At 36.6% G+C, this 144,179-nt stretch overlaps 1 long non-coding RNA gene across 1 annotated transcript; it reads right to left on the bottom strand.

Moving 5' to 3' along the window:
* Positions 1–24,065: 24,065 nt before the first annotated feature.
* On the bottom strand, positions 24,066–117,300 carry LOC117672732 (uncharacterized). Its single transcript, XR_004593337.2, has 3 exons — positions 115,837–117,300; positions 58,921–59,029; positions 24,066–24,133 (listed from the first exon to the last, which is right to left on the bottom strand). It is a non-coding gene; the product is annotated as an uncharacterized LOC117672732 (long non-coding RNA).
* Between the last annotated feature and the right edge of the window lie 26,879 nt (positions 117,301–144,179).

Genomic DNA, 144,179 nt, shown 5'->3' with positions numbered 1-144,179 from the left:
CTAATAAACATCAATAATTTTATATGAAAATGAGCTGGCATTTATATTATCTGCTTCTACAGAACGCTGCCTGTACACTCTGGAGCTGAAAGATTTTTCAGGAATAGTATACGAATATCAACCCAGTCCTATACATCTATTGACTGATGTTTTTATTTATTGGCTTCCTCAACATTCCTTCATTAAATAAATGTGCATTTTAACAGCAACTAGAATGACGTTGATATTGGACTTGAAATATTTTTCCTCAAATTCACAATTCTGTCCATCTTTACATAATACAGTAATTTATTTTGATCAAGAAGAGTTTTGGGGAAGAAACTTATCACTTTTTCTACTGTAATAAGTTCATTTTCAGTATGTAAGATATTCATGACCAATTTGGAAAAACCCATACAATTTTATTTCATTGCATTCCAGTATTCAAAACATATTAAAACTTTCATGCTCAGAAAGTATAGTTTAAGAGATGGTACTTGCTTATTGCCAGCCATGCCTGATTATGTTTATTATGTGTTTTGGTTGGTGTAAAATATTTATAGTAATGGTGCTTCCCAAGTTTATATCTGAAAGAAAACAGTGGTTTTGATGTGATGACTCCTCCCTGCTCTGCTGTGCTACATACAGAGTCTTCCTGCTATGATGGGGCTTGTTGTAGCCTGCAGATGCGATGCCATTTCTAGCAGGATTATCTTAATATAACATCTATGGAAACTGGGAAAGTCTGAAAAAAAATGAATTTTGAATCCATAAGTGTTTCAAGAATCTGGAATGAAATGTTTCGATTTACATTTTGGAATTTAACAGCAGTAAGTATCTAAATGTTAAATTTATATTATTTGCTTACCAGTCTTATGAGTTGTGGTGGTGCAGTGTTAGACTGCAGTACTGCAAGCTATTTTTGCTGATTGGCAGTTTGGCAGTTCGAGTCTCACTGGCTCAATGTTGACTCAGCCTTCCTTTCTTCTGAGGTCGGTAAAATAAGGACCCAGATTGTTGGGGGCAGTATGTTGACTCTGTAAACTGCTTAGAGAAGGCTGTACAGCACTGTGAAGCAGTATATAAATCTAAGTGCTATTGCTATTGCTATGTACGGATAACCAAAATTCGTGGTTGTGCTGGCATATACATGATTAATTTTGTTACCTTTAAAATCAGCCTTCTAACACATCCTGGTGAATTAAAGAAAAAGATATTGGGAATCATAATCTGGGATAGACAAAAGAAACATTGTGTATAGTTAACAGCAAAATACTCTAGAAAAACTGCATACAAGGGACAAATTAAATACAATTTTCTATAATGGAGTCGTGATTTATTTACTTAATGTAAGTATATAAAAATACTGGAAAAAAGGTATAGTGTAACTCTATACTTCTATCTGAAATGTCCTTTATTAAATGTAATGTATTTACACAGATAAAGACATATAGCATTGATAAAGCATATTCCCACAAAGAATTACTTTCTTCATGGGAAAAGAAAGAATTACTTTCAATACTCCATTGCTAAATCATATTGAAAAGGATTTTAAATAAATAAATTTGATACAGAACTTGAAAATTCTACCTATATCAGTGCAAAACAATAAAAATGATCTGGCATTTATTCAGGGGCCAAAATTATTTAATTTGATTTTATTCTATTTTTTAAATTTTGTATTGTATGTGTTTTTTATTGTTTGGCTGTGCACCGCCCTGAGTCCTTCGGGAGTAGGGCGGTATAGAAATCTAATAAAATAAATAAATAAAATAAATAAATATTCAAAACAATTCTCATTCAGTTGGAGTATTTTAAAAGAAAGTAAAAGAAAATTGTTTGCAAAATATTTTTCATCAGACTATAGAATTTTGGTATAAATTATTGAAGAAAAGTAAACTTCTTATGTTTATTTATAAGATGGTCAATGGTATGTATATACTATCAGCTGTATTTTATTGTACAAAAATGTCCTAAATAAGATACATATTTTTTCTGATTTCCCAAATTAAAATAGGAAGAAACTCCTATGCCTCTTATGTTTTTTCTTCTTCTCTGACTTGGAAAAGCAACTAGTTCTTACGGAAAAATTTCCAATAAATTACTAGGTAGTACTTTTTCCTCTGCAGTAAAATTTAAGCGCAGTCTAACATTCTTCACTCTGCATTTCTTCTGCAACAGAAATGCAGAAGAAGAAAAAAAGTACCCTGAATGGTGGTAATAGAGGTCTCTTTTATCCAAGGAGAAAAAAAAACTTTTTTTGATTTCAGTCCAACATTAATATATCTGCCTTTTGCACCAAGTCAGAGTTGATCGATGTAGACTTTAATCATTAATCTGTTCATTCTTACTTTATGGCTAGTTGTTACAGCTTATATTTATCTGCATTTTTTCCTCTCTGTGATGGATTTATCTGTATAGTTTGTCTTGCCAAATATATATTCCTTTCTGTTTGGACTGACTGGTATTTGGCTGTATTTAGATAAGCTGTTTTCATAAACTGACTCTTTTTAATTTGCAATACATTATCACTCCCACTGATATATATATATATATATTAGCGAGACATTATTTCTATCTATTCCTCAGGCCTTTCAAAAAAATGAATTTGTCAGTGCTTACTTCAATGACAACTGATCCCTTACTAAGATGCATAAATATGCAGTGATAATCAATGTGTGCCACAGTAGCAAATAGGCTAGATGGAAAGATGGTTGCTAATTATGGGAATTAACCTTTAGTACTAATAAAGGTTAAAGCTGAGCTGAATCATCAGAAAATGTTTTCCATGCTGCAGAGTTGAATGCTCCTTGGAACTTTGGAAGAAACATTCACAAAATCACTCTGTTTGATTCATTATCCCATAATTCATTTTAACCATCCATTTTCACAGAGAGAACAGATAAAGGTTGTACAAGAAGTATATCCTTAATACACTTCCAAAATAGAATTAGGCTGCAATCTTAAATGGAATGACACTTATTTCTGAGGAAAACTGTATAATATTGTCCTGTTAGGCTTAGCTTTAGTTAGCTCGTTGCATGAGATATATACTAGCTTCATATATCCTACTGGCTTCACACCATGTAGTTTGTTTTGGCTAGATTATATAAATTGTAATTTTCCAGGTAACCAGTTGTGGCTTAAACAAACAATGGTTACATGCAAGATACTGAGTTCATTTATCTTCCATTTGTAGCGTAAGAATAACCTTTTTTTGGGGGGGCAACATTATATAAAATCCTGATTTCAGGTTTTATCATATAACTTATCAAGGCCAGATTGTGAGTTTTCTCATTATTATTATATTTTGTCACACAGTCAGCTTGATATTTACACTGGATTTGGCATTTTTATCTATTACTGAGTCCTCCCTAAGGACCTGGGATGGACAGATGTTGATGTCTCATCGCAGGATATAAGCTGTTTCATGTGCACTTACTATTGGTACTAAGTTTGCTTTCTGTTGCCACAGACATATTTCTATTTATAGGTTTTTGTATTTTGTTATTTTGTCCAGTTCTTTCTCTTCTGTTTTGCTGTGTCCAGGCACTGCCATGTCCATTATTTTTGTTTGTAGTTAGCTTGTGCGATCTTTTTGCAGCAGCTAACCAGGTCATTATTGGTTCTTTGAAGTCAGTCTTGACTTGCTTGGACAAATCTTTTTTGGCATGATATCAGAAGTGGTTTTCCATTGCTTGCTTCCTGAGGTTGAGATGGAGTTACCAATCCAAAGTATCAAGTTGATTTGGACCCAGATAAGACTAGAACTCGTGGTCTACAATTTTTAGCTTAATGCCTTAACCACTACACCAAACTGACCATCTTTTCTGAATTATTGTACTGATATTTTGAATCCACATATTCATTTTCCTCAATCACAAGACTTTGGTGGGTTTGATGATGATGATGATGAAGAGGAGGAGGGGAGGAGGAGGAGCCATCAAGTTGGTCTTGATTCTTAATAACCATATAGATATATTTTCTACATGACAATTTGTACACAACCTGATGTTGGTTGTCTCCTTCCTTCCTTCCTTCCTTCCTTCCTTCCTTCCTTCCTTCCTTCCTTCCTTCCTTCCTTCCCACCTTTCTACGCATTATAGACTTCTTCAGAGAAGAACAATAATTTAAACCAGTGGTGAAATGTAAAATTTGTTACTACTGGTTCTGTGGGCGTGGCTTGGTGGGGGCAGGTTAATGTGACTGGGTGGGCGTGGCCATTTTTTTTTTACTTTTAAAAGTAAAAGTAAAGTAACCTTAAGAGGTTGCAGAAAAAAATGCTTTAGAAAGGCTCTGACAATCAGGCAACTCAGCTGGGATCGCCAGAGCTTTTAAAGGCATTTTTTTTTCTACAACTTCTTTGGCCAAAGAAGTTGTAGAAAAAGTGCTTTTAGATGCCTCTGACGATCCCAGCTGAGCCGCGCAATTATCAGAGGCTTTTTTTTTTACTTTTAAAAGCATTTTTTCGGCCGAAGAGGTTATAGAAAAAATGCTTTTAAAAGTAAAAAAAAGAAAAGACTCTGATGATCATGCGGCTCAGCTGGGCATGTGGGGAACAGGGACGCAGGGATTTTTGCTAACGGTTCTCCAAACTACCTGCCACCATTGCTACTGGATCGGGCAATCAGGTCTGGGAGCATTTCACCTGTGATTTAAACCTAGATATTTGTGTCTAAAATGAGAACTATGGAATGATTACTGAAGTATCTATTTGTTTGGTCATGCATGTTACTTTCAAGAATCTTCACCAGCAGTGAAGTTCAAGTTCAAAAGTGCCAATGCTCTTTCTATCCTTCTTCTTCAAAAGATGTTTGATGTTTCCTCTTATTTGAGGGTTTCTATCTGATGCAACAATGCCATGTTTGAGCTATCCAGAAACATGGCATTGCCCTATACGAATAGGAAATAATATTTTTTATAACTCCAAAAAATGTACATGCATTTTATATGTAGATTTTTGAATTCATTAAAGAGTTCCAAAAAGAGATTAAACTATCATGAATCCTGTTATCTGGGGTTTGATTTAAAAAAAAAATAACACTTCACGCTGCTTTGGAAAATAGCCCTCCTTGTATCACAGCGGGCAAAACACTGTGGGTTAGAACGTGATTTTTATAATTCACATGAAAGATGGATGTAGTAACAAGTATGCTTTTGTCTCTGACAAAAACTGAAATGTCAGATTCCTCTTGATTTCTGCTTTTTTCCCCAAAGAAAATGAATATAAACAGGGCTCCCCTGATTCACAGTGTATGAATCTATTCTTACATATTCTCATCATAATTGGCACCACTCTAGCTTTTCCAGTGTCCAGAAATTAGCATAGGACTTGGGAGCAAAAAGAAGAAAGAAGAAAACTGAACCTAAGTCTGCAACAACTAGCATTCCTGACTAAAGAAAAGATCACAGGCAATAAAGAGATTCTGAAAGTATAACCTGACCTCAGAATAGCAAAGGCTTCAAAACAGCCAAGGCTTTCTACAACATCATCCAACCAAGGAAAAAAGACTAAACAATTAAATGGCTGCTAGAAATCCAAAAGTTTTGTTACTGACTTGCAGAAAGCATGTAAAGACTAGTTTGGCTAAGAACTTAATATAGAAAATCGATTGGATGTGACAATAGCTCTCTATTGAAGACAAGCAATTGAGACAAGCAATTGATCAGGAAAGATTCCTGCTTCCCAGCTTTTTAATAGTATCTATAATGAAAGGACTGTTGTTGTAAGAGTAGAGTGGCTGTTGAAGTTGGCTCTTTTAATGGAAGAAATGGGGGTTCTGGTAGACAAAGCAAATTTCTGAGCTCATAGTAATTCCAAAGACATTTATTTTACACATGTTCTGGGGTTCTACAGCATCAGAAACGAACAGCAAAAAAAAGCCCTGTACTACTTCCACTTTTTATTGATTCTCAATAAAAAGTAATATCCAAATCTTAGACAGAGATATATCTGTTATTAAGCAGAGTGTAGTAATTGCTTCAGGTGACAGACATGGAGAAAATAGTGGTGGCAGTTGAAGCCCTATTTCTCCTGAACCTAGCAACTATTAGTCTCTGCTAGAGGACATATCTTGCTATACCACCATCCTGATTTGAATGTCAAGCTGGACTCCATTAGCTTTGAAAAAATTCCTTCTCACTACCCATAAAAGTTTGTTATTCTTAAGAGTAGTTTTCAAATCTTTTGGATAAACTCGGATATATATTCACACCTGCACTGATTTGTAGCCTGGGTTACCAGTCTCACTTTGTAAAACAAATATGAGACAATGAAAAGTTAGCATTGGGAAAAGAAAGAAAGCTGAAGATATACCCTTCTGCAAGATTTTCAGTAAGTATGATGGTTATGATTTGATCTTTTTCTCCTCGATTACAAACACAATTCAGGCATCACTGTTCATGGTTACTAGAGAAATGGCTTCCTTTCATCTCAGTTCAGAAATAGGTCTATTTGGAAATGGACGTGACAAATCATGTCTCTTTTTCCAGTGTACCTTGTCTGAATAGTTAAAAGTTAGCTAGGCACTGATGGCCTTGTTTGTGCAAAAAAGCAACATGTATTTGTATAGCATTTTTAGCAATTTTATTACTGTTTATGTTCATGAATGCTACCTTACAAACATTCTTTATTCACCATCTTCTAACTGTTCTGAAGTCAGGCTAGTTGAAGATAGTGCATGCTTTATGATTATAATTTCTTTTCTTGGAAGCCAAACACTGATTTTCAAAACAGTTCTGGGAAAAAGTGCTTCTTTGGTTTATTTTCTTTTGAATTTTGTCCTTAGATGCTTTAGTGTTTAGTGTTTGCAAAACACAAATAAGAGGCGACTTCTACTATGTAAAGAGAGTCATGATCACAAAGCATATTCACAGAGTGCCACTAGAAGAACAGGTTCCAAATTGTACAAATAAGACAAAAATGTACAGTACTCAATTTCCTTTGTTGTTAATCTAGTAGGTCAGAGCATGAAACAGATTATAGAATAGAATAATAGGATAGGATAGGATAGGATAGGATAGGATAGGATAGGATAGGATAGGATAGGATAGGATAGGATAGGATAGCTGAGTTGGAAGGAACGTTGGAGGTCTTCTAATCTACCCCCCTGGTTAGACAGGAAACCCTATACCATTTCAGACAAATGGTTGTCCAATCTCTTCTTAAAAACTTCCAGTGTTGGAGCATTTACAACTTCTGGAGGCAAGTTGTTCCACTGATTAATTGTTCTGTTAAGAAATTTTTCCTTAGTTCTAGGTTGTTTCTCTTCTTGATTAGTTTCAACCCATTGCTTCTTGTTCTGCTCTCAAGTGCTTTGGAGAGTAGCTTGACTCCCTCTTCTTTGTAGCAGCCCCTGAGATATTGGAACAGTGCCATCATATTTAATGGAAAGACAATTTACTCATCTATTCTCAAATAAAAGCAAGATTAAATTTGTTTCAAGTCTCTCATTTGGCTCCCATGAAGAAAGCAACAAAAACTTTTTAATCAAGTGACATATCTCAACATAGCTCATCATTCCAGTAATGCTACGTTTTCATGTAGGATGTTTTAGGGAAGATGCTGGCATTCTTTTCATAGATATAGCTTGTGTTTCATCCCCTGTTACTTTTTACCATGAAGATTATGGGTTCAATCTGGTTCCTGCTGATTAGGTACAGAAACACCATGTGTAAGAGCTTAGTGTATCTTTCTGCCAGAATCTAATAAGTCTGACTTGTTATCAAGTTTTAATGGTATGATGTCAGCAGTACTGAGGCCTCCAAAACTTGGGATGGTGGGAGAGAAGTACTACATGGAATTTGCAGCCATAAGTTATGTGTCTCTATTCTAGGACAAAACTTATGGTCGCCAGCCTTTGAGCATTGATCTTGTTGCTGCCTCTAAAACAAGTTGTGGTAGCAAGTAACAGCTGTTATTGTTTTCTAAAATGTGGCTGTGTCATGATACAGAAAAATAGTACTGGTGGACACATAAAAGTTATCTGGCCCTTACTACCAAGCAAAAATATTATCAATAAAAATGTAACAGATAACATTTCCTAATATCACTATATAGATTGGTGGCTAGTTACATTTAACTGTCTGAAATCTACTTCTCTTTTTCAAATCCTCTTTTTAAAGCACAACAATATTCATATCAATATCAAATACCTCTTAATATTGTGTAATGATTTTACTACTTCTCTGATCATTTTATTTCTGCCATTTTTATTTTTTATCATTTTTATTTCTCTCATTTTTATTTTTATTTTGAGAGAAAAATCTGTCTGAGGTGAAGCATATCTTGAAGTAAATAAAAAAACTAATATCTTGAAGAATTTGGTCTGCATTTTCTTAAGGATGGGATTTCACATAGCTAGCACATCCAGAACAATAACACAATGACATCCTTGAACATACAGTATTTATTTATTTAGGTAGAAACAGTCTTCATTCTAGCTTTTATTAAAAATGTTACTTCTTAAAGACATTTCTTTTCTTTGCAAATTTGTACTTGCATTTTGCAGAGGCAAGTAACAACTCTTTCTTATGGTACAATATTCTTGTGCTGCAGAAACAATTGTGTTGCCAACCTATCCTTAAAGGATGGCAAGATGAGCTTTTAAATATATTAAATATATATTGTGGAATCAGAATAGATTGATAAAACTAGTTTTGGAATTTACTAATTGCACCAATACATTTCATTCTGTTTTCTAATTCTATGGGTTCAAAATTACATTTCAGAAAATTCAAATGGAATTCCTAGTATCAGTATATTTAATCACTAATCTGCATGCACTTTATTGAAAATGGTTAAAGTATTTTTTAAACCAATAAAGCAGTAAAGCTCTGAATTCAGAATAATTTTCTATTAAGATGTTCATTTAAGATCAGTTGATAACGCTAATTAACTGTTTCCAAATACTTCTTCCTTGGTTCACTTTCTTGTTTAGATTCTTACCTTAGCTTCCCTCATTGTTTCCTTCCATTTTAGGAATTATTCTTAATTTTCATTCTTCTAGTGTGAGATGCATCCAGCTGTCTGGAAAGTTTTTTCTTCTTTAAACTATGTGATAACCATGTCATACAGCAAAGCATGGTGTTCTAAACCCAGATAGGATTGGTAATGTCAGCTAGACTATAGTACACATGGTGAAGAATTTGCCACCTAAGAATAATTTTTGCTTTCATTTTTTATTCATGTCTATAGAGCACAATTTCCGTTATACTTTTTATGATGAGGTAACCATTGTCCTAACAATCTTGGAAATACATGACAACTCTATTTGTGCAATCACACACACACACACATATTTCACTAAACCCTTAGAATATTATGACTCCTCAAAATCATGCTATTGTGTTTTCCATCCTCTAATCACTGCTGGACAGCTGCTTTTCCCAGCATGTCTGTCACCTCTATGCTGATCTGGCTCATGGATAAAGAAGAACACCACATGCTGGTCTTTGTACTCACCCCAGGTAGCACCTTACATTAAAGATGAATGTTCCTGCAATCTGCTCGATTTTATACAAGACTGGTGTGGGCAAATTGCCAAAATAGCTTCCATTAGAGCTCCATTTTAGAGAGAACAACTTGCTTGATTGACTTTCTTTCCTCCAGTACAATGAAAGGAAAACCATTGCAATGGAATAGCTTAGGCTATTTTAACCAGCAGTGCCTGAGTCAATTTTGCATTTCCCATATCTGTAAATCGAATGGGAAAACTACAATGATTCAACAGCACATTCAGCTTAAAAATAGCTCTCTGTCAGGCACTAGCAGTCTTTATAAAGGCTGCACACTCATGTAAGTTATTCACAAGGAATCCTTAGTGTTATTTAAGAAAATGCCCTCAGATTAAGCCCCGAGTTGCGGGATTTGATCAGACAGAGATGCTACAATTTACAGAAAGCACAAAAAAAATCTTGGGTTTTTATATATGGGTAAAACATGGATGAAAAATTAATGAGATGTCACTAATGTTCTACTACTTGGACAGTTTTACTATTATATCTGTGGATGTTTACATTAGTGGAAGTTAGAACACCATGACTGACAGAGCATCTTTTGGAGAAAAGGAACCAGTCATAGCTAGACCTGACAAAAAAGATTTCATGGGCCTTTCTGGGTCTCCAAAACCAGTAATACAAGATAATATACTGGTCATGATCCAAAAACCTTGTCTTAATTTTAAAAATTTACATAGGAGCTCAAAGGAGCTTGTACCTTGTGTTTCAGAATCCTTTTAATTCCAGAAGTAGCAAAGGCTTGAAGGGCAAGTTAAAAAATTATATCTTGGAAAGTAAGACTGTTAAAGTGACCCTGTTTTCTATAATGTACATCACTAATGATTTGTCCCATATAGCTATTCCCTGTTTATTGAAGATAATGAACAGCATATATAATTTATTTGGAAAAAATATGTCTATATCTGTCTGAATATTTGTATGCATATATGCTTGGAAAGAGGGGTAATGCATCAAGAAGATAATCCATAAATTGGGATTTCTTCTCAGCATACAATGCTTTTCACATTAGAACAAAGATCTTTTGCAGAATCTCAGAAGCATGTCTGATGCCTTCTGACATAAGAAAAAAAATCATGAACTATGGAACCATTGTATCTGTCTATACCAAAATTGCTGAACACAACCAGATATGCTAACCTGTCAAGAAACAAACAGCTAAAAATGCAACATCTAAATAAGTTTTCAAAATATTCTTGAAATTCAAGAGTTGTCTGATACATAGAACATAAAGTGAAAATGTAGGTCCCTTCCAATTGTTACTGTTACATGTTTGTATGAGCTGCTAAATGTGAATCAATTAACACTACAAGAACAGCACAAATTGATCTCTTCTTGTGTACTTAAAAACAATAATTATAGTTAGCATCTTTTGTTCAGGAAGGTCCACTGATGGTTGAAATAAAGAATGGGAGAGGGAAACACAAGGAGGAGAGGAATAAATAAAGTATCTCTATTTGTTTGGCATGTTTACATTAGATTCAGAAAATATTTCTCAGGAAAAGTAACTGTCAGGCATAAACAACTAGACCCTCATGTCAAGAGTTCAATTGTTCAACCCATACACAGGAATCTTCTCAGACTGACAGTTTGAACCTGGAGATTAGATAAGGTTTAATGGCATTCAAGGAAGGGGAGCGACTGTTGTGCCCACCTAGGAATTCTAGACTAATTCCTCATTTGACTCCTCTTCCTGACTCAGCCAGTCTCTCTCCTACACTAACAATGATTTATCACTATAGCCTTAAATTCTGTGAAATCTCACACTTTAAAATCAAAAATTTTCCCCACAGGTTGTCTTACATTCTAATGTACCATCTTTGAATAGTTTCAGAAGGTACTGAATAAGAGGGTGTGAAGAAAACAAGGATTACTTTGCATATGTTGATAGAAAGCTACAACACCTGCACCCATAATTCTGGTAGCTCCCTTTTCAGGCAGTTTCTCAAACCACATGCTAAACAATTAAACGGAGCATCTGTATATAATTTGTTGATTAAAAAATGCAGAGAAATTATGATCCTTTCCAAAATGACATAGCCATTAATTCCTAGAGCAAAGCAAATACATTTAGTCAGCTAATACATTTGTCTATAGACATCTATTAAGTATCTTAATAGAAACTGGTATATGATTGCCATAATTTTTATTATTTTAAAAATACTCAGAATGAAATTACAATTCTGTAACTCTCATGACCACCAGTTTTCTATCATACATCCAACCTGAGGCAGAAACATTTCCAAATATACTGCTCAAAAAAATAAAGGGAACACAAGCAGAAGACATCCGAGATCTGAATGAATGAAATAGCCTTATTAAATACTTTGTTCTTTACATACAGTAGTTTATACACTGCTCAAACAACTAAAGGAAACACAAAACTACTGTATGTAACGAACAAAGTATTTAATAAGGCTATTTCATTCATTCAGATCTCGGATGTCTTCTGCTTGGATTCCCTTTATTTTTTTGAGCAGTGTATATTAATGCAAAGACATGTTTCTATTATTTACTTATAATAAATTCTCTCAAGTCCTCAAAACGAGGGTTTGAATAATAACATTTTAAAACATATGTAGTATTTTTTATAAAATGTGCCATTTAGTACACAATGTAAAATCTGTAAGCATTGGAAAATGTACCAAACCAACATGTTGACATGAAATTATTTTTCCGCACTGAATTATAAGCAAGCATATTAAATTATGGGACAAATATTAAATGGAACCAGAAAAGCTATTATTAACATGGGACAATTTAAATTATGAAGGATTTTTTTCAAATGACACCTAAACATTTTGAAATGAATGCTTTTGTCTTTAAAAATTAAATGATCCACCCATCCCCACAGTTTAGACCTAATGCATGTAGGCAAAGCAATCTTGTGAGACAATAAAATATCTTTGTGGTGAGATAAGACTTTATACACAAAGATTGTATAAGTATTTCTAATACCCCAGGGTTCAATTTCTACTTTAGAGCAATCAAGAACTGAAATCTCTAAAAACTGAAGTTTCAATTTGTTTTTCTAACCTGCAGGATATAAAAGTGCTTACAAACAAAACATATATCCAGGCCTTTGAGTTATTATTGTCATTCTCTCTCCCCCTCCCTCTCTCCCCCTCCCTCTCTCCCTCTCTCTCTCTCTCTCTCTCTCTCTCTCTCACACACACACACACACACACACACACTAACATAGATATTGCGGACAACTTTACTTTAAGCAAGGCTTAAACATATATAGGAAACTTACAGATGTATGTGTAACTGTTACCAAAGATTAACAGTTCTTTAGCATTAGAAACATTAAGAACAAAAATCAAAATTGTCAAAGTTATTAATAACATTAATAGTCTGTGGAAGTAAGCATTCTGCTTATATCAGTGAAACTAAGCAGAGCTTTCTAATAGAAAGTGAAATGTAACCAATGCATAGAAAAGGTTATGTCCTTGCCTTTCATATTGGGAGGGAAAATAATTTAAAGCTTCACTGGCAGGCATTTTCTTCCTTTTCTTATATATTTTTTAAAATATTACAATTAAAAAGATAAAAAGTAATATAAACTTTAAAAAAAATAAAACTATAAAAATAAAAGATAGAAAGCAGAAGAAAAGAAAATAGAAATTTAAAAATACAAACATAATACATAAAAAGAAAAATATATAAAGAAATTACTTTTCCATCACAAGTGTAAAAAAATAGTAATATATAACTTCTTTTAAAATATAGCAGTATAGTACAGCCTTCAGTTCTTTCAATTAGTATCTTAGAACTTGATTTCTTTTCATTTCTTTCTTTGTTCATTCTCATAACCTTCTTCAAAGCTTTAATAATTTTTTTAAATACTTTTCAATATAAGAAAGCTATACAGGTCACTCTTTGATTTGTTATTTGTACATCCCTTTTAATTATTAACAAAAGAGCTGGTTTCATTTGTATGTTCAGTGTAGCATCTTTTCCCTGTCATTCTTGTAGTCTGTCATTTTTAAATCCACTCTCGGATCAGTCTCAATCTTGTTGGGTAAAATGTATTCCTCTTCCATAACATCTTTTAAACATAGTCTAACTATAGAGGCAGTCACTCTTAACATTAATCTCTGGGCCCATTGTTCAAAATCAGCCATCACTATGACCAATGTTAAAACAGTATTGCTCTATTCTATATTAGTAAGTCAAATTTAAATGTTCTTCTTTAATTATAATTTTAAGCTCCTCCTGGTTCCCTCTAGTGTCTAACCTTCAAAGCTTCATCCTATTGGTCAAATTTTGAAACAAAAGCATTTCCCATGGGGAAAATTTTTCAAATCCATCTGGATCCCTATTCCATCTGTAACTTTCCAAAATCAAATTTCTTTTTGCTGTTTATCCTAAAAGGATTTTTAAGTCCTTAAACTTGCATGTTATGTATGTAGATTTGGGCGGGCAGTTTGAATTAACTGACCATCAGCTGATTGGCTGACCACCACAGCTGCAAGGTATATAAAGGGAGCTGTTTCCCCTGGTCAGTTGCTGGGTTCTCACCCTACAATAAAGAGCTGTTGTCACTCACTGCCCGACTTGCTGTGTCCTCATTCACCCAACTTAATATTGGCGACGAAGGTGGGATTTTGAGGCCAGAAGTCACGGAAAGAGCTGAAGCCACGAGCCGACAAGAGAGCTACAAACCCGAATCCAGCCAGGTGAGCGAGCGGAGCACTTGGAGAATCTACCAATGATGTCTACCTAAGTGCCGCCAGCACCTTTCAACCCCGTGGAAAAAAAGTAGGGATCCTACATGTCCCCCTTCGAATGCTTCCTGGTGGCCAATGACCTACAGGGGCTGCCCGACATACGGAAGAAAGCCCTGTTCCTGAGCCATTGTGGAGCCAAGGTGTTCGATATGGCTGAGGCCCTGTCGGAACCGAACTCGGTCCACACCATCTCATGGCAGACGTTTCAGAAACCTCAATGAGATGCTGCTAGACCAACTAATCTGTGGAGTGAGAGATATTCGCTTGCAGAGGAGGTTGCTCACAAAGACAAATCTCACGCTACACATCGCACTGGATGAGGCGAGTTCTCAAGAATCCTCATCCAAGGCAGCCGAGAGACTACAGGGGACGACACAGAACAGAACGGCTCAGAAGTCAGCCCCAGTTCACCAGGAAACCATTGGCACGGGGAGCGAGGGAGAATCGGACAAGGAGGTCGGCAGGACTGAACTGTACCGGCAGGACCGGCGAGGCCAGCGAGATGCCTGTGCGAGTTGTGGGGGACCCCATCTGCGCCAGACCTGCAAGTTCCGAAATGTCATTTGCCGGCAATGCGAGCGGAAGGGGCACATCGCCAGAGTCTGCAGAGCCAAGCAGAACCCCCATTACAAGCCGTGGAGCAATGCTAGCCAATCAGAGATGGAGCAGCGGACGAGAACCAATCCGAAGGGCGGCTACAGGAAGAGTGCGAAATCTGAGGATCTCGAGACCTGCACCGTCTGAATCGGCCGGACCTGCACATCCCCTGGGGAGAAGACCTACACGATGGTCGGCATCGAGGGGAAGGAGTGCGTAATGGAGATCGACACCGGATCCCCCATTACCATCATGTCCTCGGACAAGCTTAAGAAGGCTGTCCCCAGCATCCAGAGATGGCAATTACGGCACCAGCAGCTGGGACTGCGCGATTACCAGGGGAACCGCATCCCCATGGAAGGAATCGGCGAGTTCCAGGTGGAGTACGGGGAATTCCGGGAGAAGCTTCCCCTCACCATCGTCAGCAGAAAGCTCCCAAGCCTCCTGGGCATGGACTGGTTCAGAGCCCTGGACATGGTATTTCCCAGAGTCCACAATGTGTGAAGCACGCTGAAGGACGACCTGATGCAGGAGTTCCAGGATGTGTTCGACGAGTGGCTCGGCAAGTATGTGGGGACCCCTATTTCATTCAACCTCGACCCCAACATTGCCTCCATCAGGCTGAAACCAAGGAGGGTACCTTTCGCCCTGAAGCCCAAGATCGACGTGGAATTGGACAAATTGATAAAGCAGGGGGTGTTAGTGCCAGTCGATCATGCTCAGTGGGAGACTCCAATTGTGACCCCGGTTAAGCCGGATGGGTCTGTGTGCATCTGCGCAGACTACAAGTGTACGATCAACAAGGCCTTGCAGCAGAGCACCTACCCAGTTCTGATCGTACATCACCTTCTGCATTCCTTAGGGCCAGGCAAGATCTTTGCTAAACTCAATCTTGTGCAGGCATGCCAGCAGCTGCTGGTAGATGGCGCTACTCCAGAGGCACAAACTATAGTAACGCATAGAGGTGCCTTCAAGTGTACCAGACTCCAATTCGGAGTCAGCATAGCTCCAGGACTATTCCAGAGCACCATGGAGTGACTGTTACAGGGGATCCCCGGGGTGGTCCCATATTTCGATGACATGCTCGTCACCGCAGAAGACGAACAGCAGCTAGGGGAGAGGCTGAGACAAGTCCTAGGGAAGTTCAGGAGTGCAGGATTCAGGGTCAAACGCAACAAGTGCATGATCGCAGTCCCTTCCGTGGAGTTCTTGGGGTACCGGGTAGATGGAACCGGCATACACCCCACGAAAAGCAAGATTAGAGCGATCCGAGAGGCTCCCACCCCCAAAGATAAGGCAGAACTACAAGCGTTCCTGGGACTATTGAACTTTTACGCAATTTTTCTATGGGACAAGGCAACAGTAGTGGAGCTCCTGCACAGACTGTTGGCCAAAAAGTTGAAATGGGTTTGGGGGAAGGCTGAAGCTACAGTGTTTGCAGCTGTAAAGAAACTCCTGTCGGCCGAGAGTTTCCTAATTCAATACAATTCTACGCTTCCCTTAGTGCTAGTCTGTGACGCGTCCCCCTTCGGCGTGGGGGCCATCCTGAGCCATAGACTACCAAATGGTCTAGAGGCACCCATCACCTACTACTCCCAGACTCTTTCAAGCGCCGAATGGAACTACAGTCAACTTGACAAAGAGGCTCTGGCAGCTGTCTCAGGAGTCAAGAAGTTCCACGAATACCAGAGACTTCAAACTCATCACAGACCATCACCCCCTTCTGGGTCTCATCGCAGGGGACCAATCCACCCTGGCAGCCCTATCTCCCAGGATGACACGCTGGGCCATCTTCCTGGCAGCATACTCCTATCACCTGGTACATCGACCAGGGGTAAGCATGGGCAACGCCAATGCCCTCAGCCATTGCCCGTTACCGGACAGGATAGAGGACCCCACACCCCGAGTTCCAGTCCTGCTGATTGACATCTTGGACTCGGGGCCCATCACTTCAGCAGAGGTAGTGAGAGCCTCAACCAGAGACCACATGATTAGGAAAGTCAGGAGTTTGGTCAGGGGGTGGCCGGAAAAGACTGAGGGCGGGGAATTCAAACATTTCATGAACAAAAAGGGTGAGCTGACAATGCAAGGAGTTTGTCTTGTGTGGGGCGATCGGGTTATTGTTCCCTTGTGCCTAAGGGAAAAGATTTTAAAGCTATTGCATGAGGGGAACCCCGGGATTGTAAGGATGAAGGGGTTAGCTAGGAGTTACGTATGGTGGCCCCAATGGATAAAGACATCACTGAGTGGGTGGGGAAGTGCCAACCCTGCCAGGGTCTAGGCCAGACCCCCCCCCACAGCACCGATCAGGGAATGGGAACAGCCCCAGGGTCCCTGGTTCAGGATCCACATGGACTTTGCTGGCCCATTCCATGGGCAGGTATTTATGGTCATAGTGGATGCCTTCTCGAAGTGGTTGGACTCATGAAAACCACTACCACCAACGCCGTCATTAGGAAGCTAAGGCAGTTGTTCGCCACCCATGGGCTACCAGACACCTTAGTCTCAGATAACTGGCCCCAGTTCATGGCCACGCAGTTTGAGGGGTACCTAGCAGAATTGGGGATCAGACACGTGCTCTCCACCCATTTTATCCCAGCTAGTAATGGATTGGCAGAGAGATTTGTGAGAACAGCTAAGGAAGCCATCTCATACCTAGACCCCGGGGACTGGCAGGAGAGGATAGATAAATTCTTAATGGCCCAACACACTACACCATATACCACCACAGGCAGGAGCCCAGCGGAACTTCTGATGTGGAGGAAGCTCCGAGGAGTCCTAGACAGGCTACACCCCAGTTATTCCCCTGACAGCTTCAGAGGGGCAGAAAAAAGGCTGAGGGAGTTCACAATAGGGACACCAGTGTTCACTAGGAATTACGGGAACGGGCCCCTCTGGGAAACTGGGACAATCATGGAGGTAACAGGTCCCAAGTCATATAGGATAGACATGGGAGATGGGAGGATTTGACGCTGACACATTGACCAGCTATGGAAGCGTTGGGCCACCAACACAGAAGACACATTCGACAAACTGCTCCCTCGCTACCAACAGGACTCTCGAACTAACTCAAACCCGAGTCTAGCGGACGATTTAGCTGTCAGCCCTGAGATCCAGCGTGGAAGATCGACCAGCCGCAGAAGTCGCCGCTCACAACGAATTCTCGGAGGTTCCATTGGTGGACCAGGGAGAAACAGGGAGTTCCTCCGACCTGCTCGACGCCACACCTCCGACTGAACTGTACAAGTCAACTAGGGTGTGGACACGCCCTGGTCACCTGAGAGACTTTGTATGCTAATGTCCATCCCAAGTGACTTCTGGGAGGGGAGGAGTGTTATGTATGTAGATTTGGGTGGGCAGTTTGAATTAACTGATTAGCTGATTGGCTGACCATCACAGCTGCAAGGTATATAAAGGGAGCTGTTTCCCCTGGTCAGTTGCTGGGTTCTCATCCTACAATAAAGAGCTGTTGTGCCTGGCTTGCTGCGTCCTCATTCACCCAACTTAACATTGCATTTAAAGCTTTCTTCACTAAGAATGGAAAGAGCTTTATCTAGTGCAGTAAAACCTGTCAACTGGTTCCTAATAGCTGAAAAGCAGTTAAAAACCAATTTCCAAAAATTATTACAAAAGTATGTGAACTCAGTGTCCTTTTGAAGGCATTGGCTATGGTTTCAGAAAAACAATAGCAATTCCCTCATCTCTAGATCTTTAAACCTATCAGAGCCTGCTGTCTTGTGGTTGACTCACAAGAAGCAGTTGTCTGGAACATTTGTGGGCAATCTCAAATTCTCTGCTTGTCCCGGGAGGAATTACTGGCTCTTCATTCTACCACTCTCACCAGCTCATCATAGCAGAGCCATCTTCAATTCATCAATTCTTCCCTGGAAGTCCAGTAGACCCTTTTTCCAAGAATTCCTAGTAAAAATAATTAAAAGGGGCTGTGAAGTGAACTTTCTGATACATTCTGTATAAAAGAGTTAGCTCTTTTATTTTGGATTTTTCTCTTCAATCCAACTCTAAGAAAAACAGAAAAGAAAGTGATTTAGATCTTCCTGACATGGCTAGAAATAGAAGAAACTAATGAATCCTGAAGCATAGGAAGTGTAGAATAAGAAAATCATAAAAAAAAATAATAATGAAGGCAAATCTCTAGATATAAAAAGAAGTTAACTGAGGAAAGGAGGCAGCAGGAAAAGCAAATTTTGAGAACAAAATTTCAAACAGAATTTCAAATAAAGTCAATATAGTCTAATTACATTATTTGCATAAGAGTTTGTGTTTCAAATCCATTCATAGATCATTACAGAGATGATATTTCAAGACAGCCTTCTGTTTAGATTTTGTTAGGCCTTTCTTGATTCATTTCCTACTTCTCTTTGGTCCTCCTCTCCTCTTTGGAGCACTTCCTCACAATTTTATAGGAAAAGAGGATCTGTGAAAGGCACCCTCTTTGGGGAGACTGGCTGTACTTGCCCAAGCAAGCAAGATGTTCTATTACTGATGTCATGAGCCTAGCCAGCAAATCATTGAATTATCTAAAGGCTGAACTCACTTTCTAATGACTTTGCAGTTGAATCTAAATGTGCTAACTAGTTTTCACCAGCTGTGCCATTATATAAATAGGATTTTGTGGGAGAGACTATGGGGTAAGAAGAAATGAAATTCTCCAGTCAGGATTTTGAGCATGGTATCACTTATCAGACTGTAAGCTTCCTCTAAACGTGGGCAGCTGGTATCAAAAACAAAGGTGCATTTGGCGTTTGAGTATTAAGTCTCACATTTCTTATTCGTGCCCTGTTTAATGGAATGTCCAATCCCCCTTTTTGTGAGTGGGCTGGTTTCCTTATATTATTTCTTTTTGCAGTAGACATATTTTGCTATCATGTTGTTTTTCGCTGGTTGTGTGAAATTTAATTCTCACACTAAGTCACATGCTGGAAGTTATACTCTGAGTGGGAACAAAATAAACATTAGTGAGAGACAGAACAAATACCCTCTATATTGCCCTTAGAGAAAATTAAAATTCAGTGGCCAAATTATAGGTTTTTCTGGAGGTTGGACACAATAGTTTCAGAGGCTCGGGGTGATGCATCTCTGCTCTATCATATTAACATGAGATCACGTCCAAATTGAAAAGGATGAAGCTGGTGGGAAAATAAAAGGAACATAAGAAGGGAAAAACAGTGAAAGATGTATCAGCCCACTATGCATCTGCTATATAATAATAGTTTCCTTTTGCAATAAGAAGTGGTGAGATAATTAGACACAATATATACTGTAGACGAAATAAATAATGACTAGGTAATCATGTGCTATGTAAATTAATAGCCAACTGCTTTTCCAAGCAACATTTACTTCAAATAGCCATACATAACAACAGGAAAACAATGTGCACTTTTTCTCTTCAGGTGTTTTCTCTGAGTGCAAGTAACATAGTATGAATGAATATTGGAGCCATGACTGCTTTCCACCACTACCTTTGTGGACAGTGTGCTCCCATATATTTCAGTCACTGGGGAAATATCTAAATGGGTGTGGGGATGTAGGTTTGTTAGGTGTCACGCATCCAAAATTATCCAGAATTTCCTTTGGCTCCTATCAGTCTGTTTAATTGCACCATCTCTTGCTGAACAGGTAAGAGTCAGCTTTAAATTATACAGCAGATGGAATCTATACTTACTTATAAATATACAGTATCCCATTGACTAGAAGAGCATTGGGCAAGCTTGTGCCTGCTCTTTCTTAATAACAGACAAGAAAAGACAGTCAATCATGAGAGTGATGGAAATCATATAGGAGATTAATTTAGCAGAAATAAATTTATTTATTCTAGCATTCTAGTATTATATTACACTAAAAGCATATTAAATTGATTATGCAATTTCACTTTCAGGGCAAAAGGCTTAAGAGTGGCTCAATATATGCTGTGTTTACTGGGGACAAGATTCCACATGGCTATGAATTCATCATGCTCCAAACAGTTGTTCTTAGTATAAGATTAAAAAAAATACCCACATATAAAATTCAAAATACGGACTAAATAGATTCTAAGACAGCAATCAAAGAGCAGGATCTTAAAATAGACCATTACAATATAAAATAAATTGTTCAGACAGAAATAAGATCCAAGATCAAGGTTTTGTGGTATATGCTTGGGTCTTCAATCAATTTCCATAGATTTTATTAGACTCCATTTAAAGAGATTTTGTTTCAATGAATGTTCAGGCTTGGTAGGGTTACCATAAGTTTGGCAAAAGGAGGGCATGTCCTTTTTATTCTCATATTCTCCATTTGGCAGGCATAACCTTAAAATCAAATATTGTCTGGCTTTTTGATTATCTTAATTAAATAATACCACAAGGGCTGAGTTGATACAAAGTGGGGAGGATATATCAGAGGAAAGTATGAAAAACATTGTCATTAACTCCCTGGACTCTAGCTGGGATAACTTCATAATGCAGCTGAATAGCATAAGCCTAGGCCACCTCACACTTGAGTCACTGACAAACAGAATAATAGCAGAAGACAGTTTAAGGAGGGACCGCTCCATCAGCCGCAGGGACAGAAAACCAACAAAGAGTGTTGAGTTCCAAACCAGGAACCAAGACTACCCAGAACGTTTCACCTGTGGTTCCAAGAACCACTATAAAAGGGATTGTCCCAAAAATTCGAGGGGAAGGGATTACACCTACCGCAGGGAAAGGGAAAGCCGGAAGCCAGGGCTGCCCGATAGATCCTCACCTGAGAACAGATATAGACGCAGAGACTTCCCCCAACCCAAGGGACAGAAGGGGAAATAGAGACAGCTCCAGGGAGAGCCGATCAAGATCCATGTATGGGATCGGGGAAAACACCCACACACACCCACAAACGAGAGAGGGAGAAGCGTGGCTCATTGATTCGGGAGCCACCAACCACACAACTCATGACAGAAAGATACTGACTTCATTTACAGAGGAGAACTACCACATTAAGGTAGCCAATCAGAACAAAGTTCTAGTGACAGGAAAAGGAAATACATTCATAAGCGGGATAGGCAAGATAGAGGGGGTATTGCTCATACCCAAAATACCCCACAATATTTTAGCAATGCGTAAACTCAGCAAAGACATGGGTATAGAGACCACCTTCAAGGAAGGAAAGGCCTACATGACCAAGGGCAGGAAAAGCATCGGCAACATAGTCATTGATGGAAGGCTAACATACCTCCATCCTAAAGGGAATAGCCAAACCCGTATAATTGCTCAACTAGAAAGCACAGAGAACAAGGCCGATGCCCAAGTCGAGATAGAGGGGGACAAGGAAGATGACGCCACTGAAGATAGACACAACTGCGACATAACACACAAAGGGAAGTTGCTAATTGGTAAGCCCATTCACGATGACTGTACCCACTTGCTACATAGAAAGTTGGGTCATGCCAGCTTCCCAGTCATCCAAAAAATGACAGAATGTACCAATGGTTTGAAAATAAAAGGCTGTAAAAACTACTTAGAGTGCTCCATATGGAAATCCTCTAAACTAAAGACCAAACCTAGACCTAGGAAGGCCACCTGCACCACCAACTCCCTCTTCCACCTGGTACACATGGACATTGTAGGCCCCATGAAGCCCTCTATAAAATACAAAAAGAGATACTTCCTGACAATAGTAGATGACTTCAGCTGCTATGGCTTTGTGTATACCATTAACCATAAGAGCGAGGTATTTCAAAAATTTAAGGAATTTTACAAGAGGATGGAGACACAACACAATACAAAAATAAGACAGATAATGGTGGATAGGGGGTCTGAGTTCTTGTCAAGGGACTTCTCGAACTGGTTAAAGTTGCACGGGATAATACATTACACGACTTCTCCTTTTTCCGCGTTCCAGAACGGAGTCGTAGAAAAAAGGAACGGAGTCCTACAAACAATGGTGAGATGCACTCTAGAGGATGCAGGGTTGGGACAATCATTCTGGGCAGAAGCACTCACCTATTCAAATTACACACTGAATAGGCTCTGGTCTAGCGTAGTAGAAAGAACACCTTACGAGATGATGTACGACCGAAAGCCAAAAATTACACACTTGCACATATTTGGGGTCACGGCGGATGTACATATCCCCAGACAGCTGAGGCGAAAGGGAGACAAAGTCTCAAAGAGATTAAGGTTCATGGGGTATGAGCCCAGCACAAAAGGGTACAGATTCATCGACAGGGACAATAGGTTCATCATATCCAGGACCGCGGTGTTCCATGAGAACACCAACTGGTCAAAGATACATCTCAACGAGACACTCATCAGACAGGAAGACATAGACAACATAAGGGATAAGGGCAAACATACCACATTAGAAACAGAAACACAAGAAAGGCACAAACCTAGACACCAAGAGATAGTCACCAAAGGGTGGAAAGAAGACCACCCCATCATTAAGGTAGATGCAGTCACAGAGAAAGAAGCCAAATACATGCACGACACTGACGCACGACCAAACAGGCCCATAAGACACAACAGAAATAGAATGCCAAAGAGATTTGAGGATTATGTTATGTCCATACACCCAAATAAAACGACCCCCAACTCATACGAGGAAGTAATCAGTCTGCCACAGGAAGAGAGAAATAGGTGGGAACAGGCCATGGAGAAGGAGATGGCTAGCCTAAGGGAACTAAATGTGTACACTCCCTCTAAGGTCCCATCCGACAAAACACTCATAGGTACAAAATGGGTTTTCAAAATTAAGGAACTCGAAGACAACAAGACTCTTTATAAGGCTAGGCTCGTGGCCCAGGGGTTTGCACAGAGGTATCCAGACGACTACACGGACACCTATTCACCAACAGTTAGGGCAGAAAGTGTCAAAAGTGCCCTAGTAATAGCATCCATCCTAGGCCTAGAAGTCTATCAATTTGACATTCAGACTGCCTACCTCCATGCAAAGCTAGACAGATACAGACACATTGACATCAAGCACAAACACGTCAGACAGTTATCGAACGTAGGTTTCATCAGAGCCGTACATTGCAAGACTTCTGAACAAATCGCAGACATTCTGACAAAACCATTACCAAATAAACAACACACATATCTGACATCAAAACTAGGAGTAGCTATGTATTGTACGGAGCCAACTCCAAACGTTAGACATTTAGAGGGGGATTTGTTATGAATAATTGCCTAATTTTGTATATGGCAGTGCATGGGTTAACCCCACCTTCCTCACCTAGCCCTTCCCTTGACCCCTCCTTACCTTGACTCCGTCTTCGTGGTACATAAGTCCGTGCACAGGGACTGACCAGCCCAGTTCCAGATGTGCACCTGAAAGGAGAAGACATGGTGTAAATAAATGCCTTTGAATTAAAGACAAATTGTATTTGTGGTTATTGGGCAAGGTCCTTGGAAAAACAATTCACACTCAAGGTCACCCAGTTGGCTTTGGGCCAAAGCAGGACTAGAATTTAGTGTCCCATTTCTAGCCTAAAGCCTTAACCACTACATCAAATTTGCCCTCTTTATTCATTACATTTGTTCATTTAGGCATCCTCAAACATTTGAGAGTGCCTTCTGGGTTTTCTTTTCTATGTCAGATAAAGAATACTTTTTAATATCTCCCAACTATTCAGAATGGGTGTGTCTGCAGCATAGCAAAGGGTACTCATAAATTCCATATGTTCTAATGCATATAACAGATTCCCAGGCTAATCCAGGCACTCATTCGTGATCCAAGTAGCTTGAGATTTTGAGAGGTGAGTCAGTGTATCTATGTTTTCAATATCATAAAACATTACAAATCACACGATCATTCACAATTAACTAAAATAACATTGGTAGCTCAGTTTTGGTAAAAAGAAAAAATGTAGTCTATTATCTCAATTAAACATTTGCCTTATTTATTAATAGTTAAGTGAGATTTACACACGCTTCCTTCCAGCATTAAATTTATTCTCAGGCAGCAATTCCATTAAAAAGAAATTCAGAGTCTCTTTTTGGCTTTTGTCTGCATCTCAATTTCTCATCTTTCTTAGATGAGAGTGCTTTAATTCACAATCCCTTTTAAAAGTAATGAATTAGTCTATGTCATCAAACCTATGAAACTAGAATCTAAATCTTGCGATGTGACTCAAGTACAAAAACATCTTTACAGGATAGAAAATCACTTTTGAAAAGCAAAAAAAAAAAAAAAAGCAAGAGAAAAAAAGCCTTTATCAAAAAATATATTACTCTTTTTAAGAAAAGTGTGGGACAATTGAGGGTATGTATAGTGTGCAATGGCAGGAAAAAAAATGCTCTAAGTGTTTTGCCTCCAAGTAACTCCTAGTTCAGTCTAAATGTCAGTGTTCATGAATGTGTCTGTCTGGATTCTTGTTAATTATGCATAACAGGGTCAGTATTTGGCACCCAGATGAGAAAATGTGGCCAAAGATGTTTTGTGCAGCTGTCAAATGTTCTTTAGCTGATTGGTAGAATAATTAGATACAAAGGGTGAATAGGAAACTCAAAGATCTCTGGAATGTGCAACCACTCCATTTAACTACCTATTTTACTCTTTAGACTACTAACACAGCAGATGCCTCTGACCCCAATGCATCCATATAGGTCTCTAGACAGATACAGTAGGGAATGTTTGTACAAATGGGACTTTTTGGAAATTGGCCTCTTTAGGTGAAGTGGAGCACATAGGCACATCATAATCTGCCCTTTTCATAATGTTACAATGTTTGCAACACAAACACGATAGAATAGGAAAAAAATTGCTTTCAAACAGCATGAATAACAGTAAAGCTATTAGAAAATATGAAAATATTGGAATTCTTTTTCTTTTTTTTTTCTTTCTTTTTTTTTTTTTTTTTTTGACTTTCTGTTTTGTCCAAAAATCAACCAGGGTATAATTTCCATGCACTTCTACTACAACATTTTACTTTCTGCAAAGCCACCTGTATCAGGCACATTTTTCAGGAATTAATATTATTTAATCATAGCTCTGAGGCTTCATTGTTTTTTCAAGTGGCAAGTCTATTAATAATGCTTTACTTTGTACTGCTGCTGAATTTTTATCCTAGGCACTTCGGTCTTTGGAATGTATTCCTACAATTACACAGTATAACAATTCAAATGGATCTTGGAGATCATCTAGGCCAGGGGTCCCCAATCCCGGTCTATGGACCGGGACCAGTCCATGGTCTGATATGAATCAGGCCACACAATCGACAGGTAAATGAGCAAAGCTTCATCTATACATGCACAGGATGTAAGTTGACCACAAAACCATATCCGCTCCGGTCTGTAGAAAAATTGTCATCCATGAAACTGGTCCCTGCTGCCAGAAAGGTTGGGGATCCCTGATCTAGTCCAACTCTCTGCTCACTGCACAAATCCACTACTATTCACCCTGACAGATGGCCATGCAAAAGACAGCCTTTCCACTATAGAATATTTCTGTTAGGAAATCGCATCTCATGTCCATCCAAAATCTATTTCTTTCTTGTCTTGGAACAGTTCTGTCTTGTTTTCATAATATAGTGTACAAGACACTAATAGTGCATTCCCAGTTAGGATATCCAGGTAAGGAATGTTTAGATAGCATTAAAAAGCCCTAATAAAACTAGGAAGAACATACTCTACACCAGGATGAGACCCTGGTAAAAATCTGCACTATAGGACTGACATTTTATCCTGCCATTCCCATCAATGATATCTGAATATGCTTTGGAATTATTTGATTAGACAGCTGTTCATTTGCCTGGTAATTTAGATCCTTGCCTTATGCTCTGCCAACTCTCTGTGTTATGAAAATTATAATTTTGGCTACTTAAAGTATACTTAACCTATGTGTATGTTGCTCTAGGCCCAGCGCAGTTGGGATGGGTCACAACCATTGGGTATTGGATTCAGAACCACACAATTAGAATATTTATCAAATCAAATCTTTATTATTATTCATTTAAAGCTTTATTTCAAAGCAATATAATAAAATAACTTATTGTAACATGAAATAGTAATCAAATAATATTCAGGAATATAATATAATTCAGGAAAACAAATAATGAATATTCAAGAATAAAATAAAGCCAAAAAAAAAAATCTTAAACCTCTTCTGCCAGGAAAGGAATCCCAAAGAGATGAGAGTGAGCAGATGCCTTCAAAGCTGAAACATGTACCACCCTCCTGGTTAGGAACTGCATCAATATTATGTCCTGTGGAGGTTTCAGACTAGCTAATATAGGGTCTGAAGCATAATTAAGGCCACCTGCTTTTGCATGTTTTTCCATCTACATGATTTTACTAAGGAGTAGGATACAAGTTTGTCTTATTTTGGAATGAGTTACTGTCCTGAGAACCTCAAAGTTCATGGTTGACGATTCTGCCAAGAATGAAACCATCAAGGTCAAAGAGTCTTTGTTTATATCATGTGCTGATATGGCTGTCTCAAACTTAAGGAGTATCTGTTTTCAATGTTAAATGGGTTAAATACGAGAAAGATAATTCTACTTTATACCAGTATCTCACCAAAGACATGGCAAAACATAGTATGACCCAAGTATGGACCTTTAGTGATTAAAATAAATGCTTCCTTAGTACTGCACTGTAATACTGAAGCATTATATGAAAATATAATATCATGTAGTTATACATATCATGCACTTAAAGAAAAGTGGTACGTACCACTTTTCAATTTCTTCTCACCAATTTTTTGGTAGAATACCAGCACTACAATGCGTAATATTTTATATTACGCATGGATATTTAATAATATCCAAACTACATAGTCTAGAGCTGCTAATTTATCAGTGTCAGAGTTAGCTGAATTGTTTTTTCCACATTCAGACTGTTTTAGGAAGAATTTATTTATGATGTCCTATAGATGGATGGTCGTATGTACACTTGAGTTGGTCCCTTTTCTTCCTTTCATCCTATCAACCAAAACTTCTTTTCCAAATTTACAGCATGTCTCTTCACTGTTCACTTAAAAAAGGTAGTTCTTTATTATGATCTACCTCATGCAGCCTCTTCATGGATTAATGCCTTGTGGTGGGGAAAGGGCTTGCATAGCTCAATGAAGCTATGAGCTATGCTGTGCAGGGCCAGCCAAGACAGACAGGTCATAGCAGAGAGTTCTTACAAAATGTGATCCACTAGAGAAAGAAATGGCAACCCACTCCAGTATCTTTGCCATGAAAACACCATGGACAGTACCAAAAGGGAAAAAGATATGACGCCAGAAGATGAGCCTCTCAGATCAAGAGGTGTCCGATATGCTACTGGGGAAGAGCAGAGGGATAGTACTAGTAGCACCAGAAAGAGTGAAGCGACTGGGCCAAAGATGAAAGGACGCTCAGCTGTGGATGCATCTGGTGGTGAAAAGAAAGTCCGATACTGTAAAGATTTTTTTCCATAGGAACCTGGAATGTAAGATTCATGAATTAAGGCTGGACGTGGTCAAACAAGAGATGACAAGACTGAACATCGACATCTTAGGAAACTAAAATGGACAGGAATGGGTGAATTTAATTCAGATAACCATCAGGTATGCTACTGCAGGCAAGAATCCCTCAGAAGAAATGGAGTAGCCTTCATAATCAATAAAAGAGTAGGAACTATGGATGGAGGTTCGCAACATTGTACAAGCGGTAGCAACTAAAACCACCCCAAAGAAAAAGAAATGCAAGAAAGCAAAATGGCTGTCTGAGGAAGCTTTGCAAATAGCTGAGGAAAGAAGGGAAGTGAAAGGCAAGGGAGAAAGAGAAAGATACACGCAATTGAATGCAGAATTCCAGAGAATAGCTAGAAGAGATAAGAATACCTTCTTAAATGAACGGTGTAAAGAAATAGAAGAAAACAATAGAATAGGGAGGACCAGAGATCTCTTCAAGAAAATTGGAGATATGAAGGGAACATTTCATGCAAAGATGGGCATGATAAAGAACCAAAATGGCAGGGATCTAACAAAGGCAGAAGAGATTAAGAAGAGGTGGCAAAATTACACAGAAGAACTAAACAAGAACGAGTTTAACATCCCTGATAACCACGATGGGATGGTCACTGATCTTGAGTCAGACATCCTAGAATATGAAGTCAAATGGGCCTTAGGAAATCTGAGCAACAAAGCTAGTGGAGGTAACGGTATTCCAGCTGAGCTATTCAAAATCTTAAAAGATGATCAGTAAAAGTGCTACACTCAATTTGTCAGCAAATTTGGAAAACTCAACAGTGGCCACAGGATTGGAAAAGGTCAGTTTACATTCCAATTACAAAGAAAGGCAATGCCAAAGAATGTTCAAACTATTGCACCATTGCACTCATTTCACATGCTAGTAAAGTTATGCTTAAACTCCTACAAGCTAGGCTCCAGCAATATGTGGATCGAGAACTACCAGAAGTACAGATAGAATTTTGAAGAGGCAGAGGAACTAGAGATCAAATTGCTGACATACACTGGATCATGGAGAAAGCTAGGGAGTTCCAGAAAAACATCTATTTCTGCTTCATTGACTATGCTAAAGCCTTTGATTGTGTGGATCACAACAAATTGTGGCAAGTTCTTACAGAGATGGAAGTACCAGACCATTTTATTTGTCTCTTGAGAAACCTATATGCGGGTCAAGTAGCAACAGTGAGTACTGAACACGGAACCACTGATTGGTTCAAAACTGGGAAAGGAGTCTGGCAAGGTTGTATACTGTCACCCTGCTTATTTAACTTATATGCAGAGCACATAGTGAGAAAGGCGGGGCTAGAGGAATTAAAAGTTGGAAATAAGATTGGCGGGAGAAATATCAACAACCTCAGATATGCAGATGATACCACTCTAATGGCAGAAAATGAAGAGGGACTAAAGAGCCTCTTGATGTGGGTGAAGAAGGACAGTGCAAAGCTTGGCTTGAAACTCAATAGTAAGAAAACTAAGATCATGGCATCCAGCCCTCTCAATTCCTCGGGGAATTGAGATGGGGAAGAAATGGAGGTACTGACAGATTTTATTTTCCTCCAAGATCACTACAGATGGGGACTGCAGCCAAGAAATTAAAAGACTCTTACTCCTGGGGAGAAAAGCTATGGCGAATCTAGACAGCATTCTAAAAAGAAGAGACATCATCCTGCCAACAAAAGTGCATATAGTCAAGGCTATGGTTTTCCCAGTTGTAATGTATGGCTGTGAAAGTTGGACCATAAGAAAGGCTGAGCACCAAAGAATTGAGGCCTTTGAACTGTGGTGCTGGAGAAGACTTCTGTGAGTCCCTTGGACTTCAAGGTGATCAAACTGGTCAGTCCTAGTAAAGGTCAACCCTGACTGCTCTTTAGAAGGCCAGATCCTGAAGATGAAACTCAAATACTTTGGTCACCTAATGAGAAGGAAGGACGCACTGGAGAAGAACTTAGTGCTGGAAAAGATTGAGGGCAAAAGAAGAAGAGGACATCAGAGAATGAGGTGGCTGGATGGAGTCACTGAAGCAGTAGGTGTGAGATTAAATGGACTCCAGAGGATGGTAGAGGACAGGAAGGCCTGAAGGAATGTTGTCCATGGAGTCGTGATGGGTCGGACACGACTTCACAACTAACAACAACAACCTCTTGCAGTTCTGAATTTGATACATTAATTTTCAAATTGTTCTTGCGGATATTGACTTTTACCAGGAACTAACTAACCCTTATTATATTTTTTCTTTACAAATTCTTTTGATATTATTTTCTGTTCAGCTTGAAGAGCTAAATATGGATTCTGCTGAATAAAACTGAAACTTTTATATGTGTAGACTATTCATATCTGACCTGAAAACAGAATAGGATAGTTTCATCTACAATGTCAACAGGGTCCTATAAAGATTAATGGGGTACCTTCCAAGCAACAAGGACTTGAGTGATTTCAAGGATTCCAAAGATTCAAAAAATCAATTTTGCTGAAACTGTCCTTGCTTAATTTAACATCTTATAGTATTTGACATCCCTCTGGCCTGGTGTTAGTAGAAAATAACAGACTTCTAGATGTAACTGTCATATTTACAAAAGAAAATACATATGTAGAATACTCATATTCTTCACATTAAAATTAAAAGCTTCTGTTAATTATAGTTAAAGTGTGTGTGTGTGTGTGTGCGCACACACACACATACAAACACAAACACACATATATATTTAATTTCATAGCATTCAAGAACTAATTGAAGCAGATGTGCCTTTGGATCTAAAATTTAGGTGCTTGCAAACATGTCTCGGTCACTGTTTCATCAATGTTTTACAAACCAGCAGTTCCTCCTTGAGGCTCAAAGTATGATAAAAGAAATCATAAAATATTATAATTTTACTGACATATAGCTATGAGGTATAAAATAAATGCTGTTTACAGTGAAGAATTTTTATGTCCAAATTTCAGTTTCCAAATAATATCACTTTTATGAAAGGATTGTAATAATAATAATAATAATAATAATAATAATAATAATAATACATCAACAACAACAACAAAGGTTGTTGCAGCAACCTGTATCACCCATTAGCACCAATCAATGGTATTTATGATACATTTTTAAATGTATCGTATTTACTCAGTTGACTGAGTTTCATGTTTAATGAATAAAAGAAATAATAATAATAATAATAATAATAATAATAATAATAATAATAATAATAATATGTTCATTTGAACTGGATTTTTAAGCAGAACTAATACAGAAAGAGATATGGTTAACGACTGCTTTTATTGAAGTGATTTAAAGATCTTGAAAATTTATTGCAACCTCATAAAAATTTTAAATGTAATCCACAAAAAAAAAAGACTCCATTCCATACAAATTAGCAGACTGTTTGGCCTTCACTGCACCAGAAGATTTACTAAGCAATCATTATAATTGCATGGAAGCCACAATGCCAAACTGTTTCCATTTTGTTAACATTAGTGGTGTTCCGACGTATACACAGCATAAGAGAATGGTGTAATGTTTCAGAACAGAGAGTCATCGTATCAGAAGTCAAGAGGATAAGAATGCACTTGATTGATAAAGATAGCCCATAGCCTACAAGAGGTGAAAAAAAATGAGCTTTTTTCTAGATTGATAGCTATTCTGATATATGAATATGGTTGGAGAGAAAGCAATTGTGGTGAGTGGTGATTTTAGATGACAAGGAATTAGATTTTCAGAGGGCATACAGATTCCAGAGAAGAGTCACTTGGGAAAGCTGAGGTAAAGGCGAGATAAAAGATTAGAGATATAGGCTGGAGACTCTTGAGTTGGCTAGCTATACTCAAGTTAGGATCTTTGTCTATAGGAGCACACTAAGTATAGTGGACAGCAGAATGCTGACTGAGATGATAGATTTGGCTTTTTAATTATGTGTTGAATCCTGACTAGTAGTTTTCTGTTGGTCCAATTATCTTTTTTTTTTTTTTTAATTTGACTTATATGCCGCCCTTCTCTGGAGACTCAGGGCGGCTTACAATGTGCTAAGCAATAGCCTTCATCCTTTTGTATATTTATACAAAGTCAGCTTATTGCCCCCACAACTGGGTCCTCAATTTACCTACCTTAGAAAGGATGGAAGGCTGAGTCAACCTTGGGCCTGGCGAGATTCATTACAGTTTTAATCTTGGTGGGGTTGGGAAGTGATGACAGATGTTGGAACAAATTGTTTTCTTCTGATCTCTGGAACGTCCTATTTTGATAACAATGAACTACCATATAATATCTTCATTTACTCATCAGAATGTGTTTTGTTTTGGATCACTGAGTCACATTTCTTAAGCAACCTCCCCCCCAATTCATACCTTTGATGTACCACTATTGGTCTGGAAAGGAATGTGTTTCTGTTCACTTTGGCATGGCTTTTTTGCATTAGTCATGTTTGCAAATGATCAGATCAGTCGAGCATGACTTTTTTTATTATTATTAAGCTAGTCATTAGTCATGTAGCAAACAATCATTCAACAAGTAAAGAAAGGCTGTTTTCTACTCAAATATGGACACTGTCCATATTTGGTCATGCTCTTTATTTCCTTCTTTTTATTTTGATTTACAATAATCCAGATACCAACCTATTAAAGCCTAATTATTTCATTAACTAGTTTAAAAGATTTTATATCTAGAAATGAGGTCCTGGAAATCTACTGGTTAGGGGTGGGATGAGGTTAGCCTTCATTTTAAATATGATATTCTGCTTTAAAAAGTTCTGAGGGCCTCATAAATAAAATGAACTTTCAATTATTTGTGCAACAATGATTAAGGAAGGTCACTGAGATTATGCAACAATATATTTTTTTAATTCTACTACTCTGTAAAGTTTTGTAATTAATCACCTCATTTGTTCTATGATTGATTTATACAAATCAAGTTTATTTAATCATTATTCATTTGTTTAAATTCAGTACATTTCAGTAACCACAGTAATTCTTCCCCCTAGCCCTTTTCTCCTTTTAAATTTCATTGCAAAACTAATTTCACCAGCATTACGAATAGTTCAGAAACTACTGGAATATAATGCTTTATAATTATGGACTGTTCCACTTTTTTAAAGCAAGGTGATAAAACAATGGACATCACAAAAATAAATAAATAAAATGGCTCATGGCAGAATAATAATTTAAAATAATAGAAATGGTAAAATAATAGAAATGAATATATGTAGCTCAGGATTGTCATGTGTCCTGTGAAGTCCTTGGTGCTTCTGAGTTTGGTTGTTTGCTTGAGATATTTCATAACCTAAGTAGATAATATCCTCAGTACAAGTAAGTGTGGGATTTGCTCCCTGTTTACCTATACACAGTAATTTGCCATGGCAGATTTTTTTGTTGAAGAAGGCATGTTTCTTCTTGGTAATTCCTTGACTAGGTTATAGGTTTCTGCTTGATAGCTTGTCTGGTGCTAATACCTACTTATCTGGTCTTTTTATTTCCTTCTTTTGAATGGTATGCAAATATGGTTTATTTCTATGCAATCTATTGATGAATGATTTCTCTGAATGCAAGTTTCTAGGAATTCCCTAGCACTTTGGGATTTAGCTTGGTTTAGGATAATCACAGTTAACATTATGGTTGAGTCTATTCATGTGTTCGAGATGAAAGTTTTTATCATATCTTCTGACTACTAGTTGGTGTCCATGATGTTTATGGGTGATATGCAAATCTGGTGTAGATAGTGGCTGGTACAGTCCTTATACCATAGGTTGTTGATGACTCTCTCTTTTTTTTCTTGATTTACTTATGATGTTTCGAAGGGTTTTCATTTAAAATCAGTTTGGTTGCTGAACCTAAAACAGAGACAGTTTCCCTGCACTCCCACATGATTGAAAAAATGAGAAAGAATGTGACAATGAAAATTGAATGTAGATATGCACATTCATTACTTAATGTATTCATTCCACAACCCACCTTAAACTAAAAGGGCCCAGTTCATTCAGTTCTTTTTTTCATTCTAAATGAAATGAATAACCATCATCATTATCCTTCATACTAATTTCCTAAGATATAAAACAGAAATTATAATAACTAACTCTCTCAATACTCTGGGGTTTCTCAAATTTAATTAGCTACCTTTATATGTTTTGATCCCTCTTTAGGTACAGAAGAGGATGGGGGTAAGTAGAATTAGCCTCTGCAATTAGCAGGTAACTTGAAGTACTGCTGTGCTGAAAATTTATTTTCATAAAAAAAAAAAACCTGCTCTCATTTAATTAGATAAAAATGATTTGTAATAAAGAAAGGATTTTTGACAAAATCTTGATAGACAAGATCTGACATTCTTATGCTTGTGTTATTTAAAAAATAGCCAAGAGAAATGTATAAGTGTTTAAATTTTATCACTTCTCCAGCAGTCTTCAGCTCTTCTGGTTTCTTACACCTCAATTAAATACAAAGGGAAGATATGACCAAGAAATTCCTCCTAGGAAATCTTTTTTTTTCCTCTCAAGAAGAAAAAGCAGTCAGAAAAGCTGAAGAGCATTAGAGAGAACTGTAACAAGGAAAAAAACAAAAGTACTTTCTACTCAGAAATACAATGAAAATAAATGGTAAAGAAATTCTAAAAAAACCCCTTAGAATAGATGAAAATCATTTTCATGGGAGGAAAAACAAGCTACCAAAAATGGATGGACTGATTGTGGCACAACTTTATCATAAAATCCAAAGATGTGTTAAGGCTGCTATAGACATTATATTGACCACAATAGTATAAAGTTCTACGCTCCATGGCATAGGGCCTAGCTATCTTCGAGACCACCTGCTGCTACCGACGACCTCCCAGCGACCCGTGCGCTCCCACAGAGAGGGCCTCCTCAGGGTGCCATCAGCCAAACAATGTAGGCTGGTGACCCCCAGGGGGAGAGCCTTCTCTGTGGGGTCACCTACCCTCTGGAATCAGCTGCCCCCAGAGATAAGGAGAATCCAAGACCTCAGTGCCTTCCGCCGTGCCCTTAAAACCCACTTTTTCCAGCAAGCCAGGCTGGTTTAGGAAGAAATTTTTTAAAATTTTTAAATGTTTAATTGGTTTGTGGTTTTTTAAATTTTGGGCCAAATTTATATAGATTTTAATTGTTTTTAATATTTGTATTTCATGTTTTTAATTCTGGCTGTGCACCACCCTGAGTCCTCAGGGAGAAGGGCGGTATATAAATTGAAAAATAAAAAATAAATTAAAAAAAAAGTTAGACAATCTGAACTTCATTTCTAAATGACAAGGTTTTCTGTATAAGTTGGTGGTATCCTGAGCTGAAAGGACACAATTTTCTTCCCCTCTGGAGTTAAAAATCTACTCCAATTTTGGATAATATCCAGAAAACTTTAATGGCAGAAACAAAGAGCCAAAAGGGATTTTCACACAAAAATTCTATATGCATCAGATTTCACCCATAGTTATAAATACAGAATGGATAAAATGTATTATATATGCATATGTATACATATACCTACACATACACATGCATATACATACAGTGTATGCATGTGGCAAATTTCTGCTAAAGAATTTCACTGGTGTTTGAAAGTTTCCTTACTTTTACTCTTCAACTTTACAAAATTAAATTAAAAAATTGCTGCCTACATAATTCCCTGCCTGTGGCATGACAACATGTACAACATGAGATAACATTTGGGTAGTTTATGAACTGGACACATGACTGTTATTAATCACAATCTTGAACATAGTCTTGAAGCTTTGTGCAAGACTCTTGAACATAGTCTTGAAGTTTTAGTCTCAATTTCTGTAGCTCAGTAAAGTTGCTTGATTTCTAGCAGTTGATTCAATGAAGTTTGCTGCCAATAATTCAGCTCTAAAAGTCACCAAAACATATCTGAACCTACCTATATTGTGTCTGTGCTTGCTTTCACAAACTGATTAGAGTTGTGCAGTGACTAGATGTTCATAGGCCAGATCATAGAATCATAGGACTGGAAGGGACCTTGGAAGTCTTCTCATCTAAACTTCTGCTCAAGACAGGAGATCTTATACCATCCTGGACAAATGATTGTCCAGTCTCCTTTTGAAAACCTCCAGTTTCTACATTCCAGAAATAGTCTAGCCTCCTCTAGGTAGCCTAGGGATAATCTGACCGCATTTTATTCCTATTTCTACAGCACAGTTCAAGAAATATAGAGTCCTGTTCATGCAGAAAGGAATATCTCCCTCTAGCTTTACAAAAATTGTAGTCTTCTAGTATGCATGTTGCTCTGTTCATTAATGAGATCCCTGATGCTCCTTGCCTTCCTAATCAGCCAAGTATCTAGAATTTTCTAGACAAACTGTGCCAGAACAAACACAGCCCAAGAGTATGAATATGAAGTGTATTAATGTGTTATATCATCACACTTACCCAAAGTGACGACAACTCTATCAGATGTTGGATGCTTTCCCATAGTTATGAGTTCTTAAAATAATTAATGGGCGAGGGTGCAATTCAGTTTTATCTGTTGCTAGTAATAGATGAGTTCATGATGCAACAAGGAGCTTCAAATTGAAGTCCATATCCTCATCACAGTAGGGTTCAAAAACTCTAGAAAGTTCCTAAAATAATTAATGGGGGAAGTAGTGCAGTTCAGTTTTATCTGTTGCTAGTAGTAGATGGCCAGCCCATGATGCAATAGGGACTTCAAAATTAAGTCCATATTCATGATTATAGTAGGGTTCCAAAGCTCTAGCAAGTTTAATGTGGATGGTAGCAAACAAGCCTACAATCTACACCTGAGCTGGTATCTGTGTACCAAGACACATTGGATTTGATGCTATTTGCAGCAGCATCCTTCCTTTCATCTTTTCATTGCATAACCCTGGCTTATCTAAGCAATTCTGTTTCTCTGCTGCTGAACGTATTATACACAATGTCATAACACTTTATGTGACAACATGTACAATATGAGATAATATTTGGGTAGTTTATGAACTGGCCACATGACTGTTATTAATCACAATCTTAATTCTTATTGATCTTAGAATAGTTTTAGACTCCAAAAGTGTATAAGAGCCGCGGTGGTGCAGTGGTTAGAATGCAGTACTGCAGGCTACTTCTGCTGCCTGCTGGCTGCCTGAAATTTGGCAGTTTGAATCTCACTCAAGGTTGATTCAGCCTTTCATCCTTCCAAGGTCAATAAAATGAGGACCCAGGTTGTGGGGGAAATATGCTGACTCTGTAAACAGCTTAGAGGGAGCTGTAAAGCACTGTGAAGCGATATATAAGTCTAAGTTCTATTGCTATTGCTATAAGTGTACATACTTATGAGTTTAATAAGTGATTTACATTTTACCTGGTATTATGTGGTTATAAAAATAAAAAAAAATCTTCGTCCTCCTCTCTACTTTACTTACATTTAGACATAAAATTTAACAATGATTATTTTGATTTACAGATTGTATTTCATTACAGTGTAGGATGAAGAGCACAGAAGAGCAATATTTGACCTCATTATTATCTTCGTAATATTTATTTTTGCTTACTGCTGAGATGGCTGCAGCCTTATGCTGATCTTTGACCAAAATAAAGATTTATTTTATTTTTCATTGGTTTTAAAATTAGGAAGGCCAGTTTTCCATAAACATGATTATACATGTTCTGTGTGTGAGAGCGGGAGGGAGGGAGGGAGGGGAGACAGAGAGATCTTCTCTTTGTGTACAGCAGGTAAGTTCTGAGATTCACAGTGTAAATAATACACATAGATTCAGTCATTCAATGCAGGGTTTACTCTTTCTAGGCATACCTACTGTGGAAAAAACATCCAGGCCCAAGCCCAATTTAAATTATCCTATAGGCCTGGTTGGCTAAATTCCTAGTTAGATAAATTATGGGACTAACGCACTTTTAAAGGATAGAAACAAACAGATTGTAAGAACGCATTGTGACAAATACCCTCTATTTAGATGTGTCTTATCAAGCAGTGGTTCTTACCAATGATGAGAGTGAAGTTATTTTTTTTCATGCTGTTTACTTGTTTATGACTCACGTAAGCTTAATTGCTAGCATCATAAGTTCATTGAATATGCATAGTATTATTTCTTGACACATATTTGACATACATGTGCGTTTTGCTTCTGGATTTCAAAATGCTAATTTTTATATGAAAATCAAGATATTAAGTATTCTGTAATTAGAATGTATTTGTAATGTATGATAGATGCTTTACAAATAGACTGTTTCGCCCTAAGCCTATATATATAAAAAGTTCTCACAGGGAGTAGTTATTGCTTGAACATGAGCCAAGTTCCAAATACTCCCTGTACCTTTTCACTTAGTCTAGTGCTGTGCTTATATCACAGAGTCAATCTTTTCCCCTTATATAGGTCTAAACCTCTAATGAGGTAGCTCATTAAAATCTTTTTCATTCCTTGTACCTTAGACACTGGCGTTATAAAGGAAAACTATATCTAGGAAGGAGGGACAAAATAAATTCATGAAAAAATATACTTAGGATCATTACAATCTATAGCTGTTGGGCTGCTGAAAAGAATAATAGTCATTTTCTATTTAAACTTAACAAAATCATGTGAGCTGTCAAGCTACGGTTGTAAATTGGATGGCTACCATATAGTTATATCATGTCTGTTCTTTTTCAATCCATGTCTGGGTAATTCAAAGTATGGCTTAAACTTTTAAAAGTCTAATTGGCTTGGGACCATCTTATCTAAAATAATGACCTCCTCATTACTCCTGCCAGTATTTTAGATATATCCCATTAAATTTCTCTTCTACTTTTAGGCCAAGCATTTATTTCACTATGATATCACCACATTGATGAAAATGCAGGATCAAAGTTAAGGGGAGGAAAGCAGAACACTACATAGGGAAAGAAAAAGGGGACCACCTGAAGATTTTCCCTTGTGCAAATTCCCTCCCCAATATGACTACCCCCCCTTTTTTTTAAGTTCATCTGTATAATGCTAGAATAGAGGACAATTTCTTCTTCCATTCTCAGATAATAATTTCATAACTAAAGGAAGATCTAGAGTGAGTGAAAGAAGCTCATTTGTAGTGAATACTTGTAATATACACAGATTTATTTTCTTTTTGAGAAGAAAATTAAAGCAGAAGATTTAAATAGTCTCCTTTTTCTCCATAAACTAACCAAACAAACAACATCCATATTCATGAACCAAATAACCAATAACAACGAAGTTACACAGCAAAATAAAATAACAAAATTTTAAACAATATAAAGTATCGAAAGAGAATAAAAAGCGAAATAGACAAAATAGGAAATTAGCTACTGATATTATCCTCAATATGGGAAAAATAAATGTGTAAGTTGTTTATTATATAATACTGTAGCTAAACAATCTAAACCATAAGCCGCCTAATTGCATAGCAATTGCACAAAGTTTAGCTCCCATTCTGGATGTTTCAGGAGATGCATCGGCCTCTATAAGCACATTCAATTTTTTTTAATTATTTATGATTCTTGTAAATGTCCTACTCACATTTCTTTCAAAGAAGATAAAATAAAATGCTATGGAATTAGTGGGCCTTTTAGGGTGGCACTCAGTGGTTTGTTGCCCCTGGTTCGGACTGGTTCGCAAGATCCTCGAGGCTTAAGAAATGGATGGGAATACCAAATATGCTTCTTCCTGTATTTTTTGTTTTGAAGATGTGAAAAGCTGAAGATGCTTATTGTATGAGAAGCAAAACCCCTTCAAGAGAAAAATCACTGAAAGTCCAGTTGCCTTTTGGGGAAGCACCTTTGAGAAAACCATCACATGTATGACTAAAATCTCCATAGATGATTGGGATTCCCAATCCATTTCTCCCCAAATGGATGGGAAGCATTGGTTTATCCAGATTTTAATAGTATGGCAATAGTAGTTGCCATATTATTGCCAATAGTATGGCAAAGAGATTATGGAATTGTACTGTACTTCTCGAAATTGAATTCCATATGTGGCAATAACCACATTATTGGGAAATTGATTGGTGAGTTTTTCCTTTCCTTCTTCCCTTCTCCAATCAGCAAATATTGCCATTAAAACTGGGCTATATCTGGTTAACCTTGCAACAGCCTTAATTTGGCAAGGGTTGCTATCTCAACCATCCCTTTGATATTTGGATGCTCTGGCCCTTTCACTTTTTATCAATAATCAGTGTGTTTGTCTTGCCAGTAAAGGTATTACTTTGAGCTGCTTTATGCAAATCAGCAGACTTTAAATTATTGTTCCTAATTTTGGATTTTTATGTCACACATGGATGAGCAAATGCGCACAGGAAAGTAAATAAATGGGAGGGAGATGGAAGAAAGGAAAAACACAGCCGCTCTAAAAAGAGGTGGGGGAAGCAGTGCAAAATAGAATATAAAATGCCTGAAATAGAGCCAGTGGGAGTGGGGAGGGTGCACATTAAACATTATATTTGAATTTGCTTTGCAGAAGGATTAAATGCTCACTGTGGACTAGGAGGGAATCCATTTCTCATGGTGAATTTATATCAGTCCACAGGGAGCCTTATCAAGGCGCAGCTGACTAATGAAGATCATTTTCAGTTGATTTCATTAGTATTTAAGTTATAGCATAAAGCACTTTCCCTTGGGTGCTCTGAAAGTTAGTGATTTACATATATTTGCCAGGAAAATTTTGGTCTGGCTAATGTAAAAGTGATTTGTTAGCCGAGTGCAGATTTCTTTTCATCTACCTCACCTAATTTCACCTATTCAGAAAAACAAGTATTAACTATTCATGTAATTTTTTGTCTTCCGTTATAGCTGAAAATTAAAGTAAAATCAAGATGTTGCTGCCAGATGCCTCAGCCCTTGTATATCATTCTCTATTTCACTGCAAGCCAATCTGAGCTGGGTTGCAATAGTGTATTTATAGTAGAAAGACTCATATATCTTTTTAAGAAACAGTGTCCTTTAAGCACTGCTTTATAAAACAGTACTGTATGCAGAAGGATTTGTCAGTGAATATAATAACTTAAAGAACTTGAGGTTGGAAGCTGCACATTTGCATTTGTGTAACAAAAACAGAACTTTGCATTCTGTTTGCATAGCTCTATTTTAAATATATCCGAGCAATCATTTTTTTCAATGTGAGCCCTACCTCAAATACAAATGTGTTGCTTACTTTGTTTCCTCACTTGTATCAAATTAAAACTTTTGTCATTTTACCCGCAGGTCTTCCCACATCTACCGTATATATTTTCAAGATGCAAGAATAGACTAGTAACTTAGTTTGAAAAGGGAAAGGGTTTTATATTTCTCTCCATTCCAATATATATGTTCCAAGGTCAAATCCACCTTGGAATGTGGATGTGCACACTATGCAAATAGATCTATAGGATTATGAGTGTTAATTGTATGGGGAAATATTTTCAATATTAGAAGTATAGCTTCAATGCATGGGTTTCCTCTTTGCTTCATTAATTCTATGCATGAGCATTAACTTGACAATTTGTTCAAGGGAAAAGGGTCAGCTACCCTCAAGTATTAGGTAGCCAAATTCATAGAGCAAGTAAAAATACAAAATAACAGAGGGGGAATTTTAATCATTTTAATGATTAACTAAATGGAACTGAGAGTGTCTTAATCATACTGAATATGTTCTGTTGAATTGGTATTCTCTAGATAAATGTTTTGTCTACAATAGGGAGATTAATTTCCCACAAGACTTGCTTATGTCCTTGTAGAAGAGTCATATGATTGGATTCGGCCTGATACAATTTAACTGTATGAAATCAGAAGAATGATCTTTCTGATAATGTCTAAGATCTATATGAGCATGCATGTTTATAATACATGGTAATCTTCACAATATTATAGATATAGCTTCAATGCATGGGTTTCCTCTTTGCTTCAGCAATTCTATGCAGGAGCATTAACTTGATAATTACAGGAATGCTCATGGCTATTTTTCTCAGGTTTATCAATTTTGGTAGTAAATGTCATAAGTAGGTTCTTTTTTCCTTACTTAGGAAGAGTTGCATACAGAAGAGTTGAGTTTTACATTCTTTCCCTTGATTACATGTAGCATTATGCAGATGGGAAAAAGTGTGATGCAGATATCTATTTTTTTTTCAAGTTCCATGCATAACTACCTGAAAATGCCAGGTTTTCCTCATAAGAATCTGTAATCAATTCAGAGGCTAACAACAGTAAATGCTCCATCAAGCCACTAGCCAGAGCACCTTTGGGAAGAATGATAAAGTGGCAGAGGATATATTTCAAAATAGCAAATAAAAATGTTGGTCTTTTGTCAAAAAACAGAAAGCAAGACAAGCATTTTTCAATAAATATGTAACTTGCACCATGCTGATATTTGCATCCTCATACACAATTACTATATAGCATTGGAAACTGCTTCTCAGTCTCTCTAAGTAATATATGTAAAGCATTGTGAGCCATCATCTCAAGCATTTCATTTATCACACTAAATGAATCCAGTTATAACTCATTCAGTTTAGATGTTATGTCAGCTGTGGCACGTTCTCTGAATATAGTAGCCACAGCTGCCCCTGACTGACTTTTTTTTAAAGATGATCCTGAATAGCAACACCCAGACAAACCAGACACCAAAGTGATGATAAGGTCAATAGTACTGTTCTAGGTTCTTTTTTTTTTTTTTCAGAAGGTAAACTTTGTAAAATTAATTTATTTTGGCAGAAGCCAATGAACTCAATTATAAGTTAATACAAAATACCAATCATTCTTAGACTTTTGGAATAAACTTCCGAATGCAATCTTTTTTATGTAAAAATTTCCTTTGTTAAAGGTATCAGTTTCTTTTTTTTGTATTTATATCATTTTTTCTATATATACTTTTTGTTTCCTTTTTAAAAAGAGCAAAAGAATTATAGGTAAGAGCTGATTTTTGCCATTTTTTAAAAAGGTTTAAATTGTAAAAATGTTTAACAGAAAGAAAAAAAAAAGAAACAAAACTTTCAACTATTTGCTCCCAGAAAAGTTGCTCCTATTTCGTGATTCCCATTATAGGCTCAAGAAATAATACCGAAGCCTTTAGACATAGACATAGACTTGTCCTTTTGGGATCAAGTTATATCATACTCTATGTTTGAACCACAACCTGTAATGCTATTTATTCTAAACCAATGAAGTGGGGTACCAAAAGGGGCTGCAGATGTAGGTGGATCAAAAATTCAATTGACAGATTTGTATGATTAAAAAGCAATTAAAACCAACAAATCAAGTAGCAGGTGATATTTAGGTTGAACATTTACAAAAGTGTCCAAGTCACTCATAAAACTAAAGAATTGGCACATATATAGTATAGTCTCTTTTAACAAAGCATTTCAGTGAAATAGAACTATTTGGTACCCTAAACTATTTTCAAGAATATTTATGACTTGGGACAATTGGCTGGATGGCCAGCTAAATAACTTCTAACTTATATTTCATTTTGGTTCCTGAATAAATCTAAACTTTAAAAAAGTTTAAACCTTTAATTGCCCTCTCCCCCTCTCTCTTTGATATTCTTTTATCAATATCATGAATTTGCTGAATCAAAATCCTAATGCTATGAAGTTGATTAACTATCATTTGATTATAGTAATTTGATATTGGGAGATGGATATATGCTATCAAACTGCCAACTGAGTTTTCAAGATGCAAATTACACTACCTAACATTTTTATTTATAGATTAAAGAAGCAAAGAATGTGAATAATTTGTGCTTAGTCCCTAGACCTATCTAAAGGTAGTTTCTTTTACAAGAAAAAATTGAATTCAAGTGTCATTCAAAATTGTCACACATTTCCTTTTTTCTTACAAAATACTTACTCACCTCTCTGTATTAACTATATTTCTGCTGTGACCTTTGCCAGGAAAATCTACAAGGGGTCAAATATTGAAATGGGCTCCAAGACATTTGAAGCCCTACCCCATTTATCTATGTTGTGGGGCTACTGACCTGATGATGCAGCCACTGCCTTGAATTCCTTGACCACATTCCCCCCCCTCCATAGGTTCCCACTCCTGCCAGAATTTCATTGGCTTTTGGGAAATCCAAAGAAACAACATTGCTTCTCAGTCACTCAAAGCTTAGTCCCTTTGACCCATATAACCCTGACACTTGCCAGCACAATGTCCAAGTCTTCAGGCTCCTAGCAGCCCCTATTAACTGGATCAATTATTTTGGATCATTATGAGAATGACAGACATGTTAGGGCAAAACATGTCTGCCGGAGCTAAGCTAGTACAACATAGTCTTATTCTGTTTTTCTTCTGTACTCTTCACTCCCTGCTACTCCAAATGCATGCATTATATTGGCACAGGGACAAACCATGTACAGGGAAGTATTTTATACATTAATAAATGAGTGCCAGTGAATTTACACTATAATTTACCATAAGCCTTCAGACACACGCATCCACCCATCTTTGTAGTGAACAAAAGCTTCATTATTGTAATACGCACCTCTTGGGTCTTTCAGTCTTCATTTTACTCCACACTTCAGACCTTACAATGCAGTTCCCCTCATTGCTGAAGGAGTTCATATTATGACACATTTTACAATTAATTCCTTTTTATAAACACCTTTATTATTTTGTTTTTGTTTCTCATTTGAATAAATGAACACAGATAGGTAGAAGATAGATAGATAGATAGATAGATAGATAGATAGATAGATAGATAGATAGATAGATAGAATAAAATAAGAGAGACAGACAGACAGACATAGACAGACAGGTAGGCAGGCACAAACAGATGATAGATGTAGATAGATAGATAGATAGATAGATAGATAGATAGATAGATAGATAGATAGAATAAGATAAGAGAGACAGACAGACAGACAGACAGACAGACAGACATAGACAGGTAGGCAGGCATAGACAGATGATAGATGTAGATAGATAGATAGATAGATAGATAGATAGATAGATAGAAGAAAGAATAAGAAAGAGAGACAGACACAGACAGACAGACAGACAGACAGACATAGGCAGGCAGGCACAGACAGATGATAGATAGATAGATAGATAGATAGATAGATAGATAGATAGATAGATAGATAGATAGATAGATAGAGTGTTCCTTTATTGAAAGGAAAAACAAACACAAAATAATAATGGTCTTATATCAGTGACGAAATCCAATTTTTTTTACTACTGGTTCTGTGGGCATGGCTTGGTAGGCGTGGCAGGGGAAGGATACTGCAAAATCCCCATTCCCACCCCACTCTGGGACCAGCCAGAGGTAACATTTGCCGATTCTCCGAACTACTCAAAATTTCTGCTACCGGTTTTCCAAACTACTCAAAATTTCCACTACCGATTTTCCAGAACCTGCTGGATTTCACCCCTGTTTTGTATACAGTCTCTTCATTTTACAATGAAATAAGCCAATTGCCTTTGCAGGAAATTGTTAAAAAAGCTTGCTGGAAAACATTTCCATCTGCCTATGTAACAGAATTATTAATACCCCCATCTCATAGTGGAAAGCCTTTCCTGACCTGGTACCTTTCAAATTTATAGGACTACAATTCCCATAATCTCAAGCATATTAGCCTATTGCATTTCTTGAATGGCTGGAAAGTGTAATGGGCTAAGATGGTGGTAATTATTGTATCTTTTGTGGAGACCAGATATATGTGCAAGATGATACTGTCCCTGTTTAAAGGCAAACTCTACCAAGTGTTTCATAATTCAGAATAAGAGAAAATTTTGCCACTAATTTTCAGCAGTTGTGGTCAAAGAAAGTCCTTAGGTCCCAGGGACAGGATTTTGTGCAACCCTCCCTTCCAGCAAGTTTTTCCCATTTGTGGGAACATCCATCTAAATAGATTTTTGAAAAGTCTTCAAGGGCAGCCTTTGTGTTGCCAGAATTATATAAAAAGCATAGTAGCATTGTTAATGTTCATAGGGGTGAAACCACAAAACCTCTTTATTAGCAGAGATAGTATCATCTGTGTAACTGTTCACATTTTAAGACATAGCTGCAATCATCGTGATAGCTAGACAGCACTATATTTTTGGAACCTGTTTCTATGGACAATAGAAATATTTGAGCTTAAATGGGTAATTAAGATCCATTAGGTTTACAAAATACCTGTTGCAGCTGTTGGAATGAAAATTCTGCTGTTTTTATTAAGTCCTTCTCTTCCTTTTTCAGGCAATATTCAGAGAATTCAAGTTTATTATAGCCATCAATCAATGTCAAGCAACATTTCCTCCCAATTATATCTCTATGTTTATACATGCGTGTGTGTGTGCATTCCTTGGATGATTCTGCATATTAAGAAACTGCTTGTAATAGCTGCTGGTCACTGGCTGTCTCCTAAGCTGAGGAGACTTGATGTTTTGAGCCCTTCTTCAAAAATTAAACATTTGCACCAGTGGTGGAATTCAAAATGTTTGACTACTGGTTCTGTGGGCCTGGCTTGGTGGGTGTGGCTGAGGAAGGATACTGTAAAATCTCCATTCCCATCCCACTCCAGGGGAAGGTTACTGCAAAATCCCCATTTCCTCCCGATCAGCTGGGACTTGGAAGGCAGAGAATAGACGGGTGCGGGGCCAGTCAGAGGTGGTATTTACCGGTTCTCCAAACTACTCAAAATTTCTGCTACCGGTTCTCCAGAACTGGTCAGAACCTGCTGAATACCACCTCTGATTTGCACTACAGATAGGGAAAATACAAAATAATGAAAAATTTTGCTTTGGTTTTATATATATACTATCTCCATATGAATGAAATTGAGATATTAGGCAGATTGCTATTTTCTCTTTCTAATCTTTCTTCTTTGCTTTCTTGCAACTTTTATTTTTTTATTTTTTTCCCTCTCTTTAGTTTGTATTTTTTATTATTGTAGGTAAAACTTTAATATTTTAAAATGCAGTCACTTTATTATATAAAGCATGCTTCAAGGAAATAGACTTGTTTTGGAACTGAAAATGGTTAGGCATTTGTAATTAGTGTTAAAAATTAAATAATATTACAAATAATTTTCAAGTATAATACTGTTTTAAAATATTTTTATGAAGTGTTAATATTTTAAAATTCTACTTTCTGGTTATTGTTCAATCACTTCTGACTCAACATCATTTCCCGATGTCTGATTCAGTAATTGTTTCTCTGAATTCTTGTAACTGCCTGCTTGTGTCATCAATGACAGAATTAACCACTTTGTCTTCTCTTTAACTTTTGTTTGGTTGCCTTTGATTTCTCCAGTGACTCTTAACTTCACATTATGCATCCAAATATTTAAACTTTAACTTCATTATTAGTATTCCCAGTGAGCAATTCATCTAGCACTGAATTATTTTTTGTTCTTGCAGTCCTGGTTATTGTCAGCCAATTTCTCCAGCACTACAATTCAAAGGCATCAATTTTTCTTCATTCAGCCTTTCTAATAGTCAGGTTTTCATAGATGTTATTACTGGGAACAGCTACTACTACTTTGTTACTACTAGGAAAACTATGGCCAGGAAATATGTATTTTATAATCAAGGTGATGTATCTGCATTTTAATATTTTGTTTGGATCGGTCATGTCTTTTTCCAAACAGTTAGCATGTCTTTATTTCATAGCTACAGTCAACATGAACCTACAAATACAAATATTCCTTAGTGCCCTCACGCTCCTTGCCCTCTTCCTCCTCTTCTTTGTATTGAGTTGTCCCTCCAGCATAATCGTCCAACTATTAAACTGGTATCCTCAATATAGTTAAGGTTCTTGATGTTTCTGTCCATTTTTCATTCCAGGTTTACTTCTTGGCTCCAGCAATTTTATTATATGTTCAGCATATAAGTTAAATAAACATGACTATGATATCTAATTTTCTGTTTTGTTCTAACTGTTGCAATCTGGTTATCATATGCATCCTTCAATAAGCAGTTGTGGTGATGTAGTAAATTCCTATTTTTAAAGGATATCTAGAATTTATTGATATAATATGATATAATATGATATAATTGATATTATATGATAGCAGTCTTTCAATACTTGAGGGGCTGCCACAGAGAGGAGGGTGTCAAGCTGTTTTCCAAAGCACCTGAAGGCCAGACAGGGAATAATGGATGGAAACTGACCAAGGAGAGATTCAACCTAGAAATGAGGAGGAACTTTCTGACAGGGACAACAATCAACCAATGGAACAGCTTGTCTTTGAAAGTTTTGGGGGCTTTATCACTTGAGACTTTCAAGAAAAAATTGGACTGCCATTTATCAGAAATGGTGTAGGGTCTCCTGCTTGAGTGGGGGGTTGGACTAGATGACCTATAAGGTCCCTTGCAACTCTGTTAATCTGTAGTTGGCATTGTTAAAAGCCTTAATATATCAATAAAGCAAAAATAGATTTTTTTTCAGAACATCCTTGCCTTTCTCATTATCTATCCTCTTCTGAACCCTGCACTTCTACTTTTTCAAAACAGATCATTGTATAATGAAGAGGAATGACAGAAGATGGGCTTGTTGATTGGGGCAGCATTTTGGAGAGTCATCGACTTCCTAAAGGCACACGTGACATCTAGCATCATTATTTGCACAAAATTCCTTCAATTAAGTTTTTTCAAAAAATTGCTTAAGCTAGTTTGCATTCTATTTAGCTGCTTTTACTGTTCTACCTTTTAACATTTTAAATTGTTTAATATTAATTCATTATTTATGTAGGCTAGAAGTGTAAACATAGAACAGTGGGGTATAAATATTCAATACCATAAAACTTATTTCCAAACAGTGAATGTTATAAAACAATATTGATGATGTACTACTGTTAATTATCATACACTCTGATTTGCTTCTATAATATAGTGTGATTTACCACTTCTACTTGAAAATAGTACTTTTTAAAATTTTGCTTTGGCATTTTATGCCTTCATTTTTTCATTATCATTACTTTCTGTTAATGCCTCTGGTAATTTCCAAAACACAACTTGCATTCTTTAAATAATAAGAAATAAATAGCCATTTTCTCAAATATATCTCAAGTGTTACTTCTCGTCCTCTTTTAAAATAATGCTAAAAAATGTTAATAAGAGCTAAGTGACTTTGTCAGTGAAAAACATAGGCAAAATATCACCATGGATTATCAGCCTCAATATTGGATTATTAGTTCCTAGGATAACAAATCATCCCTTTACCTAGACTAATTCTGATGGATGCAGTCCCATTGATTCAACTGTGGCTGATGAAATAATCAAACACTACAATACAAAACAAAAAACAAAACAAAAAACAAAAACAAAAACAAGTAAATAAAAGAGAAGGATGAAAATCAAAAGGCTTGCAATTTTATGATGCTGAACTAATCTAGCAAACATAATTCCTAAGTATGGATTTAGACATTTTTTTAATGACCAAAATAAGTATATTTGATTTCTTCCGTACTATGTTGATTGTTTTTCTAAAACATCTTTGGTGCATTTATGTCCATAGCATGACTGAAAAGCAACTGTAGATAATTGTCACTTGTTTGATACCCTGCATTTCATTAAAGAACTCAAGGGGCACAAGTGATGTTCCATTCTCCTATTGTTGCTTACAATAATCCTGAAAAATAAATGAGGCAAAGAGAGAAAGAATGGCCAGAAATCATGCAGAGAGCTACCATTGGTAAGGGTGGATTAGAATCTGAATTTGCCTTTTCCTAACCAAACATCTTAACTACATAGCACAATATCTCTTGAAGTTATTAATATTAATGAAAGGAGTTATTCTGAAGGATTCACATCCTTCCAAATACAGCTATATTGTATATAGAAAATGAAACATTTGAAATAAAATTTCGCAGATGCCACAATTATTTTTCTTTACTGTCAACCAAAAAGTTATTGAGAATCATTTATTGTATGCTAAAATCAAGAAAAAAAATAATCTTATTCCATTTCCATAAAAGGTTTTTACAAAGAGTTGTCATATGTCCACTTTCATATTTAATTCCAATCTTTATGCAGACATTACAACGTGATGGCTTTTGAGAAGTAATCAAGAATATATATCAGCATTAGCAGGTAGACAGGGTTTTTTTCTGCTAACACAAAAATAGGTCAAATATGTGAGCTGGGAGCCTCATAATCATCTGGATAAAAGGTAGCTTTAATAAAAAACAAACACTTGAATTACTTTTGGATTTATTTTGAAATGATTAAGAAAATTCAACAGACCCCTTGAAGGATCTATAAAAAGAAAATAATGGTAAATATATTTTAAAAATATTAAAAGGACTTCAGGAAAATGCTTTTTTAATGGGAAAGGATTTTGTTTTGGGTTTCATTGCTTGGGAGAAGGTCTGTTATCTTTATAAGCTATTTCTTTCACAGCTCTTCATCTATACCTATATTAAATATTGAACTTGAGTCAAATCTTGAAATGAGAAAGAAGGGAGAGAGGATTTCTTTTTTCATTATTTCCCTATTAAAGCATTATTGGAAATGCCAATGTATGTATATTTGTTATGTTCAAGAACAAAAATCTTATTTTTCCCCCTCTTTTGAACATCAAACAGTGACTCTTTCATCAATATTTTCTTGCTCTCTCTCACTCTACCACACATACATTAATGCAAAGTCAACTAGCATAGTTTTAATTAGTATTAAGAAACTGCTGAACAGAACAGTCTGTTCTTAGTCTAGGAAAAGACTACCTATTTATTGAAAGATGATACATAACTTCATAGGGAACCATTCCCAATCATGCTGGTGTTAAAATTGCAAACTATGCTTCAGGATATTATAATGCAAGGCCGTTGCTTTTGTACTTGGGCCACCACATCTCAAATAGGATGCATAATGTCTGAAAATCAGTTAGCAGCATTATTTGTTTCTTTTCTCATGTCAAACAGCATCTTTCTCTGTGACTTCCTGAAATGCACTTTTTGATTCAAAGTCCAATCCAATTAATTATCTTTAATCAAAGGCAGAATGCCAGGACATGTTCAGAGATAAAATAACAAATGTACTATCACTCTTTTCAGAAATAATATGATCAATAGGCCAAAATTAACCTCTAGTCATTGGACTGTAGTGTTAGATGAGTTTTCTGATGAGGCAATCCTATGCCAACCTATCTGACATAAGTGAAATAAGATCTCCTGAACATAATAATATAATTATACAAGTAAACCTTAATCACTTGATAATATCTGAAGAACTTTGTGAAATTGGCTTTCATAGAAATAATCCATAAAGACATTTTAGGCAATCACTGTAACTATATGTTCTTGGAATTATCAGATTTATTTCAAGGTAAAAAATGCAAAGCACAAATTAGCTATAAACATATTCTTGCTATCATATTATATATTGTATTAATTGTGTAGTGGGTTGTGCATAAACTGACCATTCTACTTTGAGACATTATCTGGATTTTTTGTAAACAGCTCATCTTGCTCCACCAGGTATAATTCTCACCTTGACATTCCCAGTCTCTAGAGACCCACTGTTATAGGTTATGTACTTCTTCCAGCCCAGGCTTACAATATAACAAAATTCCATTTTTCCTTTCCTTCCTGGTCAGCTGGAATACAGTAGAGCGCTAAATGAAGACTATAGTTTGATGAGGATTGTATTGGATGTATTTCCTGCATACCTAGATAAATGGGGAGAGCTTTGAAAGAGTTCTCACAGCAGCCACATGAGCCTTCCAAAAAGCAGCTGAGTTAATGTCTTAAGGCAAGCATGAAAGCATATCTGTCAAATGCTTTGCATAATCCTACTTTATGCATATACTGTAGGTTCTGCTCAAAGTTACAAAAGTTATCTTACTGCATGACTGTGTGGGACCTATTTCAAGTCAGTAGAGAGACTGATGAACAGATGTCTATGGAGATTCTCAGTCATCCAGGTCATGGCTGTCCTGGAGATGCTTTTTCAAGAGGCAACTGGACTTTCTTGTTTTTATTTGAAAACATTTTGCTTCTCAATCCAAGAAACATCTTCAAAGAAAAACCAGAAAGTCCAGTTGCCTCTTGAAAAAGCACCTATGGGACACTGATGAAAAGGATTCCATTTGTGTGGAGCTGGGAACAGGTTGACATTCCTCTACTGAATGTAAACCTTGGTAATCTGCTGAGATTGTTGAGATGAAAATGACTCCAGTTTCTCAGCAACCAGAACCCTTTCCTTAGAGTCTGGCATAATTCAGTAATAGATATTTTGCACTATATATTTTTTTTAAAAAAACCTTTTGTCTGTAGCATAGCTGTGATTTCTTTTATAGCATTTCAAAAGCTTCAAGTCAGCTCCTGAGACACTTCTTACCACCTGTCACTTCTCCACTACAAAATGACCAGAGGGTCTTGTTGCCATAATCTCATCATCTGTTGAAAATATGGCAATTGGGGTGGCAGTAATATATAATCCTTTTATAGATTATAAAGGTCATTGTAAGTTTAGGAAAGTTCTTTAAATGTACTGTAATGGGCTTCCTTCTGCTTTCTTCCATATTTGGTCCTGTAACTGTTTGCAGAATAATGGAGCTTTGAAACAACTAACTAGGGGCAGATATTTTATAGATGTTTTTGAATTACGATAGAAATTGAACCATCTTGAGTGAATAAAATCTTTACCAGTTCCCTCAGGTTGCCATTATAGCACTTCATTACTCAAGAGCTTTAATTCCATCCTTCCCTCCTCTTCCAAATGTGTTTCCTTAGTATAGAAGTAACACACAAGAAAAGCTTATTCCCCTTTTGTGCAGAAGTTACCAGTAATAATCTACCATTCAGGAAGGGAAAGCAATTTCAGGAATCCATAACTTGAAACTAATAAAAGATACTCTTCCTGACAACCATTAGAAAAAGAATGTAGTATTCCTCACAGTAAATGTAAGTGTAGTTTGAAACCAATAAGAGTCCTGGAATGGGGCGAGGGGGGAGGGTATCTAAAATAAAGCAATATGATTCTCTTCATATTGCAGAGTGAAGAATAAGAGATACCCATTTGAATTTTTGCTAGACTCATATCTTTTGTTCCTTATAAAATGCCAGCCAGCATTGCAAATAAAGGAATTTATAAAATTAGACTTTTCTTCCCAACTTATTTTGCCGCACATTGGTTCTCCCTTCATGTCCTAATGACATTGAGGATTTTCTGTATTTTATCTGAACAATATTGCTTTACCTTGACAGCTCATCTGCTAGTCATAACTCTTCCTCATACAACTATCTGCATGTCTACTGGTTTCTCTTTTTTATCTGGTCAAGAAAACTGTGTTCCCAATGCTCTAGATCAGGGGTCTCCAACAGGGGTGGATTCTACTTAGCTCGTTCGCAATGGGGCCAGGCACGTGCACTCGCTTTGCTCACACGCGCGTGCTCTTCTGCACATCCATTCTGATGATGTCAGGGTTGGTGGGCGGAGCCTCCCACTGGTTTTACTACTGGTTCTATAAAACTGGTGCGAACCAGGGGCCTCCATTCTTGGCAACTTTAATTCCCAGCTAGCTGGGGAATTCTGGGACTTGAAGTCCTCCAGGCTTAAAGTTGCCAAGGTTGGAGACCCCTGATCTAGATTGCCTCTGGCTCATTAGCACAACAAAAGAATTCAGATGCACCATCTTATACATTATATTTACAACTTATGTCTTTGTCAAATTTACCTGCTTACCCATGCATCTGGCTCAGATTTACTAAAATATCATCTTTTTGTCAGTAAGTAAACTATTTCTGTAATGTGGATCATCATGTTGTGTCCCAAGTGCCAACAGATATTTAGTGTTTGCCAAGAACAGATCTGTGAATGTTAGCACATTTACAGCCATTGTTAAAGAGAGACCAAGACAGACAGATAGACACAGTCAACAAAAATAATATACTTGGACTTCTCTCAGCATTGACAATACCTCATAGTATTCAAATTTTGTACAACGCTTTATATTGCCAGATACCAATAAGTGTGTCATTATATTATAATTAGTAGTTAATCACACACTGGCATCTAGTGAAGACATTTTTCATTTTAATGGTAATTCAAAAGATGACTACCATGTAATTTGTTTGGAAGAAACAACTGCACAATTACTCTGTTATTAACACAATAATTACTAAATCTGTGCAGAGTATTTTATGGTCATATTACAAAATATGATGACCATCCCTACAAGCTTCAAGGCAGCGAGGTAGCCACTCACGCAATGGCATGCAATGGGAAGTGCTAAAGCAAAAAAGAGCAATATGAGTTGCCATATATTTAGAAGAGCCACTATATATATATATCTTTGGTTATTCGGGTTTTCTCCTGCATAAAATTGGAAGTGTCTTGGTGACGTTTTGACGAAGTCTCATTCGTCATCTTCAGGCTGGTGTTTTCGGCTTCGTGCTTCTAGGAGCAATGTGAGATCGCAGCTGTTTCTTCTTTTTAACTGCTAGTGGGGGTGTGAATTGATTGGGTGGGAGCTTGGCTGTGTTCTGATGGGGTGGAGGTGTGTTCTGATTGGTTGGGGGTTTGGCTGTGCTCTGATTGGATGAGGGGTTGGCTGTGCTCTGATTGGATGGGGGTGTGTTCTGTTTAGGTGGGGGTTTGGTTGTGCTCGTGTTAGTCTGAGTTGCAGGGGGATTTGAACTGGTGAGCTGCATTGCTGTTGTTTGGCTTCATGTTCTTGGTCGTTCCACATCTTCATGGTGGGTGTCAGTTTGCTTCATGCATGGATTGGAGGGATTTAAAGTGGCTAATGATGCAGCTGTGGTCTGACTTCTGGTTTGTGGCTGTGCTTCATCGGTGTGGGTTTGCTTTTTGTGTGGATGTGTGGTGGTGACATCCTGTGTGGTTTTCGTGAGTGTGGGTCTGGTGTCATTCTTTGTGTTAGGGACTCGTTTGTCAATGAGGGCGGGTTTCCAAATGGCTGGTAGGCGGGAGGTATCATCTCGTTTATTCATGCTGTGTGGGCATTTTTCTATCTCGATGGCTTCTCTGATTATTCTGTTGTTAAGATGTTCGGTTTTGGCGATAGTTCTGGTCTTTTTAAAGTCAATATCATGTCCTGTGGCTTTAAGGTGTTGGACCAGGGAAGAAGTTGGTTCCTCTTTTCTGACTGAGTTCTTGTGTTCTTCAATGCATGCACTTATTCTTCTGTTGGTTTGTCCGATGTATATGGTGGGCCAGGCGGAGCATGGGATTTCATATACTCCTTGATTTTCTAATTCAATTTTGTCTTTGGGGTTTCTTAGAATGGTGGATATTTTTTGGTTTGTGCAGAATGCTGTCTTGATGTTGTGTTTGTGGAGGATCTTGCTGATTCTGTCTGTGGTGTCTTTTATGTATGGGAGGAGGGCTTTGCCGTTTTCTTGTTCTCTGTCTTGGGTTTTAGTGGGGGTTTCTTTTTGGATTAGGTTGGTAATCTTATTTCTTTGGAATCCGTTGGATGTTAGTACATTAGTGAGAGTGTGTAGTTCGGTTTTTAGGTGTTGTTCGTCAGCTAAGCGTTTTGTTCTGGAGATGAGTGTCTTGGCTACGGAGTTGATCTGTGCTGGGTGGTGGTGTGAGAGTGCGTGCAGATAGCGGTTTGTGTGTGTTTTCTTCTGGTAAATGGTGTGTCCTATATGTGTGTGTGTGTGTATATATATATATTTTTATATATATATATATATATATATATATATATATATATATATATATATATACACACACATACACACATACACACACATACATACATATATTCATATATATATATCTGGTGGGTCAAGTAGATGTGACCGGCAAGAGATTGTCCCCCAGATAACCTGGTCCCAAGCCATGAAGGGCTTTAAAGGTGACAGCCAACACCTTGAATTGCACCTGGAAGCAAATTGGCAACCAATGCAGTTCCTGCAGGAGAGGTGAAACATGTGTACATCAAGGTCTGCACAAAACCATGTGGGCCACTGCATTTTGCACAAACTGAAGCTATAGTGGTCTAATGAATCATATCCTTTTGATGTGCCTTATCCTACTAGAGTTCTGAAATTGAGTCCTGAAACTGTTAGCTTAATATCTTATTACAAATGCTTCTAAATATATTTATTTATTTTATTTTATTTTATTTTATTTATTTATTTGTCAAATACGTATAAAATAACAGATATAAATATAAACATGATTATGAATACAGGATAGGGATATGGGGACAGTAGGACAGGATGGTAGGCACGCTGGTGCACTTATGCACGCCCCTTACAGACCTCTTAGAAATGGGGTGAGGTCAATAGTAGACACTCTAAGGTTAAAGTAATAGGAGTTTGGGGAAGTAACCACAGAATCAGGTAGTGCATTCCAGCATTGACCAGTCTGTTGCTAAAGTCGTATTTTCTGCAATCGAGTTTGGAGCGCTTTACCTTAAGTTTGTATCTATTGTGTGCTCGTGTATTGTGAGCAGAGGAGTGGAGTACTCTTCTTGTGAAATACCTCTGAACTCACTCAATTGTATTAATGTCCGATATACTGCGGATTCCAGGCAGATGAGCTGTATTCGAGAATTGGTCTAGCAAAGGTTTTGTATGCCCTAGTTTGCAGTACAATATTACCAGAGAAGAAGCTTCACAAGATTAGGTTAACAACTCTTAATGCCTTTTTGGCAATGTTGTTGCAGTGAGCTCTGGCACTTTGATCATTTGAGATGAGTATGTTTCAAAATAGGTTGTTTTAAAATGAGTTTTAAACAATAGGTTGTTTTAAAATAGGAAGTTTAAACAGTCAAGTTCCCTTTCATGTGGCATGAAACAAAGTAGAAGCTGTTTTATTGAATCTGCTCCATAGGAATTTCACCACCACAGGACTGAAATAAAAAATACATGGTGGGGAAAATAATAAAAAAAAACCTGACCAACTCACAATATAGTAATCTCAATTTCTTGCCACCTCTATTCAAAGAATTTTTTTTTAAAAAAAATACACTGGATCAAAATAAAGGCTTCAGGGTAAGTTATCTGTGGCAGAAATAAATTGCAAAGGAAAAGGACTGAGCTTTTTCAGACATATTTCAAAGCCTCTAGCTCAGTTCCACTGCCTGCTTTTTTTTTTTTTTTTTTTACAATATTGTGGCTGATGCAAAGAATAATTGCCATATAATGGGGGTAATCAAATTTAGGTAAGGAGTCAATCTCTCTATTATAATTTTAGAAAGGATATTATTATGTGCATGGTTCAGGGCACAAATCTGACGAAGTAGAATTATACTAGCAAGATCACCCACACATTCCTATGCATGGCATACAAGTCAGTTGAAGCCATTCAGACAAGAACATGTGCTACCTGTATTACCTGCAAAGACCAGATATGTTTCCCCGAGGCTCTTATTTGTGAATTCTCTCTAACCAAACCAACACCACTGAAAGAAAACAACAACCACAAATACTCACAAATATGAATTCCAATCATATTTTTTCTTAATTCCAAACATATCAAATTCTACGCATGACAAAAATTCAACTACGAATGCCAAGACATGCTATTAAGACTTGTGGACTTCAACTCCCAGGCTGGCTGAGGAATTCTGGGAGTTGAAGTCCAAAATTATGGACTCTGGACCTCTGGTATATACATAAGGTATGCTCTGGGAAACGGACTTTCTCACATATTAGGAACCTATTAGAGCTTTAAATATTGGTATCAAAATCATGGGATCTTGTTGATATGACATAGATCTTTGTGAAACCCATTTCAGTAGTTGAAATGAGAGAGCTACTGGGCATGGATGACTGCAGCCAGCCCCAACTTGGAGTTGAAGTCCACAAGTCTTAAAGTTGCCACAGTTAAATATTTCTGGGTATACATTAAGACCTGTTAAGATAGTGCTCCTCACCTGGGGAAAGTGGATCATATAGTTTGAGAGAAACCATTTTTTCTCTAATGTACATTTTGGTATGTTCTTCCTCTAGTGGGTAGGTTGGAAATTATTATTATTTTTCTATAGCAACAACTTGCCTTGTCCTCTTGTCTCCTGTACAATTCTGTGTCTCTTATTGTAGCTACTGTGGTTTCATTTTTATTTAGGTGTAGAAATGTGATAAATTAACAAATAAGTACATATTTGTATTTCAAGTTATGGTTTTATTCCATGGTTTTAAGGGGTGCAACTTGGCCTGAGATCTTAGGATCAATACTGGTTCAACAGTATATGGCATCCTTAGGCCACACTGATTGAAGGCACCACCTCCTGGCAATATAAAGAATTGTAATTTGAGAATGATTCAGAAGAAAGGGTGGTTTGGCATCTCTATTCTTTGACAATCTAAGCCAATGCTAATAGAATGCCCTGAGAAAGCCACACCTACAGTAAATGAAAGCTGGCAGAGACATACTTTTTTTTAAAAAAAGTTATAATGCCTTGGTGGAGATTGTAGTTAATAATTCTACTTGCTGTCTTCCAGGACTTTGTCTTCTTTGACTTTCCAAGTTAGTCTAATTCTTCCCAGTACTCGGTCAGCCAAATATTAACCAGATCAAGCTATTTACATTCTGAGTCCAGGAAAAGTCAGTTAGGGGCTGTCCTTACTAAGCTACTATTAATTCATGAAGACATGGCCATTGTCTATATGCATTTGGGGGCTTGGCATTTTTAATGGTGAAGTGCAGACCCAGAAATATTTTAATCAAGATAACACAACCTCAAAGGTTTCTGCATCTTTGACCTACTCAAAATATGACAAATGTGCTGAAACAGTAACTCCTTGAAGGTAGATCTAACAGGCAGGAAGAAAAAAAAAACCAAGATGCATATATAATTAGAAGGCATGCATAATAATTTGTGCATGTATAATCAGCTGAAAGAAAGAGACAAATATACCTGTGTCCTTCTAGAAGACCTGCTATGGTATGATGATGTGTGAAACGTGTAATGCAGTCCTCTGTAGATTTCCATGCTTCTGCAGTTCAGAACATGAATTTCCAGCATTCTGTAAAAAAAGATATGAAACATTCTAAATGGAGACGCACAGCAGGTGCTTTTTAAAGTTAAAGGCCTTGGCATTTGGTCCAAAAAAATAGCTTTAAAAATATCAGAGATGTCTGCCTTGCATAAAGAGCAAGTGATACAGTCTAGATAAAATGAAAAAGGTCATTGTTAAAAGGGAAAACTTTTGTAGCTCAAGAAACAGACAGAGGGGGATGTAGAAAGAATCACAATCAAAAAGACTGCTACCTTTTTGATAGTAAAGAGTTCACTTTAATTACTTTGCAGTTAGACTTCCATTACTGCCACCCTATGCTGGACCAAAGCACGGAAAGGTCAATCTAATCCCCAAATACGTCACCTGGTTTTATGCTTCTATTAACTTGCTACATTGCAATGCAACAGGTGTTTATTTAGAAGTAAATCATCCTGAATTGATCTACCAGTTCTATTGGATTGCAGTTTCCATTTTGCATTGTCTGAAGATCGGCTTCTTTTGCCCATCATCAATCTACTATCAATTATTTTTCCCAGTCAGCCTGACTCTTAGTTCCATGGGAAAAAGTCAAACATCTGCACAATGCATAATTTTCTATTACATCCTGGCATTAACTTTTCAAGTTATTCTAAGGGCATCCTTAGCTTTGGGGGATGCAATATTTCATCAGAACCCAATGAAGTTTATTTGTGGGAGATGCATAGTTAATGGAGGTTATTGTCAATTAATTTTCAGGTAGAATTAAAAGGATGGTAATAATAATAACTTTATTGTCATTGTACGGGTATACACAGTATACCCATACAACAAAATTCACTTAACACCCAAAGACCAGGTCCAACACACATAACAATCCCCAAACACACTCCCACCCAGCACAATTCCTCACCCCTAAACCACCCAAACATCCACACAACAGACCAAGTAATGCTGTCCAACAGCTCACCGATGGGGGACCTTTAGTTCATTGTTGACTGCAATTATAGCTCTGGGATAAAAACTATTCAGAAAATGTATAGTCCGAGTTTTAATTGTTCTGTATCTTCTGCCAGAAGGCAACAGTCCAAAAAGATTGTAAGCAGGATGGGAAGAGTCTCTGAGAATGTTATGCAACAGCGAGATTCGAAGATGTTGTCCAGGACAGATAGCTGGAGTCCGATGATATTCTGGGCAGTTTTAATGATTCTCTGTAGAGCTTTTTTGTCCACTACAGAGCTGTTTCCATACCATGCAAGAAGGCCATATGTCAGGACACTCTCAATGGTGCTGCGATAGTAGGACAGTATAGTAGGGCGGAAGTAGATGCTGAGATAGATATATCTTCCTGGAAGATTCTTTTACTACCTGTAGTAATGGCTGCACGTATCTTTTCTCCCCTGTCTATTTTTTCCATATTCCATAGATTCACATAATGTTTAGTCACTGCCAATAACCTGAGTAATGAGACCATGACACCAAAAAAACATACATTGAACATGTTAATTCCGGAAAGGAACATCCAAGAATTATCTAAAGGGAAATTTCAGCAGAAAAAAAACCATGAATAACCAGTCTAACTGATTCCTTAAAGATCAAACTTCAGCTGACTAAGGCTGAATCCTATATAAAGAAAAATAAAGCGATAAAACATTATATACATTTGGAGAACAGCTGCATCAAAGATGTGATTCAAAGAAACCACTTATTGCACTGGCTTTTTTCTTCTCTTGACTTGTTCCCTTTTCTTAAAATATTTCAGCCTTAAAGCTTATCTTCTAGATATTATCAGGAAAGTGGCAGGCTGTGACTGTACAGAATGTAAAGCAGAGTTTTGCCTGGAATTCTGCTAGTGCCTGGTATACTGAGTCCACTTACATTTTTACCTTCTCTTAAGCTGCAGAGAACTTTACAGAACAGTTAATGTATCTATAAAAACAAAGTTAATTATGTTTTCATAGAGATATGATACCATTCATGAGGAAGAAAAAGTTCTTCCCATGGATTGAATAAATTTAAATGCTTCTATTCTTGAACTGGACATCCACACAGTTGTGAGAAAGGAGCTAGTTAACTCATGTTCATGAATTAAATGTAACCATTCCCTTAACACCTAATTCTATATACTACTACAACTCTCATTGTCATTACCTTTAACTGACTAAAATGGTGTATCATAAGGCAACACTTTTTTAACCAAGGTACTTCAAATAAGCTAATTTACAGAGTGTGTGCAAAATCCAGGACCTGAGAGTCTGAAGGGGATGAAATTTGGGGGGAAAGAATGGCTGTTTCAGTGCTACTGGTTGCTGCTGCAGTGATGTGATCCTCATTTTTAATGTTCTGTGACAGTTTTCCAGCCAGTCTTGCAATCCTTTGTTCCCTCCTCCACCCACCAGCAACCATTTACCTGCCTGCTGGAAAGGGAAGGGAAGAGAAGGGAAGGGAAAAGGAAGATGTCCAATGCTCCCTGCCAGATTCCCCAAAGAAACTCAAAAGGGAAGCCAGCAGAAAATCAGAAGTCACTCTGGCTTTTTTGCCTGTTTTTGTGTTTTTCTATTACTCTGTTTTAGAGTAAATATCTCTAAAATGAGAAGCCAATGGGGCATAGGTTGTCTACAGTAGTAGGTTGCTACCATTCGGTCCAGATCTTGCGAACCAGTAGTATATGCGGCGGGAAGCTCCGCCCACCTGCCTGGACATCATCACGGATGCTTTATACATGCACAGAAGTGCCGCGAGCAAGTGAAGTGAGTGTACGCACACATTCGCTCCCGTTGTGAACTGGTAGCAAAGGTAAGCGGAATCCACCTCTGGTTGTCTAGTATGTTTCTAAAGACCTACATAATCTCCAGGATGGCTATCTTGCTTCCTCTTTCTATGCTACAACTGTTTGTTGAATTAAGTTGAAATAGTTTGCTCTGGAGTGGCATCTCACACAACAGTCCCTCTCAAAAATCACAGATTTGGCTCTGAATGGTAAATCTTCACAGCTACAACTTAGGACTCCAATCACTTAGGAGCTCAGTTACATCCGCTATCTCAAAAGAAATTTAAAAAGAAGCACTTCAAAATGAGGCAAAAACCAGATGTTTGAATGTGGGAGGAAACAAGCAAAAAGAAAGCAGCCTTTCTTTGAACCAGAAAAAAAAGGGGGGGGCAGGAAAAGTTTTAGCAATTGTACAGAAGGACCAACATGCAACAGTAATACCCTGCACAAAAGTAATGTTGTAATGATCACATATGCAATTCCCTCATGATTTTCACCCTTGGACATTGGTTGCACAGGTTGTGCTTGAAATTATGCAATTAAATCAAATGAATGGAAAGCTATTCTATATAGGCTCCTAACTCAGAATAATTTTAAAAATTATCCTCAAGTGCAAGGCAGAATAAATTCAAAGAACATCCTTCTCAGACATGTTTCCTTAAAATAAATTGGAGTTCAAAGTCTGTAATATTTGGAAGATTTAGAGTTGGAAACCTAACACATGCAGAAGTCTGTAAGAAAGAAACAAAAAAGGGTTCATTATATCTGTATGATCATAGCATCTGACAATAGTAACTCATTTATGCAAATAATTATTGCCTGACTGCATGGATAGCTTTGCATGCCTTTCTCCACTGGACTGCATGAAAAAAAAATTGGACATTAATTGGACAAAAATTGGAATTAAAACAGGCCTGCAACTGCAAGGCAGTCTTGAGCTCCTTCATGTCTCTGTTTAGAAATAAAGCATTTGCCACTGGGCATTAATTCAGCAAAGTACTTCACTTGATCTGATTAGTCCATTGGATTGTTGCTGAGCTAAGCCTCTGGTGAAGCATTCACTCCGCCTTTTCTCTTTACCTAACTCTCATGTTTAATAAAAGTTGCCAGGAGCTAGCATTTAAGTATGTGCCTCAGTAAAACCTTCTGCATAAGCTATAAAAGATGAACACCACTATTGGTACAATATTGTAAGCACAAGTTGAAATGAATGGATACCTTCCAAATGTCTGTATATTTGCAGCAGCATATGCTTCAGGGAATATTGACATTTGCCCACTAACAATTAATCACCCTGAAATATTTTATTCTGGACATAGGGAAAGGCAATCTGCTAGCTGAAAACCACCAAATGAACCTGTTGTTATCAATGCCACTCTGAGTTATAGAAGATAGGGAAGCAAGGTTCATCTGGAACTGCTTAAATGCTTTAGCTGCATGAAATGGACTTCATTTTATATTTGCCAACTCGTTTCTATTTAATCAATAATTTTGTATCACATTAAACAGGATAGAGTTTTCTGTGGGAGTTAGGTTGCTGTGTGTCTTCGAGTCAGTGCCTGGATAGCCCCTGCAGGTTTTTGTTTTTGTTTTACGAGATTTTGGAAATATGTCTATGGAAATATTCAATAATTCAGGTCATGGTTGTCCCAAAGGTGCTTTTCTCCAAAAGGCAATGGTACTTTCTTGATTTTTCTTGAAGGTGTTTCACTGCTCATCCGAGAAGATTCTTCAGTTCTAATTAACTGGTGGATTTATATTCTGTTCAGTCAGCCAGTTGCTAAGACTCTGAGAATTGTTGAAAGCACATCAGGGTTCATCTGTGTCCTCAGAGTCACCTGAACCAGAACACAAACCAGTGTAGAACCATTTTAGGATTGCTGATAGGACTCATTATAAGCAGGAGATAGGTTCTGTCATATCCTTCCCCCTCTGTTGAAAGATGTTCAGTTTTAACATAGATAGCCTCTTTGACTCCTCTTTCAAACTAGTAGCCCTGTCTGTCCAGAATGTGAACCTTGTTGTCTTCAAAGGAGTGGCCTTTGCCTTTCAGGTGCAGATGAAATGCTAAATCCTATCCTGATGAGTTTGATCTCTTGTGTTATGCCGTGCACTTTTGGAGTGGTTGTTTTGGTTTGGTTTTGATTTTGGAAGTAGTTTGTTGTTGTCGCCCTCCTAGGGCTAAGAATGAAAGTGATTGACCCAAGGTCACCCAGGAGGCTATGTGTCTAAGGTAGGACTAGTACTCACAGTTTCTTTATTTCTAGCCTGATGCTTTTACTCCTATAACAAATTGGGTCTCTGGGGTTATTGGGATCAAATTTGCTGATGTGTGCAACATTTTATTCGTCCCAGTATATTCAAGATGATTGAAATTCCTGAAAGTATGGCCATCTGAATCATTGATCATATGCTATATGAGCTGTGTGCGTGTGTGTGTGAGAGAGAGAGAGTGAGTGAGTGAGAAGTAAGGAACAGGGGAAAGAGAAAGTAGAATTTTGGAGGCAGAGAAGGATAATCAATAGAATATAGTCTGAATTTTATTAATATTGACTGAGTTTACAGTACTGTTTTGTTCTCTCAACTTAAAGTTCAGAGAAACATTAGGGTAGTGATCCTTTCTAATCCATTTTAATTGAAAAGATGAAATAGAAGTGGAACAAGCATTTATTGAAAGGTCTATTTTCGTTTTCTAAAATTAAACAAGAAATAAAACCAAATTCTAGGACAGAGAGGGTTTGTCAATAAATATACAAGTACAATATTTTTTAAAGACAGCCAGTTTGTGTAATGGTTAACAGTCTACAAACCAGAAGACTATGAGTTGTAGTCAGAGGTGATTTCCAGCAGGTTCTGACAGGTTCTGGAGAACCGGTAGCAGAAATTTTGAGTAGTTCGGAGAACCGGCAAATACTACCTCTGGCTGGCCTCAGAGTGGGGTGGGAATGGAAATTTTGCAATATCCTTCCCCCAGCAGTGGAGAGGGAATGTGGATTTGGTAGTATCCTTCTCCTGCCATGCCCACCAAGCCACGCCCACCATGCCCACAAACCATGCCCACAGAACCGGTAGTAAAAAAATTTGGATTTCACCACTGGTTCTAGTCCTATCTTAGGCATGAAGTCAGCTTGGTGACTGTTTGGTCACTCTCTCTCAGTTCTAAGAAGAATGCAACAACAAGACACTTCTGAAATCTTACGAAGAAAACTCCAAGTAGTAACCAATCCACAAAATCATCAGGAGTCAAAAATAACTTGAAGATACCAAAACAAAACAAAACAAAGCAAAGCAAAACAAAACACCTTAGATCTCTATGGATATTTGATACCATCGATCATGGTATCATGCTGCACGGTTGGAAGAGTTAGGGGTGGGAGGCACTGTGTTTCTCTCCGACCAGTTGCAGTCTGTGTTGGCAGGGGGGCAGAGGTCGACCCCAAGGCCCCTCATATGTGGGGTGTCACAAGGGTCGGTCCTCTCGCCCCTTTTGTTCAACATTTATATAAAGCCGCTGGGCAAGATCATCCGTGGTTTCGGGATGAAGTACCACCAGTACGCTGATGACATTCAGCTGTATAACTCGACCCCGGACCACCCCAACGATGCCCTTGAAGTGATGTCCCGGTGCCTGAAGGCCGTGCGGATCTGGATGGGGAGAAACAGGCTCAGGCTCAACCCATCCAAGACCGAGTGGTTGTGGTTTCCGATGTCCCGATATAGTCAGTTGGCACCATCACTGACTATTGGGGGCGAATCATTGGCCCCCATGGAGAGGGCTCGCAGCTTGGGTGTCCTCCTGGATTCACGGCTGTCTTTAGAAGAGCATTTGACGGCCGTGACCAGGAAAATTTTTCATTAGGTTCGCCTGATTTGCCAGTTGCGTCCCTTTCTGGATCAGGACTCCTTACTCACGGTCACTCATGCCCTCGTTACTTCCCGCCTGGACTATTGCAATGCTCTCTACATGGGGCTCCCCTTGAGGAGCACCCAGAGGCTCCAACTGGTGCAGAGTGCGGCTGAGCAGGTGGTTATGGGAGCGACATGGTGTTCCCATGTAACACCTCTTCTGCGCGAGCTGCACTAGCTCCCCGTGGTCTTCCGGGTGCGCTTCAAGGTTTTGGTTACCACCTTTAGAGCACTCCATGGCTTAGGACCTGGTTACCTACGGGACCGCCTGCTGCCACCAATAGCCTCCCACCGGCCGGTACGCTCTCATAGAGGGGCTCCTCTGGGTGCCGTCTGCCAAACAATGTCGACTGGCGGCCCCCAGGGGGAGAGCCTTCTCTGTGGGGGCACCTACTATCTGGAATGAGCTCCCCCGGAGATACGGAGGATCCCGGATCTGTGCACCTTCCGCCATGCTCTTAAGACCTTTTTATTCCACCAGGCTGGCCTGACCTAATCTTTTCCCTTCTTTCCCTTTTAAAATTGTAAATTTTAATCTATTTTAAATTATTGGGCTATTTTAAATCTGTCCTGGGCCAAAATTGTTTAATTCTGTTTTACTTTGCTTTTAAATTTTGTATTTATGTCTTTTATCTGTGGCTGTTCACTGCCCTGAGTCCTTCGGGAGTAGGGCGGTATATAAATCAAATGAAATGAAAATGAAATGAAATGAAAATATTGCATGATTATTAATTTATGAAATTTCATAGCACAAGATGTGTTAATAATTATTTGTTATACTTCATTATATACATAATGAAAATTTAGGTAGGATTGTATGCTTAATCATCATGACAGTTAAAATACATGATTAGATTGAAAAGATTCTGGGATAGCCATTTGAAAACTATCTGAAAGAACATTGGCAGAAGATGGTGAGAACCAAGAATTGATAAATAAGATTTGTCCAGAAGATTGGTTGTAGCAGAAAACCAAATGTGTTGTCTGTCAAACAACACATTTGGTTTTCTGCTACAAACAAGTCAAACAAGTAAATAGTCCATTTAAACTATTTCCATTTTGTTTCCATTACAGCTGTCGAAGAGTAGACATGAAGGATAATAGCATTTGATCATCAGGCACACCAAAATAAGAAAGTTATATTCTTCACTATGTTAAGCCAGAGGTGAACAATTTTGTATTTATTTATTTATTTGCCTAGTAAATAATTTACTTACTTATTTACTGAACTTACTTATTTACTGAACTTCCCACCATTTTAAGCAGGGCTGGTAGGCTAAGACCAAATAGATATGACTTAGGGTACTAAAATATTGAGGCATCAACACCAACCCCTCTTCCAAGCAATTCTAAAAATACACCATCTGTCAGTTATCGGAGCCATATTTTATTTTCCCACACACAAAAAAATCATTCTCCCAAGTACAAGTAGGACTGGCCTCAGAATTAGGTCTTAAACTGAGGGAGAACTAGAATAGAAATATGTGACATGGTCAAAAAATTAAAGTACACTTAATTACACTTTTGAAGAGTTTCTGTCAATTTAACAAAGAACAATGCTGGCTAGTAAAACTAAATTGGCCTAGACATTGTTATACTGCTTAATGCTTGCTTGTTCAAAGGGCACTGTTGTTTCTGAGAGAGATGTTTGCTGAGATCTGCGGGAAGATTTGCTGAAAACCTGGGGAAAAAATGTACTGTGAGATCTAAAGAAGTACCACGAAGATCCAGGATGTTGGAAGGTGAAAGGTTTTACCCATTGGAAAAAGGCCAGCTTTGTTTTATTAACAGAGGGAAATTGATACCAACATCTTTAAGCCTTTTCTCAATTCTAAATAGTAGCAATAGTAGTAATTAGAATAGTTAGAAAGACAGAGTAATAAAGACATTGTTAAAAGTTTGTTTTTCTTGCAATAATGTCTTGTAAATAACCTGAAGCTTAGGGCCAACAGCTGGGGATATGATCTTTCCTTTTTAGAGATATTTATGTTGCCACTTTGGTAAGTGCTGCAGCTAGACATAGAGAAATATAGCGGGGGGGGGGAGGCCAGAAATATGTTATAAGATAGCATGGATACACAGCTGTCCGCTTGAAGGGAGAACTGGTGGTAGAAATAAAAGGGAACAATCTGACAACAGGATTTTAGATAAAAAGCTGACATTGATGTGCCCTCACGGTAGGCAGATGAGGGTGGGGGGTTGAGACCCAGAGCTGGTGAATCTTTTCATATAATGTTTTCACAGAAGACTAAAACTGACAGAGGCAAAACAAAAACTGCCTTCATGTTTTACCTCTCCCATCGCTAATAATTAATCTGGTTGAACATATGATCAAAGGTGCTTGGAAATCACCATCACTGTCTCCATTATTTAGGTAGTGCTGTCTGTGTGAACTAGGGGGAGTAAAAAGAACAGTGACAAATAGGCAAGTCCATCTCTTAAGAGTTTATGCTCTGAAATGGAACAGTGAATATTTTGGGACCCTATTCCAAAATGTCCAACTGTCGGCAAAAAAAAAAAAAAAACATATTTATCGTAACAATTAATTCTTGCAAAATTATTTTCAGCCTCTGAGCCAAAATCATTATAAACAACTTAAAAGTCATTTGTAAAAGAAACTTGGAGTCAAGATAAAAATAGCATTTTATTTCTTCTTTTATTTCTTCTTATTTTCTTTTTTCCTTCTTACACTATTTTAGTTTATATTAATTTTTACTCTTGTGTTTAATGGAAGATGGCGATGGAAAACTGGAAAAAATTACAATTATCCTTGTTAGGAAGAATAGCAGCTGTAAAAATGAATGTTTTGCCTAAGTTTTTGTTTCTTTTTCAAATGATACCAATACTTTAAAAAGATGAGAATTTGAAGAGTATTAATAATTTTGTCTGGGCAGGGAAGAGACCAAGAATAAAACAAAAAATAATGCAGGATATACATGAAAGAGGAGGTCTCAAAATGCCCAATTTAAGACTATATTATGGGGCAGCTGCCCTATCAGCAATGAGTGATTGGATGAACTCAACAGAAGAAAGAATATTGAATATTAAGGGATATGATTTGGTTTACGGGTGGCATGCTGATTTATTATATGATAAGAAAGTGGATAAGACTTTTAAAAGTCACATATTAAGGAATGCTTTATTGGGTATCTGAAAAAAGTATAAGTATAAATTAAATGAGAAGTTACCAATGTGGGCAATACCCAGACATGCGATAGAGAATATAAGTGTAGAGCACAAACAAGATATGATTACATATAAAGAGCTTCTTAACAAGGAAAGAGGTATACTACAATTAAAATCTTTGAATCAACTAAGAGAAGAAAGGATAATTCAGACATGGTTTCAATATGTACAGTTGCAAGCTAGATGGAGAGAAGATCAGAAAATTGGTATTTTGCAAAATGAGGAGAACCTGGTAAAACAGATAGAGATCAAAGTCAAATGCATATAAAAAGGTTGCATGATGCATTGGTAGAAATAGATTCAGAAACGGAGTTAGTTAAGGACTGTATGATAAAGTGGGCACAAAATATTGAAGAACCGATAATGATGGAAACGTGGGAAAAAATATGGGTTAGAAATGTGAAGTTTACACAAGCCCAAAATTTAAGAGAGAATTTTTATAAAATGTTTTATAGATGGCATCTAGATCCTAAAAAGCTAGCCTGTATGTATCCAAGTATGCAACCTAAGTGTTGGAGATGTGAATGTGATGATGCTACGTATTATCATATATGGTGGACATGTAAAAAAATTAAGGCATTTTGGATAAAAATATGGTGCATTATTCAAAATATTCTCAAAAAGAAGATAAAATTTACTCCACAGTTCTTTTTGTTAGGTATAATTACAGATTGTACTGTTATAGAGACTAAGTTGATTTTAAATTTAATAACAGCAGCCAGACTCTTGGTGGCGCAATATTGGAAGAAGGAAGACTTGCCTACTATTGAAGAATGGACACTAAAAGTAGTGAATTTAGCAGAGATGGCCAAAATTTCAGCGTATTTGAAGGACCATACAAATGAAAGATATATATCGGAATGGAGAAGATGGATTGACTATATTCAAAACAAATATCGGACTAAAAAGTTTCAAATAGCTTATGAATGAAATCAATATTTTCTTTTTGAATTATCTTTTGTTAGTTGAAAGGGGAGTTAAAGAGCAAGAGGGAGTTTGGAGACTACAGAAAGTTAGCTTATTTTAGCTTATGTTTGTTATGCTATACCCAGTTTTTGCTCTGGGAAGTCCGGGGTGGGGGTGGGGGGAGGGGGGGTTGGAGGGAAGGGGGGGAAGAGGGATGGGAAAAATTGTTGTAATACTTGTTAAAACTTTTTAATAAAAAAAAGATAAAAATAGCATTTTATTTCTTCTTATTTTCTTTTTTCCTTCTTACTCTATTTTAGTTTATATTAATTTTTACTCTTGTGTTTAAAACTTTCAATTAATTTAAAAAAATGACACAGGAAAGGTAAAATAAAAATAGGAGAGAAAGAAAATGATTAGAATACTATACATTTCGGTTACTCGAAGTTTGGTTTCAGTACATGAAGGCTAACAGTGCTATCATATTTTAATAAACTAGAAGAACTGAGAGATAGCCATGGAAAGTAAAATGGAAATAAGGGAGGTGACGCTCCAACTTCATGAGTAGGAGTTTAATATTTCTTATGACCTCTTGGCATACTGTCTCAGGAATCATGTAAAGGCTCCTTTAAGCCATGCTTGATTCCTATTGACTACAACACAGAAGAGACTTGCCATTGAATTAAGTGTGTGTATGAGAGAGAGATATAGAGAGAGAGAGGGAGGGAGGGGGAGAGAGAGAGAGAGAGGTTTCAGTTTAAGGGGCTCACATCCAAGTACTAACATGGCCACCATCTTAGTTTTTCAACATCAACCAAGGGTCTGCTAGAACCTAGATTCATCCTTAACTAAATATACTTAAACAAACAACAATTTTAATAATGAAAAGTGAATGAAGCAAAATGGACTTTTGTATATATAGTGGTACCTCGGTACTCATCATTAATTGGTTCTAAAAGGTGCAATGAATACCAAAAATGATGAATACCAAACATTTTTTTTTCCTATAAGAAATAATGGAGTGAGTCACAAGGTAGCCAAATTCTAACTTGTGCATTGAGTACAAATGATAAAAAATTTGCATCAAAATGCATTGCATTCCAAATTCAATGAGTTTCAAAGCAGTTGACTACCAAGGTACCTCTGTATTAACTTTATCTACAACACATACATTTAATGCCACCTGTGCATTTGATAGAATATGTCTGCAAAGAATTGCCAGATTCCATCCAAGTCTGGTTTGGTGCTGACTTACCTAATCATGGTGTTTTTTTTATTATTATTTCCCACGTTTCTCTCTTGGATTTTTCGCTATCTTATTTGATGTAAAGTTACTAGAAACGTAAAACCTTCAACTATTTTATATAACTTAAAAACTTAATTGAGTTTTTAAATCATGGAGTCTGGTACTATTTACATTTATTCAGCGGCAGGGAAATGGACATAGATTTCAGTTATTTCCACTTCGATAGAGACATTCAGAAAGCATGGCAAAGCATTTTTGAATCTTGTTACAATAAATTCTGCAGTCATATAATAGATGTATAAGCTTTCCACATTGACGAATAAACACACCGACAGCATCTTTACTGCAATCAGGGAGAGAAAAAATATTACTTGTCTACTAACTTGCTTTACTATCTTTTCCAATCATTCAGAACTAATAAAACCTTATCCTATTAAACTCCCTGACTTTGGCCTTTAAGTTTTATCAGTGACTGCTAGATGAATTATATAATTGTTCTATAAAATACCCCAAAACCACCAGTCATGCTATAAAAGAAAAATCCATTTATATTATGACAAATCTCATAGCCACTGAATTATTTGTGTGCATTAAATTGACTAAGCGCAAAAACTTTTAATGATGGTAAGGGCTCAGTCTGGAAGTGTATAATCGTTGCAGCAGATGGCATGTGCACATCCAACTCATCCAATAAATTTTCCGCCCATGATTGTAATATCATGGGAAGCCTGAAACAAAATATCAGTTTCTACTTTTCCTTTTATCAAGGATGGAACATGAATTGTAAGTAACCCACATACATTTTAAATAATGACAAATGTAGTGGCTGATGTGGGTTGATGGGTGAATCACCAAATATGGATTGAAAATATCTGGATAAACACTAGATAGCAGAAAGTTCTACTTTGTTGTTGCCATCTAGTGTTTGTTTTCATCTTTGCAGCCAAGAGTGGAAACCCTAGCCAATACACATGGAATAACAAGAGCCTCTGATGGGCATTCACACAAAATGATAGCCACACTGGGCATGCCCAGTCACAAAATACCCATTTAACTAAAAGAACTGTATAAACATCTTCATTTGGAAATATGCCAAAGTTTGTGCCTTCCTGTGACCACCTGCCTTAAGCTCTGCCTTGGATTGACATCTTCAACTTTGTCTATACTTCTATGAATAAAGTTATTTATTTAAATATATAAATCCACATATTGTGAAAGTGTGTTATTTGTATATGTGTGTGTGATATGTAGCTATAGCACTAAATTTATGAATGTGGATTACAAATAAATTCAAGAAAGGTAGTGGTAACTTCCTCAAGCATTCTCTAGTAGTTAAACATTCTGGCTGCCTTGAAACATTCAAGGTATCAAAGGAATCAAAATAAAGTATGATTAGCTTTATTTAATATATCCCTTCCTGTTTCCTGTGCTATTGTTCTCCTCTCACAAATGGCAGCTCCTTGTTTGAATTATTACCTCACTAAATTCATCAAGTTAATCTCATCACCATAAATCCAGTCCAAGCTACCTCGCTGGAAACAACATCCAAATGTAAAAATATGTTTCCTGGCCTCTCATAGCAAACCTTATAATTTATACCAGTTTCATTCATTGGAATGTATTATTTATTTTACTAAGTTATTTTGTTACCTTTATTATCTTAAAGTTATTATTACCTTACACTGTAGTTTATAATCCACCAAGAGAAATTGAATTTTTTTCACAAGTACTGCTGTAAAACATGATCTCTCATCATATAGATCTCTCATCAAATTCAAGGCATATTAGCCCTTTCATTCATAATTAAAACTACACCTTCCTTTCCCCTTTGCATGCATGCATGATCTCATTACATGAGCTCATCATTCAAATCTATAACATACCACAGCTATTCTTTTTTCATTTTATTTGTTAATTCATGCTTTTTACCATATTTCACACACACACACACACATACACACACACGTATTCCACTTTTATTATTTTTACAAACAATTAAAGTTAATGAACATATCGCAAAGAACTTTCTCCTCCTATTTTCTCCACAATGACAACTCTGTTAGGTGGGTTGGAAAAGAGAGTCTAGGTTTACCCAGCTGGCTTTCATGACTAAGCAAGACTAGAACTCATCATCTACCAGTTTATAGCCTGGTACCATAACCATACTATAGACTAAATAATCCTTACATCAGGTGTGAAATCCAGCAGGTTCTGACAGGTTCTGGAGAACCGGTAGTGGAAATTTTGAGTAGTTCGGAGAACCAGCAAATACCACTTCTGGCTGGGGTGGGAATGGAGATTTTGCAATATCCTTCCCCCAGCAGTGGGGAGGGAATGGAGATTTTGCAATATCCTTCCCCTGGAGTGGGATGGGAATGGAGATTTTGCAATATCCTTCCCCTGCCACACCTACCAAGCCATGCCCACCAAGCCATGCCCACAAAACCAGTAGTAAAAACAATTGAATTTCACCATTGCCTTATATTATAATCTTCCATATCTTGGAGATATTATCAGATGGGCCCAGAAATGCAGAGGTTTGTTGCCTACATGATTGATAAATCAAGGCTTTCACATAATCTTTTCTCTGTTTTTTACTATAAGCCGTAGAGTAGGTTTCAAGTCTAGTTGGCACATGCGGGATTAACTGTCACTGGTAAAAGTACCACCGGTAGTATAATTCAGTTTTGGCACGTTTTAACTCAAGCAGGTTCACATTATTCCATATTAGTTAGAATTTCTAATTTAAAGATTGCCTTACAAGATAACCTGTATCCCAATATTTGTACTGATATGCACTCAAAATATGTTTATTTAATACTAACTATTTTGAAAGTAAGTTTGTATTTTATATCAACACTTTATTTTGACTGGAGATAAGCAGCTTTGAATCTTCTTAATTTATTTGGACTTGATGTCTTCCTGGACTGACATGGTATTGTATTACCCAGCTCAGAACAACCACCTTCATAGCATTAATGAGCCAAAGAATGTTAATATACAGCTTGGGGAAAATGTACATTGCTTTGCTGTCATGCTATCACTGAGGTTTTTTTTTTTAAGCATTAATGTTTTTGCTCCAACCTGTAATGCCAATTATAAATTAAGTATAGTCAAAAGATGATATTGCTTCTCAAGGATGATAGCTCCTGTTTTGATCAAGGTAGATGGCTAATTTAACTGAAAGGCTGCCAGCTTGTGGCATTGGGGAATACAAAGCAAATACTCATTTGCATAGAAAGGGTTATGTTCTTACTATTTACACAGATTCACAAAAATGAGGAAACGATTGTTTCACAGCAGGAGCTAAATAAAATCCTCTTAAATGTATGGAACAGATGAAGCCTAAATATGAGCACCCTGCTATTGCTAGATGCAGCTTGGAAGTGTCTGTGTGTACACATGTGCGTGATCAGAATATCTACACTAGTAATTAAATAATTTTATTGTTGTAACCTCAGGTCATAACATAGGAATGCCATAAAATACAATAAAATAACATGAAATAGAGTAATAGGACTATTAGATATGAAAAGGTTATAACAAAATAAAGCCACGAGAACAATTAAGTATTCCTTTCTAAGTTTAAATGACAATAGAGCAAAACTAGCAAATTGGTTGTTGGCACTTTGAAACACAGCTGCAAGGAGATAATACGATGTTTCAAAGTTGCTGCTCTTGAAGTTATCTGCCATTAATAATTTGGTCCTGATCTCATTGTAAATGGGGCAATGAAGGACATAATGGATAACATCCTCCACTTGGCCAACATCACAAGCAGAGGTACTGATACTGGGAAAGGCTTCAATTTTTTTTATAATGCTGATACAAGATGAAAATTTGATAATCGTCCTACAATGGCATCTTTATCGGCATGCCTTTATAAAAAATCTCCAATATATGAGAGCTAAGTTCTCCCAAAGGTGGCAGAGAACATTTGTAGGATATGTCCACTGATTCCTAGCTATATAACAGAGAAAGCAGAATTTGGCAAGATAGAATTTTCTAGTTTATTATGTTGCCTCAACTATGAAAGATGTATTCTAACAACAGTGTAAGGTAGCCCTACCACTGTCTTATAATAAATAGTAAGGAAGCTCTGGAGCCCCAAGAACTTCCTTATGAAGTTGTTTTGTAATGACCTTGTCATCCAACTGCTATAGAGTATCAGCCCCATAGAGTATCTGCAGGGGTTACCAATTCCCTCCTTTAGAGTAAAATGAATGTCAAAATACCACCCATGGGACAGTTCCCATGGCAGTAGATATCTGCTTTCCTTAAAAGGGACTTACGAAAGGTGACATCCAGGTATTTTAAGTCAGACAAATATGTCCATTAATTGTCCATCTTTTTTAATATTACTTTTGCCAGAAACTACTACCTTTGTTTTATTATAATTTATCATCAGTTTTTCACCACAGAGAAAATGGCCAGTCTGATGAGTAATCTTCAAAGAACTACTTCAGTATATGAAAAAGAACCATGTCATCAGCATACATTAATATGTCCATTGAGTGAGGAGGAGAAAAAAATGTTGCTATTTCATGGCCACTACTGTATTATTAATATCAAAGTTTAAGAAGGAAGCAAATAAACAAGCCTGTTTAACTTTTGTCTCCAATATGATAGGGTATGACAAGGACCATTATGGTCCATTCTTATTCTAGCTGCAATGTCAGTATGTAGTTAAACATTTTATTTATAAAGGTGCCAATTAATATCTTCTTCCATAATCAAGGCCTGTCAAATGGAATCAAAGGCAGAGGTGAAGTCAGTAAAAGTGACATAGACTTGTTTTGTATGCACATTGGTATATTTTTGAATGAGGGTCTTCAGAATAGCACAGTTATCCTTAACCTAACCTTAACTTTGCTGCTGTAGAAACCCTGCCATCTATCACTGTGGTTTATCTCTGTAACGACAAAACCTGCATATTATAATAATGAGTACTTATCAGCCTGAATAAAACAAATCAAATTAATAGTATGCATGGCTAAATTGTAACAAGATAGAGAATCCATTTCTATATTCATAGTATTTATTTATTTATTTATTTATTTATTTATTTATTTATTTGTTGGTTTGATTTTTATGCCACCCTTTTCCGGAGACTCAGGGCAGCTTACAATGCGTTAAGCAATAGCCTTCATACTTTTGTATATACCTGCTTAGTAGAGCTTTCGGGCCCCCTCTAAGCGGTGTTCTTTTTTATACAAAGTCATCTTATTGCCTCCACAAACCGGGTCCTGATTTTACCTACCTCGAAAGGATGGAAGGCTGAGTCAACCTTGAGCCTGCTGAGATTTGAACTTGTAGTAATTGCAGGCAACTGGTGTTACTTAACAGTGCTTTAGTCTGCGCCACCAAGGCTCTTTTATTGTTAAAATTGTTTAATTTACACTGTTATTGTAGGCTTTTATTTAAAGCTGCAAATCATACATTGCTAGTTGCTATTATTTTTATGTCTAGAGCCGAGTTACTTTCACTCTGCAAAACCAAAGGAATATAATGGGCCATAAAGTTGGGGGGGGAGAGGGGAGCTTTGGATAAAGAAGGACTTTTGGTTTGAAAGTTAATGTGCACCATGTTTGTTCAATCTGAAATTGCAAACCTGGGCTGCAAAGATTCAGCTGGTTGGTAGTTGGCAGCACAGAAACTCTTTTGCTAAAAACTGAAATCTACACCTGTCTTAGGCATGATGACAGCTGGTTGACCTGAACTCTAGGAAGGAGGCAATGGTAAACAATATATGAAAAACCTTCAAGGATTAGTCCAGGCAATCACCAGGTCTCAACGATGACTCCAAGGCACAGGCATAAAAAAACAAGGTGGGGAGTAGCAAAATAATCAGCAAAAAGTAGGAAAGTAAAACAGAGCTGGTCCACTTTTTTGACCATCTTGAAAATTTTGTCCTCCTTTTAGTGGATGAACAGACTACTGTATCATAGTTGAAAATATAGCAGAACTTCTCAGAATGACAGTTGGTCCTATTTAGATATCGACATAGCCTACCAATTCAGGCTCCTCCTCCCAAAAAATGAATTAACTCAATTTGAAGTTTCAATTTGGAAACAATTTTGAATATCCAGCACCAATGAAATGAAATGTGTTAAAGAGCAAGGCTTCATCTCTTATAGACAAACACTGTTTAAGAAAAAATTGGCTACAGTTATTTTGCTGGTTCATTCACCCATTCATAGCAACATTTATTTATTAGATTTATATCAAGCCTTTCCTCTAAGACTCAGGGCAGGTTGCATGGCAAATCCCTTTTATTTTTTCTCCAAAACAATCCTGTTAAATAACTTGGGCTGATAAAGAGTAAGGGGCCCAAGTTCACTCAGGAATTTCCCCGACTGACGATGGTCTTAAATGTGATGTCCACAGCTCTACTTCATAAATTAATTATAAAAAATAAATAAAAAATAAAAATAAAAAATAAAATAGCAATTATGGTTTCACATAAATAGCATTAAACTTGGCAAATAAAAAAGGAAAGCACAAAATGTTGTGGGCCTTAGAGCACGTTTTCTGGAAGCTTCAGTGAAGATTTTGGGAGAGATTAAGGGAGTAAATGGAACTAGAAGAGACTTGGGGACCTATTACATCCCTTAAACCCCTTAAATTATGAAACAAATTATACCAGCTTTTTCCCTTTTGGTACAGAGCCAGATTTGTTGAGCCAAGGTTTAAGGAGCCAATCCTTAAGTCTGGAGGACTGAGGTGTTTTTTTTTTGTTTGTTTGTTTGTTTTTTGCTTATGCACAATGACCCAAGGCTCTGTATCTTTGTCAAAAAAAAAAATTAAATAACACATGGCTTTTAATTACAAGATATTTGGGGATCCCAACCTTGTAAATAAATTGATAGAATTAGTCAGTAGGCTGTGTGAAATGTATAGTATAGCACACCACTGTTGTTCTTCTTGACTTGCTTTGCTGAAGTAATTCAAAGATTCTGTTTAATAACAGTTTTTACTGTTTTCAGCCTGTTTTAATTTTGAATAAAGTAAATGTTTGTCCCAAATGTGCTTTTTCAAAAGACAACATGCTTTTTCAGAACGGAAGAAGTTTCTTGGATGTGAAATGAAACGTCTTCAAGAAGAAACAAAGACAACCCAGTTGCCTCTTGAAAAAGCATATGTGGGACAACCTTGACCTGGATGGCTGAACGGCTTTCCAAACAGCTACATATCTGCATGAAAGAGGCAGTTTTGCAACAGTTATTCATGCCCTGGTAGCCATCAGAACATGAACTGAGTTTAGTTACATCCCTGTTACATCACCTGGCCCACTTCTATCACTAGCTAACTACCATTTTGAAAAAATAAAACATTTTGCTTCCAGAAGTAAGGCTGAGAAACTCCATATTCAAACACATTTTATCTCCAAAAGAGTCCATTATATCCTGAAGTGACATAGTATTCCATGTACCAAAGAAATTTGCAAGCCAAATTTAATAATTGCTTATCAGTTGCCACTATCATTCTGAGGCCATGTAGTTCATGCAAAGCCCCATGATCCAGATCAGGGTTATAGGCCAGAAAATCTCATTATACAATTTATACAAGTCTACATGTCCCTTTATGTATATGTTTTGTTTTTTTTTATTCTACAGGAACGGATATTCTTTATTTTGCATTGAATAATTTGAATCCTACATATTACCTTGAAAACTGTAATGGGTGAACTGTAGGTTACAAATAATGTTGTCAGTAAATAATTGTATAAGAGGTAAAATGTAACAGTTGTTCACAAATTATGTTTTGTGGTCTCACATACCATCATTTTAAAAAACAATAATGGACCAAAATTTCAACTTTAATTTGGAATTTGATATGGATTAAGTTCTCATTTCGTCTTACACACAAGCTATTGTTTTGAAAAATACTGTGAGGAAATCTGAGAAGGTTTTGAAATTTTTCTCCCTCTGTGAGATAAATTTCTAGTTTTTAATTTTAAAAAAATAAAATAAAAACATTCTCAGGGCTCTTTTAAAATTATTTTGGTGTTCTTTTTTCAATTCGTAACTATATGACTCAGGTATACTAAATCAGGATTTTTGTATTCTGCTTTTCAGTATGTATATTTCATTATTAATAGCAAAGCAGCTATATTTTATATTTTAAACCACAAAAGAAATTGATGCTATGATATAATCCAAATGTGGAAACAACTGGGAACATATTCTGTTAGAATATATGAGGTAACCAAGGGATTAATCTTTGAAATCAGTTGATTTTTAATGGTTGTTTTAAGTATTTTGAGTAACTGCATTTTTAAGTAACTTGTATTTTAGTACCAATACACCTGGCAATTTATAAAGTTGAAAAATATATAAACTAAATGTGGCCCAGATGTTTTAACAGCCTGAAGGCATCAGAATTCTTGCTTTTTTAAGAGACAAGGTACTTGAACAGAAACCAACAATTCAGCTTTATAAGATGGGAAAATGATAGTATCAGTTATATACTTGAACAATGGAAGGAAGAATTGGAATATTTCATTTGGAGAATCAGGTATCAATATTTCACACAGTATAGAAAACATTCCTTCTATAATTTAAAAATGAAATTAATTCATTAGAAAACATTATTTCATACACAACATATTGGAATCTCAAAGAACATTGAAAAAAGGATAGGCATTGGAGTTTTATGCTTTCTGATTAAAAGTTTATGCTATGCTTTTTTGATTGGTTTCCAACCTATATATATGATAATATAATATTGAAATAAATATTAGATTTAAGGATCTCTGGGTGATGTTAAACTATATTCCATAACACCTGTGATTTATTATTTCATGAAGCATATTAACTCTCTTGAGCTGGGGATATAGCAACGATAATAATTTTACATAATTGTATTATGCAGCTAAATTATGTTGTTGATATTTTTAAAATTCTTGCTAATTTATACTGTTTTTATTTTGTTTTTAATCATTTGCTACCCATAAGTTTATTACATAAATAAATGGCAATACATTCAATCTTCTAATTTTAAGGAATGGATCAAGAGAGAGCATAGTATATGTTTATGTTTTATATTTAATAAGTTTAACAATATAATTAATTTTATGTAATAAATATAGTTTTTTTCTGTTTACTAGATGTTTTTGTTATTTTTGTTTATTTTAATATATCATATAATATTGCATAATCATTATCTTTTTTTCTTGGTGATCTAGCCTGTTTTCTTTCATATTTACTATTTTAACAAGTAAATTAAGAAAATAATTATTTTTAATAAAACTTATTTCATTACTGTGGGGTGACATCAAGAATAACTATGGGGAGACCAGCAAAATCCAGGTCATGGATGTGACTATCAATCCTGCCCCTTTTTACATGTCTGATGCACATTTAAAAGAAGTGGGACTTTCATGTGTTCACAATCATCATCCTGACTTTTTAACTTCTCCCTACTGCTCCCCAACCTCCACAGATGTCACAGATGTTAGATGTCTAACAGAATTGGTGCTTATTATTTCATATGTCTATTTCTCTCTTTGTTATGTCTCTAATAGTTCTCCTTCCTGATTTGAGAAAATTTCATGTCCCTCAAGCCAAAATTTTGGATTTTAGGGAAATGAAGTCTATTGGAACATTGACTATGCAATTAAGTATACTGTCAGACACTTTCACTGACATCAGATATTCTTCAACCAAGAGAAGTGTTGGAAGATGACATTGTGTGTGTGTGTGTGTGTATTCCAATCCAATCCAAAACAATTGTACAGTATAGAGCAGAATTTTTTCCACAATATTAGCTTTAACATGGGGAATGAAGAAAGTCAGTTAGTACCAATATCATACTCAAAATAAGTATTCAGTTGTTTAGTGAGTCCATTGCTCATTTCATAACAAGGTATATGTTGTACATATGCAACAAGAAAAAAAATCCATAACAATCAGCAAAACTTTTTTCCCAAGTATTTCTTTGAAGGAATTCTTCCTTTTATTGGATCTGACAACAAATCTAGAAATAAACATAGAAATAGATTCAGAATCCATCAATCACAGTCTGCAAAAGAAACTGATTTTAATTTATAAAACATTTAGCAACAGCTGCAGTAATATCACCCTTTCAGAATAGAGATTTATGTACAGGAACATGCCAAAGATCTGTGGGTATCTCCCATGTGTGACAAAGCAGAAATTGCCCCTTGGTTAATGACTGATTACAGTAGAAACATTTTAATCATATTTTTACAGTGGGAGTTTTTAAAGGGCACATGGGAGTCAGAGTCAGGTATGCAGTTTTCATTTAAGCTGAATTGTGAGCTTTTGTTTCTGTTTAATCATTTTCCAAGCTCACAGCTGCAATATATATATATATATAAAATCTCAAATATTAATGTATGCCTGGATTAAATGAATCTTCATTTGGAAAGGTGAAAATAAGAAAGACTATAGCTCATATATGTGATAGGTTGGGGTTTTGCATTTTTTTCTTGAAGAATTTTGAGCAATGACTTTTAAAACTATGTTGTATTTATTTTAGAGTACATATATTAATGAATTCCCCATCTTAAAAGAGAAAAATCACTTTTTAATAAACCCGTACCAAAGGAATTCTAGAAAATTCTTCTAGAAACTATAAGAAAAGACTTTGAGGCTACCTGCAGTCCTGGAGCTACAGGTTCCACACTTGCCATGAACTATAAATTAATACATTATAAAGAACAGCATTTATCAGAAATGAATGAAGTCATCTCCTCCTCCTCCTCAAAGCAAGCTAACCAGCCAGCTGTCAAATAATCTATTAGTTGCTCTTTTTGTGTTTCTGAGAACAGAAGAATGAAATACATTTAGATTGTATTGGCTGTATGTTGAACAGAGCTCATCCAACATTTCCCTCTGATCTTGGCATCTCTATTCTTCAGAGAGAAACCCAAGTTGGAAAGACAGCCTAGCAACATGTAGGTCAGTTTAAACCCAATCTGTGCTAGTGTCACAATATGTTACATTTATTTTGGAAACATATTTAACTTTTAAGAATATTAAGGTTATTGGATTTACAGAAGAAGAGATATGTGTTGTGAGAGACACCAAAAACCAACAGACCAACAGACAAACCAACAGACTCCATCTTTCTCCACAAACCCATTGGAATCTTTCCTTTCAAATATGCACTTGTGGAGAAATATTATTGCATCATCATAGCTTATAAAAAAGTGAGTATATATGTATATTTAAAAAGAATTGCATAATATTTGGTAAAATAAATCAAATGCAATTGGACAAACACGTTTCATTTAACCATCATGTTTTAGAGCTTTCAACAGATTTACCACATCTCATGAATTATTTAAAGTTATTTCTTTCCTCTACATACCACTGATTAAACCAGGAATTTGTTGTCCTTGTGAGAGAGAGAAAGTATACTTTCAATCATATTTATAAAGGGAAACCAATTTCAAAACATCCCATCTGGAACATAGCAGGTCTCTCTCTTAGGATATATTTACTGATGAAAATATGTTTCCCCAAAAAAGCAAGCAAGATTTTGCATTTAAAATCATTCTTGTTCAAAGCCTTGGTATTAATTGAACCAAGATTTGGGATATATATATATATACCCATATATGCATATATATATATATGCATATTCTTTCTAGCCAGGTTTTACCTACGTAAACTAAGTTGTTCTACAGCCCTGGAACAACTTAGTTTACGTAGGTAAAACCTGGCTAGAAAGAATATGCACATAAAAGCCTACGAAAAAGGAAAAAAGATTATATATATATATATATATATATATATATATATATATATATATATATATATATATATATGATTTTAAAATAATGATTGTACCTCATAAGTCTGAAAAGTAAATTAGTTTAAATTAAATTTTAAACAAAATTTGTTAAAGGAAATTTAAAATAATTACAAACTGATGCTCACTTCACATGATACTGAGTAGTACATATTTTACAAATGAAGGCAAATATATGTGTCCCAAGATAATTTGCATGATCCAATCCATAGGTTTAGTTTTCCAAATGTTTAAACTCATGCTGGAGCCCATCCTTGGGGAACTTCTCTCTACCAGAATATGTGCTTTGGGCTATTCTATGCATCATGTTTATGTGGTGCCTTCCTATTTGAACTCCTAGAAATATATTTTCTAGTACTTTTAAATCCTAGAAATAGGAAGAAATATGTATTTATATATAATTATTTTGAACACCATAAGCAAGTATTTATTTATCATATTTTTAAATCAGCCATCTCCCTCACAGAGGGAGTCCCCTCTGGGCAATAAATATTAAAATATGAAAACATCATACAAAAGTTAAAAACGTAAATAGGCAGGGATGATTAAAACATTGTTTAAAAATTAATTAAAAGGAGAAGGGAGGGCTTTCAGACTGCAAACCAGCCCAATATGCTCTTCTAGACTCGTCATGCAAGATCACAGAGCCATGTTTTCACTCCTTTCCAGAAGGGTGGGAGAAAAAGTGTCTGTCTCGCCTCCAGATACAGAATATTCCACAGTAGAAAAGGTTCTCTTTCTGGGCCCTCACCAGTTGGAATTTGTTTACTTATGAAGTTCTATTAGAATCCATTGGATGTCATACTGATGGTATATGATGACTCTGCAGAACTTCACATTAATTTTCTTATTGGTATTTCAGAACCATGATGTGGTGGGGGAGTTGGCATAGGTGTAGCCCATTAATTCAAATCTTGTCCTTGGATCATGTTTTAATGCAGAAAGCAATGCCCGCTCCCAGAAACACTGCTGCTTTAAAGAGGTGCATAGAGTGCTATTTTCACACCTCCACACACACATCAAAACACATTTCCGAGCTCAAATATGCCAGTTAAACTCACACAGCATTGCATATGTGATCCTCCTTTATTTGAAATAGTACATTCAATAAAAATTAAAAAGTGGCAAGGAACAAATTTTATAACTGGTGCTTTTAAGTAAACTACCCTGGGGACTTTTTATGTATTATTTATTTTTGTGAAGCTTTTTGTCATAAAAAAAAACCAGGTAAAACTACAAATTTATTTTTTTAGATTTCAATAGCTTTATATTTTTAGCAAGCCTGCTTTGGTCATAGCCATTCATTAGTTATTTACTATTGTATTTCTGAAAGGACAAAGCTGCTGTTGAAACAATCTACCTATTTTGTAATGTGTTCATTCTTACATATATATTCAATATATACTACTATACTATAATAGGAGTGGAAAGGTTGGACAGTAGCCATGGCCTCTAAACTACAGCCTAAAAGAAAGAAACCATTTAATGGAGCTCAGTGTTCTTTCAGCTGATTTCAGTGTTTATTAAATGTACTGCCTACAATAATGTGGAGTAAAAATAAAGCCAGCACATTTACAGCCCTATCATCTTGGTCCAGTGGAATTAGTTAATTCTGTCCCTTTGAAATGAGAGCCAAACTTTTGATCTTGGAAAGGGTAATCAAACATCCAATTGTGTCTCCTCTCCAAGCTTTATAGTTCAAAAATTGCATATTGAGCTGCTTTGGATCCAAGCTAGTAGATTAAGTAGAGTTCAGTGCTCATTGTGTCTATATTGGTGATCAAATTCTGTTGTCTTGGAAGATCTGGAAAGATATACAAGGAAATTTGGGATGGGAAATTCATGTGCATAAGAAGAAGTCTATTGAATCAATCCATATATTTTACCTAGACAAATCTTTCCAAGTTATCAATTATCCATAAAAATTATGAATGTTAAATAAGCCTGCAGTTGCATTCAGCAAGGAAGACTACCTAGGTGAGAGATCTTGCAGTGGCATCATTTGCTATAGTAAGTTCTTCTAATTTTTCTGAGAAAAATTAAGAAATAAATCACAAAAAAATTAAAATAAAATGCTTCATCACTTAATACTTGAAGATTATCCTTTATCCACAGGTTTTGTTATAATTGCCTTCCATTTAGAAAATATCAGCATGATACCATTTTTCTCTAAAGTTGTCATTAAATATTCAGCTATTAAATCTCATTTTATAAAGAACATTGTACCAATTTAATGCTACCAAACAATTATATACTGTACATGTGCACTATTTTATAAACTAGCTTTGTTTAGATGGAATAGTTTGAAATATCAAACTCCTCTGTTTTGTTGTTGTTGTTGTTGTATCATAATTTTAACTCATACTGAGTTTGAAAAAGCTGGAGCAACTCATGCAGAATTATGCCTATCAGCACAATTATGTTTCCAAATGTGTAAATTTTTTGCTATATCTGTCATAAATTACTTTCCCAGTAAAGAAACCTTACCTATCTAGGTGAATGGCAAAAACACAAATGTAAATATCTAGTGAAATTTCCTCTTGTTGTGTGGTGAGCGAAGTTAAGGACTGAGGCGATATGCGAGGGCCATAACTATAACTCTTTATTAAACAACACATCTTAACAACCAAATGAAGCGAACGAACAACTACAGCCTGACAGCTCTTTTATATGCGGCTGTCAGGAGTCTTAACCAATCAGGGAGTGCGGAACTCCTGCGCTCCAGCCGGCTGCTAACTAACCAATCTGGAACAGGCATTTCAATTGCTAAGGCGACGCACCGACATAACACCTCTTCTCCTGACCACCACCCCAAAGGATTAGGAAAAAGGCAGATAATTCTCATTAGTTTATACAGTACAATGGCTAGACACTGAGTTTGACACCCCTGGGCTAGAATTGTTCAACATTTCATTGTTCCATCAGCAAACTTATAAGTGTGACAAAAAGGTCAATTGTTTCTCTAATCCTGTAGCCCAAAATCAAATGAACATCAATGGCAGTGACCAGAAGGCAGGAGACTTTTCTGTTATATGATTCAAGTGGATTGGAGGAGTTTGCCAACTGTGGAACAAACTCCAGCAGGCCTAAATTAGAAAAACACTACTTTTGAGATCTATCAGTGAGCTGATGGTGAACAAAGGAATGACATTGTGCATTTCTTCCTTGAAAAATTGTTAGTGGCTCTACTTCTGCTGAACAACCTGATTGTGCAAATCAGTTTTGGAAGGAAACATTGCAAAAATTCCCCCTCCCCCAGGTTTTCTTCATACTCTGAAAATAATAACATTAATTTAAAAACCCACTTTCCATTCTTTGAACATTGATAAGGAGGGTAAATACTTTTCAGCTTTACTGAATATGTGTTATTCAAGTATAAGTAATATTCAGTGGTGGGTTTCAAAATTTTTTACTATCGGTTCTGTGGGTGTGGCTTGGTGGGCGTGGAATGGCTTGGTGGGCATGGCAGGAGAAGGATACTGTAAAATCTCCATTCCCAGCCCACTCCAGGGGAAGGTCACTGCAAAATTCCCATTTACTCCCAATCAGCAGGGACTTGGGAGGCAGAGAATAGTTGGGGGCAGGGCCAGTCAGAATTTTTACTACCGGTTCTCCGAACTACTCAAACTTTTCACTACCGGTTCTCCAGAACTGGTCAGAACCAGTGCAACCCACCTCTGGTAATATTTCTCTTTGGGACAAAATGTTTTTTCTTATGAATATGTTATAGTTGATCTGATCCATCAGCAAAGACACGTGTAACAATAGTGTCATATACTAGGGAACAATTTAAGTTTTTCTTTTCTCCTTTCATAAATTGTATCATGCCGAGCTCATTATTGTTTTCTTCAGAGGCTTAAGCTATTTTCTAACTTCTTTTTCTTAATTCATAATAATAGCTACAATCCTAAATATACAACAGAGAGCAAATTTCAACTGATCACAATAGACTTACTTCTTAATAAACATCACATGACTTTATTTTAATAGCTGCACTTTTGAAGAGATACATATACTGTACATTCACAATTTTTTCCTGTCCTTTTGGGAACATAACATGCCAATTCATCAGTGCCATATTATTAGCTGCCAGACTAAACTGTAAAAAATTATGAGCATAGGATCCTTTTTTGATGCATGATTCCCTGAACTGAGGGCAGTTTTTATGGAAGAAAAGCTTGGTAACTCCTTTCAATTTCTAAATTGATTTGAATTATTTGTAAAAACAGAGAAAGTAAGCATACAAATTTAATCACAAATGAATACATGATAGAACAAATGAATTTATCCTATCAATATTACTATTCAGAATACTAATCTATATAGATCAACACAGTTACCACTTCTGAAATTATCATTTGTAGAATTAAGTTACAAAAGAGCATTTAATGTAGTATTTTAAAGGTGAGATCAGTCCTGTTTGTGTGTGCTTTTATGTGTTCTATTATAAAATTACACAACATGAAGCTTCTGTAAGTTTTATTGCTGCAAGATACCATTATGATTAATTATATAGGTAGTGTACAATTAGATGATATTCAAACATTACCAAATGTTCAGAGAAAAGCTATCACTGCCTAGCAAGGAGTACATTCCAATAATCAATCACTTTAAAACATATTTTTCCCTGATAAGTTTAGACTCCCCAGTCTATACAAAAAAATGGAGTTTGAAACACTTTATTTCATTCCAGGGCCAACGTTTAAGCTTACAAAATTCAGTCACTGTGATATTACTATTTTTAGGCATTATGTTTCACTCTTTAAACGAGGGGTCCCCAAACTTGGCAGCTTTAAGACTTGTGGACTTCAACTTCCAGAATTCTGGGAGTTGGAGTCCACAAGTCTTAAAGCTGCCAAGTTTGAAGACTTCTGCTTTAAGCAGATACCAATATATTAGCATTGCCAATTCTGTTTAGGGCTGTTCTTTCCACACTCTAGGTAACTTTAAGGGGGAAAAAAGAAAGAGGTTTTTTTCCTCTCTTCTAAACTCTATTTTTTCAAGAAAAGTCATCATATTATCAATGACATCAATTATTCTACTTCTATTTCTGTCAGGAGTTAAATACTTCTGGAATAAGTGTGACTCATTGCAAGCACCTAGGGTAAGCAAACCATCTGTTTTTAATGGCTAGATACAACGGCCTCTCTAAAATGTGAGCAGCCTATTATTAAACTCACATGGGTAAGTTAATGAAGTGTAAAACTTACTAATTGTGAAAGTATACCTTTCTTATAAAAGCTTAGAAAATTGATATACTTAGCTCATCCACTTGAAGTCTGACTGTGTTTCAGTCTTTTGTGACAGGCTAGGATTTTTTTTTTCTTTTACTATGCTATGTTCAGTCATTTGTTCACTGCAGAAATTATATCTGTATATGCATTAATGTCTAAAACTGTATTCATGCAATAGTGATACCGGTATGTGCCTTTATATGTGTGCTATCATCACACAGTATGATAGGCTTCCTCAACCTGACAGATGGATGAACTACCAGAATTCTCCATTCCTAAGGATTTTGTCAACCGAAATCCACCAATTTGGAGAGCACAACCTTTGGGTAACGCCACTTGATACATATAAAGTTAGAAAGAGCCCCAAGGTCACTGCACATTATGGGATGCAATTCCCTACATTAGCAAAAGCATTTATTAGCATTAATTAATTCATTAGTTGGCTTTCAAGACAAATGTACTTCCAATGCTTCCTGGATTTTGAATTCAATAAATGATGCTGGGAATGTTGCATCACTGAAGGAGAATTGGAAATATAATATTTTATTTTGTTTAATTGAATGTTGCCGTTACTTAAATAATTCTGAAGAAACTAAGAGATATGATGGTAAATAGTTATATTCAAAGAGTTGAAAACTTTTACCACAACTCAAGTGGAATGTTTCAAAAAAATTCAAAATAGTGCTTTCTATTAAGCTTCCCATAAAATAGCTAAACTGGACAGTCTTTACAAAAGTAACATTATTGAAAAAGGCACAGAGGAAATAAAGCTTTATGTCGTGGCTGTTTTCAAAGTTTTGCCCTGAGGTAAGAAAGTGCATAGCAAAGTCATTTTCCTACCACCTTCCATCTGGCTGCGGTTTAACTAAAAAAAAGTGTCCAGGTTTCACACAGAGCTGGCATGAATTACAATACTATTGTACATTCTTCAGAGCTCTGCCATAAAGTCACTTTTTGTATAAAGAAAAAAAAAATCACAGAACTGAGTAGCATTAAAAAGTGTAACAGTGTTGTGGCATTCTGAATGACCATTTGATTTTGTTTTCTATAAACAATTACTTCAGTAGTTAAATCCATGTATTTTCTTGATTTTGCTCTAGACTATAAATCTTGGCATACTACAGTTGCTACTAGAGAAAAGCTCAGAGCTAATATAAAATGAATGATCTGTTTAAATATCTGCTCAAAGCTACAAATTACAACAGTACACTGTATGGCAGTGGACTTAAAATAGATTTCAGAATCTGCAAAACTAGTAACATTATTGTCTCAGTGAAACAGACACGCAATCATTTATCAACTACATTGTCTTCTCACTATTTGTTTTAGAAAATCATACCTTTGCTTTCTAGAGTGGCAAAAAACTAGAAAGTTAAAGTGTCACCATGGAGGGTAATGAAGTGGTTTTGCCACTACCCAAGGACAAAAAGGCATAGACATGTTACATTATATTTCCTATTATTAATTCAGTGGGTCGCTTCGTCTTCCTGAATGATGAAAGCTGGGAGGGACAACCATGACAGCTTAAGTTGTGGAAACAACAACAAAATGAAGTAACCCCGCTCCAAGGCTAGTGTTCTTTCTCTCCTTGCTAGGAATATGTTGGACAAATACATCTTTGGATCTACATCAGGGGCAACTACAGAGTGGGAAGAGAAGGAGGAGGAGAAGGAGGTTACTGCAACCATAGATCAAAGCCCTGCTCCTTTTTTACAAGCATTGTATCCATGACACACAAAAGGGGACATACGGTTGCAATTGCCCTATTCATGTTTTTTAACCATATCACTTTTTTTGTTGTTACTGTCCTTGAACCACCAATATGGGAATGACAAGGGAAACAGAAAACCTGTAATTGTAGCAGTAGTGGGTTCCACTTACTTTTGCTACCGGTTCGGAACCAAGAGCGTGTGTGTGTGGTTGCTTTGCTCTCGCGCAGTGTTTCTGCGCATGTGCAGGGAATTTGTGATGATGTCCAGGTGGGTGGGCGGAGCCTTCTGCCACCGCCACTACCGATTTGTTCAAACTGGGGCGAACTGGTAGAAACCCACCACTGAACTGTAGTACCTGTAACAGAAACTCTTCTGAGGAAAATTCTTCTTTTTATGGAAGATCTTTTACTGTATATTAACATCATTGTGACAACCCAGATAGGATTTCAGCCTTATGAAACTATCATTATTATTTTGTCTGAATTTTATTTATTTACATATCCTATTTAGCACTGCCCATCTTCCTCATAGACTAACTTTAGGAGGTGACATGAAGTTAATACATAGCAACGTTAGGTCTACGCAGTTGGGTCTATGCAGTCAGGAAGCCAAAGGAAGTAAGGGTAAAAAAAATGAAATTAGTCCAAACAAATTAGTATAAACAAATAATATGTTTATAAAAATACTATAATTTCTAAAAAAAAGGAGGCACCTTTTAACATTCAAGAAAACATGAGCCAAGATCATTACTTTTGATCTGGTCTTCTCTCAAAGCATCCCTAAATGGAAATACTAGAGTTTTTCTAATGAATATTCACAGGATAGATTATGATAGTCTAAATTATAAATTTTTCATAAACTGAAGGATTTGTGAATTCTGAATGATCTGATAGTGCTAGAAATTTAATATCAGTTTACTAGTATTTGTTATTATGTCCACCCAATTCTTTCTTGACAAATCTCTATTTAAAAAAAAAAAAAGTCTACATAGACTGTGAATTTTAAAAAAGCATTTTTGATTTTTTTCACATGTTTTTGTTAATCACAATAATATTATATCTTAAAGTAATATCTAAATTTCTTTGTCTATATTCTATTCTATTTCTAAATCCCAAAATTAGCATTTAATTTTTTGAACTGATTAAAGTAAAATATACAAAATTTATTGAAATTCACAATTTGGAAGATAACTGTGTGCGTACATCATTTTGCATCAGAGCTTTTTTTGCATGTATCAAACTCATTAAAACCTTTTTTTAAAAAAATATCTCCCTTATTATTTTTATATATAACTCAAGGTGGCAAAGTGCTTCCTCCTATTTTCCTCACAACAATCACCCTGGGAGGTGGGTTGGGATTCGTGTGATTCTGGGAAACTTACAATTAAAACAAAAGCAATAAAAAAATAAAGCAACCATATAAACAATACAAAACATTAGATTGGTTACAAACCATACAATACATTGATTGGGATAGCACAGTACTTCAAAAGCAGGACAGCCATTTTATGGGCTCTGCACCACTTTCTGGTCCCCAGGCCAGATAGCAAGGCCAGATGTTCAGGTCCTTCTGCAAGGCCATCAAGGTTGGGACCAGCCTGCCCATAGGGGTAACAATTTTCTTAGAATGATGTAATTCTACAAGCATACAGAAACACCACTTTTGTAAACATTTATTATCAAATATTTGTCCTTAACATTCAACATGTCAAGAGATATTTTAACAAGAACTGGTTTAAAAATTTTTTAACTTGCAAGCTCTCCTTGGTATATTTGGGGACTTAAAACAATATGTAGCGATCCAATGAGCATCTGCACCAGAGACAAATTCCTTGTGTGTCCAATCACACTTGGCCAATAAAAAGTTCTATTCTATTCTGTTCTGTTCTGTCCTGTGCTGTCCTGTGCTGTCCTGTCCTGTCCTGTCCTGTCCTATCCTATTCTTCTCTGAGGTTGCACATACACATATCTTTGGTATTTATATATAACCATATTCCTGAGTTTTTAAAAAGGCAAATGTCTTTTGAATAGACGTTTAAGGAAGAAATCTGTCCAGTACAAAGGATATAAAAAATGAATTTCCAGGGCAAAGACTTCACAGTGAGACCTCCCTCCCTACATACATATACACCTGCTCCCTTTTAGAAAAAGAACTATTATTTCTTTCTTTGTGTTAGTAATAAAGAACTCAAGCAACTGTACTCTTTGGGGCTGGACCTCTCATCACTTCACTTGAACTCACATTTCAGACTTGGCATATGAAGTTAATTACTCTGGGCACTGGGGCTCTGAACAGAAGAATGACCCTATTTGCAGTTCCATGTAATATGTGCCATGCTAGAGTGAACGCTTTCTCTGCCTACATATTGCACATTCAGTGCTTCTGAATGGAGTAATAATTCTGGTATTCTGGAGAAAAGCTCAACTGTCATCTAATATTCAGAGGGACACTTGTCTTCCCAGTTATCCATTCAAGGAATAGTGCTGACAACCATTCTTCATTCAATCATTGTCACCACTCCAGCCCAAACAGCATCAGCATTCAGCACACAAGAAATTAATACATTTTCAAACATCTAGCAAGCTTGGCTTGGCAGTTACAGGGCCTATGCAACAAAATGGAGATTATTTGAAACAGTCAACAAGCAAACAAACCACATTTAATAACGTACCGGCTATTAACAACAGCAACAACAATTACAATCGGTAGGGATTTGAGCTATGTAAATCATGTCAAAGGAGTAAGCATTTCTCAAAGAAGATGTGATATGGAAGAAAAAGGTAGATCAGTGATGGGTTGCTCCCAGTTCGGTCCGATTCTTGTGAACCAGTAGTAATGGCTCTGCCACCTGCCCTGAGGTCATCACTAATGATCTGCGCATGCGTAGAAGCATGCTCCCATTGAGAACCAGTAGTAAAGGTAAGTGGAACCCACCCCTGAAGTAGATCAAGGGTGATCCACTATGAAGGGATGCTACACACAGGTTGGCTTGACAAAGATTCCTGTTGGGGACAATTGTTTTCTCAGGAAGATCTGCTTCATTAATAATGCTTCTGTATATACATGGAAAATGCCATTGCTGACACAAGCAAAGTTGTGTAGTCACTTCGCTGAATAGAAGTTGGGCACAATTAGTTTCAAAGGGGTGCTAAAAGGTATATATGTTGAGCTAAACCATAGAATGGTTTGTGTGCTTTTAACATAGAACTTTCTTTGAACTCAGCCATTATAGTTTGTAAACTTTATTTTATGACCTAGCAGAATGTCACCCATTGTTTATTAAACAAATCATAATTAAATAAATCATGGGTCAGTACAATGTACGAACCCAGTCACAGTGACAATCAGTATGGATCTAAGACACAAGGAATATTTTTCTTGTCACGGCATATTACTTGCTCCTGTATAGCAAGAGGGACTTCTGGTACAACCTTGAACTCTAACTCATGCAGAAGCAATCAACATCACAGTTCCATTCTCTTTTTTTCTTCCTTATTTAGGAAATCTGAATGTTTATTTCAGTAGCTACTTTATGCTTACAATTTATACTATAAAGGTAAAGTCAAGTTCAACCCCTGTGGAGAGATGGAAGTCTACTTACTAAGTGATAGGCAAGCCTGATCCTGCTTAATTTTTGAGTCTAGACAAGGTCAGCCATCAACTCAATAGTTTTGCTTTGTCATTCAGAAGGAGATTGCATTTATTTGTTTATTTATTTATGAGACAGACCATCTTATCCAATAGAGATATACTCTCTATTGGATATATGCAAAATTCACCAATTCAAAGACAGAATATTCCAGAAAACTCTGAAATGTGCCTTTTCTCCCACAGGCCATGCAGTTTGGAGCTTGAAAAATTCTGGACAGGTGCCCCATTTTGTTTATGAACTGGCATACTTTGCATAACCCTCTTCTCTGTTGTTATATCCTCTGTGGGAGGCAACTACAGAATATACAGTTTCATATGACTTTTGGAAGCAGTAACCCTAAATGTCAGGTTGTAGCTAAGTCATGATTTAGGTCATGAGCCTGAAAGTTAAGGTGACATTAATTCAGCCTGAGTTAAAATTGTTGAGTAAAGTAAAGGTTTAAAAACAATATTCTTCCAGTCAATGAGTCTATGACTTGAATGAACTAATTTAGTTAGAAAAGTAAACATTTTCCCTGTAACCTTGAGTATTGTCCCCACTTATCCTTTTTAATTATTTATAATCTGGGCAGTGTCTGTGTGATGTCTCTGTGTGTGTTTGTTTGTGTGTGTGTATAACATTTCCCCAAAGCTTTTAGAGCTGAAAAATGAATAGCAGCTTTCAAATTTCTTGAAAAAACGCTATAGCAGAAAGCCCTACATTTTTTGAAAGCTCTGAGAACTACTTGTTTCTGTCTGTTGTTCTAATAAAAAGTCTTAAAGTTCAACACAAGAAACCATAAATGTAACACTTGACAAATACTGTAAAAGGTGAGAGCTGGAATGCTTCATCTTGATACAAGTATTTTTTTACCTGACCCAGGATAAGCACCAAGTTTCTTCGATAAGAACAGTTATGTTTTTTCCATGTTATATTTCTAACCAAATAACTTAATATTCCTTATAAACATTATAAAACATTTATTAAAAATCAAGATGTTACTTGCAATTTCATTGCATCTTCAGGTCTCCAGCTTCCATTCACCACAAGGAACATCTATAGGAAGGGCTAATCACTTGCAATATTATGGGCATGGTGATCATGATTATCTAATCCTTGCTTATTTGGTATGTGCAGATTTTGACCTCTCTACAGATGCTAGTGTTTCCTGCTAAAAATCCAATATTGCGTCATTTTGTTTTTGCAATATTTCAGAATTTTTTTGTCTCTTTTCTTGAATTAATTGCTCCCTCCATATTTCTTCTTCATTTAAAATCAGAAAAGCAAAAGAAAAGTTTGATTGAAAAATAAATCAAACTATTTAGTGATATAATTCATTTAATGAAGTCTTATGGATGAAAGTCCTGATCTAAGTAAGAAGCAAATACTTGATTATAAAACAGTAGTAGCATTTAATAATTTGGGTAGGTATGAAGTATAGGATCATGTTTGACAAAAATCTTGAAGACCTGAGATGATAGTTGAAGACAGTAGAATTCCTATCTAAGAAGGAAATTTAAAAAAAAAAGTCTAAAGAAACATACTAAAAGAAAATCTGAAGGATGCAGCTTGTGGAGAGGGATAACAAGAATTAAGAGTGTGTTGAAGCTTCAAATCTAGCCTGAGAAAGGAATTAACCAGAGCCTAACATAAACCAGAACAAAAAGAAGAATCTTATGCCAGATGAAAACTCCTTATGCAATATCTTTTTCTATTAATAAATGATCTGTCTGTTGGCTTAGAGGAAATAAGTGTTAAGAGGGAAAATTGTGGGCAGCTTATTTAACTGGCCCAAAAATGTAAATATCTGAAGATGCATCAGGACAATGAACCCTAGATAGCTAAGGACTTATATTTAAGTAAACTTCTCCTACCATTTAGAAAGCAAGAGTTACATTAAAAATATTGCTGTGTTGCACTTTGAAATGCAAGCATAGCACCTGTCTGCAACATTTTAAAGCAACTGACTGACGGACTGGACTGGACTGGATGGATGGATAGATGGATGGATGGATGAGAGGGAGAACCCACTAAGTATGGGAGTTGTCTTGAAAACTGCTAATATTACTTTTGTTATATGGTAACAGAATCATACCAGTCTGAACTCACTTCTCCCCTTCCATGACTTTGCTTTCCAAAGAACTAGGAAGTGCCCTTCTGAGATGTTTCCTCCATCCCCACTCCTTCTTTAGGTTGAGAGCTTTACTTTACTTTTACTTTTATTTGATTTGTATGCCGCCCTACTCCCGAAGGACTCAGGGCGGTGAACAGCCAACTGTTAAAATAAAATACATACAACGATACAACGATAAAATACATTTTATTTCTGAAAAAAATAAAAGAAAGAAATAAAATCGAATTAAATAGTTTGACCCAGACAGATTAAAACCCCAATCAATTTAAAACAAATTTAAACTTTGAGGAGTAAAAATATTAAAAATATTAAAATATTAAAATTGTTTAAAAAGAGGGAGAAAATTAGGCCAGGTCCGCCTGGTGAAATAAAAAGGTCTTTAGAGCGTGGCGGAAGGCGCGCAGATCCAGGATCCTCCGTATTTCCGGGGGAAGCTCATTCCAGATAGTAGGTGTCCCCACAGAGAAGGGTCTCCCCCTGGGAGCCGCCAGTCGACAGCACCCAGAGGAGCCCCTCTCTATGAGAGCATACCAGCCAGTGGGAGGCTATTGGTGGTAGTAGGTGGTCCCGCAAGTACCCAGGTCCTAAGCCATGGAGCGCTTTAAAGGTGGTAACCAAAACCTTGAAGCGCATCCGGAAGACCACCAGGAGCCAGTGCAGCTCACGCAGGAGGGGTGTTACATGGGAGCGCCATGTCCCTCCCATTACGAACACGTGGCCGCACTCTGCGCCAGTTGGAGCCTCCGGGTGCTCCTCAGGGGGAGCCTCATGTAGAAAGCATTACAATAGTCCAGGCGAGAGGTGACGAGGGCATGAGTGATCATGCGTAAGGAGTCCTGATCCGGAAAGGGATGCAACTGGCGAATCAGGCGAACCTGATGAAAAATCCTCCCGGTCACGGCCGTCAAGTGCTCTTCTAAAGTCAGCCGTAAATCCAGGAGGTCACCCAAGTTGCGCTCCGTCTCCATGGGGGCCAATGATTCGCCCCCAATAGTCAGTGATGGCACCAACTGACTATATCGGGACGTCAGAAACCACAGCCACTCGGTCTTGGATGGATTGAGCCTGACCCTATTCCTCCCCATCCAGATCTGCACGGCTCCAGGCACCGGGACATCACTTCAAGGGCATCGTTGGGGTGGTCTGGGGTGGAGATGTAGAGCTGGGTGTCATCAGCGTACTGGTGGTACTTCACCCCAAAACCACGGATGATCTCGCCCAGCGGCTTCACATAAATGTTGAACAGGAGGGATGAGAGGACCGACCCTTGCGGCACCCGACATATGAGGGGCCTCTGGGTCAACCTCTGTCCCCCTGTCAACACAGACTGCGACCGGTCAGAGAGAAAGGAGGAGAACTATTGCAACACAGTGCCTCCCACCCCTAACTCTTCCAACCGGTGCAGCATGATACCATGATCAATGCTATCAAAAGCCGCTGAGAGATCTAACAGGACCAGGACAGGGGAGCACCCCCTGTCCCTGGCCCTCCAGAGATCATCTACAAATACGACCAATGCCATTTCCATGCTGTACCTGGGCCTGAAGCCCGACTGAAACGGATCCAGATATGTCATTTCATCCAGGTGCTGGGGGAGCTGTTGTGCAACCACACTCTCAACAACCTTCGCCACAAAGCGAAGGTTGGAGACCGGACGATAGTTTACCAACATTGCCAGGTCCAGGGAAGGTTTCTTGAGGAGAGGCCTCACCACCGCCTCTTTCAAGGCGGCGGGAAAGTCACCCTCACCCAATGAAGCATTTATAATCCCCTGGAGCCAGCCTTGTGTCACTTCCCGGGAAGCCAGCACTAACCAGGAAGGACACGGGTCCAATAAACAAGTGATCGCATTCAGTCTGCCCAGAATCCTGTCCATGTCCTCAGGGGTCACAGGATCAAACTCATCCCAGATAACATTCTCAAGACCTGCCCCAGTCCCTCCCCGAGACTACCCAGTCGGAGTCCAGATCATCCCGAATCTGAGTGATTTTGTCATACAGATACTGAGCAAAATCCTCGGCTCTACCCTCCAAGGGGTCCTCCCACGCTTCCTGGTGGAGCAGGGAGTAGGTCACCCTAAAGAGGACAGCCGGGCGGTTATCTGATGATGCAATAAGAGCAGCAAAATAACTATATTTCGCTGCTTTTATCACCACTAGGTAATTCCTAATATGGGATCTTACTAGTGTCCGGTCAGATTCAGAAAGACTGGCCCTCCAACTACTCTCTAGGCATCTTTTCCAGCACTTCAACTCCCTCAGCTCCTCAGAGAACCAAGGAGCCAATTGAGATTGGCGCCGGGTCAGAGGCCGCAAAGGCACAACCCGATCCAGAGCTCCAGCGGCCGCCCTATCCCAGGCAGCCACTAGGTCTCCAGTCGAGGCATGTGCCAGAGCCTCAGGAAATGGCCCAAGCTCCATCTGGAACCTATCAGGTTCCATCAGGCGCCTGGGGTGGAACCATCTTACCGGTTCTGCCTCCCTGCGGTGGGGTGCAGTGGTTCGAAGGTCGAAACGAAGGAGAGAGTGATCTGACCATGACAAGGGCTCGGTGACTATATCCCTTATCTCAAGATCACTCAACCACTGTCCAGAGACAAAAACCAGATCCAGCGTGTTTCCCCCCGTGTGAGTAGGGCCATGAATTAACTGGGTCAGGTCTATAGCTGTCATGGAAGCCATGAGTTGATCAGGATTCATCTCTCTTATCTGACCAGGGAATCATCTTATCCTTATTATGATTCTTTCACCTGTCTCCTAAGGTTGTTCTCACAGCCCATTGCATTTGATTAGATTTGGAAGCCAGTGTAATGCCCAGTTCCCAGACTGATAATGATTCAGATGATAGTGATGTAAACAATCAGCGGCAAGATTCTGTTATCTTGCTCCTTGCCTGATCATTGGAAAGCAACAAAAAAGGAAATAAAAAAGATTCTGAAATTATGTCAAACCTCTCCCCATTAATTAATCGGGGGATTAATTAATTCTAAATGGGAAATAGTATTGGCTGGAAATTTTGTAACACCTCTCATTCTCCTCAGAAACTCTTGCTAAAGAAAACTCCATGAGACTGATGCTTGGGGCAAATCACTTTCATTTTTAGGCAATGGCCAAAAAGATGTACAGCACAAATGGGAGAGTGCAGGGAGCCATTTATCTCTTCTTGCCCATAGTGATGCTTCCTTTCTGGAAATTTGAAACACAATGTGATAGTCATGAGCAATATAGGGTGGAAAAAGTGTTAACTCCTATTCCTAGAGGACACATAATTCTAATATTGATTTTCCTTCCCGTATCCTGCTATAAAAGCAAATCTAGAAAAGAATAACCTATTTCATATATCATCTAACTGGACCTTGATCAGTATGTAGCTAAATGGAGAGTATGAGTGATCTGTATATAGCAGTGCCTGTTTAAAATTTATAAGCAATGAGTCCCTCAAGTGAAGTTTGATTCCTAACTGCATCAATATAAATATTGTATTGTCCCATTGTATTCTTGCAACAGTATGGAAATCATTTGCCATTGCCTTTTTTCATATTGATATTTTATTTGGGTTTTTGTTTTGTTTTGTTTTCCTCAGCTTACGCTATAGCCTTACGATTTCCTGAACAACTCTTACTCAAGAAACAGCTAGTTCCTATACAGCTTTTTCAGTGTTACTGCTCCTTGGATAAAATCTAGAGCGTGAATAGTTAGAAACAAAAAGCCTGAGACCAGATTAGTCTATTACAGGGCTGTCAAACTCCCGGCCCAAGGGAGTGACACGTGCTGGCCACGCTCATGCCCAGTTTAGCGAAGGGGGAAAAAGTCCTGATAGGTCACATGACACTGCCATGACAACATGAGTTTGACATCCCATGTCTATTACAATTACACTGCACAAGTTACAACTGCTTCTCATCCTGGAAACAACTAGCTCTTGATGTGTTACCTTGTTGAGTATGAGAAAGAAAGCTGTAGGATTTCAGTCCAAGGAAAGCAAGATAGAGGGCTTGAATCCTATATTAGCCACATTTAAGCCCAATGTAAACAATACATTAAAATAAGCTAATTCTAACCTATCAAACAATACCATGACAAAATTACAAGAGAGAAAGATATTTTAAATAGGTAAGTCTACAGACTTCTAAGACTTTCAATTGAGCTGCAACTGAGCTGGGGTCATGACAAACAAGACCCTTTCAAGAAAAGTGGTATTTAGAATTATTTCTTTTCAAGTATAAATATTACACTTTTTGAGAGTGCCCAGAAGATGGTATTCTTATACATTTCTAGAAATATTTACTGTCAATATATACATACATACAATATAAACACACACTCAAACTTGAATAGGAAAACCCATCATGATTATTTCCAAACAATCATTGCTGTCTTTCAGATGAAATTCAATGCAGGTTTTAAGTAAGTTCTTTCTATGCTAAGATGGGAATCACTTTGGTCCAATTTTGTGAATTGGCCCTCATCTGAGATTAGCATAGACCACTGCTGCATGAAATTGCTCACACTTGTCTATTCTTGATGGCTGTTACATTTCAGTCACTCCAAGACTGATGATGGCCATAACATCATCTCATCCATGACTCTAGAAAGCTAGTAAAAATGCATAGAATACAAAAGGTTAACAGCATGGATCTTTAGAAGCAAGCTTTTCCAATCATAACTGATCTGCAATTATGAGCTGTTCATTATTTTGAGATTCTCCTGCAGCTCAATTTATGTCAGTGGAACCACATCAGCCCCAATTGTGGGTGGCCTATCTAAACCACACAGGCACACATTTTAAATTAACTTCGGCATCCCATATTGGAGTTTATATGATAGATCTCATTTTTTTCTCATTACAACAGAATCTAATAAAATGTGTTTTCTCTATTACAATAAATCAAATAATTTGTTTCAGCCATTTCATGCTTTTAAATAATCTTATTATTAAAATGTCACTATTTGGAAAACACAAACATGTTCAGGACATTTATAGCAATTATTTTACCTACTTACTGATCAGCAAAATCTTGAGTGAATGTCATCCCGTGGGATATAATTATACAGCAAATCTTTCCCAGAACATTTATATAACGTATTTGAAAACTGTTCAATAATCTGTGAAATTTAATTCAACCTATTTCATGGTTTACATGATAAACTCATTGCATCTTTAAATCAGAAAAGTTTGAGACAAGCCATGAAGGTCAGCTTTAGAGACAACAAAGTTATCACTGCAAGCTTCATAACCAATTAGAAAAAAAAAAGAGTCAAACTTTTCTCCATTCATTATTATTACTGCAAATATCAAAATAGTCGATCAATCGTAGAATTGACTCCTGAGATACACTCTGAAAAACTGTCTCCTCACTGAATGCCAACAAGTATCCAGCTGCTCATTCATATCACAGAATAGGGTTTCTATTTTGGTCTCAGAAATACTCATTATAGCCAACAAATTTCTGAAAACTGCATCTGAGAAATAAAGGACGGATGGATTTTTTCAGAAAAAGAATTAATCTGTCCCTTCATTATAAACTTCTTTCCAACTGTGAGAGATAGTTATAGAGGCTGGGTCCATAGAATAAGCCAATATGTCTCATGTATTGGTTTAGCATCACCTAGCAACAATTTGACAGGTAGGACATTAAAAAAAAATATGATCTTTATATTGAGTTAGAATTCACTGCTCCACCTAACCCAAAAACATCAACTTCATTCCATCTAGCTTGGAGGTACTGGACATTTGATGTGAGGATATCTGCATGTAGATTCCTATATCTGGTCTAAGTAGACTAGAGAGACTTGTAGTCCAATAGCCAAACCTACCCAGAAAAAAGCATTGCGGCACTTTCTAACCCTTATTGATATCTTCCTAAAATACTTTGAATTTTAGGTATGTAGGCTCTTGACATTCAACAGGAATCCATCCATCAGTCCTGCTATATAAGGCTTTAGTCAGACGCCATTTGGAATAATGTATACAGTTCAGAGGTGGGTTTCAGCAGGTTCTGACCAGTTCTGGAGAACCGGTAGTGGAAATTTTGAGCAGTTTGGAGAACCGGTAGTAAAAATTCTGACTGGCCCCACCCCCATCTATTCTCTGCCTCCCAAGCCCCAGTTGATCAGGAGGAAATGGGGATTTTGCAGTAACCTTCCCCTGGATTTGGGAAAGAATGGAGAATGGAAAATGGAGAATGGAGATTTTACAGTATCCTTCCCCTGCCATGCCCACCAAGCCACACCAAGTCATGCCACACCCACCAAGCTACACCCACAGAATCAGTAGTAAAAGAATCTGGTACATTTCTGTACACTTAAAAATATTGATAAGATTGAGTAAGTTCAGAGACAGACAACAAAATTGGTGAGGGACAAAACATACAGTATTAGGGGGATTGGAGGAATTGAATATGTACAGCCTGGAGAAAAAAATGAAAGGGGGAAACCTTTAAATACATTAAGGGTGTGAATAAGGTTCTAGAAGGTAGTATTTTCAATATTAAGTAAAAATCAAAAACACATTGACAGGGATTTCAGACTGACAGGAAGAAAGTTTAAAAATCATGTTAGAAAGTATTACTTCACAGAAAGAGTAGTGGAAGCTTGGAACCAACTTCCAAGAGAGGTAGTGGGTTAGCAACTGAGTAATTTCAGTAACTGAGTTTAAGTATGCTTCAGATAAACGTATTTCATAATTTGACAAAAAAAAATTTAAAAAAATAAAAAAACCTGTCAAAGGGCAGACTCGATGAACTGCTACATCTTTTTCTGCCATCAGTTTTCTATGTTTCTATTAATACAAATCAAAATACAATCTTTTCATAATTAGTTTAAAATTCTACATATGTACTCTCAGTCTGTAGCCTTCCAGCCAGCACACAAGTAAATAATTCAGCAGGATTCATTTATAGAAGAAACTTCTTTATATACAATAATATAAAACATGATGCATGTATACAATAACCATGCAGCTCTTGCAATGTGGTAGAGAGAAGAAGTAGCAAGGACAAGAACAAAAAGTAGTAGCAAGGAACAAGGAGTCTCAGGCAAAGACAAATGAACTCTTATATACACAGAACAGTTAAGATAAGCCACGCCCAGGCTCCGAGACATTTCACATGACTCACAATAAATCCTGTGTCTCAGTCACCAAACAGTTCCCATTGGCTGACTTGTTGTTATGGCTATTCCAGTTCATAAATTCTTATACACTGACATGTACATTCTTTAAGTTAGATGCATCCATTCCTTGATACAATGCAAACAAAAATATCTAAGCCTGTTTGTACAATAATTATTTTGAACATTTTAGGCTGCTTTTCTATGTGTTAAAACATATAAAATAAACTGTTAGCATATTTCTTTTTTGCAAGTAAAATAGTGTGATTTGCCAAAGCAGAATTTACATGGCATTAACATGGAAGATTCATGAAATCTCCTAGATTCCACCTTTCTCAGCTAAAAAATTTATTAGAAAAATAAGTATATTGAGAGCACTAAACACACTATTACCACATTTGCATATACACATTAAACACATGTATCTTTGAAAAAATGTTAATCTTCCATACAAAAAAGGTAAATGTTTTCAATCAAACCTCCCATTGTGTAATTTGTGCCAACAAAACTTTATTAATTTTGTTGGCACAAATTCCACCAATATATTCTGCCAATATATTTTTGGAAGTCAGCATTATATGCTTCGATCTGGCTTTGAATATGGTTTATGTAGAACACTTCAAGGGAACCTTCTTATCCAGTAGATTGTTGTAATCAAATAAGAATTACCAGGACATGAATTAAAGTGGACAAATTCATCTTTTTCCAGCATGGGTGGATATTAGCCAAAACTGATATGACTTTTTTGTGTCCATTTTTCAGTCTGATGATCCAGGAAAAATTTCCTAATCTAGAGATTTGTTTTTTCTTATTGGTGACTTTCTTAAATTCATTTTCATGATTCAGAAATCTACTCCTTTCCACACCATCTTTCCACTAATTGTCTACATGATCTACTACCTATGAATGTGTGCTCAGTAATCTAAGAAGCTTGCTGCCTAGGAGCTATATTATGGTTCTGTCTTAATATATTCTCCGAATTCTGTACTGTTAAATGCACTAATTTTTGATAGCTATTTGATAAAAAGGTATTCAACTAAATTTAGGAGCACTAAGGTTTAGCAATATGAATAAGTAGCTCTACAGATCTTTGTTAATTTGCCCATTTCAAGTTAATGAATCTTTTTGATTAGTAATTGAAGGAATGTACTGAATTAAGAAAAGATATTGCACCATAAAATGATATTCATTTTGACAACTTTGGCTTACATTTAATTATTTATTGGAGTATTTTATGATCTACTAGCAAATGCACCGTATTTTTGTAAAAATAATTAATTCTTAGTAATACAGAACCCCTCAAAGTACTTTTAAAAAAATACATGAGATGAAGTGGGAAAAGAAAGGCAAGTTATGCTAATGATCAGGTGAACACATTAGCTGTGTTATGCTTCATTTATAAAAACACATATATAGAAAATTCAGGGTGTCCAATATAACATTTTGTGTCAGTGATTATCTGCTTTGTGTTCAGTGCCAAAGTACTCTTCTGTAGTTTATAATTTGTTTTGATGATATGCCAATGTAGACCTATTATTATACCATACACAGATGGTGATCAGTAGATATGAACAATGAAGAAACTGTGGTTCTACTCTAAAAGCAAAACTCGCAATATTCAGATTTTCTTCTTATGGAAGAAAAGCCACAGTCATTCATAGTGTGTAGCTCAGTTTTGCAATCCTCAAATGAGCAATTTTCTGGTAGGAAAAAGCCAGACACACAACCAGCAACTATATCTATCCTGCCTACCCACCCCCTATGTTCATGCTATGCTTTAATGTATTTTCCTTGGGGGTTGTTGTTTTTTTAGTAGACTCTATTGAATTCAGATAAATTTGTAAACCATAGTTCAGTGCTTAAGGTATTCACTAACCTGAGACAAACCATAATTAAAATACTCTGTGTCATAATGTGACGTGTGAACCAAATAATATCATAAGATGATGAACATTTTTCTCAGAAAATTTTACGTGGAATCAAAAATCACACAATTAGTTTTATGAAGACCAAAATGTTTAAATATACATAAATATATAAATATAGATAACAAACACTTTTCACAAACAGCATATGAGCTATCTAACCCAGGGATAGATTTAGATTTAGAACTTAGATTTTCTAGAGCTAATCAAACATCAAACTATCACTATTACCAACTCTTTTTAAATTTATTTTTCAAGTACTTTATTCTTTCCTTTCTTGTCTTGCGTAAAATATATCTTTGATTTTAATATCAGTTTCCAATGGTGCCAAGCCCTGTGTAATGTGTCAAATAATTGGTGGGGTAATTGGCACATAAGGCTCAGAAACATTTAGACCATACATAGAGTAGTTATAGAGCTGCAGAGAATATTAGAAGCAGTCTATTATATTCCTAGATAGTGTTAGGTATTTCCAAAAAATCTATATCTAGTGTTTTTTTTTTTCTCTATTTCCAGATATCCAAACTTTTCAGGAATTCTGTGGCAATGGATATTGTGATTTTCCATATCTAATAACTGTGAATCCTCTAAAGAAAATAATATTCCTTTAACCAGGAACAATGCCCATCAGCCACCACCCCAGAAAAAACCAAACTAAGCCAAAATAAATTGGCACAATGAATCTGAGAGCAAAAGAAGACACCACTGGGTGATGGGTACACATTACTATTACAGAAATTTATTTTCATTTATCATGTTTTCTGTTTATTGTGTTACTTTTATGCTATGGGAGCTTTAGACAAAAAGCCTCTACTCATTTCGCCTTGGGTTTTAGAAAAGAACAAGTCTTTTTCCATTATGTCCCAAAGGTGCTTTTTCAAAAGGCAACTGGGCTTTCTTTCTCCATTACGTTCTCCATATCTGCTTTTCCACTGCTATTTCAATGCACACTCAGCATTACTGGATCTGTTTCTGACAGCTGAAGAAACTAAGTTTCTCAGCTAAAACTGATGTTTACATAGTAGATTTACAAGAATACATGGTTTAAAATTCTTCCTGTTTACAATCATTCAAACTTTTGTCACCTACCTACATCTCAGTTAAGAGATTAATTGTATCTAGTCCAATCCTTGACCAATGTTAATAGTTCAATTTCTTAGCCATTAAAGTTCATCCCACTATCATTGCCTCTATGATTTCCTATGCTTGCATTGCCCTGTTTATTTAAGGAATCTATAAAAAGTATCTCATAATTCTGAAAGGAGGGTGTAACAAGATAAAGAGATGCCTACATATTCTGTTTCCTATTACTGGAATTTAAAATAAAGTATTAGTGGCTTTTGCCCTATCTAAAAGTGCTGAAAATTTTCTGAATACCAGATTGCTTTCAGATACCAGACTGACCACAGCCTCCTTAATAACCTTTCTGTGTGACTATTTGTGACATGTTTCCAAATTTGAAATGTACCCATCTGCTCAGAAAGATTACTGTGCCTAAACTATCTACTGCAAATATTATAGAAATAATGCCATAAGTTTTCAGCCACTTGTTCCATGGAAACCTAGCCCATGTAAGACCAGGTCTGAAAATTTTAATTATTTTGTATTTTATACAGTAGTTATATATATACATTGGCCTTTTTCATATTTTTAAATTAACTTTTTTTTAAAAAAAAATGAGTATAGTTCACTTCAACGATCCTTTGAGAGCAAACGAATAGCCCAGGATGCACAAATCTGCCAGTAGAATTTGGGTAATGGCTTCCATGCAGTTTTAAAAATTTATTTACCACATTTATAAAACCAATCATCTTATCAAGTAACTCTGGACAATGCACAATAGATAAAAATTATAAGAAAAGCAAAGACAAATATAAAAGATCCTAATGGTAAATATCCTTTAAAAACCAAAATAGCATCAAAGTTGAAGAAGAATAAGAAATAAGAAACCCTCAACAATAAAGCCATCTAGCTAAGTGTCTGGTTCCAAGGGAGCCTTAGGCCTGCTCACATAACCAAGTCTTGAGGGTCTTACAAAATGTCAAAAGATATGGGGCTAATCTAATTTAGGGGAAAGGATGTTCCATAAGAAAGGTGTCACAGCACAGAAGTCATATATCTTGGAATCCACAAATGTAGATCCATTGCTAATAGTATCTGCAGCATGCCTTCTGTACAAGACCTGATGAAGTGGGCTAATGTAAATGGGAAAAGAAAGTTCTTTAGATAGCCCAGTCCCAGGCCAAGAAGGATTAAAACCAGCACCATAAATTGGATCCAGAAGCAAACTGGCAACATAGAGCAGATGTGTAGTATGTGCTTCTCTAGGATCACATAATTGATGCATTCTGTATCAATTAAAGCTTCTGGATATTCTTTGAGGGCAGCCCCAATATAGAGTACAGTTGAATAGTCCAATCTGGAGGTGACTAAGGCATGGGTGATTATAAGCAGGACAACTGGTATACAAGACGAAGCTATGCAAAGACCCACCTAGACACAACTGCCACCTTCTCATTGAGTAGGAGTCTTGAGTCTAGGAAAACCCCAAGGTTATGCATTGGGTTTGTCTGGAGTAGTGTAACCCCATCCAGTATAAAAGATGGCTTTTATAAGTATAGTCCTTAAATCAGAAAGTCTGAAAAACTAAACACACTCAGTCTTGACAGAGTTCAGCTGAAGCCTATTGTTCCCTATTCAGACTCTCACAGAGTCCAGATACCAGGATTAGGACATGAGGGTAACAGTTAATTTGCCTAGGCAATAGGTGTACAGTTGAGTATCATCAGCATTCTAATGATACCTCACCCCATGGAGACAGATGAGCTCGTTCAGAAGCCTCATATTGATGTTTAAAAGGAGAGAAGAAAGCACTGATTCATCCAGATAATCTGCTTTCTCTAAACCCTCTGAAGCTTCTGCATGATTCCCTTCTCCACTGTTTTCCCCAAAAAGGGGAGAAAAGCTATCTGGGACAATGGTGAAATCCAATTTGTTTTACTACCGGTTCTGTGGGTGTGGCTTGATGGGCATGCTGTGGCTTGGTGGGCGTGGCTTGGTGGGCAGGGGAAGGATACTGCAAAAATCTCCATTCCCTCCCCACTCCAGGGGAAGGATACTGTAAAATCCCCTTTCTCTCCCCACTCTTGGGGGAAGGATATTGCAAAATCTCCATTCCCATCCCACTCTGGGGCCAGCCAGAGGTGGTATTTGCTGGTTCTCCAAACTGTTCAAAAATTTCCCCTACCACTTCTCCAGAACCTGTCAGAACCTGCTGGATTCTCTGATCTGGGAGCACATTAGTACCTTCAGATACTTCTTAGCTAACTCCTATTATAACCCCAGATATTTTCTCCTGAGGATGCACAATTGATAAGGCTATGAGTAGGATCAGCACATAGGCTTCACAGGGGGGGTGGGGGACACTATACAGAAAGCAGATAAGCAGAAAGATATTAGCCACACCCTTGCATATGAGCAAAACAGACACAAACAGGTAAATTAGATACTCCTTGAATAAAAACCGATGCTCTTAGAGTTTGACAAGAATAGCTAATTAGATAATTAGAAGATTCTATTGTCACTCAAGATGAGAAAAGCAAGCTATCAAGAATTAAACAAATGAGGAAGAAAAGATGGATTTCTCAAAAAGAAGTTGTTTGGGATGTGTTGAGAATATGACAATCAATTTTTTAAAAATCCTATCACTTTTCTATAATAACTCAATTGCCCACACAAGTGGCATATGCATGTCCCTTCTTAATAAGTGGTTGGTAATGAAGGCTATCTTCCTTTATTCACCAGCCCTAATGAATCAAAACAGTGTGAAGCAGCAGTATCATTAACATTGAGTAGGCTCCTTTCAGTAAGGTTTAAAAAAAAGCTATGTCCGTCTTCCCTTATTCAAAGAAATAGCACCTTACAAGTAACTTTCCTCTTCAGAGTCTAATGCCATAGATCTCCAGCAAGGGATAGAAGAGCATTCAACTAAAGGCAGCTGTAGGAAGTGATTGCTCTATGGTTGATTTAACAGTCCAGGTGGATATAATTAGATACATATCAAATCAATGTTGTGGAAGTTAAGTCATTTACTTCTTGAAGGCAGGAAGACTTAACAAATAAATTAAAAGACTGGTTTTTAAGGCATAAAAAAACCATTAATAATGATTCATGAAACTATAAACAAACACACAGCATCAGGAAGCTGTGATAGAATTCTGTATTACTTAACATTATAACCTAGATGGAAAAATCCTTAAAAGGTATAGGCCAGGAAGAGAGAGAACCCAGATTCAGAAAAAGCAACAGGATTTAAGAAAAAAAGAATATAAGATTAAACATCTGAAAAAGAGCAGCAATAAATAGTAAGAAAGAGCTGGAGAATAAAAATAATTTATTTAGAAAGAGCAGTGGGGATGTCAAATGAGAGCCAGTCTGATGTAGTGATAAGACACTAAGCTACAAAGTAGGAGATCTTGAGTTCTAGTCATGCTTTAGAAATGAAATCAATGGATAACTTTGGGCCAATCACTCTTTCTTAGCCCTAAGAAGAAGATAATGCTAAACCATTTCTGAAATCTTATCAAGAAAATTGCAGAGACTTGTCCAGGCAATCTCCAGAAGTCAATATAGACATAATCCAAAAAAATGGAGGGGATTACACTAGCCACTTAAAAATAATAGTGGAAAACTTGTATATTTGTAGCAGTATAATTTTAACATACATATACCAAAATCAAGACTTTCTTTTAAGTATTTGATCACGTATCACTTTTTTATACTGTAGAAAAGAAGACCTGATGGGAAAAAAGGGAAAAACACATATCTCTGTCTCTATCTCTACTCTATCTCTGTCTCTATCTATATACATTCAGACATACATGTAATATGAATAATAATGCTTTTTTCATTGATATTTCCTTTTATTCTCTGAAACTAGGACCCAGAATTTTTCTCTTTAATCAGGAAAAGCTTATATTAATGTTACATTTTCTACAGTGGAGTGCTAGGAGCTGGTTTCTTGGCTTTTTATTTTTTTAATATTTTATCAACAATTTGGATCTGGAGGTGGTGGAAATGTGTGTCAAATGCTTACCACATGTGATCCTATTCAAACAAAGCTGGCTTTTTCCGATGCTTTGAGTTAGATTGCTGATAGATTCCTTGTGCGATGTTTGATCAGATAGTGTTGGCATTCTTTTTCTGAATGGTTTTTGTATTTCTATTTCTAATTGTTCCATGTTGTGCATCATTAGAGGTATGATGGAATCAGGTATGATGCAGTTTTAGAGAATGGGAGATAACTGTATATATGAATAATATCAGGCTGCATGAACGGAGATGTATTCTGTTATTATCACATATAATCAAGAAAACTAATATTATGAAATGATCAGACCATTCCTCTTGAAGAATTATATCCAGTTAGAGTGCCACATTTTAAGAAGTATTCAAACAAATTGGAACAAATTCAGAAATGAGTAATAAGATGATCAGGGACAAGAAACTATTTATTTATTTATTTTATTTTATTTTATTTTATTTATATACCGCCCTTCTCCCGAAGGACTAGGGCAGTGAACAGCCATAATAAAACAGTGTACAAAATAGAATTTAAAAGCAGATTAAAATAATTAAATCATAGGCCGAATTTAAAACTCTCATTTAAAACCAATTTTAAAACCCCATTAAAACCAATTTAAAACCATTTATCCCATCATTATCCCTGGAATAACAGGGTCTTCACTGCACAACGGGAGGCGCGGAGGTCGGGGATCCTTCGTATGTCCAGGGGCAATTCATCCCAGAGGGCAGGGGCCCCCACAGAGAAGGCTCTCCCCCTGGGGGTTACCAGTCTACATTGTTTGGCTGACGGCACCCTGAGGAGGCCCTCTCTGTGTGAGCGTACCGGTCTATGAAGAGAAAATGAAAGATATGGAAATGTTCAGCCTTGAGAAGAAAATGCTAAGAAAGGCTATGAGTATCTGAAAGATATCATACAGAAGAATGTTGAGACCTATTCTCTATTATTTCAGAGAATCATAGTTACTCACACTATTGAGGAGAACAATGGAGTTGGCAAAAAGCTGAACTTAATGCAGAAGCCTTAAATGGAAGGGTGAGAAATTTAAACTTACTTGTTTTATCTAATTTGCTAAAATACGTATATCATTATTTATTAAACAAACATATCTTTTTTATATTGTTGTTATAAAACAATCTAGTTATTGGTCCTCCAAAAATAAAAAAAAGCCCAATACAGAAAGAAGAGGAAGAAGAAAATAAAGTGATGGTATAAAAATTGAGACTGGCTAGATGAGAACCAGGAGTTTCCAGGTAAGATAGTCATCAAGTCTTACAACCACCTGATTTCAATGCTGTGACAAAAGATTTACTGCAAAGTTCAGATGTGAATCTTGATAGGTTGCCCTAAATAAGAGTGATTAGCCCAAGATTTTTCAGTGAGTTTCCATGGTGGTTTGTAACTATATGATAATCAGAATACGAGATACATAGATGTAATAATCTACATAGCAATACCAAAAGGCAGAATATGTATGAAAGACAGACAAAATTAAACACAATCACTATTAACATTTTAAAAGGAAGAACAATATAAGAAGTGCAGTAGACCCTGGAAGATCATCTACTTCAACAGCTTGTCAAGCGTAGGAATCAGTATTACGGTGCCAGAAACTCCTGCTCATGCTAGGTTGGCATTTCTCAGATATTTTTTTACTTATTTTGGGTTGCCATTCTTTTTACATCATGTGCTGAAACAGCAGTTGGCCCATGATGATAGTGAAGAACAACACTGTCAAGTTATAAAGAGAGCTGCTGCTCTCCTGCTATATATTATACAGCAAGTTCCCTGAACTTAACAAATGTTGTTCAGTCTGCTTTTGAACATGGATTTAGCACTTTCCTGGAATAGCACTGAAACAAGTCCCAAGGGACCCAGACTACCAGCTGATGTCAACTGATGACAGCTGGTAGTCAACTTCTCTTTGAAAACATCAGCAGAAAGCACTTCTGAAAAACAGAACAAGTTTTGACAAATGGCTAACCTGCTGGTCTAGCAATCTATCAAATTGCCCCTTTTGCCTATCCCCAAATCACATTAAAAAGAATGGTTTGTTATATCTTTTCCACCAGTTGATAACTTTTGATGGGATTCAAATAAATGAAGTCGGCTCCTGTGCTTTATACCTTACTGTACTGAAGTATAGTACACTAACTAAACACAGTTTATTATTATTGTGCTCGGGGGAAGAATATGAATTCTGACCATGGGTAGCAAATTTTATGCAAATAATATTTTCTGAATTAGTGGCCCTGAGAAAGAGCCCTTAGTGACTTGGTGAACCTGAATCTGTATCAAGGACATAAAATGCAACGACACATGTATATTTTAGTATATTTTAAGTAAAATCACATCAATAAAGAAAACACAGCTGATAGGAATAAAAACATGGTGGGACAAATTAAATGTGTCCTCTTTAATGAGGACATTTTTTTCTCTTAATTGTACAGGAAATTGTATACAATCATTTATCAGCAGCAGACTGCACGCATGCACACACAAAATACTATCAGAATACTTTACAAGAGGTCACAGCATGTTTCTTATTTTGTCAGGAGAAGCTGTTCTATTCCTTAACATCTCCTCACTTTGGAATCTTTCTGGGGCATTGTGATATTTAAATCAATTAGATAGAAGCAAAGCAATTTGTCAAAATCTAGTTATGAATGAGTCACATTTCCTAAATAATACTCGTTTTACAATTTTGGATTGATTTATTTAAGATGCTTATCTGGTTGTCCAATGTCCATCTTGCAAGCAAAACTCTGGGGAGCTTTAAACAAAGGATAAAACAATGCATACAAAAAGCAAAAAGAGAAAACAATAAAACTGAAAAAGGGAATTGTTATTATTCCCTTTCTTGAGTCAGTTAAAGCACAATAGACCAACGAATCAAATTATATGTGAAGCTGTACTTCTTGTAAAGCACTGTCATGGTGATCATTATCTAAGTACTATCTGAAAAGTGATGCATTAAAAAAATATACCTGCATGTTTGACATGTATTAGCCTCAGTGATTTTCTTATGAAATTTGTCCCCTTGTCAAAGCAATACTTTTCCGTCCCTAAAATCCCAGAAATACAGTTCAGCTTGACCTCTCAAATTCAAGACAAAACCTGCAGCCATGATAATCTTGATTTCCAAGCCTAAAAATTATCTTTTCACTTTCTTCTTGAGACAATATGTTGCATTCTGAATACTGTATACCCCAAATGCATTAAATGGGGCAGGGCGGGGGGGAAAGAAAGCTGATATGAAAGAAACATAATGCCGGGCAGATTATTTTTACATGCAATGTTCATTATATTTGACAAAATTTTCTTATTTCCAATCCTCTTTCTTACATAACAAAGAAATCCAAAGCCAGATTGTTTTTTATCTTCTTAACAGCTGAAATCACAATTTATTTTAAGTTCTTTATCCTGCTTCTTTTATTTTGCTCTCTCTTCAGTGATTTCTTCTGATTATATATTACCCATTTTTGCATGTAGGACTTACTTACTTGAGCAGCACTGAGTTGTGTGAACTAATCAAGCATATGACAATGCATGCAACATGGGGACAATTCAAAAAGTGATTTTAATGTTGATATTTTGTTTATATGTCATAAACCAGTTATAGGAAAGAGAGGAGCCTGCAGCCCAACTACTTTCTTACTTTGGAACAATTAAGACTCACATTTGAACAAGAATGTATTGGACTGCAGTATGCAAAGAACAATATTTATAAACACTTCTAGAAAAAATTTACAGCCCTGAATAATCATTATGGCTGCTATCTGTATTTCATTTATTCTTATTTATCTATTATACAAGAAGACAGCTGAATCAATTGCAGTCAGAAGTTTATGAATGATGAGTTATGTTCACCTTGGTTGGGTCACCAATTTAATAGAGCTCATGCACTACACATGTGCCATCATACAAGAATCCTTGTGCTGAATTCGGACAGTTTCTCCATCAAAGATCTTATTTTGTTGACATCACTAGTCCTTTTTCAAATATCACAAACACTGTCTGCTTTCCTTCCTTTTTAACTGTGGCATTTTCCCATAATAGGAATCTGGTGCCGGGCCTTTGAAAATAAAGCCAGACATACAAATTCCTTTCTACTCGTCATTCTGTTTGTATTGTGAGGTTCTGTATTTTCCTCTGACTCACCTGTACTATGCTTTTGTCTTCTTTTTCCAAATAATCCAGGCAGATCTAGACTTCCGCAGACTCACCAGCCACTCAAAATAAGCTGCTGTTTCAAGCAGTGTTGTGTGCTTCTTTTATATTATTTCAAAACAGTGAAAAGCCTTTGGCGCCAGCACTAAATCATATGCGAGTAACCAATGACTCTGAAACATTGCTTTGAACATTGTTGGCTCATATGCATCAAATGCTAGAATTTCTACTATCTGATCCAAACCTGTCCTTCAACCTAAGTTCACTACAAAGGGTAAGAACTGTAATCACAGAGGAACAAAGGGCAGGATGTGAGTCAGAGAGGGCTACCGAATTCCCAGCTAAAGGCTAATACTTATTCTTTTCATGTTGTTCCACTGTCCACAAAATATAGAGTTTTTCTTAATGCATCTAAAGATGAATTTCAGTTGCAATCTCAGTATATTATAGGGCAATAGACTTGCACACTCACAGAGAAACACATTTGTATTGTTTTACAAGCTAAAGAATAATGCAAATAGCTGGAAAATATAGGTAAATAGAATTCTAGTTGTGTTTCCATGGAAAACAATACAGGGAATTGTGAGAGAATCTTGATTTTGATCACTCAGAAAGGGTTTACTGTATTATATTGTACAAACCCAGAAAAATCCACTCTTTTCACTTAAGGTTTCCTTTTCACTCTCCAATCAAAGCAGCAATGAAAAGCAAACAATCAGAAGAATTATAAATGTCTAATGTCAAAGGATTATACTCCCAAACAAATACAAGAAAGGAAAACCCTTATGAAAGAGTTGTTTAAATCTCTCATCACCAGGTTAACCTTGCATTGGAGTGGATTGACCTCTTTGCTAGGGATTTTCTGTAGATTAGAATTGCTAATGAATTATCCACTTAATCTGGTTATATGTCAGAATGCCCCATCTTGGAGTTCTTTCCCACCCACCCCCCTCATATTCTGACACTTGATGCTCTACAACACACAGCCAATTTCTACTCCCCTTTATAATAGTGCCAAAGTTATAGTTAGAAAGTGAAGTAGAAATATTGACTTTTGCATGGCAGTTGAGAGTGGGGGGAAACCCTCCCCAAAGATATTTAGAGGCTACAATCTTCTATTTTGAAATGGAAGTTCAAATCTGTATTTTATGTGTCTTCATGCGGTGGGATCAATACTTGGGTTCCTTTTCTATTATTTCAGAATATACACTATAATGATCAACATAGTTATCAAGCAGGCTGCTGGTTAATGGAGCTGGGCTGTGTGGTATACAAAATTCCCAAGAGAAACCTAGCCTATTTTTCAATAATAATATTTTATTTAACTTACATTCTCAAATCCTTAGGGACATCATACCAAATTTTTAGGGGTACCTTGCCGATGTGAGTGAAACAATTTGATGTTATGTCTGTTTAATCTTTACAGAGTACAGTGAAACCTTAATTTAGCTGACCTGTATAATGGACTCTGCATGCAACATTATGATTTGCATCATTTGCATAATGACAATACTAACCTTGATTACTTCTCAAGCTGGTTAAATTTCTCCCTCCCCTTTTTTTTCGGTATGTGATGGCTTTGGTGTGCAAACATATGCTATTTGGTTTATTATATTGTGCAAACCCAGAAAAAATGAATTAATTCAGCAGCCAAGTTAATGCTCTTCTTTGAACAAATTCTGGAGTAGAAGACCTTAGCATCAAATACTGAAGTAGTCATTGCCGCTTTGCTTTTGGTGTGTGTGTGTGTGTGTGTGCGTGTGTGTGGCAATGTTTGCCACTGCCTTCTTCCTAAGGCTAAGAGATTAATTGACCCTAAATCAGCCAATTGATTTAAGATTCAGGCAGGATTAGAACTCACCATATCCTGATTCCTAGCATGGTACCTCTAACCATCTCATCTCCACCATTACATTGTCATAAATAAGGTTTGCCATATAGCTATCCCCTTGGTCTGATTTTGAAATAGTACATTGTATCAATCAAGCTTCAAAAAAATCACAGTTAAATAATCCATATTTTAGCATAACATATATTGTATTACCATTGCCATTCTCACGCGACAAATACAGTGCATGAATTAACTCTGAAGACTGACTGGATTCTGAATCCATCTGTTTGTTTGAAAGGATTACTTCAGGGTTGATATGCTGGAGCCCGTGAGTTAATATATTCCTATGGATGAGAGTTTCACAGTACAAAGTACAAGAAGAAGACAATTACTGCAAAGCTCCACAATCAGATCCAAGTGGGAAATAGATTTCTCTGGATGGATGAAATGTAATAAACTGGTTTCTGCTTTCTTGCTAGAGCATTTCTATATGTATTTCTATATGTAGCTTATGCAAACCCTGATAGGTCCTGAGAATAAATGACTGTTCTCTATATTCTTTTTTCCCCCTTTATCAGCTCTTAGTTCTGAGCAAAGCTTCACAAGCACTATCTGCAATGTAGTTTATTTGAAAGTACCAGAGAATACTGCATTGCTACTACATAGGACTCCTATCTGAAAACAGCTGGAATACTGCACACTTTTTTTTACTCATGCTACTGTTCCATGCTGATTGCAGGTTCACCCCTTTCCCTCTCAAAAATAGCTTCAAGATTAATTTGCTATCAGAACAAACTCATGGGCAGTCACAAACTTCACAATTTATAACATTCGGTGATTGGATTTTAAAAAAACCTCTGATTTCGGAGTAGCCACTGCCTATCAGTGCATAGCACAGTATGTGGCATTACGTTTTCTTTAGCGGGTCTAGCCGAGGTTGCGTAGACCATGACAAAATGAACTTTGGACTAGCATATTAAAGCTAAAACTCTCTTGGGAGAAATGGTGGGGCTTGTAAACAGAATATAATGACTACATGAAATGAAATGAAACAATATAGCTAGATATATTATGTGGTTGGAACATTTTGGATTAAATCCCAAACTCAGTTTTCAATCAATATTTTTTCTTTCATTGAGGCATAACTCTTCGGAGTGCATGAAATATTTGTTTCAATCTATGAACTGCTTTTTATGAAAACCCTTAGAATAAAAGGGAGGGGGAGTTTAAGGGTAGTTTGACAATTTAGTTCTTTTTCAGGAGGGATAACACAGTGCTTAGACATACCACAAGGATACGTAGAAAAACAAGGTAGATTAGTGCTATGCAGACTTCAAGCAGGATTCACAGGAAATATACCTGTCTGCTATTCAGCAGTGATTTCCTTTTTTTTTTCCTTCATTAGTCTGTAAAAGAAAAAAGTAGCTATTTTAAAAAGTCCTTCACTTTAATGTGACTCTAAAAGCAGACATATCTTTTTCATGTTTCCTCCAATTAATAAGTAGGAAAATGCTGCTATGATCATGTAAAATCCAAAGCACTTTTTTCTGAATCGTGTTCAAAACATGAACCTTCCTAATCTAGATAATTTATGAGCATATCATGCACAAATACACAGGAAATTCTGAAAACCAGGTTTTCTTTTAGATAGGCTGAAAAGTTATTTGTGTAAGCAAAAAAAAAGAAGCTGAAATTAAACTGTAATTTATGGATAATGTAGCTCTTTACGTCTTGAAAATTAAAATAGTGTCAACTCTGTTAGATTTGACCCACTAAGATTTCTACCACTTTTGTTCAGAGCTGGGATGTTTATCTTGCAAAAGACTGGGAAGTTTTTACAATTCAGACTCAAAGCAGTGTTGACTATTGTACATGTTCCTAAGTCAAAAGAAAAGCCCTTATCTTCATAGCCTAATGCTTCTATTGTTGCACATTTATGTAGCTGGTTTTGCATAATTGTGCATTGTGTTGTTTGCACAATGCTTTCATTGTGCACACTCTTTGAGTTCCTCTTTTCGAGAGCAAAATCATCTGCTGATAATATTTTCAAAAGCTCATTTAACTAAAACATCAAATGTGTGATTTCATACTCTCAGATGCAAAATGACAAATAGTTATAATGCCTCTGGGTTGTGCCTTTGAGATGGAACACAATATAAATAAATGATGCATCTCTAACTGAATACGATAGTAAGAAACTATTGGTTATAAAATAAAGGTCTCTTTTTCTAGAAACATTATTAAATGGAACATGAGAAGAAAGTTTCAAATTGTCACAATTTGCTCTTTCAGCCACCAGGTCTATGGCTGCAAATCTGCATGTTGTTCTTAGATCTTTAATTGCATCATGTGCTAAGATCAACAAGCAAGTTTGATTAGCTTTATAATTGCAAAAATGTTTTGATGGTATGATAATTTGTAAAGCTCTGGCTTCTTAAATAATAGTTGTGGTAAAAAATTAAAAAATTGTGATATTGCCTCTGACTTTAGAACAATGGAGCAATCCTTATCTGAATTGGAAGTTAAACCAGTAGGAAGGAAACATGAATCTGCTGAGATTTCCGAGGAGCAGTATAATGATTATTATTTCTTGCTGATCTGAAGAACACATCTTGAGAATGAAGGTATTATTGATTTTTGTCTAAATTGTCTCTATTTTGAGATGTCCGCATAGCTCTGAATATGAATAGCCTGCTGTCACAGTTCTAGATTGAAAATAGAGCAACTAGATAACTGATTCTTAATTAATTCTCCTTGTGTGTTTTTTTTTTCTTTTTAATTTCAAAATGTGGGAAGCTACACCTTACTGCATTTGTAACAGTCATAATAAATATTTAATGTCTATTCAGCATCTCACTCTGGTCTCAATCTCCACACATCCCTTCTGCAAAACAGCCTGTAAATTTTTATGTGGTGCTTCAATGATACTAGCTGTCTCTGATGAAAATGGAGGTTTGCAAGTTCATCTTAAGAAGTTTACTAAAGAAACTTTTGTGCAGTTGAGACCTTGAATCAATGGAGATTGTTGCTGAGACCAACTTTATCCTCACAAACTGTCTTTCGCTGATGTCAAGTTTGCACCTGGGATTTGTTACATAACTTGTAACAGAATTGCTGCCTACGGATGCTAGACAAGGAATTTTGTTTGTCCTTGATTGTTGTTATCCTAACACTTAAAACTGACTTGAAGCTTCCCTCCTTCAATTCTGTCGGCTACGATTTATAACCCACCCATGTGCAACTTAATTTTTTAGTGCTTAAGAATTTAGATTAATTTTCTTTATGCAGAAAAAAAATGTGAAGACTTATATGGGTAGTCCTTGACATACAACCAGTCATTTAGCAATCATTCAAATTACAATTTGAATGACTGTATTATTACAATTACAACAGTACTGAAAAATAGTGACTTACAACCAGTCACTACAACTGTTGCAGCAATCCCACAATCACATGATCAAAATTTAGGTGCTTATCAACCAGCATGTATTTATGATGATTGCAGCATCCTGGAGGTCATGCAATCACCATTTGCAGCCTTCCCAGATGGCTTCTAACAAGCAAAGTCAATGGGGGAAGGTGGATTTAATTACCAACTGTATGATTCACTTAGCAAATGTGGCAAAAAAAAAAAAAGATGGTAAAATTAAGCAGAAATCACTTTACCTTGCTTATCAATGGGAATTCTGCTTCCAGCTATGGTCGTGAGGCAGCCTAGTTGTACACTGTCCTTGTAATGGTTTACTTACTCTCTGTATAAGGTTTTTGTCCATTTAACTAACAGGTGTGATGTTAAAGATGCTGAGTTGAAGATGCTGAGCTTGTCAGCTGGAAAGCTGAGAGTCCGGTTCAAGACCAGGGGTGAAATGTAAAATCTGTTACTACTAGTTCTGTGGGCATGGCTTAGTGTGTGGGGTAATGTGACTGGGTGGGTGTGGCCAATTTTTTTTTTTTTAACTTTTCAAAGCATTTTTTCTAATGCTTTGAAAAGCTTCTGCTGATCAGGCAACTCAGCTGGGATCGTCAGAGAGGCTTTTTAAAAAATGCCTCTCTGCCAATCAGGCAACTCAGCTGGGATCATCACAGACTTTTCAAAGCATTTTTTTTTACCACCTCTTCGGCCAAGAGGTTGCAGAAAAAAATGCTTTGAAAAGCCTCTGATGATCCCAGCTGAACCGTGCGATCATCAGAGGCTTTTTTTTTTTTACTTTTAAAAGCATTTTTTTATCAGAAGAGATTGTAGAAAAAATCTTTTAAAAGTTTTTTTAAAAAAGCCTCTGATGATTGAGCGGCTCAGCTGGGCATGGTGGTGGGGGCACAGGGATTTTTGGTATCGGTTCTCCAAACCACCCGCCGCCATCGCTACTGGATCGAGCGATCCGGTCCGAACCGGGAGTATTTCACCCCTGTTCAAGACCCAAGCACCATGCAAAGGGGTGAGATCCCATTACTTGCCCTAAACTCCTGCCCACCTAGCAATTTGAAAGCATGCAAATGCGAGTAAATAAATAGGGACCACTGCAGGGGGAAGGTAGCAGCTTTCCAAGCACCTCAGCCAGGGGTGCTATTCAACAGGTTCTGACAGGTTCTGGAGAACCGGTAGTGGAAATTTTGAGTAGTTTGGAGAACTGGCAAATACCACCTCTGGCTGGCCCCAGAGTGGGGTAGGAATGGAGATTTTGCAATATCCTTCCCCCAGGAAGGATATTGGGGAGGAAATGGGGATTTTGCAGTATCCTTCCCCTGGAGTGGGGTGGGAAGGGAGATTTTGCAGTATCCTTCCCCTGCCATGCCCACCAAGATACACCATGCCCACCAACCCACACCCACAGAACTGGTAGTAAAAAAATTTGAATTCCACCACTGACCTCAGCATATAGTCATACTGGCCATGTGACCATAGAAGTGTCTCAGGCAGCGCTGACTCCTTTGGCTAAGAAATGGAGATGAACATCTCCATCTAGAGTTGGACACGACTGGACAGGGGAAACTTTTACCTTTAACATTCAAGGGGCACAATTACTGCAATAATCAATATAGGAATCTAAAATCAAAATAGTTTTTTTTTTTAAAGCCAAGAGACTAAAAATAACTTTTCTCCTTGTTTGTCATCCTAGCTGTTATTGAAAATCGTTTTTTCATGCTGCAATGGGCTGTGCAGTGGGTGTGTTTTAAACAGCCTGGAAATATTTATGAATTCAAACATCTAAATAGCAGGTGCAACAAAAGCAACCCATGGCGGTTATATTTGTTCTTAAAAAATCCTTGGTATCATGAAGATATTCTACAATTTATTTTGATAGAGACAAATTCAGGTTTCAAGTTGACCGAAACAAAGTTTATTGCAAATATTCAAAAGGGAAGGGCCAAAATTATTTGCGAACTGAAACAATTAAATCCCATAAGTATGTGTATTTCATATTAATAATACAATACAGATAGTCTTTGGCTTACAACCACAATTGGGTCCAAAATCTCTGTTGCTAAGCAACCAGGTTTTGCCCCATTTTACAACCTTTCTTGCCACAGTTGTAAAATGAATCCCTGCAGCTGTTAGGGACATGATTGTTCAGTAAATCTGGCTCCCCCTTTGGCTTTGTTTGTCAGAAGGTCGCAAAAAGTTATCACCGGTGGGACACTGCAACCGTCATAAATATGAGTCAGTTGCCAAGCATCTGAATATTGATCACATGACCATGGAGATGCTGCAATGTGAAAAATGGTCATAAGTCACTTTTTTCCAGTGCCATTGTAACTGTCAGGCCTGGAAGCCATCTTTTGCATTGGATCTTCAGGCCTGCCACATTTAGTGTTGTGGGACACTAAGACAGGAGATTGCATGGAGCAGGGGAGATACTGTATATAGTCATAATAACATTCCTTTCTCTGAGAGTCAAGGACATCCTGCCCTGCACCTGGAGTGGTGTGACTGGGAGGCATCTCCAGTTGGAATGATGCATTGATTGGGCCATGTGATGGACATGTAGGTGCTGGGCAGGGGCTTGGGCTTTCCTTTGAGTGGTGAAAACCTGGAAGCTTTCAGAATCAGGTTTTCCCAGATGTGCCAATATGACATCTCTAATAAAATGGAACTTTGAGGAACCTCTAGCCTCGGAGTCTTCTTTTGTTGGGGGTGTTACATGGAACCCTGATAGTAACTTTGAACAAACTGTTGTAATAAACTGTTGTAACTCAAGGACTACCTTTTACAATGTGTGTAATATTGTCCTTTTAGCACACCCAGAATCAACTATCTAAGGCCCCTGCCTTTTTTCCTAATGACCGGTTTTGTCATGGCTTTCCTTAGCCATGTACTGTAAATGAGAATTTGTGTCATTTAGAAATATTGAAGTGAGAGTGAGGGAGAGGCTGGGAGCAAAGAATCCCTTTCCCATTTTGATGAGGATAGGACCTCAATTGTGTTATTCACAATTATATGATTTAAAAATTAAATGTCAGCCTGGCTATGTATTCCCTATTCTCAATAAACTAGGTTTTCTGTGTATAAATTGGTGTCTCAACATTGGGGTCTTTTTAATATAGCAGCAGAATTATATTTATTAATAATTTGCCCTTTCAGTTTAAGGCTGTAATTTAAATTGCAATTGCGTAAGTCAGAGGCGATAAAACCTATGCCCAGTAGTTCAGAAAAGCCTTGTAAGGAAGTGTTTCTTATCAAGTCTGGTTTAAAATTATGTCTCCATAAAAATGTAATAACAGATTGTGGCTTCTGCATAAGAAATCAGCTAATGGGAAATAGCACTGTAGTTGAAAAGTGAATGGCATATAGGGAGAAGGTTATTTAATTGAGGCCAGGAACACTTGGGTTCAAATTTTCATTATCAAGAATCACAGTGAGTGGCTTTGAAATAAATACTCCTTGGCCTTCAGCCTATCCAATCACAGAAAGCCCCTCAGAAGATTCCCTAGATCCCTGCACAAAATGATTTAGATATTCAGCCGTAGTCAGACCAGTAACTGCTCTTACATAATTTAATTTTATTCATAATTTTATTATATCAATATGGCATTACACTACATCTTACAACATCTTGAATCCCCAAAGACCTATGCAAGAGTCCTTTTTGTAGACTTCAGTTCAGCATTCAAAACCATCATTCCAGAAATCCTTGTCTCCAAATTGATTCAACTAGTTGTGCCTGATCACACTTGCATTAGAAGCTTTCTAATAGATAGGAAGCAGCAGTGAAGCTAAATAAAATCACACTGAATACCTGTTCAATTAGCACAGCAGCTACCCAGGGCTCTCTCCATTATTCTTTTCTCTTTATACCAATGACTGCATCTCAAAGGATCCCTCTGTCAAAGTACTGAAATTTGCAGATGACACAACAGCCATTGGTTTCATTTGAAATGATGATGAGTCTGCATATAGATGGGAGGTTGAACAACTGGCCCTGTGGTGCAACAGAAACAATCTGAACACTCTTAAAACCATAGAGATGATAGTAGATTTTAGGAAAAACCCTCCTATTCTACCACCTCTCAAAATATTAGAAAACACAATATCAACAGTAGAGACCTTCAAGTTTCTGGATTCTATTATCTCCCAGGATGTGAAATGGACACCTAACATTAGAACCATCATTAAAAAGGCACAACAAAGAATATTCTTCCTGCGTCAACTCAGAAAGCTGAGATTGCCCAAAGATCTTCCGGTACAGTTCTACAGAGAAATTATCGATCATTTGTATCTCTATAAACTGTCTGGTTTGGCACAGCAATCAAACAGGACAGGTACAGAATTCAACAGATAGTTAGGCCTGCAGAAAACACAATTTCAACCAGCCTGCCTTCCATTGAGGACCTGTATATTGCATGAACCAGAAAGAGAAAATATCTACAGAGCGCTCACATCCTGGACATAAACTGTTTCAATTTCTTCCTTCAAGATGCCGCTATAGGGTATTGCATTCCAAAACTACTAGACACAAAGATAGTTTATTGCATCACTCTGCTAAACACCTACTTCCCACAGCACTATCTTATGCCTAAAGATATTTACTCGTATAGTAGACTATATTGCTATTATCCTTGTCATCTTCTCATCTTTCCTACTATCTTCTCCTATTGCTATATTATGGTTTATCAATTGTTATTTGTATCTTGTGATTTATGAAGATTTATGACTGTATCTTATGATTTAGAATCTATGACTTATCATTTTGTTGTTCGTACGTACACTAAGAGCTTATGCACCCGAGACAAATTCCTTGTGTATCCAATCTCACTTGGCCAATAAAGAATTCTATTCTACAGTATTCTCTTCATCATTCATACTGTGTATTTTTAAAATAATTCACTGCTCTGGTGTTTTATATTTTGATATGCATTTTATATGTCATTTCTATGAATTTTTTGCATTATGGTGCATTTTGCTGTGCCAAACAAAATAAAATAAATAAACAAGCCTATCCAAGAGATGCCACACTAAGAAATTGCAAATTATCTGCTAGAAAAGTGAAGTAGAAATAAAATTGTTGGCTGGTGGGGTCATTGGGGAGAAGAAGAATTGATTTCAAACTTTCATACTTGAATTACTATTTCTCCCAACTTTGTAAGCCTGCCCAACATGCCAGAATTAAAGGATGCTGGTGCTAATGGACAGTGTGGCCCAGGGGTGGAATCCACTTACCTTTACTACCAGTTCGCAACAGGAACACATGCACAGATCACCAATGATGACATCCGAGGCAGTGGGCGGAGCCTCCCACCGGTTTTACTACCAGTTCTTGCAAACCGGTCCTAACTGGGGGCAACCCACCACTGGTGTGGCCAAGGATGCATATCAGTGGTGGGTTGCTATCAGTTCACCCCGGATTGGGTGAACCAGTAGTGGTGGTGGCCTCCACCCACCCACCTTGATGTTTCTGCACACGCGCATGAGCATGCATGTGTGCATGAGCAAACTGGTAGCAAACTAAATTGAAACCCACTATTGATGCATATTAATGAGAAATTGCACACACAAAATTACAGGTTATAAAAAAATGTTTACCAAAAAAAAAAAAAAAAGATTTTAAAAAATGCACAACCAGACATGTAATGGGATAAAATATAGAATAGAATATTGGAAAGAGTATATGACTGTCCAGAGACTGCTATTTCTTAAGCTCGCACATATTCCCTTGAGCTATTTCTCTTGTCTGGATTTATCAAGAGTTATAGAATATTTTTATATTATATTTTATATAGAATATAAAGTAGTGAATAGTTAATGTATGTCCCTTGTTAATGTTTCAGTTGGATCTTTTTTAAACAATAAGTAAAGAAAAAGAGTTCCCGTTGATGCACTCTGGTTGTTATTTTCTAGAGGTCTATCTTATTCTTTTTTTATTACCTTCCACTTTTAAATTAAAATATTATTCTTAAAAAAATGGAAAATGAGAAACTGAGTCTAATGCTAACCAACCTGAACATTTGAAGATATGACAAATAAGAGCCAGCTTTTATAAAGTAGTGTTGTCACCTTGCCCTATAGATTTCATATCTATCTTGCAAAAGATCAGATTTTTGCAATTAGTCCATAATAGCAAAGAAATAAAAATCTCTTTTTTTCTACTGACCATACAGATTTTTGCATTCCAGATCTGTCATCTCTACCTCAGATTGAGCTTTCCTTTCAGATGACAATGAGACAGAGCACAAAAACATTATGCCAGTAATTTTTCATTTTCAGAGAAGTGTGGTTGATGATACAGGAAGGATGTTGCAGCAATGGATTCTCTCATAAATATGATTATATGCCACAATATTTTCGACCTTTTGCAAAAACACCAGATGCTCAAGATAGGCAGCAAGGGTCAATTTGATTTCATCTAGCAGGGTTTTGAAATATTATACCCCATTTACTCCCTCGACTACATTCCCTGAAAAAAGGTGGCTGAATGATCAAATAGTCATTCTCTGCATTGAAATAAGTAGAGCAGCCTAATAAGAATTACATGTACATGTGAAATACAGATGGTTCTGAATTTAAGCGACTGAAATTGTTGAAGAATTAAGGGGCAGAGATAAGCTGCTCACTTGGCTAATTTAAATAATAACTATTTTGTATTTTCAGTCACTTTTATTCAGATTTATACTATACCAAAATGAAAATATGAAGAACTGATTGTTTTTATCCATTTTGTATTTGGCTTTTGGTACGCTTTGGATAGGATACATTAAAAAGGGGTTAAAAATTCAACCCGGGCATTTCACATTAAGAGATGAGTTCACAAGAAGGGCAAATGTTCAACCTAGCAAGTAATCATTAAAGAAGAATAATGCTCATAGGTCAATCAAAACTGCAGTCTAGAAAACTGGCAATTAAGAAGAAACAGAAACTTAGAATGTCCACAGGCCTGAGTGCTCAAAGTTGGGGAGGGAGCGGAGAATTCTGTCTATATAGGACTAAAGTTGTTAGTTAAAAATTGAGCCAAGAATGTAGAATAAAGAGCTGTTCCTGCTGTGTAAGAAAAGGAATGTGAGAGGATGGGAATGGAAAGCACTGTTGCAGAAAAAAAAAATTAGTTAGAGACCAGCAGTACATTCCTAGGACAAAACCTAAGTGTGAAGAGATGAAGATTTGTATTGATTGATTTGGGTTGGGAATACTGGTTGAATGAGCTTCTGCATGTATTTTTATCTATTCAAGTGGTTCCATTTTTATCCCCGAAAATATTCTCAGCAGCATGCTCTCAGCGTAACTTGTTACAGATTTATAAGTAAAAGAGCTGGTACACAATTTTATAGTTAAGATCATGAGCTTTGATCTGGGTAGTCAATGGTGTTTTTTTTTTTTAATTGAAAAGACAGTGCCATGTCAGGATAACAATGCAAATAAAGCAAAGCCAGAGAGAAATCAATGGTAAATCTTAACATATAAGCTAATAACTATAACTGTACTATGTTAACAGTAATTACAGTAATACAACCAAAAAAAGGGGGAAAATAAAAAGAAAACTTCAACTAAAATTCTACTTACATTAGCTTATTTACATATTTTTCCATATTATATCCATAGCTTTATACATCTTTGTTGTCCACACTAACAATTATTGACATTCATAAGCTTCCCTCTCATTTCTCCCTCTTGTCTCTATCCATTCATAAAATTTATTCCATGTCCTATAATATTTCGAGTCTTCTTTATCTTTAATTTTTAAAGTTAATCTGTCCATTTCAGCACAATCTCAAATTTTCCTAATTATGTCATCATCCGATGGGGTGTTCGCATTGTTCCAAAATTTAGAATATGTAATTCTAAATTTGCCATCAGTATATGTAAAGACACATTTTTGGTTTGAACTCAATATGTTGCTCAGTTATCATTTCTAACCAATTATGAATTTTCTCCCAGTAACTCCTTGCTTTCTTACATGTCCACCACATGTGGTAGTATGTTCCTGGAGTCTGGTTTGGGTAGTCAGTGGTTTAGAAACCTGCTTGGCCAAATGTTTAATCCAAGGAGATAATGACTCTAACTTGTCTATTACATTTAATGCATATTTCTTGTTATAATGAATTAGACTTGGGGTTTGCTTTTTTTAAAATACCTATTCACTAGATTTCATCACAACATTTCCTTTTTGCCATTGGAGATTAATGTCCAGTACAACCAGCTTTCTATAGCACTTAGACATGGGAGAAGATATACTCTTTACAATAAATATACAGCAAAATATACTTTATTTGCTTCCATGGAAGAGTTAGATACACGAAAGTATGTTTACTGTATATTGTGTGTGATGTGTGAATAGATATATACACACATATCTATCAATATGCAGATGTGAGTCTAATATGATTTTATATTAAATATTTTTCACATAATTTCTTTATAATTTCATTATATCTATTATAATTTGTAATAGATGATAACAGTTGAATGAATACCTATAGAGATCTGCTTCAAAAATCTTTTAAAATAATTGGCACAGATTTCTTTCTTAATCTGCAAATCCTTATCCTTCTCCAATTTTGCATCCTGAATATTGAATGGAACAAGGCTAGATAGCATAGCATTTGATGTTGTTACCTCAAGCCATATATAAAGATATAGGGAGAGCCCAAATATATATTCTAAAGTCTTCACAAGAGGTCCAAATGTGATAAACATACTAGATAATACAAAACAGTTACCTATAATTACACTGTTCTTAATGATGTGGGAAATAAAGTTAGCACATGTATAGTTTTTCTTGGACCTGCCCTTCTTTGCTATATACCTGGCTTTTTTAAGTATATGCCATACTTTAATTTTCGCTAGCAGAAGTAAAACAAAGCCCACAGTCTTAGGAGAAAACCAAATAGGAAAAGCATGAAAAAGCTTCCTTAAGGAACTATTTCCAGTCCCATATTATCAAATGTGCTTAGATCTGGAGTTATCAACCCTGAGGATGTGTCAGCATAAAATGGGCAATAAAAATAAAATGTGTTTCAGAGTTTTAGTATAGACTAAGCCTTAGGCTAAATAAGATATGTGTGTATCTCTTCTAAGATAGTGGTTCGAAGGTTTAATAACATTTAGTTTGATCATTTGAATCATGTATTCATGTGTTTATTTTGTTTATATTTGCAGCTTTTGGAAATTATGTGATTGTGGACTTTTTTGATCAAAATAATTACAATACAGCACTGCATAAAATTTTCAGTATTATCCCCTTTCCTCCGTTTTTTTCTAATATCATCATCAAATTGTTACTATAGTTATCTGTAATATTTATTTTGTATGCACTTTATTCTCTTGTTTATATATATATACATATATATATATATATATATATATATATATATATATATATACATACATACATACATACATATGTATGTATGTATGTATTTATATACATGCATCACATAGACATACACATATACATATATACATTTTAGCTGAGTTGATGTAATAAAATTAAATAAAAATAACTTTATAGCCTTATTTCCTGTTTATTTTCATTTGTACCAGAAGAAGAAGAATATTGATTAAGTACACTGAAAGGATATTCACAGCAATCGTACTTCTGGCAGAAAAAAATAGTTTCTTAAAATTTTTTAACTTTGTTTAGTTGCTCTGATTCAAATAAAAATTTAAATTGTTTCACTTAATAGTTGTTAGAAAGAGACTGGCCGAGCCAAAGGGAGGAGTCAAATGGAGAATTAGTCTTGAATCACTGTGTGTGCACAAAAGGGCAAAGTCTGACTCCCCCATTGAATGCTGCTGAATTATCTTTAGTCTTACCCAGATGTAAACTGTCAGTCTGAGAAGACACTGGTGTAGAGGCTGAGCAATAAAACAGCTAACTGAACTCTTCACAATTGGATCTGGTTGTTCACATGTGACAATACATGTCTACTACAAAGCCCAAATGATTTTTCTGTGATTTATAACCTGTAATTATAAATATCCAAGTCAGAATATTGCATAACTCAGAAAGGATAATGAGAAGAACCACTACAACAGAGCCCTCAACATAGTTGTACATTTCCAAAGTATTTCACTTGTTCTGAATTGATCATTGTGTGGAATGTAATCCTCAAGTTAAAATCACAAATGAGTCGAAAATTTATCCAATAACCCCTCCCAATTTGGTTAAATTAAATTTGTTTCTTTTGTTCACAAGAAATATATGTAACATTTTTTAAAATTGAAAGCCATTTATTTTGTAATAGAGAATCAGTACAATGGTAATTTCGTTTTGTATTTCTAGGATAGGAAGTTGCAAAGAAATGTCTTTTATTTTCCCCCTAGAACTAGATTGAAAGGCTAGAGCAAATGCTCCTGAGCTGGACAACATCCCTAGTGATTAGTTAGAATTGTATTCTTTTACTTGGGTGCTCTTGGAAGAATGGATTGGCACGAGCAGAAGATTGGTTCACTGATTACATGATATACTGTGATTCCAAAGATATAGTGGTTTTACAAAAATATGCAACCTTAAATTATTGACCATAATTTAAAAAAATAAAAAGTGCCCCAAATCCATGTTCTAAACCCTTTCTATAATATGATTATATTATTGACACAAGGACTTGGAATTACCCAGTTACAATAGCAAAGACATGGCTACAGACAGACTGTGGGACAGATCACAGACTGATTGAAACCAAGTTCCAAACCAAGCTAAAATGGAAAGACAAAGCCAACCAGTTTGCATGATACGGTTGGGATACAAATAAATAGATAAAAATAAATTGTGCACGAGTTACCAATTTTAAGGAGAGCACCAAGAATTGCTTTTAAGTTTGAACTTAATTCATAAAAAATGAGACAATTATGGAATGAAATCATAAAAATAATTATGGATGAATGTGAAAAGAGATTGGTGAAGACCAAATGACAGAAGAAAGTAGCTGAATGTCAAAGGAATTAATGAAAATTGACAAGAAGAGAAGTCAAAGCCGAACAAGATATAAGAAAAACCTCCAAAAAGAGTTTAACAAAGAACTCTGTTCTAAGAAACCAGAAGCAATAATAAAGCAACATTACTAAAGAAATTGAAGATGGAAACAAACCCAGAAAAACACTGTTTTCCCCAAAAGATCTCCAAATTTAGAAGGGGATTCCAATGTTGAGATGGTATGCTAAAGAGTGCCAACAGAAAGACGGTAACAGATTCCAAGAAATTATAGAGAGATGTCAACATTCAAGATATCATGGAAGATATTAATTATTGACAAAAATGTCTAGTATTAGTAAATGAAGTTAGAGTAGTGCTCAAGTCATTACCAAGCCAGAAGGTTGCAGGAATATATGGAATAGCTACAGAAATATGGCAAGCTACAAAAGAAACAACAGTAAAGATTTTAATTAAAATATTCAAACAAATCTGAAGAACAACCCAGTGGACAACAGATTTGTAGATATCAGTATATATTCTAATACTAAGAAAGGAAATTTTAGAGAATCTGAAAATTGTGATATTTTATTTTTAATTTCATATGCTAGCAAAGTAATTCTTAGAATCAACCAACAGAAATTATGGCCATCCATAGAAAAAGACTTGCCATATGTTCTTGTTGGTTTTTGAAAAGGCCAAGGAACAGGAGAGATTATTGCAAATGCATTGAAGACAATATGTGCTTCATTGATTATAGAAAGGAAGGTATTAAGTTGTTTTGCCCATATCAAATTATAAAATATCCTTAGAAAAAATGGGAATCCCAGAACATTGCAAATTTTGCATCATCCTAAAACAAAATCTATACACAAAAGAAGTCACCATGCATATGAACATGATTGGCTTCAGACTGGCAAAGGACTGAGATTAGGCTGTATATTGTCTCCTTTTTATTCAGCCTGTATACCAAATATATACTGAGGAAAGTTAAATTGCAAGAAAATTAGCATGTTTTTAAAAATTGGATGAAAAGGCATAAATAATCTACATTATGCTGAGGATACTACTTTGATAGTACTGCAAATGATCTTCATGCTTTGTTAACGAATGTCAAGAACTATGATTAAATAAACAGAAGAGCAAACTGAGACAATAGGTATAGCAACCAATTTCAGATCCGGCAATGAAAATATAGAAGTGGTGGAGTTTCAGCATTTTAGAATCAGGTATTAATGATAAAGGAATGAGCAGTCCAGAAATATATCAGTTAACACTTGATGGCCTTGGAAATGAGATTCAGATGCCATGATGTATATATCATATATCTACAAAGATCAAAATTCTGTAGGTAAATGTTCTCCCTGTGACACTCTGCAAGCAAAAGTTGTACTTGAAGAAGATAGAAAAAGTACTCATGATTTTGAACTCTGGTATTGAAGAAGACCCTCAAAAATAAATGGATAGCAAAGAAAGACTCCTGAGAATACTATAGATATCTAGGAAAGAAAACAAATGGACCAAATAACAGAATTATTCAGAGTTCTCCCTTGATGCAAAATCACTAGGCTTACATTATTATATTTGGGATACATTATGCATAGATTCAGTTCTCCTGAGAACTCTCTGTAATGCTGGAAAAAAAGGAAAGGAAAAAGGAAAAGAGGATGGCCAGCAGTAAGATAAATAGATTTGGTTACAGTAAAGATGGGTATATTGGAAGACTGGAAGGGTATATGATTGCTAAGAGTTGACATTGACTTGAAACAAATGCACACACACATACAGACATCCCGCTGAGAATAAAATTGGGTGTATTTCATTGACATTTGAACTTAATGGAACTAGAACTCTAGTCAGATTTATCTCTCAGTCAATATCAGAAACATATTAACAGGTAGTCCAGCTGCTTTTGTTATGGCATATCCTGTTATTTTATTTATCTTTATATTATATTTATATCTCTCCAGCCAAAAATCAAGATGGCTAAGAGTAAATACTATAATAAAACAATTGCAACCATAAAATTCTGCAATGATATCTATGAGGCTCAAAATGTTGCCATAATATTAAATGCCAATCACATAATGGGACCAGGTTTGTGAAAATAAAGCCATATCTAATCCATGTTCATCCCATTTCTGCACAATCTACTTAGTTTTAAGCATCTTTTCTTCCAAAATACATATATCTAAAAGCTTTTCATTTGAAAGAAACATAAATCATAAATATATTCATATCTCTCAAATGCATACTTTATACACAATTTACTTGCTTATTGTTTATTTACTTTTAAGAAAATGCCAGAGGTGACTATTGCCCTTCCCTAAATAGATTAACCTTCTCCATTCTGGCATCTTCCAAAATGTTGAATTCAAATTACAGATTTTTCAAGCAGCTTGCTAGCTGTGAATTATGGAAAATAAAATCCAGTACATCAGAACGGTACATATTGGAGAAGGCTATAATAGGCTCAGGTTAGTTCATATTAGATTTTGCAATGGTTGAATTCCTCGGAGAAGCAGACCTTGAAATTCTTCTGAAAGGTTACATGTGTTTGTTAAATTTATATCACACCTCTCATTCAGGAGCTCAAGGGGACATTCACAGCAATTGTTCCTGCCATTTTCAGCAATAGAATAACTCTGTGAGTAGGTTGTGCTGAGAAAGGGAAGCCAGTCAAAATAACCCCATGAGTTTCTGTATGTGAAGGCAAGCTTGTTCCTGAATCTCCCAAGTGCTTCCCAATATATTAACACTACAGTACACCACATTGCATCTCATTAAAGAAAACAATATTCTAAAAGGTTCAAAGGAAGACATCTTATATTTATTTATTAAATTTGCATATCACTTCTATCTTCAATGAGTCCTGGTTGTTAACAAAAAAAATAAATATCCAGAGTAAGAAATATTAAAATATTCATGGAAGTAAAAAAAAAAAAAAAGTCTGGAACCATAGGACAAGACAGCCACACCTCATGAATTATAAATGTCTTCTGAAAAAGACCTACTCTAACTCATTCCTGGTAAGTGCTAATTTACTTTCCAGAGTGAGGCTTTTCCACGAAATAGATGTCATAACTGAATCACCTTCATCTCAGAAAAGTGAGGAATATTATTTCTGGCTGCAGAATAAACTGCAATGCTTTATAGTTTAAATTCAGGATTTTAAATTGCATCATAAAGCCTATAGAAAACCAATGCAGGGCCTTCCAAATTAATGGGACCATGTTCAACATGGTGTACATCCACAAACAGATGGGCCCCTGCATTTTTATTTTATTTTATTTTATTATTTTATTTTATTTTATTTTATTATTTTTTCTTTTCTTTTATTATTTTCTTTTCTTTTGTTTTCTTTTATTATTATTTTACTATTTATATTTAAAACATTTATATGGCTGCCCATTTTTTTGACAACTGAAAGATGCATCAACTACCATTTCTAAGCGTTTTTCAAAAGTACCTTATATACAGGATATCATGGTATTCCATATTAGGTGGTAATAAATGTTTGAGTTGTTATTGCAAGACCATCACTTCTGCTCCAACTCAGGCTGCAACTGGCACATAAAGCAAAGTTAATGAAGTTTCCATGGCTCCCACTGACCTACTCATCCAGCAGTATAATTTCAAGAGACATTATCTAGGAAGACCTCCAAGTCACCCAAATGCTACTTCAGGGATGCTACTTCAGGGATAATTCCAACCTCAATAACCAACACTGCAGCCTATTGGAAGATTTTTCCCACCCAAAAAACAGAGTTAAGCACCCTAAATAAGGCTGCTACATGATAGACTACCAAATATAAGTGTGTAGTGCAATGCAATTGTATTTTGCCATGGTGCATGCTGAAGCCTGAGTTTTAATCTATTCTCAGGTTCCTTCTACATTTTTGTTCATTAGCACTAATGCACTTATCACCTTGACCCCTGGAATCATGAACAATAACATCAAAAATATGACTCACCCTTCATACTTGTTGGAAGGCATGAAGACTTCTTTCTGCAAAAAAATGGCTAACTGAGTTATGGGAGCATACCTTGAGCTCTCAAATAGTTTCATTCAAAAACTGACCCAAAATTTAATTTACCTTGGAAGTCCTTTTTACTTATAATTCAATATATGGGCTTGTACTAGATCAAAAATTTAGACTTTTCTTAACATAAGATCATAATATTCTTACAATTATTTATCAAATAAAGATATTTTTCTTGACTATTTTACAGGAATTGCAGTAATTTTTCACCTTCTTTCATGTTATACATTGTATTGAATATTGGTATTGCTACTTATATATTTGTTGGATTTTAACAATGGCCTACAGTTTTTAAATTGAAATAATATATTCAGATATGTAAAACCAGTTAATATTGAGTATTGCTTCTTTTACTCTTCCTTGAAAAAGCAAAGGTCATATAAGGAAAAATAACATGAAGCCTAACATTAAAAAGTATGAATTCATAAGAAGACAAACAATGAAAATATCAAGAGCTAGATCAAAGAAGCATTTTAAATGCATCATGAGACAATATATTTAGAAAACAAAAACATTAAAAATGGAGGTTGGAAAGCTAATGAGATTGCAGAAATGGATTCTAGAATTAAAAATGGATTTTTAATATGAATGAGTGTGAATAAGACCAACATTAGAACAACCTTGTGTAACAGAGTGATGGAATGGGTAGCATAGCTAATGGCAACCAAGAAATCAACTGTTGTATTCATTGATAAATTATGTATTGATTAAAAACCAGAAGTAGCATCCAATCAGTAGTAATTGAAGAACTCTTATATAAAATTGTTAAACCTTTTCTGTAAGGTAATTGATCATTGATGTCAGCCTCTATAATTTTTCTAAATCTTCAGGAAAGCCCAAATTATAGCTTTACAGCTTTGACATTGCATTGCGGCTTGCATTGGTTACCGGTTGCCCTTCGGGTGAGGTTCAAGGTGCTGGTTATCACCTATAAAGCCCTTCATGGCCTAGGCCCTGGATATTTGTCGGACCCCCTGCAGCCAGCGACGATCCCCAATTGCCCAGTGCATTCCCACAGACAGGGCCTCCTCAGGGTACCGTCGGCCAGACAGTATCAGCTGGCAACCCTCAGGGGGAGAGCTTTCTCTGTGGGCGCACCCACCCTCTGGAACCAACTTCCTTTGGAGCTCTGGATGGCCCCTGACCTTCGCTCATTCCGCTATGAGTTGAAGACCTGGTTTTTCCATAGCCTGGACTAATGGGGGGGTTTTAATGAATTTTAAACTGTTTTAAATTGGGTTTTAATTTTAATATTGTTTTAATAAGGAACTATGCACTTTACTGTTGTGAGCCGCCCTGAGTCTTCGGAGATAGGGCGGCATATAAATTCCATAAAATAAATAAATAAATAAATCATATTGAATCTGATCCAATGCATTATTCCATGGATTTCTAGTTAAATAATTGTTGCAAAAATTTGCAGAATCAGTAAATTTCCTTTGAAGCTTGGAATTCACTGAAGCAGATCTGCCAGGTCTGTTTATCACTATGCAAAACAGAAGTAACCTTGCACTAAGCCAAAATCAGAGCAAGGCAGAACTGTGCTTCATGAGCAGCGTTGCAGAATATACAGTAAGTTATCCTGTTTCTGTTTGCACAGCACAAAGAACAACCACTTCTAGACTGAGAGCTATGAAGGATCACAGCATGGAGCATGCCCTCCACTCTCCTGCCTGTCTCTCTCTTTGTAAATTGCTTAAAGATTTTCTGTTTTAAAGAAGTTCCACTTTAAAGGAGGAATGACACACATTTCTATCTCTTCTCTAGGCAAAGCATGCCAATTCAGGTGTGAAGCTGTTTTACAGAACTATCCCTCCTTCTAGAGAAAAGAACATGAGAAGTTGCCCTATTTGCAATAGCCCTTTGAATATAAAGCATAGTCAGAATATTATTTTTCTCAGAATTACAAGGTCTGCAATATCCTTTGGTACTGGTGGTTTCACCTTGAGAGAATTGTTGTCCCAATTTGTTCAGATTCTTCTTCTTCTTCTTCTTCTTCTTCTTCTTCTTCTTCTTCTTCTTCTTCTTCTTCTTCTTCTTCTTCTTCTTCTTCTTCTTCTTCTTCTTTTTCTTTTTCTTTTTCTTCTTCTTCTCCTTCTCCTTCTCCTTCTCCTTCTTCTTCTTCTTTCTGTTTTGTTTAAAAAGAGCAAAATCCAGGATACTGCATTCTGACATAAAATGAGTAACATCTTTGATGAGTCGAGTCAACGGATGTACAGCCTATGGAAATCTCCCTTGGGGGGCACGTTGTCATTGCTTTAGATCTCATCACAAGTCAACACCTTTGTCGCTCTGCAGATTTTCACAGATGTCAGCGACATCGTTTTCTTTGCTCTCACTTGAAATGACTGCCCTGTAAATAGAAAACTTGATTCAAAAACAAAAAGCTGTTATGCTTCCGACATGAAACAATACATGTGCAGAAACTCTCAGCAAAGAGTGAAATTTGCCACATGCCTCTCAACTCCTATGCATTATTTGGAAAGGCCTGTATGAGCAACTCAAAGAGCCAAGATGGGCCCTCCTGTCAAGAAAGAGAAAGTAGGTTTCCACTCTGGGATGTGCATTTCCTTCATTTCATTACTTGCCAGCAGAGACAGATAATCCTTCTGTATGGCTTTTGCTGAGAGATATTATATAGATAAATCAGAGGAATATATAACCCAAAGCTTTATGGAAACTCTGTAACGGGATCATTTTTAGTTCAGCAGTGTGAAACCAAATTTAATTAATAGTCTAAGTTTTTTTTTTTACTAACTTGGTTTTTATAAGACTTATTAAAAGATAAAAATGATGTACCGAGAGTCACTGCCTTTGAGTATGCTTTAGTTTTCATTTGCTTAATAAAAGGGACTTGGCACATGGACTTAATAGTAATGATAAATGTATATTAATGAAGATAATTATAAACACATGAAAATGTGTGCCACATAAAGAGAAGAATCTTTGTTATTAATGTTGGCAGATGCAATACAGATATCATGTATATTAATATTATTATAAATCCTAATTTTTATGCATGGCTGTATGTTGAAGATATTATTATGGATCATATTCTGTCAGTTCCCATGAGAAAAAGAAAATACACAATGGCAATGTGTAATGGCAAAATGCTACTGTCATGTTTTTATTGATGTCAAGTTCAAATTGAAACCATTTCTTAAAACTTGTGACAGCCACATGGTTATCTGTTTGAATAATAATTAACATTCTACCTAACTGACAGTAATAAATTAATATTGAAATAATTAGATTCCATAACCATATCATTGTTTACTGAACTGATCTCGTGTCAAAAGGAATTAAAAATGAATTTTGAGGAGGTCATCATTACTGGGAAGCATAGGGTACATAATGAAAATATATTTAGGAACGGTAATTCCCCAACCCCTTTCTACAAGTGAACTGATTTATAATGGATTGTCTCTAATAGCCATTGAACTGGAGCCAAGAAATACTTCCAATTTAAATTGGTTTTATGCCAAATGCAGGTGGTGTCCATGTTCATTGTCTGATTGTCCAACCATTAAGGCCATTATGAACAAGAAAGGGAAGGCTTCTTTAGAATGACCTCTTAACAGAAATACTATATATTTGACTTGTCCTTCAGATGTGATAAAAACTACAACTTCTAGAATTCCCTTCTGAGCTGATTCTAAATTAAGTATGCAAGAATCTTTTACTAAAATAAGTACACAAGAGTTTGTCAAATATATTAACAAATGAGGGCTGTAATAAAGATTTCTGACCAACCATATTCACTTTGGATAAGTTTAAATTGTAAGCGGCTGTGAGCATAAGGGATGTTCAAATAATATGAGGTTCAGGTCTGCTCAGGAAAACAGGTGGTCAATGACAGCATAAGGAATTTTTGTGCATCCATGAATGATATTTCAGAATTTAAATAGACAAATTGCTTTTTCAAACATACACCTAAATTTATTAGATTTTACAGTTTGGGACTTGGAAACATTTATATCCTGCATATAAATCTTATGACAATGCAAGTGTGCCAATCAAGTAATGATGGCTAATTGACACCAGTTATGAAGACCTCATCTTTAAGAGAGAATAAAAGCTCAGTGTAGAAATGTAGAGTCCTAATGTTCCCTATGCGAAGGTGTTGGCTTGCAAATGTTCTATTACCTGGTTAGGTAATATCAATGCTAGTGTATCTGGTGTTTGCTCCGGTGGTGGGTTTCAAATTTTTTTACTACCGATTCTGTGGGCGTGGCTTGGTGGGCATGGCAGGGGAAGGATACTGTAAAATCTCCATTCCCACCCACTCCAGGGAAAGAATACTGTAAAATCTCCATTCTGTCCCCAATTCAGGGAAGGTTACTGCAAAATCCCCATTTCCTCCTGATCAGTTGGGACTTGGGAGGCAAAGAATCGATGTGGGTGGAGCCAGTTAGAATTTTTACTATCGGTTCTCCAAACTACTCAAAATTTCAGCTACCGGTTCTCCAGAACTGGTCAGAACCTGCTGAAACCCACCTCTGGTTTGCTCCCTGTTTATATACAGTGTCTTGCCAGTGTTGATGGAGGTATGATTTTCATACCTAGAAAGGGAACTTTTCTAGTTCCTTCAGTAAGGTATTGTTTTCTACTTGCCTGCTTGCTTAATTGTTTGTCTGGTGTTAATCTCTGCTTATCTGCTTATGGGTGTTGGTTGCTGAAGAGGATGTGTTCTGGTCTTTTTGTCTTCTTCTTAGTTTTTTTGTTTTCTTTTTTTAAACAGTATGTAAATGTGGTTTATCTATTGATGCATCTATTGATGGCTGACATGCCTGAGTGCCAAGTTTTCAAGAATTCCTTAGTGCAGTGCAGTGATGGCTAACCATTTTGCTGTCACGTGCCAAAAGGGGGGACTGCAGATAATTCAATGTACCCATAATTCAATGTGCCCTGCCCCCTGCACATGCCCACGTGACCCCCCGTGCTCCCCCCACTTTTGACACATGGTGGCATGGTGGGCCCAGGAGCTGCATCTTTCACCCTCCCCAGGCTCCAGAGGCTTTCTAGGAGCCTGGGAAAGGTGAAAATGGCCTCCCCACACCCAGAGCCATCCGGAGGCCAGAAATGGCCCGTTTCCTGACTTCTGGTCCCACTGGAAGCACGCCGGAGCTGAGCTAGGGCAACACTCATGTGTCCACCAATATGGCTCCACGTGGCACACGTAACATAGGTTCACCATCACGGCCTGAGTGGTTTTAGATTTAGCTTGGTCTAAAATGTCCAGCTGAAATTATGTTTGGGTCTGTTTATGTCCATAGCCCATCTTTCTTTACAATGTCTGAATGCCTTTCTTTTTGTCTCCAAACATCATCTGTCAAATACAACTAGTGATAGGTAGCTTATAGATTAATTTAGTTATTCAACAATATTATGTATCATGCTGGAGTGGAGTGGCACTGTCCAGTTTGAAGGACTGATGCTAATGATCCATGAATCCCTGGCCTATACATTCGAGAGTTCATGCTCTCATTTAGCCATAGCCTCATAAACAGGGAGTATGCTGTTCCTCTGGAGAAATGTTTAGATATTCAGATTTACTTTTTTACAAAATATTTCATTGTTTTTAGTCTGTAAAGATTTCTCTCTCTCTCTCTCTCTCTCTCTCTCTCTCTCTCTCTCTCTCTCTCTCTCTCTCTCTCTCTCTCTCTCTCTTTCTCACACACACACACACACACACAAATACACAAACACACACAAACTCAGGTCTTATATAACAATTTAATTTTTGACTATATGGAGCCATAGTAATCAGATTTTCTACGATATCAGTAAACGGTTCGTTCATATGCTAAATGTGTATATGACTCTCCATTCAAGGATTCTATTGCAAATACACTAGAGTCTTTCACTAGCAAAATAGACTTTTGTTCTCCTTACGTATATTACCATAATCTGGGTATACTCGAGCTTGCCCACATATCCTATGGATGCACCTTGTGTACTTAATGCATGTGTGTTGCCTTTAATTTGGCAGTGTCAAGATGTTTTTCCTTGGCCTTTGCATGTAGGAGAGGATCAAGCAAGTCTCCCAACATGCCTTGTGGCTGATTTCTATGGCTCTTGTTTTGCAGAAATCCATAGCCTGGCTGAATGTGAGATTTTACAAAAGGCTTTCCTTCACTTTGATCCCTCTGGCAGTGAACACAATTTTATCATACTGCACTAGGGCTTCTGCATTCACAATTCACACTCTATGACTTTTTATCTTAATTATGTTACAAAGATGTCCATGCTTGCATTCTCAGCAGTTAGTGGGACCAGAAATTGTTCCTGGAACAAATGCTGGATCGTTGGGGTTTTTTTTGTTGTTGTTGTTGTTTTGTTGTTGTTTGTTTTGTTTTCTTGTTTCTTCTAAACTACCGTTACCTTCTGAATGACAGTCAACATGATAATTCCTTATATACTTTAGACACAACCAGAACTGTAACTTCTGCTTACAATTGTATCAGGTTTTCCCAAAGGTCTCAAGTCAGCACACATTTTGAAGGAGGTTTTAAATGCTTTATTTCTTCAAACCTTGTTCATAGTCTTTTTCAGAAGCAAGCTCAGATTCACTGGATTTTTTTTTCCTACTGACAACTGCAGGGTATTTCCTATACATCTAGAATTTAAAGTAAATAAATAAGTGGATTGGATTTAAAGGTATTTGTCATGTTTTGACTTCTTTGGTTACTGCAATTAGTTGAGTTGAATCAGTACCTTTGTTAGTTTAGATCCTGTGTGTATTATGAGCCTACTACCCACAGGAAGGAAGGAAGGAAGGAAGGGAAGGGAAGGGAACGGAAGGGAAGGGAAGGGAGGAAGAAGGAAGGAAGAAGGAAGGAAGGAAGGAAGGAAGGAAGGAAGGAAGGAAGGAAGGAAGGAAGAAGACTAAGGGAGGGAGGGAAGGAAGGAAGGAGTCGAGGGAGGGAGAGAAGGCTTTGAAATAAGATTTTGAAATTAATTAGAAGAACTCTTGTGGTGGTAAAATGCTGTTGTTTAAATTCTTAAAAAACATGAAAGTATGGAACTCTGAAACTTGGACACTAGAATGAACCCAAAAATTACCATTAAAGGACAAGGAAAACTTAATAAAGAATGAAGTAAAACACTGCTTTGTATTGTATTGAAGAATATTTGTAAACAATGGACCCAGAAACTAATTTTATAAATCTTGGCTATTATAGATAGCGTTTAAATTTTTTTTGGGAAAGGGAACAAGTTTTATCAAACAAGACTGAGACTAATTGGAAAGTGGTTTTTAAAATGATAAGCTATAAGAATGATGTGGAAAAAAAGTTGTACAAATGAAACCAGTTCATATCTTAATAATTTAATTAATAATTTCTATATTCTTATTTTTTTATTCTGTTTCTATTTTTTATTTCTTTTCTCTACTTTCCATTTCTTCTTTTTTAATTTCTTTTTAGTTTATTTGCAATTAAAATATATTTTAATAATAACATTATTATTAAAAAAGAAATATTAAAGTATTGGAATGTCCTGTTTATTTTTATTAGACTTTATTGCTCAACTCAAGGATGATTGATTTTTGTCAGTAACTCTGTGAGTTTAAAAAAAGAATGACATTGATTCCAAGATAGGGAGATTTTGGCCCCTGGAACATCACTGTCAAATCTGTTTGTAGAAATAGTTGTGAAGCATCTATGACACATTGGACCTTAGGTAGCAAGGTGTCAGTTGCTCCTATCCTCTTATCCTTGGAAGTGTTTTCCTCAGCAATATGCTCTGAATCCCACCAGTTAGCTGTAGCTAATATTTGATATAAAGGTCAAGAGCTGTTTAGGGTGGAGGGAAGCTGTCTAACTGACCATAAGTTACTTTATTTCCACAAGTAATATCTCTGTTAATTGGAGGAGTAGTGAAATACATATTTCACTACTACTACTGCACTACTACTCCACTACTGCAGTGGAGTATGCCAATGCTCTATTTTAGGCCCAGTACTCTGCAACATCTTCATCAATGACTTGGACGAGGGGATAGATGGGGAACTCATCAAATTTGCAGGTGACACCAAGCTGGCAGGAATAACCAACACTCCAGAAGATAGGGTCAAGATACAGAAGGATCTTGACAGACTTGAACATCTAACAAAATGAAATTCAATGGTGAAAAAAGTAAAGTTCTACATTTACACAAGAAAAACAAAATGGACAGATATAGTATATCTGCTATCTCGCTCAATAGTAGTAACTGTGAGAGGGATCTTGGAAGTCCTGGTGGACAACCATTTAAATATGAGCAGCAGTGTGCTGCAGCTGTCAAAAAAGCTAACACAGTTCTACGCTGCATAAACAGAGGGATAAAATCAAGATCACATGAAGTGTTAATACCACTTTATAATCCCTTGGTAAGGCCACACTTGGAATACTGCATTCAGTTTTAGTTGCCACCATGTAAAAAAGATGTTGAGACTCTAGAAAGAGTGCAGAGAAGAACAACAAAGATGATTAGGGGACTGGAGGCTACAGCATATGAAGAACGGTTGCAGGAACTGGGTATGTCTAGTTTAATGAAAAGAAGGACTAGGGGAGACATGTTATTGGCAGTGTTCCAATATCTCAGGGGTTGCCACAAAGAAGAGGGAGTCAAGTTATTCTCCAAAGCACCTGAGGGTAGAACAAGAAGCAATGGGTGGAAACTAATCAAGGAGAGAAGCAACTTAGAACTAAGGAGAAATTTCCTGACAGTTAGAACAATTAATCAATGGAACAACTTGCCTCCAGAAGTTGTGAATGCTCCAACACTGGAAGTTTTTAAGAAGATGTTGGATAACCATTTGTCTGAAATGGTGTAGGGTTTCCTGCCTAAGCAGGGGGTTGGACTAGAAGACCTCCAAGGCCCTTTCCAACCCTCTTATTCTATTCTATTCTATATATACACCTTTCTTTCTCTTCTGTTGGATTACACAGGCACACAGAAACTTTAGGACAACCTTTTCCTACTGAGGACATTTCTGGAAGGAAGTTTAGAAGGATTGTACCAATTGAGTATGGGATTAAAGCCAACAGAGATTGGATAAGATAATTCATCCTCTAACACATCTTTTTCTGTTTTTTTGACTCCCACTTCTGACACTCTTCTCTTTCTTTATCTCTTGAGGACCTATATACTGCACGAGTCAAAAAGAGGGCTGTGAAAATATTTACAGACCCCTCGTGTCCTGGACATAAACTGTTTCAACTCCTACCCTCAAAACAACGCTATAGAGCAATGCACACCAGAACAACTAGACACAAGAAAACTGTATTTTCCTTGTCATTTAACAGGTTGGCAAGTGAAAGACAAATTTCTCTTAACAGAGGTCTAAACTCAAATGCAATAGGGAACTTTTCAAATTAGGCTGAGGGCCACATACAGTATAATAGACCAAGGGATATGTCTCCTGGATTTTGTTGTTCTGTGGCAAATACCTCTGGCTCCATGACTTCTCACAGAGGCATTGATTCTATTACAAGGCTATTTAGAAGATGAGTTTCTACTAGGAATGATATCCCTAAGGGGTGAAAATGGAAGGAGGGTTTGTGTTCCTTAATATGCCACAGACTAGAATAGAAGAGAAAAGGATAAGATTAATGGATTGTCTCTCTCTAAGATATTTATCATTAAAACATAAGTGATTACCACTGACCAGTGAATACAAAGTTCAAACATTCTTAGTACTTAGATCCAGAAATAGATGTTATGCACCTTTGACAGATTCAAAGCTTTCTTTCTTATGTGACTTAACATCATTAATGTAGAAAGTTTTATCACTGAAATGAAGGGTGCATTATGTTGATGTGTTAAAAAAAAAGGAAATGAAGATAAAACCACTCTTTAGCAATCTGGTTCTTTTCTTTTGGTTTCTTTTTTGATGCTCTCTTAAAGATGATCCTTGACCTTTTAAATGTTGCCTTTTATAAAAAACCCATACACTCTGCAAAAATAAACTAAAATGCCCTTGATGGAAATATAACACTATCACCTCTTGAAAACCAAATGGCACTGTTTTGTCTTTTTGTTCACAGAAATCTCATGCACCAAGTTATTTCTTTTCTTTTTTACTACTTTTTTCCTGAAATGCCTTGATTTTTACAGAGCTATTCTCAGAAAATGCTGCTACTGTCATTAAGGAAATAATGGAACAATGATTGAAAGAAAAAAAAGTGAA

The sequence above is a fragment of the Pantherophis guttatus genome, chromosome 3 (genome assembly GCF_059756535.1).
Source record: "Pantherophis guttatus breed Tessera chromosome 3, ASM5975653v1, whole genome shotgun sequence".
NCBI classification, from domain to species: Eukaryota; Metazoa; Chordata; class Lepidosauria; order Squamata; family Colubridae; genus Pantherophis; species Pantherophis guttatus.
Note: the sequence above shows the minus strand (reverse complement) of the source record. Positions and strands in the feature narration are given on the sequence as shown.